Source organism: Pseudonaja textilis, chromosome 12 (assembly GCF_049901715.1).
Source record: "Pseudonaja textilis isolate UNSWEBS1 chromosome 12, rPseTex1.2, whole genome shotgun sequence".
In the NCBI taxonomy this organism is placed as follows: Eukaryota; Metazoa; Chordata; class Lepidosauria; order Squamata; family Elapidae; genus Pseudonaja; species Pseudonaja textilis.
In genome coordinates, this window is record NC_142001.1 from 17,520,332 (window position 1) to 17,649,181 (window position 128,850).

General features: G+C 43.8%; 4 protein-coding genes and 1 long non-coding RNA gene across 9 annotated transcripts in view; 3 read left to right on the plus strand and 2 right to left on the minus strand.

Annotated features, from left to right (window-relative positions):
* The first annotated feature begins 7,786 nt into the window (after positions 1-7,786).
* On the plus strand, positions 7,787-27,392 carry RADX (RPA1 related single stranded DNA binding protein, X-linked). The gene is made up of 15 exons (XM_026702876.2): positions 7,787-8,692; positions 9,901-10,043; positions 11,327-11,513; positions 13,358-13,466; positions 14,351-14,442; positions 14,518-14,640; positions 16,102-16,209; positions 17,405-17,572; positions 18,248-18,408; positions 18,852-18,994; positions 20,290-20,358; positions 21,162-21,241; positions 23,657-23,953; positions 24,733-24,885; positions 25,874-27,392. The coding sequence occupies exons 1-15, from the start codon at positions 7,978-7,980 to the stop codon at positions 26,011-26,013; spliced, it is 2,688 nt and encodes an 895-aa protein (XP_026558661.2). The 5' UTR covers positions 7,787-7,977; the 3' UTR covers positions 26,014-27,392.
* A 535-nt stretch (positions 27,393-27,927) lies between these two features.
* Positions 27,928-70,261, plus strand: RNF128 (ring finger protein 128). 2 transcript variants are annotated; one of them, XM_087941149.1, is made up of 7 exons: positions 27,928-28,900; positions 59,725-59,972; positions 61,875-61,946; positions 63,646-63,728; positions 64,874-64,970; positions 65,842-66,013; positions 68,796-70,261. In XM_087941149.1, the coding sequence occupies exons 1-7, from the start codon at positions 28,498-28,500 to the stop codon at positions 68,909-68,911; spliced, it is 1,191 nt and encodes a 396-aa protein (XP_087797275.1). In that variant the 5' UTR covers positions 27,928-28,497; the 3' UTR covers positions 68,912-70,261. The 2 variants fall into 2 exon arrangements, with proteins under 2 accessions (XP_087797275.1, XP_026558662.2); XM_026702877.2 differs by lacking the exon at positions 27,928-28,900 and adding an exon at positions 40,550-41,116.
* On the minus strand, positions 45,193-64,904 carry LOC148124790 (uncharacterized). The gene is made up of 3 exons (XR_015745076.1): positions 64,831-64,904; positions 48,662-48,804; positions 45,193-46,166 (listed from the first exon to the last, which is right to left on the minus strand). It is a non-coding gene; the product is annotated as an uncharacterized LOC148124790 (long non-coding RNA).
* Positions 70,262-71,917: 1,656 nt separating the features above from the next.
* Positions 71,918-105,100, plus strand: TBC1D8B (TBC1 domain family member 8B). 2 transcript variants are annotated; one of them, XM_087941150.1, is made up of 21 exons: positions 71,918-72,082; positions 80,623-80,733; positions 82,234-82,352; positions 84,129-84,354; positions 85,499-85,739; positions 86,251-86,458; positions 87,349-87,516; positions 88,481-88,630; positions 89,421-89,571; positions 90,156-90,370; positions 91,447-91,564; positions 92,126-92,411; positions 93,269-93,398; positions 95,179-95,277; positions 95,644-95,712; positions 96,729-96,969; positions 98,190-98,255; positions 99,429-99,512; positions 100,328-100,384; positions 101,391-101,491; positions 102,647-105,100. In XM_087941150.1, exons 1-21 carry the CDS (start codon positions 71,947-71,949, stop codon positions 103,037-103,039), a joined length of 3,369 nt encoding a protein of 1,122 aa, XP_087797276.1. In that variant the 5' UTR covers positions 71,918-71,946; the 3' UTR covers positions 103,040-105,100. The 2 variants fall into 2 exon arrangements, with proteins under 2 accessions (XP_087797276.1, XP_087797277.1); XM_087941151.1 differs by having other exon boundaries at positions 101,394-101,491.
* Positions 105,101-109,094: 3,994 nt separating this feature from the next.
* Positions 109,095-128,850, minus strand: part of PASD1 (PAS domain containing repressor 1) — a 54,576-nt gene continuing 34,820 nt past the window's right edge. For all 3 annotated transcript variants that reach the window (XM_026702870.2, XM_087941152.1, XM_026702871.2), the window contains 12 exons: positions 125,616-125,722; positions 125,103-125,250; positions 124,121-124,202; positions 120,752-120,878; positions 119,731-119,840; positions 117,631-117,708; positions 117,346-117,504; positions 114,689-114,904; positions 113,487-113,692; positions 112,160-112,252; positions 110,656-110,863; positions 109,095-109,389 (listed from right to left, as the gene is read on the minus strand). In XM_026702870.2, coding sequence (XP_026558655.2) covers positions 109,222-109,389; positions 110,656-110,863; positions 112,160-112,252; positions 113,487-113,692; positions 114,689-114,904; positions 117,346-117,504; positions 117,631-117,708; positions 119,731-119,840; positions 120,752-120,878; positions 124,121-124,202; positions 125,103-125,250; positions 125,616-125,722 — 1,702 coding nt within the window. In that variant the 3' untranslated portion in view covers positions 109,095-109,221. The remainder of the gene's footprint in view (positions 109,390-110,655; positions 110,864-112,159; positions 112,253-113,486; positions 113,693-114,688; positions 114,905-117,345; positions 117,505-117,630; positions 117,709-119,730; positions 119,841-120,751; positions 120,879-124,120; positions 124,203-125,102; positions 125,251-125,615; positions 125,723-128,850) is intronic.

Below are 128,850 nucleotides of genomic sequence, written 5' to 3' on the forward strand. Positions count from 1 at the left end.
GCTCTGGCTGGGGAATTCTGGGAGTTGAAGTCCAGGTGTCTTAAAAAGTTGCCTGCGGAATTCTGGGAGTTTGAAGTCCAGATATCTTAAAGGGCTGCCTGGGGAATTCTGGGAGTTGAAGTCCACCCATCTCAAACTGCTCAAGATCAACAAACCCTGTCATAGACCAATGACGAACATTTCAATGCTCAGCCCACCTAACCAGTTTATTTAAACAAAATAAATAAATAAGTAAATAAATAATAAATAACCAACCCTCAGGAATGCAATTTCTTATTTTCAAATTGGCTTATTTATTAAGCTGGCAGAATTCCTGCTCCATTTAGCACAACTTATGTATTTCCCATTGTGCTCATGCTCGGGTGCACACTTCTCCAATTCGATGCCCTGCTAGCTACCCAGGATGGACAGGCTCGGGGAGACTCAATCCGTTTGCCAAAAAAAAAAAAAAAAGGCAGAATAAATCCCAGGAAATGTCTATGCCCAGAAGCCCAGTGATGAGTCCTGCGTGCAAATCAACCATAAACCCATTTTGTATCTTTACAGTGACATGAGACTAAACTGCGAATTACAACTCTGAAACTGAACATGCCCCAAATGTGTTCGTTTTTTTTCCCCCTGACCTTTGGTACTTTGCTTATATCACTCCTTGAGGGTCGTTTTCAAGGAGCCATTTGCTCTAATGAAGTGAATTCGTATTTCTTACTCCTAGTAAATAATTAGAATGACAGTTCAGACGGGGCTTTTGATTTCCTCGACAAGTAGAAAAGAAGGGAAGGGACGTGTTGGTTTTTCTGGATCTATTGAAAACAGAGCAGAGAAGGAATTTGGGTGCACACCTGCCGAGAAGACAGATGGTTTTCCTCGACAGAGGCTGTCGGTGTTTCTGGATGCATACCTCAACCTCCTTAACTTGGAACAAGCAGAAGGACAGGTTTCTGAGCAAATACACCTAAGGGCTGCAATGTGCAACTTGTTATTTTCCCACCATTTGAAACGAAATCCAGCAGGTGGAATTTAAGCCAGTACGTTTTCCCCGAAAAGAGTGCCGCCAGATAATTTAATCTTTAAAACTCATTTTCTGATAGTACACGAATGAAGAGAGGTGAGGAATTTTTTTTTGAAATTGAATTTTATGTTTTGATGGGAAAAGAGGAAATAATTTTAAATGCAGGGTCATCCTCTCCCCCTCTCTCTCTCTCTTTCTCTTTTTTCTTTCTCTTTCTCTCTCTTTTTCTCTCTGTGTTTCTCTCTATTTTTCTCTTTCTTTTTCACTCTCTTTCTTCCCTCTCTCTTTCTCTCCTCTCTCTCTCTTTTCTCTCTCTGTTTCTCTCTTTTCTCTCCCTGCTTCTCTCTTTCCCTTTCTCTCCTCTCTCTCTCTCATTCTTTTCTCTCTGTGTTTCTTTCCTTTTCTTCTCTCTCTCTCTCTCTCTCTCTCTCATGAAAATGGTGTATTTTGCTTCTAAGCTTGTCAAATCCAAGTCTTACATTAGCAAGAAGTTCTGGTTTTGGTTCAGCCTAATTACAAAATGCAGCACTGTGAAAAACAATCAAGATCAATAGTAGATAGTGCCAAAAAAACCCACAACACCCAACAACAACAAGTGTTACAAGAAATAATCAAGCAAATGAAACTCCACTGAGAGTATATAAGAAGGTTAGTAGATAAAAGAAAGAGAACGTTAGCAGAAAGACAAATGAAGGAAAAGAGGAATATTGCAATTCCTAAGATAGGCATTTAAACGACATGGGATTGAGAAGGCTGGTATTTAAGGGCTCGTAGCAATGTTTTAGATTATATTCATTATCATGTGGGGATTGCCTGAACAGTGAAAAGATTTCAAAGCGATTGGTTACACTTAAGTAAACATTTAGCCTTTTGAGGCTTCAGTGTATTCACTCCTAGCATTTTGTTTATTCTTTTTTAAGGGTATTGCACTAAGCAGTGATGCTATTTCGTAGGAGGCTCTCAAGAGAGCAAAAAAAATCAGTAATATACTGTAACATTGATGGCCGAATTCCCAACGATTCCTGAAATTTCTTTAATGTGTCCAAAAGTACAGTCCATAACTTACAACAGTTCATTTAGTGACCATTCCAAATCATAACGGCACTGAAAAAGAAGCGGATTATGACCATTTTTCACACTTACGACAATTGCAGCGATTCACTTAACAATGGGGCGAGAAAGGTCGCAAAAAGGGGCAAAACTCACTTAATAACTGTCTCGCTTAGGACCTAAAAAAATTGGGGCTCCATTGGGGTCGTAAGTCCGAGGGCTACCTGTAATAAGGCATTAAAACTATGGTTGCTTTTAGTTCGCGAGGGGCGTTTAGCCCAAACTTGTGACTCTAAAGCATTGGAACGTTTTTATGCTCTATGCACTATATATAAAAAATGAGAATTGTTCTTTTTTTTTTTTTGTACTATAACTTCATAATGTCAAAATTGTATATTTGAAAATAGAAAAAAAATAATAAAACAATATTCAGGGGGGGAAATGGAAGCGTATTTTTTCAAACATGGTTATAATGGGATATATTGTGTGTGTGTGTGTGTGTGTGTGTGTGTGTATGAACACAACCAGAAGCCTGATGATGGCAGATGAGATTCTGCCGAAACGTTGCTACAACTTTAAAAGCACAACTATAATGACGTGGGAAAATACCCGAACAAAGCTGAATGCCATACATGTAAGTTACCACTCACGCATCATCACGAAATCTCCAAAACCGTAAAGCCTACAAACTTGAAATTTGGCACGTAGATTCCTCTTGGCTTCTAGGTGCTCACTAAGAAAGGATTTTTCGAAAGGACCATCAGAGCATTAGTATTTCCTATATTATTATTATTAACATGCTCTGATGCTAAGGAGTTCTACTCCCCCTCCCCACCTGAAAAGAAAACTGTTCCAAATGCAAAACACAAGCAGAGGAGTTTCAGTGTTAGTTTCACAGCACCAAGCAGCTTTAGTACAGAATAGTTGAGCTAAGCCACGCCCAGGCTCCCAGCAAATACTGTTTCAGTTTCTAAACAGCCCTCAACTCTCTCACACACTGATAGGATGCTAGCCAGATGAATACCCGATGGATGCTGGTAGGCAGAGGCAGAATTTCCCCCCCCCACTTATTTTTCCCCCCAAAAATAAGCCCGACCACATAGTTTAATAGCGAAGTACGGGTATCAAGCTAGTATATATATAAAACGGCAGGAAAACTGAGCTGCGCCTTTGTTTTGCTTCCTTTTTCTCTTTTGTATCAAGTCTCAGCATCCGTGTGTATTCACAAAAGACTTGCGGTGTTGTGAAAAAGTATGCCTTGATTCAGTTACCTGCCCTCCCATACACCCAAACACACATGCACACACAAAATACATATAAATACAGGCAAGTCCTCGACTTAACAACAGTTCATTTAGTGTCTGTTCAAACTTACATTGGCACTGAAAAAAGTGACTTACAACCAGTTTTCACACTTATGACTTTGACGTGGTTGTGTGATCAAATTTCAGAGGCTTGGCAACTGCTTCGTACTTGTGACCGTTGCTGTGTCCCAGGGCCACGCCATCCCCTTTTGTGACCGATGAGTGAAGTCAAGGGCCAAGCCGGATTCACTTAATAACCGGGTTGCCAACTTATCGACTGCAGTGTGTCAGGATTCCAGCAATCTCTCTAATTAAATCATGATTCTCTAGCCAAACTTCAACCAATTTCCAAGGATTCATTAGAGGCAACCTATTGGCATTGCCCTGTATGAAGCCAACTCTGGCATAGGTCATTTACAGTCCCATGTGACCCTGTTTCCCCCCCTCCCCCTGGGTGTGTCATCAATCAGATTCTCCAATTGAGCACCTTCACAGGCTGGGTGTCATCAATCACGTTCTCCAATTAAATATATTCACGGGCAAAAACTCTGGTAGTTTAGTTACAGTCTTTTAAAGATAAGAGTTGGAATGTACTTTCGCTTTGCTGCACTGCTCTTCCAGATCTCCTTCCTCCCCCCCTTTTTTTTATGGCAACTACTGAAACAGGCATGAGTTGACACAGTGATTTGCTTAACAACTGGGAGAAGACGTTGTAAATTGAGGCTAAAAAATTCCTTAGCAAAATGCCTCACTTAACGGCAGAAATGTTGGGCTCAATTGTGGTCGTAGCTCAAGGACTACCTGTGCTGACCCAGGGTGGGATACAAAATAAACACAGTCACAAAAGCAGGCGAAGCCCTTTTTTATTCCTTCACTTTGCTTCAAAGCTCCAAATATCCTTGATTGGAGACAAAAAAAAACTCCCCCAAAAGCAGTTACGAAAAGGAGGAAATGGTGTTTAAACTAAAAATGCCTATAAATTATAAAGAGTAAAAGCAACACAAACAACACTGGAGCAATTAAGGGAACCAGGCAAGATGAAGGCTTGAAGACGTCCATAGATACCGGAACATACACTGGGAAGGACGCCGAACTCAGAGAGGAACGACAGACTAGAGATATTTCCACACTTTGTTTCCAGCTCTGGCCCATACGCATGTCCATCCTCCTATCCAGTTGTCACAGCTGCAGCCCATGAAGAGGATCAAGGCCCTTTCCTCCCCCGCAGACCACACCATTCACGTCTCTCCCTGATCCTCTCCTCCCTGTGTGCCCTAGGATGGAGAGGGGATGGGCCTGGGTCTTCGTCTGACTGCCCAGCCGGCCTCTGCCCTTCCCCAGCCTCTTCCACAACCTCTGGAGCCACATTTCCACCCCCTGTCAGCTGTTCCTCCTCTCCTTCGGAGTCAGACTCCAACAGGGGCATGACACTACCTGTACACAGTTTGAAAGCGAGGAACATATTAAAACCAGGTACGATTACAGCTTACATCTCTTTTAAAAACATTAAATTATACTGTCGCCAGCCCCGCTGTCTGCCATGTTAAATAAGAACAGCTTATGTGGTTTTCTGTAACCTGCGTGGTTTTAACAAAGACACCTAGTACAGTTGTTAGAAGTATTCCTTTATCTTGTGTGGCTCTAAGATGAAACTTGGCATTTTAATTTGATATCCCTGTTTGTTGGGATGACACCAGATCCGCTTTTTCAATGAGAAAAATTGCTGGGCACTGAAATTGCTTCTCCAAGAAATATCGCACAATTCAGTTTACAAAAGCTCAGATGCTTTCTTGCAAAGCTGTATTTAAGTTAAATGAAACATGAGCAAGCCTACCATCTATATAAAAAAGGCTGTGGATTCTCTGAGCTCAGCCATAAATCAAAGCTCATCCTGACCCAGGTGATATATATATTCTTGGATGTCTTATCTTGTTAAAATGCTAACTGTATACAGTACTGCTTATCAAAACCACTAAGGTGTGCTTTCTAAGTGAATACCACAAAATGATATTTTAGCAGTTGTTTATAGAGTTTCTTGTTATTTTTGCAATCGTGTTTTTAAAAAGCCACAACAGGAAAAGACATTGGTATATGGCAAACTGTATTACGATTGAAAACAGAAGCCATTTTTCTTCGTTAGCTCAAAGTTATTCTGTCTTATATAGAATATAAAATGGCGTGCTTACATTGGATGCTCAAATATAAACAGAAAATTTATGAGGTGAGAATATCTTAGTTTATTCTACATTTGAATACTCAATATTGTGAAAATGAATAGGATTTTATTTGAGCATAGGAAGAGAACAGATATCTTGTTTCACTGGGCTTGGAATTGCAGTGAGGGCTTTATATTATTAAACAGGACAGAAAGAAAAACAATAGAAAAAGGAAAGAATAAAAAAATAGTGAGAGATTCTTTTTAGTGCATTTTTAATGAATATGAGCGTTTTTCATTAAAGAGGCATTTTCTAGTGGTTAAAGCAACAGTCTAGAAACTGGGAGATGGTGAATTCTAGTTCTGCTTTAGACATGAAAGCTGGGTAGGTGACTTTGAACCAATCACCAGGAGATGGTGAATTCTAGTCCCACTTTAGGCACGAAAGTCAGCTGGGTGACTTTGGGCCAATCACCAGGAGATGGTAAGTTCTAGTCATGCCTTAGACACAAAAGCCAACTGGATGTCTTTGAGCCAATCACCAAAAGATACGGGGAGTTCTAGTCCCACCTTAGGCATGAAAGCCAGCTGGGTGACTTTGGACCAATCACCAGGAGACTGTGAGTTCTAGTCTTACCTTAGGCAGAAAAGCCAGCTGGGTGTCTTTGGGCCAGACCCCTTCTCTTTGTCATCCCAACCCACCTCACAAGGTTGTTGTTGGGAAAATAAAGAGGAGGAAGGAATGTTATATGTGTCTGCTGCCTTGAGTTATTTATAAAGCAGGATAAAAATAAATATCAATCCATAACTGTAAGCAAGTAAATTGCAATTGAAAATCTTCTGAGTAATTGAGCTCATCAGTTATCTACCCAATGGAAATAATTTTTCAGTAATAAGGGCGCAGTGGTGCCATTTCCATTGTCCATCCATCCATTTTTATGTAATAGGGATATAAGTCAAAAGAATTTGACGTCTGAAAAGATTAAATCTCAGTCAATATCTGTAATGATGCCTTCTTCCTGGAACAATTTTGGAATGGAGGCTTTAATAAATGCCTGAAATTATCCCCTCAAATGAGAGACTTAAATTGTGAGATGAAACGGGGCTCAGAAATCTCTTCCACTGTTTAAAAGTTGGTCTGGGTTGTGAGACTGGACAGCCAATTTGTCTGCAATGGAATAGGGCCTCCTATTCAAGACCTCCAAGGTCCGGTCCCTTCAAGCTCTATTCTGAACTGAATTGAATATTTCAGAATAATTATGTTGTTAATTAATTAATCATTTGATTGGTAATAAGAAAAACACATTCTAGCCATGGGCAAGTGACTTTTTTCTTTAAACTTTTCCCATAGTTTCCCATCCAGGCGACTAAATAAGTTTGCATACTCAATGAAGGAAGTAAATCCATGAATTTGGAAGGGTTTGGCATTCCTGGATTAAAAAAAGAACAGTTGTTTAGGGTACTTGCAATTTATATACAGTATATATATATTTCATCTTATACTGGCTTTTAAAGGAACTATAGAAAATCAGAATCCGAAATCTTTTCCAATTCATTGCTTTTATGAACAGGGACTTGTGTGTGTGTGTGTGTGAAAGAGAGAGAGAGAGAGAGAGAGAGATGCAGAAAATGAGTGAGTTGGACAAGATCCCACTCGATTCCTGCCAACTTTTTTGGCCAATGCCAACCAACTCCTAAAACCCAGATAATGCATCGTAATAACAACGTCTTTTAAAGCCCGTTCCAAAAGCTGGATCTTGAACAAATGTTTCTCTCCCTTTTGAAGTAAAAATAGATAAGGGTTCAAATCTTGCCAATTCTTCAAAACACTTTTTTTTTCTCCTATACTTTTTTTGGGGGAGGGTGGGGGAATTTGGGTCCCCTTCAAAGTGATTTATCATTCAACCCAATCCAGAACTTAATGGCCCTTTTTAAGTCGATAATCTTAGAGGTTTTTTTTCCCTAAAAAAAAAACACTGGGAAGCTATGGGGCTTCCTCTAACACTAGGACAAACTTGCAAAGAATTAGAAAACTTTTTCCTTCTTTGGTCCCCGCCCTCCTTCGCGCTCATTGGTCCCTAGCTCAGAGCACCGCCCCCCCGCTCCTTTCTCTCCCCGCCCTCCCGGCAACATTCGACCTAACAATCCCGCCTCCCGCGCGTTGATTGGCCGCCCCTTCCCGCCCCCACCCCCTTTTTTGGAGCTGCTTTTCTGCCCACCTTCTCGCGCCCCTATTGGCCCGTTCAAACCGAGCGGTTGTTGCGCCCTGCCTTCGCCCCGCCCTTTTAGCCATGGCGGCGGCGCTCGGCGAAATCGAGCGCGGCCTTCTTTAAGGGGAAGCCGAGGCTTCTTTTCCGCCTCAGCGGGGCGGGCGGAGACTGAGGGGGAAAAGCCGGGGAGGCCGGCTTTAAAGGCTCGCCGCGGTGACGGGGAGGGGAAGGGACGCGTCTGGAAGGGAAATGGAGAAGGGCGCTGCAGGCCTGACGGGGAAAGACTCCCAGGGGAGCCCCTCTAGGGAAGTCCCCAGGAGCCAATTGACCGAAAAGGGCCCCGGGTCAGGGGCCATGGGCCCCATCTCCGGGGCAATGGGCACAGTGTCAGGGGCCCTGGGCCCTGAGGTGGCCCCAGACCCGCCAAGTGGTGCCCCAACCCCCAGTGCTGACCCTTGGCTCCAGAGGATGCTGGTCCTCGTCCTCAAAGCCTCTGGCATGAGGGTCTCCCTGCCAGAGGCGGCCCCTGTGACGGTGCTGCTCCTGCAGAGGTATATGGCCGAGGGGTCTCCAACCCTGCCCAGTGCCTCCTGCCCGGCCTACTACTATGACGTGACCATCACGGATGGCACCTACCAGGAGAAGTGCTTCCTGGCCCCCCAGCTGAACGCCCTGGTCCAGCGAAACGGGCTGGGCGCTGGCCGGCGGTTGAAGATCACCCAGTGTTCCTACATGTACAACGAAAGGAGCCTCAGCCCGGGCTTTGTGTGCATTGAAGAGCTGGAAATCCTAGAGGGGGCTTCGGCCTTCGCCGGCCCTACCTCCCAGCTTGGAATCTGCCACACGAAGACCATCCTGCCCCTGAAAGGGGGAAGGAAGCATTACCTCCCTCTCTGGAACAATGACGATCCCTTTGGGGAGATTTGGGTGGAGAGGAAGCCCTTGAGGGAGGACGGTCTGGAGGGTAAGTGGAGGAGGGGGCAGGGCCCAGAGAAAGGCTAGGAGGGAAAGGGCGGGGATGGCACCGGAAGCCTGGGGTGACCTTGACGTGGGAGCTGGCATTTGGAAGCGTGGAGTGGCCTTGAGATGACTTTGGAAGCACGGAGTGGCCTTGAGATTATTCGGAAGCGTGGGGTGACATTAGAAGAGCGGAGATGACATTGGAAGAGGGGTGTTCTTGGATGCTTCTTAACTGTTCTTAGACTCAGAAAATGATTGGGTTATCTAGTTTAGAGGTTTGGGCAGGATGCCAAGCCATGGTTTTCCCATCCAGGAAGAAGCCTTGGTTAAACTATGGTTTGAGATACGGAGTAGCACAACAGCTCCTGGCCAAAATCGGAGGAAGGAATCATGTATGGCCATATATGGCAACTTGCCTGGACTTCTCCCTAGGACGGGGGCCTTCAAACTTGGGCAGTTTTAAGACTTATGGACTCCAACTCACAGAATTCCTCCTCCAGTCATGTTAGCTCAGGAATTCTGGGAATTGAAGTCCACAAGTCTTAAAACTTGCCAAGTTTGAAGGTCCTTGTCCTAAGAGCTTCAAGGGAACCTTGAAGTCAAGATGAGCAAACATTCTTGGAAGGGTTTTTGTCCTTGCTGCCTTCTTTTTAGAGCTGAGAGAAGGGCCAATCCAAAGACACCCAGCTGGTTTTGTGCCTAGTCAGGATTAGAATTCAGGGCCTTCCAACCTGGTGCTTTTTAACCATTACATCAACCAAGCTCTCACTTGAATAATCATAGTCTATTTATTAGAATTACATCCTGTCTGCCTTTAGCTTTCCCTCCAGTTCCCTCCCACAACAGAGATTCTGTTCTTGCTCTCTTGTGGGCTAAGTACATAAATCTGAAGTAGCTTTCTGCTTTTTCATGCAACACTAAGCTATGGTTTGGTGTTGGATTTGAATTGCTGCATTTTCAATATTTGTCGACTAGCTTTGCCTTTAATAATGCTCTAATGCTTTTCGATGTGGGACTTTGAATCTGAATCGAACAGCTGACTTTGCATGCTTTTGAGTCAGTATTAGAGGAGTTATGCTGTAGCAATAGCTAACTTAACCCAGGTGGGGTTTTGAAGTTACTATTTCTAGTATTATCATATAAAAGCAATGAATTCATTGCAGCGTTACCAGTTCTGAGTTCATATTTACTCTGCTCTTCTTTCCTCCATAGAATTCAAACCAATATCCATCTCTATTCTGGCTATGACATGGCAAAGCAAATGCAGTTTTCCACCGTTGCGTGTCAGAATCATCCATAAGTCTCGATTACGTTATTTTGGAAAACCAAACACAAAGTTAGATGTTCCATATCAGGTAGGCATAGTTCCAATACAGAGGGTTGTGTTTTTTTTAAAAAAAAACCTAGTATTTAAAATGTATTCTTATGTTAATAATATTCGAATCCCAGATGGATAAACCTCAGTTGTCCATCAAATCATTTTTATGCTGACTTAATGTTTTAGTAAACATAGTTGAGAGCTTGTAAAATACAACCAAATGTGCTTGTGTATGTATTTAGAGGCACAAACCCAAACACTTCACCACGTCAGCAGTGGCTTTTGCAAAGTAGAGTGACGCCAAAATGATGATACATTTGTCATCGTCCAAATGCCCCCTTTATGTGCTACTTGTCTGACGCCAGTACTTAAATCGCGGCGCTTGTGCCGTGATGTCATCCCCACATGCCTCTGTAGTACAATAACATGCAATTAAATAATTACCCATTTCATTTGTTTAGAAGTGTTTATTTTGCTTAGCCAATGTTGAAGGCAAGTATGATTCTGCATCAGCTGTAACAGTTATATAGAAATAACATGCCTTCTGCAGGCATGAGTAGTTTAGGGTCCGGAAAATTTCCCTTAAGTACGTTGTTACTTTTGGTACTGTTTGTTTTCAGATGCTGTACTGTGTTCTATTTTGACACTTTGTCTGCTAAACGAGCTTCATCTTGTATAGGCTCATTCCCATGGTATCCACCGTGATGATTCTTATCTTAAGAAGAAAAAGCTCATCCCTTTTGTTCACTTTCCATTTATTAATCTGACCACAATGTGTACTAAAGCATAAAATGAAGCCTTTGAGGGGTCCTTGGTGCCCTCTGAGCTTGCTTGTTTTCTTGCAAAGATTTCATTACCCAAACTAGGTAACATCATCAGTGCTAGTCAAGCAAGTTCAGAGAGCACCAAGGATCCCTCATTTCAACCCTGAGCTACAAATACTCTCATTTGTTGGTACTAAGCCCTGTGTTCCTACGTTTTTCAGTCCCTCTTGTTCCTTCCCAGTTTCAGCTTCTGTGAAAATTTTTCCTTTTAAGATTGGAATTTCACAGATGAATATATTGTATACTCTTGATTAAAGTACATCCTGCTGAACTTTTATAGGGAAATGTAGAAAAGAATCTTGCCTTTAATGTAAAAGCTTTCTGAATAAGGGCAGTGACGCTTCTGTTTTTGTGAAGCATGTTGCATATATTTTCGGTGATAAATTTAGGAGCAAAGGGCATAGAATGAAAAGCATGCTTCAACCTCAGGCATTTAAAATAACATTTTAGTAATGTGGGCTTTAACTTTTAAGAGTAAATGTTCTTATATTTGCAGGCTTATTTTGATGTAGCTGATCAATCTGGCATGGTGTTAATGGTGTTATGGGGCTCTTTATGCCCTGAATGGTACAACAGCATGAAAATCGGCGCAGCCCTGCTGCTTGAAAAATATGCTGTTAAAAAAAGTTCTATAATACAGTCAAGTCCTGAAGTTTTGCATATGAAGAGATTCAATTCAATAGGTTAAGTATCCCACATATGATTTTTTGGGGGGTGGGGCGGGGTAGTAGCTTTTAGAGAAAATCCATTAGTTTGCAGTTGGTCAACAAAGGTCTAACTGACCATTCGTTTTGCCTGTATACAATGATTATCTGAGACAAAGAATATATGTTTGTTTGCTACTTCAGGCCGTGAAGGAACCGACTGTCATAACCAATCACTCTCCTGCAGTAATCATTCTCAAATAGCAGGAAGCCATTTCCCTACTTGGCTACACAACGTGGGATCTGTATCTAATCCATCTCTTCTCAGGAGGGCTCCGCCTGCCACAATTAGTTTCTAATTATTTTGATTTGCTTGCATCTTATATTTTTCTAAAGTTCTAATTTTCTTTTGGACACAGAAATTGGCTGGGTGACTTTGATCTGGTCAGTTATTCTCAGTCCTATCTAAACCTGGAAGTCAAAAAGCCTCATTCTACCAAAATGCACCGAAACAGCATGGTAGATTTCAGCCCATAACCTTCCCAGAAGAAGCCTGCATCCTGCAGTGGATTGGTTTAGGCAGATGATAATTACATATGCATATAAAACAAAATCTAGTCAAGAAAGTGAAACGTTTTGTTGGTCAGAAGGAGCAATAAAGGAAAAAACTGTTGATGAATGTAAACAGTTTGACAGTGATTCTAATTGTCTTAGAGAAGTATTAGATTCAAGTTCATCAGTCTGAGACTTTCCAAATCTATTTCTCAATAGGTCAGTGGAAGTAGACTTTTTTTGTTTTGTATCCGGGAAGTGCTGTTCGGTTAGTAATACAGAGTTAAAAATAATGTTGGAGGAAGGGAGGTCCAAGTGAAGGATAGGTGCACATTAAACAGAGTATTAAAATGAAAAGTAAGGCCTCCTGTGGCATAAATAGGATGCTCAAGTAGTCTCTAAATAGCTCATGATCTATCATATATTTAGCAGGCTCTTTTTTGGTTGCTGTTGTTAGAATATTGAATAAATAATTTGAAGTACACGGTAAAAGCATAGCATGGCCAATTCTAATAGATTGCTTAAATTGCACTAATTAGCTCATTACACTATGAACGATTTATTATTTTTAAATGTCTTGATGCATTAATTGAAGAATATGGAAGGGGGAGTTTGTACAAATATAAATGCTGGCTTTCCTAGACACCCATCATGGTTCCTTTGAGATTATTATAACCAAATTTTCCTGTTGCTTATGAATATTGATAACCATTGTTCAGTGTAGAACAGTTTGCTAAATCGTGCTTTCTTTCCCCAGCTGGTAGAAAAAAGAAAGAAAGAAAAAACTTGTGGAGAGCTGTGGTTTTCTTGAAAAGAATTCCCACCTAGCGGTTTTATGTGTTTCTTGTATATATCTAAGTGCTCAGGCTGATTTCTACTGCTCCAATATCAACATTCTTTCCTGTAGCACATCTCTTGTAATTTATCCGTGATTTAAGTGACCTTGGAGAGGCCAGTTTTGTAAAAGGCGAGATGAACAGCATACAAGTCTAATAAATAAAAAAAGGAAGTTACAGATGGAAGAAAAGAACAAGGGTAGGGAGGTAGTAGAGCTGTTTTTTAGATTTAATTCCCAAGAAGTACAAATGCGATTTATGTCTGCAACCGTTTAAAATAGCTGCTACTTTGGGGGGATTTCTTTTCCTTTGAAGCCCTGTTTCAAGTTTCTCTTAACATCATGTTTATGCAACTTGCCACACGCCCTCCCTAGAGTGTTTAAAATTGGATAAAACAAACTTTTATAAAAATATGTTTAAATGACTAGAACAAAACTAATGTAGCTGGTAATCCAGTCAAACATAATTGTCATCATCTGGTTAACTCTTTTTTAGAAATTGCTTTGAACGTTCGAGACCCTCCAGCTAAAATTAACATCATTCCAGAACATAAAATTAAACCAGAATGGAAGTTGCCCGAAGTTGAATATCATTTTGTAACAAGGTTATTACTATTGTTATTATTATTATTATGTCTCTTTTTCACAAATTATTTTTCCAGACTGGAATATTAGTGTTAAAAAATTGACAAGGAGATGTGAAAGTCTGACATTTACAAATGCTATATGGTAGTAGATATTAATTCTGTATGTACTATCAACAGTGTTAAGATGGTTCAACAAAAACAGATTATTATTACTTGCCTTTGTGAATGTTACTGCCACAAGCCTGCTGCCCATGTGTGACATGATGGCTTTCTCAGTTTAGAAAAAGCGAGGGTAAAATTCTGAAAAGAAGCAGTGGATTCTCTGCTCATTTATTTCCAATGAATAGAGCTACTGCACGATGAATAACTTTTTACTTTAATTTTATTTGTATGCCATCTATTTCCCACAAGCACTGAGCAGTTAAATATACGAAAAAATTCCAAAATGCCTCTCAAAAATAGTAAACCCGCCCATAAAATAAATCTAATGGAGTATCAAAATTAAACCCATCATTGCCTGGACCACTTCATTTTGCATCACCTGTAGCCTCTGAAAGCTTTCTAAGACAGAGTCATTACAGTAATCCAAATAGGGTTGGACTAAGGAAGAGTCCTCCCAATCCTAAAAAGGAGACACAAATTGGTGTGTGAGATGTAAGTGTACCAAAACTCACCTGTCTACAGTTGCCATTTTTTTACCATAAAGTTTTCAAATATCTCACAAGCATTAGTGGTTAGATAGTTTGGGAGAACCGAATTCTCAGGTGAAGTCATAGCTCAGCTTGTTGTATTGTTTGAACACTAACATTTTAGTGACTTTCTTGGATAAATAAATTTCTGGAATCAGGTGGATGGCTTTTATCTGTTTGATATCCTAAATTCTGTTGTGCTTTGAATCCCAGATCTGAACTGGATAACTTAGCACAAAATCAGTTTTGTGACATCATTGGACTCGTACAATATGTTGGACGGGTCGAGCGCAAGAAGAAAAAAGGTATTTTCAAAGATTATATGTTTGGCTGTAAAAATACACGTAGAATATCAATTAACATTTATTTTGTCTATATAGGTTGTGTGGATGACTTTTGGACCTATCGCTGGGTACATGTTGTTGATGGAACCTCAGAGCAGCCTTTTATAATAGAATTGTTTTCCACATCTCAGCCGGATATATTTGAGCAAATTTACCCAAGTATGTATTCTATAAATCTCTATTTAATGTAATTGCTTTCTGTCAAATTTGTTTGGAATTTGAGGAGTCGGGAGTATTGGGTAATTACTCATATTTTTTCTGTCACAGTAGAAAGGATGAACTGTGAAGAATTCTTGGATTTCCATTGGTTCTAAACTCCATATATCTAGCCAGGAGAAGAGAATATTTGTAGCCTGGGGTTGAACTGAGGGTCCTTGGTGCTCCCCAACCTTGGTGGTTTTCTTGCAGACGTTTCATTACCAAACTAAGTAACATCAGTGGAACACTGTAAGAACTGGTGTGGCAACAGTTGACAGCATATACCTCCTGTTTCCTTTTTCCTTCCATATTCCCTCTGATTGAAAATAAGGTAGTGGGAAGTGGCTATCAATGCTTATAAACTTTCATTGTAGTCCATAGCTTTATCTCACAAGAGAAGGTAAAGATTGCATTGCAGTTTAGTGACAACTGTCAGGACTTCAGAGCATTGTTATTGATCATAAATTAAAAGATGTGTAAATATGAACCTAAAAAGTAAGAACCATCATACTGGACACACCAAAGGTCTCATCAAATCCACCATCTAATAATCTGCTGCATGCTTTTGGGCAATTTTACAGTTTGGGCATGAATGTGTTCCCCCATCAACATGTGTTCCCCCATCTCTTCCACATTGCTTCTCCAGGAAGTGTTCTCCATTCGGTGACCAGCAGTTTCTCATAAGGAGCTGATGCAATATTATAAGTTTCAGATTTCAGGTGATAATAGAAGCGTTCTCCCAAAAATGCTTCCTCTAGTAATCTAGGCAATCAAGTTGTCTCTACATTTCATCTGGCAACGTTTTAGTTTCCTGTACACACAGGATGTTTTTCAGTGTCGCATGGCATCTCTGCAGATGAGATTGTGTCCTGTAGTTTACACTGATAGAGGCCAGATACTGCGCTTTTCTCTTAATCTGCACTGTATGAGCACTGGGCCAAAGGCAGAAAGAGTTCCGAAAAAAAAATAATTCAAATGCTGCAGAAAAACATTAGAAAGTGAGTTAGGTTGACAAATCATAATAATTGGTTCACTTTTGATCGCTTCTGTTTCAAAACTTACCATTTAAAAACTTACATGTATCATCATCAACCAATTTCAGTGATGGATAGGCGCCAGTCATCTTTGTAAAAATTGATTTGGTCAATTTGATATAGTTATTGTATGTAATATAATATTTAGTTTTGTTTTAATTGGGATTTACAAAAATGGTTTTAAGGTTTGATATTTAACTTCTTACGTTTTAACTTGGATGTAACTGTAAACTACCCAGAGTTACCCTATGGTAAGATGGCCAATACATTTTATAAACAAATAACTAAAAATGGGGAATTGTATGCTATTTTGAATCTGCTTTGATTGGAGTACCTTCTAAGCCAAATAAATAAATGAAGAGGTAATTTGATGCTTCTCCTTCTCTAGTGAAGTACTTGGTATGTACCCAGATGAGAGTGGAACAAAATATTTCTGAGAATGGCTGCAGTGCAGCCTATTTAACAACATCTATGAAAACTCAGATGTTTTTTACAGGTAAAAAACCCCACATATTTTATAAATACATCTAACTTTATCTCTAATCTTAATCTATCAAATCACGTCGGTTGTCTTCCTCTGTTTCTCTTTTATGAGTTTCTGTTGCCCATGCTACACTTTTGCATATTGTAATTGTAAGGACTGAAAGTGCCCTTTTATTCCTTGCATGAGAATCTTGCCAGTTGAGACAGCCCCAAGTTGCTTATTACTTCCCCTAATTTGGCATCCCACCGATGTTTTCTCAAGAGTGACAGCCTCATGCGTTCTTATTTCGTTTCATTTTAATATATGCCAATTAGTGTGTATTTAAAGTGACAAAGTTTAGATTGGATTCTATATTCTGTTGAATCCTATATTGTATGTTCTAGTCTATTCTCTATTCCTATTCTGTTCTGTTCCACTCTGTTCTATATTCTCTATTCCAGCGGTCGCCAACCCGGTGGGCCGCAGCCCACTGGTGGGCCATGAGAAAATTTTGGTGGGCCACAGAAAAATCTCACCCCCAGAGCACTCCCCCAAAGCAATTAATCCAGGCTGTGCAGAAACACAAGGCTGCGCCGCCCACATGGCCCGCAAGAACCCTCCCCACCCACTCACTCCTTACCCAGCAAACTTGCCTGCTAAGTTGCTATTTTTCCTTTTTCCGACCATCATCTGTTCTGCTGTGCTGGGAGATTTAGATTAGCTAGGAAGCAGGAAATGGTTGGATTTTTTGCTTCCTAGCTAAGCACAGCCGAACCTCCCTTAGGACTGAAGGTTTGCTTGCAAGCAAATTCAGTGCAGACTCATGGCAAGCAAATTTGAGAGACTGAGCTAGCCGATGGCAGATAGATAGATCACTGAATGATTCTGTGAGCAACTCAATCTGCCTGCCTGCTTTGCCTGATTTTGGATAAAAGTTGCTTTTTAATAAAAAATAAAAAATTCAATATTTATATATTTATAATATTTACATTCAAGCCATGCCCAGCCAGTCACATGACCACCAAGCCACACCCACAAATTAGGCCACACCCACAGAACCAGTTCGTGGTCCCTGGGATCTAAAATTATGAGTTTGGTGGTCCCTGAGGTCCAAAAGATTGGCCTATTCTATCTGAGTCAATTTGATTTTATTCTATATTCGAGTCTAGTCTATATTCTATTCTAACTGCCATGCCTTTTTTTTTTTTTGCTGTTTTCTCTAACATAGGATGGCATAAGGGCCAGCCATATATAAAAGATCCAAAAGTGCAAAGTTTTATCCAGTGGATGAGAACCCAAGAGGAAGCTTCTTACGTGGACAGAGTTGTCATTGGGGGATACTATCGTTTCCCGCCACTCCCACGTACATTTGTAGAATATTGTAAAAATATGAATGGTATGCCAATTTCCTTCTGCAGGCCAGTTTTGAGTCTCCATATTTATAGGTGCTGAGAGTTTGTCATTAGTTAAGGCTGTAGCAAAACGTAACAATTCTTCTTCATTCGTTATCCCCTTTTAAACTTTGTAAGACTAATAATTTAACTGGAGTCGTATTTTAGCTCCACGCAAAAAAAAACAAAAAACCAGCTGGACGGTGGTTGAATTTTAAAGTGACCTATATGGTGTCATCTAAAAGAAGCTCATCATTCAAATAGAGAATGTCTCTGGTTTGTCATGATAGAATGACAGTTGTCAAAAGGCTTGTTTCCTTCTCTCCTCACCCACACGGCAGGTCATTTGAGATGGTTGGGGGATTACTCCACGATACACAAAAGTGTCCTAAATGGGATGAGAATGAGGGGAACACTGGACCCATCCCATAATAGTGGGCACATCCCATAACAACCTCCTTTTATAAGGCTGTCTGTCGCTTTTGTGCCCTTAAAGGGAGGCTAACGGGTTGTACTCGAGACAGACCATCAGCGGGGTTTTCTCAGTTGTTTGCAAAATGGACTTACTCCAACGGGTGCTGTGCCAGTTTAAAAACAATAAACATGTTACATTATTTGCCATCTGAATTCTATCTCCCCGAACTTATTTGGTGCTATCTTCCTTAAAAATTGCATTTCAGAAAAATTAGTTTTGATATCCCTCAGTGAAATTGAGAAGGAGATTGACAGCTTGCACTACAGGGAACAGAAGCACATTGCTTTTCAAGGGATAATTAGTGCTGTGAGATGTGTCAGCTGTAGCAGTACCTCCCAGGATGCCCCAGGAGAATCCCCAATGCAGGTATGGTACTTCAGCATTAATAGCCTAGCACTTACGACTGTATGAGTATGATTGAAACAGATACTCTGTATTTGAATTTAAGGAGCCTGTAGCGATAATTTATTTTTTTTCCTCTTATTTTGAACATGTGTAAAATTAGAAATTATGGTTTAAGCTATCGTGCTAACCGTGTCCTTTTTAAAAACTATCTTGATATATGTCATAGTTTTCTACGTTGTTTGACTAAAGCAGTGGAAATAAATTGGAAGGTTTTTATGTGTTTGAGACAGAACATTATATCTTAGTTAAAATCCTGTGTGTGTATGTTGCTGTTGTTGTTTTTTTCCTGCTGAATTGATCCTGCTGTTTGCGGTAACGAAACTGAATCTAGCCTTAAAAAAAAAAAAGAGGAAAGCACTAAGTGGTGGACAGTGTGTAAATCTGATTTAACATTATTTTTGCAGATCGAGAAAAGCTCATCAGTAGGTACTTCTTTGTCGGAACACCCGCAAGTGAGAGAATCAACTTCTAAGCAGAAATCGCCGTCTCTGGAGCAACAAACCGTAGCAACTAGGAGTTGTGCAAAGAGACATATTTCAACTGTAGAGTAAGGAAGTGTTTGCTTTTGAAGTGGAACAGAACCTCTAGTTTCTCTGGCAGTTGTGTATTTTAGGTTACAGTCCAGTGATGGCAAACCTTTCGGCCTTGGGGTGTCAAAAATTTGGAAGACACCTTCCTTGACTCTGTTGAGATGTCACACACACATCTGACTCCCTGACAAAAGAGAATCTTCTACTCTCCCTTCCCCACCCCCCCCCATCTAGTAAGCCACCCTGAACAGCAGCACCAAGGCCAGGCCCGAAAAATATTCACCACGTTGAAAAGAATAGGATGGAACTTAACAGGGGTGTATGTGAAGATTTGCATCCATGTAGGAAAAAGGAGAGGGACAGATAAAAAATGGGGAAGTCTTGCCTTATCAGTAGTATAGATAAAAACCATCTGGATGTCCTTGCCCGCCGCAAATTAGACAAGGAGCTAGCAGTGTGATGCAGCTGCTAAAAAATGCGAATGCTTTTTCATTCTGCCTTGGTCAGATCCCACTTGAATTGTTGTGTGTGTGTTTCTCAGTATCGTTGTTTAAAAAAAAATGACAATGATGGAGCCAGTTCAGTTCTCAAGATGACAAGGGGCCCTGGGAACCAAGCAGTTATTAAAAAAGAAAAAGGAAAAAAGGGGTATGTTTAGCCCACAGAAGAGAATGCTATGGGGAGGGCAGGACCGGAACCATAGAGTCAAATTCCAGGAGGAACTGCTTGGCCCTCAGCACGGAGTGGAAAGTTCTCCTTTACTGCAGGTCTTGGATGAAAGCCAGATTGTCATCTTGTCAGAGATGCTCTAGTGCAGGGGTGTCGAACTCGTGGCATCACGTGAGGATCGGGTGGGCGTGGCCGGCCCTGTGAAGCATCCAGCCCGTGTGGGCCGTGAGTTTGGCACCCCTACTCTGGTGGTTCCTTCACCCAGCAGGCAGCTGGACTGGATCCCTTCTAATTCAGTGCTGTTTTAATGGTTCCTGTTGAGGGGTCCTAGGATGGAGGGTGGGCCAAATTCCAAGCAATATCAGGTGTCCTCTTATGGAAAGTTAGCACTTCATCTTAACACCCTGTCACTTACTCGCCTCATCGTGCAGTGCATTTAAACATTTGTGTTTTAATATCACCCAGCCTCACAGACTAGTAAAAAAAAAACACAAAACGGAACTAATTGGTAATAGATGAAAGCGTTTTGATTCTCTTTGGAAACATAATTACGTGATCTGAGCTCATGGTAAAAGAAGCTGTTTTATTGTAAAATAATTGACGCCTCCAAAGAAGCTTGACACTTGTTAACTATATTTTTAAGGACCACGGATCACCCTCCTGGTTCTTCTCAGCATTCATATGGGACAAGGTCAAAAACCAAAAGAAAAACGTAAGTGGCCAATTCTTCGTGATTTCATTGCGGTTTTTTTTTTTTAAATGGTGACATTTCATTCTGCTGTCTAGCAATTTTGATATATTTTTTTAGTTACAGTTTTTTTGCAAAACTGTGTAGTTTTATACCGCTCACAATTTGGGAAAGGAACTGAACCCGTGTCTCATTGTAACCTCATCTACACCGCCTAGATGGTTGGGAGAAAAGGAATATATTCTTTCCGTTGAGGCAAATAGCGCTGGAATGTGGAAGTCTTCTATCCATGCTGTTTTACTCTGTTGGCTTCCTTTGAAATGAGGATGTTTTTAAATTGTAAGGAGTAAGAGTGCTTTCAGTCTACCTATTTTGCTTAGTCACTGAGCTTCTGTCTTCAAGGGGAGCATAAATGCTGTAAATTAACACTAACTTGGGTCAGACGTCAGGTTGCACATATGTAAAGGTTGGAGTTCTGTGATGTTGTCATCATGTTTCTTACCATTTTTGCCCTGTTCTAATTGGCAGTAGATGCTGGTGCTTCCCTCTGCTTTCCTCAATAGCTATTAGTGACTCACCTGAGATCTGGTTTTCCCCAGCTGGACTTCTAACAATAGCTTTGGAGCATGGGGAAGAAGAGGAAAATTATATGGGAAGGGTGGGGAATCCCCTTCCCTCGGTGCTTATCACATACACACACATACCAGCTGTATCATACTTTCTTTTTGATCCATAACACGAGATTAGCCACCTCGAGGTTCTACAAATTAAAAATCGTAATTATGGATTTTGCTGCTCTCAGTGACCATCTGCTTGGATTTTTGAAGGTTGCCCGATTTTTCGCAAGATAATTCGGATGCCAATAAAGACAATGCAGAAGTGATGGAAACCGCGCCGACGCACCAAAGTATGTACTTTGCCTCTGAAGGTTATATGAGTAACAGCTTTTTATCTTCCAGTAAGCTAGGGTGGGAAGCAAATAGTAATAATAATATGCTGCCTCTGTCTCTGATGTTATTGTTCATAGTTAATATATGTGGTTTTTACGTGGTTGCCTAGGTAAAGTTTTATTTTTCCTGTGTTGCTTAGCTCCTTGGTGCTTATTGGAGTAGAAGCAGAAAAGACATTGCCTAGAATAGGTCGGCCTTGCTTTTTAAAAAAATTTCAGATTGATTCCTTCTTATGAGGTGCAACGGTTGCACCTCCTTATGAATGTAGCAATGCGATGTAGGACAGGGGTCCCCAATCCCTGGTCCATGGAACAGCGCCATGGACCGCAGCATGACAGTAACCGGTCCACGCAAACAAGCGAAGCCCCCTCTGCGGGAGGCGGGCAGCCCATGAAAACACGCCCCTTCCCTTTTCACGGAACTAATCCCTGGCGCTTGAAAGGTTAGGGGGCCCTCATTTAAGATGTATTCTGTAGATCAGGGGTGTCAAATTTGCGGCGTCATCACTAAACCAGGCAGTGGCCAGTGTGGGACACATCCGGCCGCGGGCCGGGAGTTTGACACCCCTGTTGTAGATCCTTACTGGTTATTTTGCCATATTTTATTCTGGTATGCAGATCTAGTATACAAAACAGCTAAATTAAGCTGTAAAGTTATTTTTTTTAAAAAAAGTCAATGGTTTCTGGGGATCAGAAGGAGAACTCCAATGCCCTGACAGCTGGTGTTACCCAACAATTGAAGTTTGCTGCAGTGAGGCTAATGTTCATCTTGAATGGATGTATTGCTTCCAAATTGCATTGAAAGAGATGCGTAATCCAGTTGTTTTAGACTTTTCATTGAAATCATTAATGCAACCTTTTGCATTATTCACTTTCATTCATTTCATGAATGCAGCATTTTGGATCACATAATCTTATGGCCTTTGCCGTTTGAAATTAATTCTATTATAACAAAGATGAATGAGAGGCTGAATAAAAATAACCTAAAGTAGAATAGAAAACATATTAATCATTCAATTAGCCATCAAATAATGTGTTTTCCTAGTCATAAAAAACATCTATTAATACAATTGTAATATGTATTTTAGTCTTTAATTATGACCTGTCCTATTAGCGGCTAGATTTCTGTCAGGAGCTATTAAGCAACTTGTTTATGGAAGGATTATATCATAAAATAAAAGTTAATTTGTCTTGCATTTATCTATTACATTAGTACTTCTTGTGGTTATAATTATCATTTGTGCTTATCTCTTTTTAGTCTTTGGACTAACACTATTCTATATGTCAGTGGCCATAGAGTATAAAAATATTGAATTTATTACAAAGCTAGAAAGGTTACTCACTCAAGCAGTATCGGAATTGGATTGGCAAATATTCTTAGATTGGGGTGAGCGACTTTTTCCAAGCGGAGGGCTCCACTTAAATTTTAGAACACCTGTGACTGCATTTTAAAAAAGGTGGTGTAAGAACAAAAACTAAATTTGAATTCATCTAGTGAAAAATTAAATATAGTTAATAACGGCTTCCAATGACTTCCCTGTGGTAAGAAGCAAAAAAACAAACAATAATTAGGTAACAGATCTTGGAGGTTGTATTGCTGTAATTTAAAATAGCTTATATATTATGCCCGCTATAGAAAAATGGTGGGTCATCAATCAGATCAAAGAATAAATAATCCTGCATGCCATGGAAGAATTTAAGGGCTTAAAAAAAAGTCTCAATTAGTTATAAAAAATGCTATTTCTAGTGGTGCAACTGAGGGATCAGCTCAAGATGATAACCCCAGGTAACAATGATTGGGTTTTTATTTTTGGTTTTTTGGCCTTCCACTGCTTTTGTGAAACTTGATCAAAGCTGACGATGCAAGATCCAGTCTGGGTCGGTCAACGGGACCAGAGGTGCCTGGGAAAAGGGCCCCTTGTCAGTCAACAGGAGTGCTGATTTACCGCCAGCTTAATAAGTATCGAAACAACGGCCAGTCGCCGGCCATCAACCAACAGGAAGGTGGCATATAAATACGAAACATAGAACAGCCCAAAGTGCATATTCTGGTGGAGAGAAGTTCGCCAAGCGTGGGCTCCAGGACGAGTTCAGAAGACTAAACCTCTGGTCCCGGCGACTGACCAAGATTGGATCACGCAACATTATCCCGAGACACATATAGTTGCCTTCATTCATGAAAGCTGACGATTTTTAGTTCACAGCTCTGGAGAGATGATGGATGGTTAGCTTTTCTATCGGCCAGGACCCTTGTCTCAGCTCTAGAATATACTGTTTTGAATGCCCTTCCTGGTCAAGCAGCCCTTTGGAGCTGAGGTGCTCAAAGATATTTGAAATCTTCCGCATTACAGATGACTTTCTTCATATTGGCAGGTAATGAAGAAATAGCCGACACGTCTGAAAAAGTTCACCCACAAAGGATGTGCCCCAATTCCTGGGAAAGTGTTCTCTGGACCTTCGTAAAAAGCAACCTAACACAGCACTTGAACTTCAGCAAGATTTTCCCAGAAAGCTTCCCTTGTAAATTTAATTACGCTCACAAAGAAGTCCTGTTGAAACAATACAATCTTCAAGCAGCCAAATTCCAGCCAGAAAAATGCCTGGCGAGTGAAGAAATGAGTCACTTTGAAAATGCCTGTCCTCTAGAATACTATCAAGTGGCTATTCTTGGTAAGTAACTACTAACTTCAACACGCTTAGAAAATTGAACATTTGTGGAGCTTTGTCTTTACAAAAAAAGAAAAAGAAAGTGCTACAAGGCGCGCGCGATTCGTGTTTGCTACTCTGCTTTTTTTTTTAGAGCAACTGGAAAGAAGGTTGGTAGATCCCAAAGAACCTTTTTCTATATGACCAAAGAAGCTGTAAAATACATTATTCTTGAAACTAGGGAATTTCAGGAGTAAGCCAAAACTTGCATGATGCTAAAAAGGAGATCAAAAACATGCCTGGATTTGTGGCACCATACAGGATCTGCCCTGTGCTGTAGGTAGAGAACAGGGAATATTACTGGTTTAGCACTGGTATTGTTCGCTTTAGAAGTACGACAATGGAAGCAGCTCAAAATGTAGTCTGAAAAGAAGGCAGATAATGGGGTGGGGGGAACCCCTTCGGTGAATTGTCTGTGTCTAATAGAGTGATGCTCATATTTCGAAACATAACTCAGGCTGGCTATCTGTTTAAAGTAGGTCAGGTTGTCACTGATTTCCTTTTGAATTAAACACTGGAAAAATGAACCCCCAAACAAACCCATTTAGGAATGCAGGTGTTTTCCTAAATTCTTTCAAGGAAAAATTGGACAGGCAGCTGTCTGCAGCTTTGAGAAGTGAAGCATGAGGCTTTGACCCTTGGACTTAAAGCTTTGTTTGATGACCAAGATTCTTGAGGATGGTTTTTACAGTTCATTAACCCAGCCTTTTGGCATTAATGAAAGTACCTTATGCCTTGAACAGGTGTAAATCACGATATAGCTATAGAGGTTGCCCTCCTGAACGACTCTTACTTATTTCAAGTCAAAGAGGCATCACAAAAGGCAGCACCTTCTCACCTAAAGGATACTACACCTTGCCAGGAGGCCCTTAAGCAAGGAGGACTTTCACTTCCAGGTAGGATCTTCCAGATCACAATGATTTGCCATATGGCTGTTGTCCCTAGTCTAAAAATAAGCAATTGCAAATGGTCTTAAGAATCCGATAGCTCAGTTTATAACAATCTCCATTGTAGAGCTGTCTTCCAACCAGTTTTATTTAGAGCCAGACTGAGGGTTTGGCTGACAAACCCTGGCCTTAAAATCATTTAAATCTAGATGGACCAATCTGTTTTCTTCTGAAGAGGGAGCAGCACTATTGAAACGCTCTCCTCCTCTTTTTTTTTTTAATCCTGTTTTTAAAAATACTTATCTTGGTAGCTGTAAAGAATTTAAAGGAGACAACCACATGTTTAAACAAATATATTTTCATTGCAGGTGGTTTGCCTTCCACGGCATTGAATATATAACTCAAAGAGTGTGGGTTGCTTGCAAATTATCCTGTTCAAATTGCCAATGCCAACTTTCTCTCTGCTAAATTAAGAATTTCTATCTTCCAGATAATGGAGGATCAAAAAAGAGATCTTTATGGGGACAGTCACTTTGTTTCTATAGATGTTTATATTGGGAAACGGGGCTATAAAAAAAATCTGCCGAGAGTAACTCATCCGAATTCTGGAAAAGGGAAGAACTTGCCACGCTCTTTTAAAATAAAAACAGTGGATTTTACTATTGAGGTGGGTCATTTCATGACTCACTATTTAACCTCAGGATTTGTAAATCATGGCGTTCCCCTCTTTTTAATTCTTGCCATCTGTGGGTTTTGCTTAAAACCAAAATGGCTGCCGCTCTCGCTGTCAAAGGGTTTGAAAAGTACCCTGGAGCTGCAATTGGTTTGGCCAGGTTTTTCCCTATGTTGTAATTGGCTTGCCACATTATTGGGGATGGAATTATTTTCCTTTCTTGTTCTTGTTCACAACCATTCTGGAAGTAATCTTAGGTAACTGATGAGCGGGTAGGTGCTTTTCCCGAATGTGTAACATGTCCGTTATCTGTTTGCATACTAGATGATATAAAGGCCGCTGCCCTGGAGAATCAACGGGTCATCTGTATTCTGGATGTTTGTCCTCTGGATAACAACAAAACTGAAGTCTTCCTTAGGAAAATATATAAGATAACAGAAGTTGATGTAGTCAACCAAACATAGTTCATGGTTTGACGTAAATGTATGGTAAACTGAGCATTAAACTTGCAAGAGGATGTTTTTCTCCTGCTATTCTATCCTTAATTTGGATATTTAGCAGTGGTTAAGGAAAGTTTCTGTTTCTTTCGTACTTGAATTTTATAGAAGTGTTTTGACAGGTACTTGCCTCTCAAATCAGGGTTTTTTGGCAACAAGTACTGCACAGCATATTGCTGTCTTAACCTTTGTTTAAGTTTAAACTAGCAAAAGATAAGCCACCAATGCAGGCGATAGTCAGATCTTGTCCTGTGATACTGAAAAGGAAGACTGGCTCTTTTGCTGCTTATCTCCGCGTTCTAGGTGACTGAATGTGATCTGATTATGAAAAGTTTGTCAGGGGCAGCAGACATCTTTCGTTAGGATAGGTCAGGAGCAGAACTGCCTCCCTCAGAAGTTGCCTCATTCAATCGCCTTTCATCGACAGTCTGCAGAAGGCTTGGAGGTAGGACGAAGGAGAGCAGCCAGGACAGGTTTCGTATGTTGAGCTGGTTTGTGGAGCCTGCACGAGTGCTGCAGTGGGCAGGGTGTCATTGCTGTAATCAGGGCCCTTAGATTTGCTGTGTCAACTCTGGATCATGATTACCTTGCCAGCTGATCATTATCTGGTTGCGGCCTCTTCCGTAGATGATGATCCTGGGGGAGGGAGGGAGGCAAACCACTCCAATCAGAAGTTGTAATTTGGGGTTTTGTTACAGAATGGAAATGAAGTAGAACCTGCCTTGGGTGCACGAGTGAGTACCCGTCTAGTGCAGAGGGGTAAAACCTGATCATGTGGTTTGAGAGCGGCCATAGTACAGCTGCAGCCCAGTCACCCAGAAAAGGGAAGTCGAATATGTGTGTGTTTGTATTCAGTCTTGGAAAAAGCGAGCGTGCCTTTTAATGTGACTTGGAAGAAACGAGTGGTCCCTTTTTTTTTGTATATTGTGTTGCACGATTGTTTTGATGTTATAGTTTATTGGCAGGGCTGCAGAGAAACTGCTGGGTTTGCCCTGAAAACCCGTCTCTCTTGCTGCTGCCTTTCCTTCCCCAGACCATGCCAGTAATTCCAGCCCCCCCCCCTCCCCTTTTCTATCAAGAAATGTGAGGTTTGACAAATGCCCTACTTGGTCCTTTTGGTGCCAAAATCCTTGCCTTTTTTTTTTTCAGGATTTGAATGTTTTTTATAACAATTACAATGTTCTGCAGTTTGCTTCTGTTTGAATATATTGATTTTAAGATGATGTCTGAGAAATTTTATACTGAAAAAAAAAAAGAATAAAAATGTATCAAGTGAGTGTAATTGTATATAGTGCCAGAAGTGTTCATGCAGCGCTTCTGGTTGGAATAAATCCATTTATAAAACCATCTTGGTTCAAATAGTTCTTCAGACTCCTACTACTATTTCACAATAACGATGAGTAGTGGGGGGAAGAGGATTTGGCAAAGATGTTGATGGTTATGACCAGTATTGGAAAATTAAGTTGCAAAAAAATGATAGAGCCAGCATGTTATTTCAGTGTTCAAACCCGGGTTCAAAAAAAAAAAATGTAGCAAACCTAGACCGCCTTAAATCAGTGATGTATGTTCAAACTGTATGTATTTTTATAACATTCATTTGAAGCGAGGTTTCACTTCAAAGGTGCTTTAAAATAAAAGTGATGTTATACATTAACAAAGTTTTGAATTATTATTATTTTTTTAAAAAAGGCTTATTTAACACAGATGAATCTGTTGGCTTCTTAAAATGTCTCCAAAGCATTTGCACAAGACTATAACATTGGAGGTGTAGTCACATCAGGCTAGGAACCAGAGACAGGGAATTGTACTCCTGCACAACTGCTGGGTGAGCTTGGGCCAAGTCACACCTTCTCGGCTCTAGGAAGGAGGCAAGGACAAGCCACTTCCAAAATCTTGCCAACAAGACTGCAAAGATCAGTCCAGGCAGTCACTAGAAGTCAACAATGACTCGAAGGTAAATAAACTTCGATGAATTCTACCGGAAGAATTATGATTGGCTATTTCCCCTCAAATTCCCTCGCGTTTATTTAGATGGGAACATGTCCCCTTGCAGAGAAAGCCCCTTACTAATCTTTTTCCTAAAGGCAGCCGGTCTCACCTGTACCTGCCCGTGTAGAGAAAGGCGCTCAAAACGTCGGCGGAGCCCTTTCAGCCGGCATGTCTGTTTAAAAGCAGTTGTGTGGAAACAACAGAAGTGGGGTTGAAAATTAGCTGCCTGAGTTCCTGCCTTGGGGCTCTGGCATCAGGTCGTTTTATTCCTCTGAGATAAGCAAAGTGAGAACTGAGCTGACGCAACAACGTGCGAGATCTAATGACCAGGGAGGAGCGGTGTTGCTTACCTGCCGAAGGATTGTAATTTCAGATTAAACACAGAAGGGAAGCAGGAGGCTCTTGGCAATTGAATGCTTTTCAACGCGTTTAGGGATCTTAATTTTTGAAGCCCCCCGAGCAATGAAGGGCAGGCGGAAACCCAGCCCTGCACGCTTTCTGATTCTTGCCGGCCTCTTCAGCGCCGTCCAGGCTCTTCCCAACAAAGCCAACGTGACTTTGGTCTACTTTAACACTTTCAACCAGTCCTCGACAAACGACAGGTGCGAATGCGGCGTGTTCGGCGTGCATTCTCCCGTGGCGGAGGCTCGAGGGCTGGTGGTGCTGTCCAATTCTTCCGAACTCCAAGCCTGCATGTGGGACACGCATTTCTCCCCCGCGGTGTCGCCCTGGATTGCCCTCGTCGCGAGAGGCAACTGCACCTTCACGGAGAAGATTAAGCGAGCAGCTAAACTGGGCGCATCGGCCGTGGTCATCTATAACTACGCAAAGTACGGCAACAGTTCAATCCACATGGCACACCCCGGTAAGCGTTAACCGTTGGGCCTGGGTGCTTTTTAACAGTCGTCAGATATGAAAACCATGTGAGGGTTTTTGTCTTTTGAGAGTGGATTTTGACCTTTGAATCTCCACTTTGAGGCAGAATTCTGCCAGAAGCTTCTGGGTGGTACAGTGTGTGTGTTTTTGTGTGTGTGTGTGTGTGTGTGTAGGGAGAGGGACAGGCTATATAACCTTATCCTCTTCTGCTTTGGAGATAATTTCTAGTTTTATCAGATTAGAGTAGAATTACAGGCATCCTGTGTTTATTCATCAGTTGGTTTTATTATGCCAGCCAGAACGCTAATTGGGGAAAGATTTTTTACACTCAGTGGGACTTGCACCCCCAAAATAAACAGACGATTAAAAAAAACCACAGGTGATGATACCTGTGGGAATCTTTTAGGTGAGACGGGCAGTTAGAAATGTAATTTTTTTTTAAAAAAAAAGGATAGCAAGGGCTTGGGTTGAAAAAATCAGTGATGAAACTCAATGGGCTTATTTATTAGTAGAGTCGCAGCATTCTGAAATATCGGCTTAGTGCGTGTGTGCCCGTTTTCCCTTGCTACCTTTCAAAAGTCTGGTTGAAGGTGATGCCCAAGGAGGAGCATGCAAAGATGAATTTAAAAAAAAACCTCAGATAAGGCACATAAATGTGCATTCACAGAAGGAACTAACGAGGACTGAATAAGCAGTTTGCCATCTGGTTTCTCCTGCAATTCCTGTGTCACAAAAGAGATAGCATGCTTTTGAATTCTCTTCATAAACACCGTTAGTGCAAAGTATGCGCTTTCTTTACCCAATGTGTAGAGAACTGCACCCAATGCTAACAGCAGCCATCTTTGTTTTCTGGTGACTTAACTCCTCGTAAGTACGTTGTAAGTTTCCCCTGCCCTCCCTCCCTCCCTCCCTCCCTCTCTTATTTCTTCATAAGCCAAACCAAAGGAAAATCTGCACCACTGATGTATCTCTGGCTGAGATGCGTTGCGTCGATAGAGGGTTTTGACTGGGGTGGCTGTTTAGCAGAAGCATAATTTTAATCATTTCCACTGCTGAAGCAGAGTAAAAGTTGGAAAGAGGAAGGGGCTTTGAGAGGAATAGACCAAAGACCCTTGTTCTAACGATGAGCAGCCTTCTATTTTGAACATACACTCGGAAGGATGCAGTGTTTTGTTGTTGTTGTTGTTGTTGTTTAAATGTCTGGTCCACAGATCTGAGGCACACAAAGAACTGGCTTAACTGAGGGCCCATTGCATGCACATTGACGTTCTGCAATAGGGAATCTACCCTGAAAAGTTATCCAAAAATTAAAATTGCCAGTTCTCTCCCAAGAGAAGCAAGTACCCCTGGAGTTTTGGTATCCCAGTGAATTTCCTTGGTTGTCTTTCTGGAGGGAGGTGAGGGTGTACAAATATTTCTGCTAAATTCTGCGATCAAATGCACAAGGCCAAAATGGCAGACAGGAATGCTTATGGGGCCGTTTTCTTTTTGGTGGTAGTGGCCGATAACTTGCCTGGCCGCCTATCTCAGTTTCTGCCTGATTTAGTGACCTGAAGTTAATTATTGACACGTGAACAGCTTTCAGTTCCCCTTGTGGTGTTGCTGAATGCAGAACTTTAAAGTAAGAATCCAGGGGTTCTCGTGTCAAGAGATGCTTTTATTTTGAATGAACCCAATAAGTCTTGAAGACATTTGGAAGAGAGAAGAGAGAATTCTTTCTTGGCCAAGTGTGATCGGACACACAGAGAATTTATCTTGGTGCAAACGCTCTCAGTGCACATAAAAGAAAAGACACATGAGTCAAGAATCATAAGGTGCAACACTTAATAATAGTCATAGGGCACAATAAGCAATCCAATCGTCTAGGAAATTTAATCCAGTGCCTGAACTTTGGTCTGTGTTTTTGGTTCCTATGTGATATTTCCCCACCTTATATTATAGGGAGTGGCACGTGGCAGTCTGTGAGAGTCTGAAATCTTGAGTCTGGCAGCCCTTTTTAGATAGCCGATTTGATTAAGCTTTTGCAAGTGGCGCCTCGTTTCATCTGAGGCAAGGAGTATCCGAAACCTGGTCTAAAGTGGGATGAGTAGGATAGAAGGGGAAGCGACAGGGTGGTTGTGTGGATTACACAGGAGATTACAAGTATTTAACAATCGTAATGTGTGGAAAACCCATTGGGTTTGTCGAATCCTTCTGGGATGGCTTGTAATCTTTTACCTTCAGCAACCTCTTGCTCAGTTGGGCTAGTCAAATTTCACTATCCCAAACAGCTCAAGCGGGTAGTCCTCGACCTACAACCACAGGGGGGCCCCGGTATTGATATTGCTATGTGAGACGTTTGTTAAGTGAGTTTTGCCCTGCATTACGACTTTTCTCGCCACATTTGTTAACTTAGTCACACAGTCGTTCAGTCAATCTGACTTTGCTCGTCAGAAGTTTGCAAAAGGACATCATGTGACACCCCCCCCCCCCCCCAGGACACTATAACCGTCATAAAGATGCGCCAGTTGCCAAGCATCCGAATGTAAATCACCCGACTCTGGGGATGCTGCAACAGTCATAGGTGTGGAAAACGGTCCTAAGTCATTTTTTTTCAGTCCTGATGTAACTTCAGACGGTCACTAAACGAAGTGCATTTTGTAATCTCTAGAAGGTCGAACACTGAAGTTTTTTTTTTGTCCTTGTTTCGAGTCCTGATGTCAAACCTCGATCCATTGATTGCTTTGCACACATTAGTTCCACGTGGAATTCAGAGAGCCGCCACGGCTGACAGATTGCGATATGAATCTCATTGGAGGCCGAAATATGAGGAAAAAAATAATAATCTAGTTTTCAGAGGTCTGTGATGATGCTGTTGGTAAAAGTGAGAGTTAAACAAGACCCCCTTGTTTAGGAAACCCAAGGTTGATTCCCACGTTAGCAGCATCGTTCTTCTGGGGTTGCTAATGAGAAGAACCTCATTTCAGATTGAGTTCCGTAGGCAAATTCAGTCCTGTCACCCAGGGCCTAGGAAAGTGCAACTTCCATACCTGGCATGGTTCGCAGCTTATTAAGAACACCTTTGAGTGGCTCGAGCTGTAAGATGTAGATAGCAGCCAAGAGCATCCCGTTGTTCTGTTGTTGTTTTTTTAATAGGTTCTCCCTAGGAATCAATTTGCTTCTATTGATCAGTCTATTGATCTTGTTGGGGGCGAGTGGTTCAGTCTTCTGACTGCCTGGATTAATTCCATCAGTTGAGCATCTCTTTGGCAAATAGGTCAGAGCAAATGCACAGAGTAAAACCTATGGAAAATCGATTTGATGGGATGCATTCTGGGTAAAATCTGGAAGCGCGTGCATATAGTATCCATGACGGTTCTGTAGGTTTTCTATAAAACACTGTTGTTTCTGTGTCCGTGATGGTTTTCACCGTGACGCCAAGGAGGTGGATTTTTATCTGCAAATAGGGGCACACACATGACTTCACGGGATGCCAGTATCTTCAGGGCTGGCCTAAACAATGCTTTCTCGATTCTTAAATCCTGAATATCCTCCCTTTAATCGAGATTCCTGGATGACACTCTCATCAATGAGATCCATGGGAAAAGAATCATCCGATCCCATCAAGACCTCCTCAATCGCTTCCATCCACCATCCGCCTTCGCTTTCCTATCCCTAGCACAAGTCAATTCCCTCAATGTCATGATAACACTGCACAATGGACACACAAACGCCACATTATGGAATAAATGGACCTTTATTTTTAAGCTCAGTCTCGAAACAATCAGGACAGAGAAATGTTGGCATGCTAATCTTCCCGAGGCACTCCTATCACGGATTTTAAAGAAGCTGTTTTGGAACGACAAAATCATCTGGTTTATAGATCACAATGTGAACCCTGTACCAATTCAGTCATTTCAAGCATCTGATGTTATGAAGCAAGCTGCAACTCATAACAACCAAAATGCCTTTTACTAAAACTGGTTGGTTAGAAAAGGGGGCTACTAAACCTTCTCCTGATTTTCCTCTGCTTATGTGTCCAGGTTTGTGCTGGTCTCTGGTTGCAATAAAGATGTGATTTGATATATATCCAGGTTAGCACAGGCAATCGTCACACAGTACATTTATGAATATTATATAAACTGCCTTACTGCTTGTGACCGGAATGCTGTGGAAAATCAGATATGCCAAGCATAAAGAAAGCTAGTTTTTGATCAGGAGGGATTCTGTAACCAATTCATTCTGAGAATCTGCCCCGTGTCTTCGGAAATGATAGAGACATGAAAAGAGCCTGTTCTAAATTCACTGGGTTTATAGTAGAAACCAACTTAATGGAACCGTAGAAATCCAAGGCACTCTTCTTGATCTATCCTGGAACAATAGTGCCCCCAGCTGGCCAGCTTTTAATTGTGCACACCAAGCCAAATGCCCACATTCCAAAATCCTCCTGCCTGTAATCACACAAATTAGCTCCCTACCAGAAACTGCATTGTTCTTTTTTCAGTCTCCTGTGTTATTCAGCAAATGACAAGAGAATCGAGGAAGCAGTTCGCTTCCCTAGTTTTTCTTCCCTTCTTTGCACTTTCAGTTCTCTCCGTGTTTTTTTTTTTTCTGGTTCTCTTTTTCAGTTCCTAGCTGTTCTATTAACGTTCTTACCCATCTGCTTGCAGTCTCTGGCTTGCTATTATACCTGAATAGGAATATTTCTTAGGGTGCAAGCCGTTGTAAAATGCAATGGTCATACAAATCGCACATCAGAGCAACGACGGAATAAAGAACCTTTTATTTTAGCTGATTCAAGGAACTGGATGCTGGAGTAATAAAATAGCTGAGTGGTACCAAAACACCCACAACTGGTACAGAAGGACATGAGAACCATCCCAAGTTGCCAGGTGCAAAAAGTTTGAAGTGTCATCCCTGGAATACAACAAGCAAATTGTGAGTCTGGTGTTTAGCTGTTGTTTTTATGTTCCCCATTAGAGTGAATTCACAATATGGGTAGTCCTCAACAACGATCATAATTGAGCCCCCAAACGGATGTTGCTAAGTGAGAAATTAGTGAAGCGAGTTTGGCCAAATTTTACAACTTTCCTCACCGCGTTCCGTTAAGCGAATCAGGGCAGCTGTTAAATTAGGAACATGGTTGTTAAGTGAATCTGGTTTCCTCGTTGACTTTGCTTATCAGAAGGTCACCCAAAAAAAGGGGAGGCTCACATAATCGTAGGACACTGCGACCGTCATAAATGTGAGTCAGTTGCCAAGCGTCCAAATGTAAATCATGTGTCCATCAGGATGCTAAAACTGTCCTAAGTCCCCTTTTTCCCCACCAGTGCCGTTGTAACTTTGAACGGTCACTAAATGAACCATTATAAGTCGAGGACTGCCTGTAGAAAAACTGTGTCAAGAAAGGTCGTAAAACGGAGCAAAACTTAACTTCACAACCATCTCGCTCGGCAGCAGAAATTTCCACCTCGATTGTGCTTGCGAGCCAAGGATTTGCCTGTATTCGTTCTATTAATTGTGTTCTAGGTTTTCAGATAGAAATTAATGTTTAATATTTCCTGAATAATGCACTCTGGCCTGGTGCTTTTGGACCATCGTCATGGGTCACCTGACATTGCACACTGCTAGCTCCCCATGTTCTGGGTTCCAAAGTGCAGCTTGATTCCAGGTAAACAAAACATTTTTAGCCGTGTCAGTCAGAATCACCCTGGCTTCCTATCAGTCATGCAACACCATCAAATATGTCTGAAAATACACCGTATAAAAACAGTTATCCAATACCTAACTGACCAAATCTTAAAACAGGTTGAGACCTGGTTAAGTATTTAGCTGAGAAACCATCAGAAACTTCCAGAACGGCACACACCAAACGGGAAGTTACAGATACATATCAGAAGGTGGCAATGATGCAGTTTTTGTATTGCCAAGAAAACTAGGTGGATAATCTTCGTGTGTGTGTGTGTGTGTGTGTGTGTGTGGTCAGTATCTCTGCACAGCTCTTTCTTCACCTTCCAGCCTTCCAGTACAGCCTTAGCTCTAAGCAAGGTGACTCATTAAGCCATTGGAATGAAGGCCGTCAATATTAAGAATTTCATACTTTGATCTAAAGAACAGCCTTGCTGTTCCCCATTTTCATTTAAAGAGCTCTTATTGGGTGGATCTCCTGTTGTGCCATGTCTATATTCGTTGTTTGTATAACCCAACGTTGACCTGTCTAGACACATTTTCCCTGTTGGCGGTTTTATCAGTAGCTTGATGCTTCTGAACTATGTTTTTGGATCACATTGTTGGAAGAAATATCCTCCCGGGTTCAGTTCCAAGCGGGGAAAAAGACACTGGAAACAGAGGAGGCTGTTTGGAAGGTTTAATGGTGGACAGGACCACGTGGCCTGGAGCTCCAAAGGAGGATGATCACGTGCTCCAAGGTGAAGGAAAAGAGAAGGAAGAAGAAGACCGAGGTGCTGAGAGTACCTGGGTTTTATAAGCTTTGTTGGGATTTGAACTGGAGCTTGTATTCTGATTGGTTGTCAGACTCCCATGGGGCAACTCTGTAGGCTGTCCTGAGTTCCAGGCTTGGTTGAGCCTTGCTGGATGAGGATGCACTGAAAAGGGCTTTTGGCAATTGCTATAGCTTTACCTGGAGATCTTTGGTATGTAAAGTATTCTGGCCCAGGCCTTAATGGCCCACCCATTAACAAAGGTGGGGGTGAGCTTCTGCTTCTGAGGTGAGTTTCTGCTCTTGAGTTTCTGCTCTTTTTAGGGGAAATATTCTGCCTTTTTAATATTTCCTAGAATATTTCGATTTTCTAGGAGAGGTGCGGGTGCCCACTTCCTACAACATGAAAAACCCCAGATCTCCAATCTTGTGTAATCAGCCCCCTTAAAGAAGGGAGGGAAATTCCTTTTTTCTGATTCATTCCCAGCAAAAAGAAAGTCAGACAAACTCTAGGAAAGGCCCTGCCGAATGATATAACAATATTTCTGCCTGAACATGCCTGGGCGCTTTCCTTTCCATTGTTTTCTTCTGGTCTACAAAGAATCTGATGATAACCGGTGCCTATTTGCGTGCAGCGCGACTGCGGTTTAACTTGCATCCTGGGTAGAATTGATTCTTTGTTCCTTCCCTAAGAGATTGACACTGCAAAGTTTGGGAAAGGAACAGAAGAAAGGGAGGGGGGAAAAAACAGGATAAAACAAAGGTTGCAGGAAGGTAAGGATGCCACGTGCATCTCATGAATAGCCTCCCATATTACACTAAAGCTGCGGTTTCGTTGAATCGGCTCTGGAGCATGTCAGAGACATACGGTTGACATAAGATCAAACCAAGCCATATGTCCTTTTGACATGAGGACTTGAACTCCCACGTGTGATTTCCCAAGTCCTCAGCTCAATCCTAAATAGATTGAGGTGGTATATTTTGAAATCATCCAGTCTATTTGGCGCTGGGGAGAAAGAGGTTTAAATCTGGGACTTTCACCATGAAATGTTTAATGTGTTGCTCCATACCGATTGCTCTCAGCTGACACAATTAGTGAGTAAATGACAAGGTTTAAAACCAGCTTGGAAACCCCCCCACGAACCCAAAAACCCTGCCCGAAACAGATGAAAAAATGTGTCCTCTTTTCTCCTGTCTTCTCGTTCACTTTCTCTGTAGCTCACGAAATGCTGTCTTGTCTGCAGAGGGGAAAAGACTGGAACCATTAATATGCACCTAATACTAATTTTTCCTCCCAGCTAATTCATTATTTGAAAAGCACATTTTTATTACCTGGCTAATAGGGTCTGACATTGTTCGACTCTACCCTGCTCAAGGAAAATTACACAGATCAAAATCTTTATTTAACTTCTTGAAAAGTCAAACAACTCCAGAGCAAACTCTCCCAGATGAGGGTTCTTGAGATGTTGAAATCTCTGGCAGTTGTTTTTAGGACACTGAGACCTTGTGTTTATGGTGGGCGGGGGTTGGGGTGGGGATTATGTTTTTAATGTATTTGATGTGGTTTTTCATTCCTTCTTGAGGGGAATTTACGCATTTTACAGAGGTGACATTTTGGTTTTCAGCATTTTAGGACCTGGAAAATTAAGTCTTCATTTTTTTCCCCCTCTCCCATTATTATTACTATTACATTGTTATGGTAGCTACGATTGCACCAAATTTACAGGTTACTGACTTGCATTGTAAAAGGCAAAGCCTTTGCTGTGTGATGCAGAATTTCTTGTATCTGATAAATTGATGAATGGAAACTAGAAATAAACTGCCAGGAGCTTCTTTGTTACCATTTCTTAGAAAAGGAATGGATTTGTTAAAAGGATGAATCATACTTTCCAAAGCCCGGCATCTACCAGATGTCTAAATCTACGACTCCATCAGTTATAATCTTCTGAGTAGATAATCTGACCACATCTGGAGCAGGCCAGCTTGAGAGATGTTGATCTAGACCAGTGTCAACTGTGGCAACTTTTAAGAGATGTGAACTTCAACTCCCAGAATGCATACTGGCCTGGATAGCTATGTACATATAGCACAATAGGTACTTTATTAGTAGCAACACAGTGTACGTTATTGAACGAGGCAATTGTTTCCGTCTAAAATGGCAGCCGATGAGTTCCAGCAAGCTGCCTTCCATCCGGTTCTTGTCCGGGTTTGCTCATTTCAGCAAGGGGGAGCTTGTTTTCCCAAGTTCTCATCTTCTCCAACCCTAATTGAGAACCTTTGGTGACAGAATGTCGACATCCTGGCCCAATTATTCGTAATTTGGAGTGCAGAGCAAAGCCCCAATATTCTCGCTTAATCAAACAGCGCCATCTCTCTGACCTAATTAACTGAGGCTCCCATGTTTTCTTTGAAGCACCAGGAGATAGGCCATGCCTCCATGACACATCTCAACGTAGCCCATGTCCTTATCTCCTTCTCAGAAGGAGGAGGAGAGGGAAAAGAAGAAGAAAGATGAAGAAGAAAGGAGGAGAAGGAGGAGGAAAACAAGAAGAAAGGAAGAGGAGAAAGGAGAGGAGGAGGAGGAGGAGAAAAAGGGAGGAGAAGGAGAAGAATAATTCTATGAATTATTCTTTAATGGAAGCTTTAATGACCCGTATGTTAAGGAGGAAAGCCCACTCCAGACTTCAGGCCGGGGGCGCTGCTAAATTAGCAAAGGCAGCTTTATGGACAGAGCTTAGAATGGCCTAGATTAGTTCTCTGCAAATACAATTCACAACTGAACTGAATGTTATCAAATGGAATTTCCCTGCCCCATTTTTTCCAACACCATGAATGATTTTTGTTTCCAGAGTGAAGGTCCCACCCTTGTCCTCTTACCTCCTTTGAAGATAGCTAAACTCTCTCTTTCAGATGTATTCGTAATGGCAGGGCATTACTCACAATTCCCATCTTCCACGTATTGGAGCCTTTTCTTTATTTCATTTTTTCCCCCAGTAAGTTTTCAGAACCTCTCGGTTTTGTACTCCGATAAAAACACTGCATGTGTAGTCCTGGATTTGTGACATTTGTTTAACAACCGTTTGAAGTTATGACCGCATTAGAAAAAGCAACTTATGACTGGCTCTCTCACACTTACATCTATCACAACAGTTCCATGGTTACACAATCAAAATTTGGGAGCTCTGGCAACCTGCACGCATTTATGATGGTTGCAGCACCCTGGAGGGAGGGGGTTTTCACGTGATTTACAACAAAAAAAGGGTCATACAATTAGGTGCCACTCAATAACTGCATCACTTCATGACTGAAGTTTCATTCCCAATGGCGGTTGTAAGTTGAGGGTGATCGTCCTTTTGAGATCGACAAGATGGATTTTGAATTTTTTTAATTGTAAATTTCAATCATTCCTTTCCAGAGGTCTTGGCCATTGTCCAAATTTTATAGAAAGGCATTTCGATAGAGAATATCCGTCACTCAGGTTTGGACTGTGGAGTCCTCAGGTTTTTCCGTGCTCGGTTGTTTGCTGGCAGATTTTTCATTCCTTGATTAGGTAACGCCATCGATGCAAGTGAGTGGTTTGCTCCCTGTTTATATTATACAGCAGCTTGCCCTGCTGGAGTTGGTGTGGTTTTTTCTTTAGTACTGCAGTTCCTTAATTAGAGCATAGTTTTTTTGCTTCTTTATTTGTCTGGTGTCAATCCCTGCTTATCCGGCTGTTGGTTGCCAGAGATTGTGCATTACCAATAAAGGAGAATATCTGTAGCTCAGAGTTGAAATGAGGGGTCATTTGAGCTTTCTGAGCTTGTTTTCTTCCATGACCCATCTAGGTAACACCATCCGTGTTGGAAGAAAGTGGGGTGCATGGAGAGGAGGAGGAGGAAGAGGACTGTGGGATCTTTGGTGTTCTCTGAGCTTGCTTGTTTCCTGGTAGACCAGGGGTGGTATTCTACCGGTTCGGCCCAATTCTGCTGAGATGCTAGTGGTGATGAACAACGGAGACCAGTTCTTCGTGCCGCTCTGCTGTTGGGCCTACCTGTCCACCCGGGCTTCCATACTCACTTTTATCCTCTGCTTTTGAAGCACAGCTGCTTTGCACGGCATAGGAGAGTGCCACGCCACAGCTGCTGAAGCGACTGGGAGACTGCGGGCTTGCAGGAGACGAGTTGGAACACCTCTACGCCTGTGCAAAGTGTGCCTTCGGCACATGCACACACGCAAAAGTGCGCCCACCAAGCCACACCCACCGAACCAGTGGTAAAACTTTTTGAATCCCACCACTGTGGTAGACGTTTCCTGACCCAAACTAGGCAACGTCATCAGTGAGAGAGAGAGAGTCCGCGTCCCAGGCCTTCAACAAGGAGCAAGCCCTGACAAGCTTTACCTAGGCAAGTAACGAAACCTCTTCCAGCAAACCCAGATGCTCGGAAAGCCACCAGCTAGAGGGAGTTCTCGACTTGCGGCCACAAGTCGAACCCCACATTTCTGTTGTCGAGTGAGACAATCTTATTGAGCTTCGCTCCATTTTACAAACCTTTCTTGCCTCAGTTGTTAAGTGAATCGCTGCAGCTGATAAGTTAGTACGTGAATGTGGCTTGTGCCACCGTCACAAAGACCAGTCGATTGCCAAGAGGCTGAATTTTGACGACGTCACCACGGGGGGATGCTACAATGGTCGTAACTGTAAAAAACAGTCCTAAGTCATCGAGCATCATACAGTAGAATAACAAGAGTTGGAAGGGACTTTGGAGGTCATCTAGTCCAACCCCCTGTTCGAGCAGGAGAGTCTACTCCAAATATTAGCCTCTTATCTAGGATCGAACTCACAGGCTCCTGATTGTGAGGCAAGAGCTCCACCTCTAGACTACCGCCGTTAAGACGTGGAAACAGTCACTAAACGAACCTGTTACCAAACCAGGGACTACTTGTTCTTCTGGCCAAAGAGACTACTACTCCCAAAATCTTAGCACAGGCGCCCAGGTGAAGCGCACCTCAGCCACGGGAGGGAGGCAGTGGGCGTGTCCTCCAAGCACCGCCCATTCCACGCAGGAACCGCCCCCCCCTTCTGCTCGGCTGCCTGAAGCGACGGTCGGGGAGAGAAAGGTGGGCGTGTCCTCCGAGCGCCGCCCCTTCCGCCCGCGAGCTCAGGGGTTGCCTGTGGCGACGGTCTCTTGCGGGAGAGGGGAGGGAGTGGGCGTGTCCTCCAAGCGCCGCCCCCTCCTTCCCGCCCGCGTGCGCGCCCGCTCCGCGGCGGCAGAGGCTGCCTGAGGCGACGGTCGCCGGGGTCGGTCGGTGGGAAGCGGGCGATGCGGCGATCCGGGTCGGCTCGGGCTTCTTCTTCGTCGTCGTCGTCGTCGTCGTTGGGGGCCCCGCTGCTGGCCGCCCTGCTGGGGCTTCTGACGCTGGGGCCCCTCGGCCTCGGCCCGCGTCCGGCGGGCGCCCAGTCGGTGTGGACGGCTTGGCTGAACGTGTCGTGGCGGCTGCCGGGCAGCAACGTGTCGGCGTGGAACGCGGACGAAGGCGGCCTCTTCGGGCAGGACTCGCCGGTGCGGCCGGCCGCCGGGCTGGTGGTGGCCCCGGACGCCCGCGAGGGGCTGAACGCCTGCAGCCCGCGGAGCAACTTCTCCGGGGCGCCCGCGCACCAGCCCTGGGTGGCCCTGGTGCAGCGCGGCGGGGGCTGCATGTTCAGCGTCAAGATCAACGCCGCCGCCCGGCTCCGAGCCCAGGCCGTGGCCGTCTTCAACTACGACGGCGCCGCCGGGCCCGAGGTGCAGACCATGACCCACCCGGGTGAGTGGCGCCCCGATGGGCCCCGCTGGGGAGGATGGGCCTGGGGACTCCGGGGGTATCTGGGGGGGAGAGTTGAAGAAGAGCCCAGATCCACCTTGTCTTTCCTGCTGGGGAGGATGGGGCTTTGGGGAGGGAGCCGGTGGGGGGCTCTCCCTGGGCCCGGCTGGGGAGGATGGGCCAGGGGACTCCGTGGGTATTGGGGGGGAGAGTTGAAGAAGAGCCCAGATCCACCTTGTCTTTCCTGCTGGGGAGGATGGGGCTTGGACTTTGGGGATGAGTCAGTGGGGGCTCTCCTCTGGGCCCCGCTGGGGAGGATGGGGCTTGGGACTCTAGGGATAATGGGGGGGAGAGTGAAGAAGAGCCCAGATCCACTTTGTCTCTCCTTTCCTGCTGGGGAGGATGGGGCTTTGGAAGGGGAGCCGGTCGGGGGGCTCTCCCCTGGGCCCCGCTGGGGAGGATGGGGCTTGGGACTCTAGGGATAATTGGAGGGGTTAGGTAGGTCTCAGATCCACCTTTTGCCTTCCTCGTCCTTATCTCTCCTTTCCTGCCGGGGAGGATGGGGCTTTGGGGAGGGGAGCCAGTGGGGGCTCTCCCCTTGGCCCCGCTGGGGAGGATGGGGCGGGGGACTCCAGGGATAATGGGAGGGGCGGGAAGGTCTAAGATCCATCTTTGCCTTGCTCATCCCAGACTGAGGCTTTCCCTGCTGGGGATGATGGGGCTTTGGGGTGGGGTGCTCTTTCTCTTTCTCCCCGAAGGCCCTTGGCATCGCCTTGGCCCCGCTGGGGAGGATGGGGCTTGGGACTCCACGGGTACTGAGAGGGTAATGGGAGGGGAGCCAGGAAAGTCATGGCTCCACCGTTTTTCCTTGCTCGTCCTTATCCGTTTTTTTCCTGTTGGGGATGATGGGGCTTGAGGTTTTGGGGGACAGTCGTTGGGGTCTCTCTGTCCCCAACCCCGAAGGGGCTTCTTCCCAAAGCTCCTCAGCTTCACCTTGGCCCCATTCATCCTTATCTGTCCTGCTGGGGATGATGGGGTTGCGGGAGCTGGGGGGGGAATGTCTCTCTCCGAAGCCCCTCGGCTTCACCTTGGCCTCGCTGGGGATGATGGGGCTTGGAGCACAGCGGATGGGTTGCCTTCTTCCCTGGCGCTGAGGGTTTTTCCTCTTTTTGAAGCCTCTCAGGTCCACCTTTGTCCTGCTCATCCCTGACTGGGAGGCTTTTTGCTGGGAATGATGGGGTTTGGGACTCCGGGATGACCATGGGGGGCTCTTGGAGGGCATCTAGGAGGCTTTAGAAGGCCAGAGCGGAAGACTTGGACACATCAGGAACGCAGGCATGGTGTGACTTGAGTTCCTTGCGGTCTTTTTGTTTAAATGTACATTTATTAAAAGTTCCTTCCTCCTCCCATAAGATAAAAGACACAAACTAAAGAAATGGCAAGAAAATAAAAAGAAACTAAAGATTATATAAGTGACGTCCAATTTTCTTCCCAAAGATCTCACTGTCTTTCCTTCCTCTTAGATTTTTATACAAATAATACAATCCCCCTCTCATCCATTTCTGTTTTAATCTTCAGATCCATAAATCATCATATTCTTTCTTTGTTCTTTCAGCAAAAAAGTCCACAATGTTTCCAGTCTTTCAAAAAAAAAGAATATTTTTTTTTTTTGGTGTTTGATCTTTGACTATACAGAACAGTTTTGTCATTTGCAAATTCTTTCAATTTTCACTATGGGTTCCCCCCACTGTGAGGACTTTCCATACCCTCCTTCCTTCCTTCCTTCCTCTTCTTTCTTCTTCCCTTCTTTCCCTTCTTCTCCTTCCCTAACTTCTACCTTCTTCCCCTCCTCCGATACCTTTATTTTTTTCCCCTAACCAAACAACCCAAAAAGGAAACTTTTTTTTTTTTAAAGGCTATAAACCCAGAAGGACAAGAATCCATAGCCCCGATTTAACCACGGATTCTCTACTATCCTCAGCAAGATTGTTAAAAATATCCCAGAATCTCGGCTCCTTGTGGCTTTTTTGTATATTTCCACCCAAGTACTTCAGGGTGAGGGGGGGTAGGGGGCTTAGGGGCCTGTCTGTTCTGGATCTCCCCATTGGATGACATCATAATTCACATTCTAGGCTTTCTCTTCCATAGTGGGGATGGGCAAAGGTGTGGTTAGATCACAGAGAGCCTTCTTTGCTGATCCACAGGTATTTGGACTTAAGAGGAATCCAGCACGTTTAAAAGACATCTTCAGTTCCTACCAAAGCAGACGTTAGTACAAATAGCTTGGAGGCCAAAATTTTGCCCGATGATTGATTCTGATGACAAGTTTTCAAAACAATCACTGTCTCTCTTCACAATACCAACCTGCACCTTCTGAGCAATACAGCCTCCTCTAATCTCTCTCGTCTATCCCGGTGACTCTAGTCCTGAGCATTTAGACCGGAGGCTCTTCCAACTTGGCAAGTTTAAGACTTGTGGACTTCCAACTCCCAGAATTCCTCCTCCTCCAGTCATGTTAGCTCAGGAATTCTGGGAGTTGGAAGTCCACAAGTCTTAAACTTGCCAAGTTGGAAGACTCTTGATTTAGACAAATGGCCCTGCCATAATGTTTAGGCTGAAAGACTGTGAAGTTACCTTCAACAGGTCACCTGGGATTGCCAAAATTGTCCTTCCAGGCAGTTTATGAGAGAAGCTAGTAGCATGGATTGTAAAAACTGGGATTGCTTTCTCTTCACTTCTTTGAACATTTGATTAGTTAACTTGACAGGTAGTCTAGTTTTTTGTGTTTTATTTTAAAGGGTGTTGCTTTATGTTCTGTGCAGATGAATGACCTTGGAAGCCAGTGAAGCAACGACTCGGGAAAGTTTTAATTTTTCTGCTTTCGTGAATCTTCGAGACTGTTAAGGTCTTCAGAATCTGGAGAATTTTAAAAGCCGCCTTGACTTGCAGTAACAAGACAAAAGGCTATTGTGCCTTTTAAGCAGGTCTAGGCTTAACGAGTTTGGGGACCAGTCAAAAATCTGCAAGACCCTTAATGCAGATAATTTTCTGGAATGCACTTCAATGGCAGGGGCTTTTTATGAGGCTGATGGCGTCCCCGAGAATTTTCTGGCTACCTAAAACATAGTTTGCGGGTCTCTTCGTTGAAGGACATGATAAAATAGGGGTATTTATGGGGTATTTATGATAAAACACCATTGCATGATGTTTTACTGCATTGCATGATCTCAAGGGTTTTTTTAATTGCCTGTTTTAAACTGCATTTGGGCACTGCTGCTTGCTTCGATGCTGTGGATGTGAATGAAAGCAATGCATGAATAATTTCCAAGCTGAGAATTTTAGGAACAGGAGGAGTAATTAAGTAATGCTTGTCTTTGGGTAATAGGAGTTTCCCTTTGGGAGAAAGAATGCTTGCTCTTCCTTCTCCTCTGTGCACATCTCTTGGCTATGAACAAAAGTACTCTTCCTTGCGTAGATGCTTTCTTCCTTCGGGAATTCACAAACGCAAAACATTTGGTTTGGTTTGCAAGTTAAGGATCGAGGACCTGAAGGTGAAGATTAAATGCACAGAGCTGATGGATGCAGCATGTTGATCATACAATGCAGGACCCAGCTTGCAATAAAATATTTCAAATAATATATCATTGCATGGACCATAGTACAATATATGATTTCAAATATTTCATGCCACTCTTCCGTACAAAGGATGTTTTGCAGTAAGGGCAGCCCATTAAAAAAACCCAAGTTTATGGGAGGCTAATAATTAACGTTTTCTCTCCATTGTACCACAGTAAGTCCTTCAATAAGAAAGATGTTGCCAATAAGGAAGCCAGGTTGCTCTGGGCAATGCAGCAAGCATACCCTGTATAGCACAAGGAAAGTTAATTTTATGCTTTAGTAACCCCTGCATGGCTTTCAGCCACGACTGTATTGCTATGACAGGGAAAGGTAGCTGACAGGAAGTAAATTAGGTCTAAAAAGTCACCTTAACCCTGCACAGCTTGTGTGCAGGTCTGAAGGACTGAACGCAGTTGAGGATGTTTGGGGGAAGCCTGTACAAAATGGACCAATAACTATTTACGTAATTATCAGATTTTAATTGGAAGCAGGCCAATAATGACAGCAGGGTGGATAAAAATCGATTCCGTAAAAAAATTAAATTTAAAAGATGGTTTTTTATTTAAATTGGGTTTTTAAAAATTTTTTTTATCAAATTTATTTTAATAAAATGCTTTTGGAGTAAAAGTCTATCTAAAGATAGTTCTGTGTTTAAGATACGTTAATGATTTAGTTTATTCAGCATGAAATGGAGCTTAGCTATACAGTAGCACGAGGCTGTATATTTTGCAATGTTTACAATTTTTGGTATTCAATGAATCCAAGCTCTGCAAGCTGAGATAACATGCCCTGCGTTGAGACATTCACACAATTTCAGAGCAGAGATGACAGGTGCTCTTTAAAGATTCAAGATTGAAACCGAGTTGATTTAAATCAAGCCTTTTTACTAGTGATTTAAATCATGATTGAAATAGATGTGATTTAAATCAAATCCAACCTGAATGACAGAGAAGCTTGGAGAGGGCTTGGCGTTCTCTGAGCTTGGCTGTTTTCTTGCAGACATTTCATGAACCAAACTAGGTAACATCATCAGTGTTAGTAAGGAATGGGGCCCTCACTAACACGGACAGGGCAAACCCCTAGAATATAAACTGAGAGCAAACTGCTTATTAGCACTGATGACATTACCTAGTTGGGTCATGAAACGTCTGCAAGATAACATGCCAAGCTCAGAGAGCCCCAAGCACCCCTCGTTTCAACCCTGAGCTACAAATATTCTCCTTTATTGCCGAGAGAAGCTTCTTTTTCCACAAACCAACTTGCCAGCTGCAACGCGCTGGGTGTTTTCTGTGTGCAACCCAGATTGACGCTGGGCAGCAATGACCACAAACAGGACTAGTTAGTCTGGCCTTGTCGGAGTCAGTGATGCAACCTTGCATTTCTGTTCTGTTCTCAGCCTGCTGAATTCCCTGGGATCCAGTTAGAGGCCAGTTCACTTGAAATGACAGGGGAAAAAAATTGCTGGTGTGAACACAGAGGACTTGACTCATATTACATGTTCGGTCCGTGTTCTATATACCCATCCCTGATTCTGACTAGTTGGCTCTTGTTTTGCAAGTTACGGTTCTAACAATTTTGTTTCGTTTCCTGCATTTCTTGCTCTTTGTCCCAAGATCCGTGGCAGGCACACACTTTGATTTCTTTCGTCAGTGTCTGTGCTGTGTGTTGTCAGTTTTTATGATGCTTACTTAGAACTTTCAGTGGTATGTAATAAAAAAAAGAGTCTTTAAATAGTTTAATAAGTCCTTGAGCGATATGTCAAGGAACAGCTGATAATGAGAACTGGGAGTTGCAGGAATCCATGCTGTAAAAATGAAGGAGTTATTAGAAAAGGAATGCGAAATAAAACTGCCCATATTATAACCCTTTTATGCATATCGCTGGTGTGCTTGCATTTATTATTTTGGGTGTGCTGCTGGCATCTGCAACACTGCCAAACTGTTTACTAAGACTGCATTACTATTCTTCTTCTCATCCTTCCTATTACCTATCTCCTCCCACTTATGACTATAACCTTGTTGCATGTATCTTTATGATTTATATTGTTTCATTTTCCTAGTATGATTTTGACTGCTTATTTAGTATCCTGTGACTATCATCAAGTGTTGTATGTTATGGTTCTTGATGAATGTATTTTTATGCGCACTGAGAGCTTATGCACCAAAGACAAATTCCGTTTGTGTCCAAAGAATTCTATTCTGTTCTATTCCATTCCATTCCTGTTTCTTATCCTATCCTATCCTATCCTATCCTATCCTATCCTATCCTATCCTATCCTATCCCTATTCCTATTCCTATTCCTTATTCAATTCTATTCCATTCCATTCCATTCCATTCCATTCCTATTTCTTATTCTATTCTATTCCTTATTCTATTCTACTCTATATTTGAAAAAGATGGTAATATAGCTGAAAAAAGTGAGAGTATTGATGAGTTCCCCATCTTTGGGCTAGAACTTTCGGGAACCTTCACCTTGCATCGATACAGGTAGTCCTCAACTTGGAACCGCAATTGGGATCAGTCACTAAGAGAGTTCTGTCCAATTCTATGATTTATTTATTGGGGGGGAGGCTGCAGTTTTGAGCAAATCTAGGCTTTCTCCATTGACTTTTCTTAAAAGCCCCAGGTCGTAAATCACAATACGTTGCATCTCTGGGACAGTGCCAAGTACCCAGATTTTGATCACGTGACCTCAGCGGTCATAAGTACGAGGACTGGCATAAGTTGGGTTTTTTTTTTCAACAATCATGACACTGTGCACAGTTTTTAAGTAAAGGGCTTCCTGTATGAGAAAGAAATCCCTGAAAACAGACCTGAATTCAAACTATTTTAAGATACGCCATTATAGCTCTGACTTCGAAACATGCTGAAACTCAGCCTTCACTAGCAAAGGAAGAGATAACCTTTTCACAGATCTTCTCTGTCGATAAACCCGGAGCTTTTGACATAGATTTATTACACTGAAAATAAGAAATGCTCCCCGTTTAAATTTTAGCAAGCTTGGGAATAATTTTTCAGTTCTTGGCATTTTTGTATTTTCAACGTTTTGCTTGCTTGCTAGGTCAAGCTTTAAAACAGAACTTCCAAAATGGAAGAACACATCTCGTCTGAAACTCAATTTAGAAGCTTCGGATGAAATTAATAGTGCCTAGTCCCTCCCTTCTCCGTGTGTTTGTAGGAATGGGGATAGAATGTGCCAAGGGATGCCAACAGAAAAGCCAAAATTCGAATAATTCGAACAACAGAGTTAGAAAGGACCTCAGAGTTCTTCTAGTCTATTCTGAAATTAGTGGACTTCAGACCAAAATTAGGTATATTTTATCAGGAAAGGTGACTAAAGATACTGGTCCAGGCAGCCAAATTGGTTTAATTCAGAACTTTGCAGGTAAATTTTGCTGTGTGTTTCCTATTGAACATGCTACATATTAAGAAAACTCGGCTTGGTTAAAATTAGTGGTACAATTTAGTCAAAACTTCCTCAACTTCGCTGATTTCAGTAGGAAGTAATGAACTTAAATTTCGATTGCTTACCCAGCCTAAAATCACTGAGATGTGTTTGCATTGATATTCCTTTCTTTGTGTCCAGCAGACAGAATAATTAAAGGGCATTCTATTGTGCATTTGGCAAAATTACTGCCAGAATAAATCAAATTGTGACGGTGTGTAACAGAGTGGGACATGTACGAAGAATCAGCTGTTTAAATGGCAGCTCTGAAAAAAACCAGCCGAATTTATCCATAAATGTAGATTCAGCTGGGTTATTTAATTGGGGAAAAAAAATAGAAGGTTTTACCTGGCAACCCTATCACTTTCTTCTGTATTGTTTTAATTGCTTTATTATTTTATGTTTTTATGATGTACACCGCCCAGTCACTGGTTGAAGATAGGCAGCAACAGAAATTAATTAAAGGAAGTAAATACAACCCCCACCTTTAGATATTGAGAGTGGTTGTTGCAGGATCTTATCATAGCTTGCCTTCGCCTTCAGAAGTTGTGGGTGTTTCATCACTGGACGCTTTCAAGAATAGGTAGTCTTTGACTTAAACGACGTATAGTTGAGTCCAGGATTTCTGCTGCAAAGTGAGAGCACTTTGTTGTTGAGCGCGTTTTGTCCCGTTTAGCGACTTTTCTTGCCCCATTTAAATGAATCCCTGCAGTTGTTAAATTAGTACTTTTAAGAAGAGACTGGACAGCCACCTGTCTGAAAAGCTATAAGGTCTTGATGGTGTACCTATGGCACGCATGCCACAGGTGGCACGCAGAGCCATTTGTGCCGGCATGCAAGCCCCAGCCAAACTTACCTGCAGTGCGTATGTGCGCACCTCACAGCTGATTTTCGGCCCGTTTGAGGCCGTTTTCACCCTCACGGAGGTTCGAGAGAAGCCTCTGCAGCCTCAGGAGGCTGAAAAACAGGCTTGTTTCATCACTTCCTGTATTTCCGGAAATACCGGAAGTGACAAAACGGCCCCATTTTTCGGCCTACAAAGGCTGCAGAGGCTTCCCTCGCTTCCAGGAGGGCAAAAGGGGCCTCAAACGGGCCAAAAATCAGCTTAGAGGTGCGCACATGCGCAGCGTAGATTAGCGGGGCATGGGGGGGACCTGCAAGCATTGCCTTTTGGGTGCTGGCACGCAAGCGTGCGCACACAAGCATGCGTGCAATTTTTGGCACAGGAGCCCAAAAAGGTTAGCCACCATTGCTATAGGACCTCCTTCTTGAGCAGGGGGTTGGACTAGATGATCTCCAAGGTCCCTTCCAGCTCTCATTATTCTGTAATTAATAAGTTAAAGTGTAGGTTAAGAGGCCTTGAATACTGGGTGGATTTGATTTAAATCAAGTCAATTGGCTTGATTGAGATCAACTTGATTTAACTCATAATTTTTAAAGAGCCACTGTCGTCTCTGCCCCGCAGCGGCTGCGCCTCTGACCGGCTGTTGACTCACCGACAGTCCCAGTATTGCAAAACATACAGCCTCAATGCTACATAACTAATGCTCCATTTCATGCTGAATAAATGTATCTTTAGATAGATTTTTTTTTTTAACTCCAAAAGCATTTTGTTAAAATAAATTTGATAAAAATTTAAAAAAAAATCCAATTTAAATATTTAAAAATCTGACTTTTTAAAAACTTTTTTAAATCATCCATTTTTATCCACCCTGGAATAAATGTAGCATAAAGCTTTCATATCAAAAATGTTAATCTGGGCCAGTTTTACTCCAGCCTGGGCCGATATAAATCAAATGCCTAATTAATTATGAGAAGTCCCAGTGCTCCCATAAGTAATCAGATTGGAGAGGATCCTTGCTGGATTTCGCCTACCAAAGCTTTCTTGCTGATTGAGCTCAACTTGTCGGTTGAGCTGGAGTTGCAAGCCCAAGTCATCATAAAAACTGGCCTCAGGATGTTCTCATGAAGGTTGAAACTTGTTTCTCTGCTAAATGAAGTTATTTTGCTGGGTCAACAGAAACCTGACAGGTCGTGTTCAAATAAAGTGACAACTTTAATTATACAGCTTCACAGCTTTGCTTCTCTTTCAATTGTATTGCAAAATCAGACTTGATCAACCACGCAATAGGATCCTGTGGCTAAATAGGAACAAAGCTAATATTCTCATACATTGTAAACAACTGGGTACTTCCTTTTTTTTTTTTAGAAACTTCAAACCCAGAATAACCCCACAGTGTTAGAAAATTGGTACTTAACTAAAGAGAAATACATTGAAGTATTTACAGCACCAAATTCTGCTATAACCTGAGGTTTCTACTGATTTTTTACTCTGAAATGTATTGGAATATACTGTTTCCCTGAAAATACAACCTACCCCGAAAGTAAGACCTAGCTTGATTATTTACATGTGTGCCCAATATAAGCCCTAATAACCCCCAAATAAGCCCTAATTAAATAATAATCAAATGAAATAAACCACCAAATAAGCCCTAATTAAGATCCCACTCACTCCAGAGTGGACGGGTAAAAATTAAGCTAGGATTTGGTGGCGGTGGAGCTGCCCTACTACTTATTTTTGGACAGCAGAACAAGAAGTTCCTGAAGGCCTCTGACCATGAAAAGGAGGCCAGGAGCAATGCAGCCAAGCGAGGTTAGTAAGTGGATGACATCCCCGAAAATAAGACCTGGTGCCTTTTTTTTTGTGGCAAATATGTGTGTGTATGTATGTATGTATGTATGTATGTATGTATATATCTATATATATATATATATATATATATATATATATATATATATATATAAGACAGGGTCTTATTTTGGGGGAAACACATTAAGTTTCTACTGTCTTTATTTCTACTCTCTTCGGTTAGGGAGGTGATTGTCCACAATTGAGCCCAGAATGTATGTTGCTAAGCGGGACAGTTGTTAAGTGGCTCATGCCCCATTTTATGACCTTTCTTGCCACATACGTTAAGTGAATCACTGCAGTTATTAAGTTAATAACCCAGCTGTTAAGTGAATCTGGCTTTCCCATTGATTTCACTTGTCAGAAGGTCTCAAAAATAAGTGTGTGTGTGTGTGCGTGTGTGACACAACCCCGGTTGCCAAGCGGGCGAATTGAAGTGTGAAAAACAGCCATGAGTCTGTTTTTTTTTTCCAGTGCCGTTATAACTGTTCAGTGACTAAACCTACAGGTTATAATTCAAGGACTTACCTGTATGGGGGACCCTTGTAATTCTCAACGGCCATTAAACTGATTGGGATTCTGTAGCAATAAAGAAATAATGCCTGCTTGAAGGCAGATAACTCTGTTCTTTTACATAATACAGTCCTCATTTTAGGACAACCTTATAGCATTTTTTTTTTCTGAACAATGACATTAAGGCGTCTGGAAGTCGCATAGCTAAAATATTCCATTCAGTTTGGGACTTAAAACATTTAGGAGTCAAGTGTATATAAGAGTAAAGGCACTATGATCATCACACCTTTAGTGGGTAGAATGCCCAGGATATAACAACAACAGGTGCAGAATAAATATTTTATCTTGTGGAACATGCAAGTTCAGGGATCTTATCAGCTTTGGTACTTTGAGTCTGCGGTCCTTTTCCTCGGGCTGGTTGCAAAGTGCAGAGCGGTGGCATTGCCCAACCTCTGTTGACCTTGAGAAACAGGTGTTTAAGTTTCTGAAGAAATGGAAGCAGCAGAGCAGAATGAAGTTCATACCCAGGCTTGGGGTTTGTTTGAATAATAGATAGATAGACAGACAGACAGACAGACAGACAGACAGGAGAGAGGGAAATGATAGATGATGGAGAAAGAGAGAGGGAGGGATGTGAGAGATGATGAGATGGAGGGAGGATGAGAGAGGATGAGAGAGAGAGAGGATGAGCGATAGATGAGGGAGGGAAATAGATAGATAGATAGATAGATAGATAGATAGATAGATAGATAGATAGATAGATAGATAGATGAGAAAGAAAAGAGGAAGGAAATGATAGATGATGGAGAAAGAGAGAGGGAGGGATGTGAGAGATGGTGAGATAGAGGGAGGGAGGATGAGAGAGGATGAACGATAGATGAGGGAGGGAAATAGATAGATAGATAGATAGATAGATAGATAGATAGATAGATAGATAGATAGATAGATAGATAGATAGATAGATAGATAAGAGGAAGGGAAATGATAGATGATGGAGAAAGGGAGGGATGAGAGAGAGGGATATGATAGACTGGATGGATGGATTGATAGACAGACAGAGGGGGGAGGGAGGAGAGAGAGGAGGGAAATGACAGATGATGGAGAAAGAGAGGGAGGGATGAGAGAGAGAAGGAGAGGGAGAGAGATGATAGAAATATGATTTAGATAGAGAGCTAGAGAGACATGTTACTGATCATGTTTGAGCTTATTGACCCATCTGTTGTATGAACTCACATGTTTCAACTTGTTGAACGGTGGAGAAATAGGCAGCAGTATCCATGTAAGATATATAAATGAAATGACTCTCTGAATGTGTTGTGTCCGACATATGATTTAAAGGCCATCCACTTGAGTAATCCGGGCAGCGTTCTGACAATGCAGTTTTCGCCATCATGAGTTGTACCACACTGTTATTTCCAGCTTCCTCTTAGTCAACGGCCCTAGCCTAGATCGCCTTTTTACATCTTTGACCTCGATTTTAAGTGTGTCAAGGAAGGGCTACGAAACTCCTGTTTTATATAAGACACGCTTCTGTATATCCAAGGTTTAAAATAAAACATTTCTTGGCAATTGGGGGAGTAGCTTCCCAAAGTTATTTCGTCTTAAAGTTTGCTCTAGCGGTTAAGGCCGCAAGACTAGAACTCAGGATCCTGGGAGTTCTAGTCCTGCCTTCGGCATGAAAGCCAGATGGGTGGCTTTGAGTCAGTCCCTCTCTTCCAGCCCATAGAATTGGTGTGGTGGGGAAAATAGGAAAAGGGAGGAGGACCAGTTATGTTCCCTGTGCCGTAAGTTATTTCTAAAAAGAATGAAAGTGGGATTTAATCCAAAGCTTCACATTTGTTGTGGTCCGCTAGCAGCTTGCGGAGACGGCAGCAGAGTCGGATAGTGGGCAGGAACATGGGCCAGTCCGGGGAGGACGCGGACGAGGGTCCAGGGTCCAACACAGAGATGGGGCCAGGAACATCTGGGAGTTATGTGTCAACTCCAGAGCCTTTTTTTTTTTTTTTTTTTCGAAAAATACCGGAAGTGACAAAACAGGGCTAGTTTTCGGCCTGCAAAGCCTGCAGAAGCCTTCCTCAAGCCTCTGGGAGGCCGAAAAAGGCCTCAAACCCACCGAAAATCAGCTGTGAGGCTCAGTGCAGGTAAGGGGGTGGGGTGGAACCCCAAAAGGTAAGCCACCCCTGTCCTATACTAAAGGTAGTAAAATATTAAACAAATACACATATAACACACACCATATGATCATACTGAAGGGAAACTGGCTTCAGCTTGGCTGTGGAGACTCTTACGAACCATGCAGGCCTCTTAATTTTTACGATCAAAGAAAGAAGTCTATAAATACTACTAATTTTTATTTTAAAATTATTCTTCTCACTTTTGCTTGAGCTCATAACAGAAACATGACCGGCTTCAACCCCCCTGTGAGCTTCAGCGTCACGGTCCAGTGCTTTTTGTGTGTTTGTGTGTACTTGCACACTTCCTAGGGTGTGGTACCAGGTACTTAACTGGACTTCAGATCTATTGCCCTGCAGTTGCACAAGCGAGAAGTCAGAAAGAGAGCAAAGGTGCAGAAAAGATGAGTCTGGAATCGCGTGACTGTCGTATCTCCTATCTGGGCCTTGAGGGATATAATCACGAGTCTCCAAACTTCTTAGCGAAGATGGTTCAATCAAGACTAAAGATTTGTTCAATAGGGAAGGTGCCCCCCTAGAGATGTGACTGGGCCCATTGTAGGTGAATTTGGCTGTTTCCTAAGCAGGCTTGAGGGGCCAAGCTTCTCCAAATTGGACGACTTTTAAGGCTTGTGGACTTCAACTCCCAGAATTCCTCAGCCAGCAGGGGAATTGAAGCTCAAAAGTCTTTTAAAGTTGGCAAAGTTGGAGAATCCTTTTTCTAGGCTACTTCTGACTGATCTCACTACTTTTGAAAGAAGTCTTCCTTTCAAATGTTGGCAAAATATAAACTCCACGGAGATGCATTGAAATGTAACACAGGAAAAGCCGTGTGTTAAATCCAGTACATTTTGGGGGTCAGCAGGTTGAAACTATCTTTTTTTTTTTTTTATGATGATGCTTCTACTTGAACTAGACTCTGTATTTATCTGTATTTATTTATTCTGTTATATTATGTAGTGTATATTGGACACTCACCTTTGAGAGCTGTAGGCAGCGAAATTTCACTTTAATGTATGCTGATTAGTGTGCATTCAAAGCGACAATAAATAATCTATTCTATTCTATTCTTCTATATTATATATTCTATTATATATTCTATTCTATTCTACACTAGCTCAATACCCGTGCTTCGCTACAAAACTATGTGGTCAGGCTTATTTTTGGGGGAGGTAGGAAATTGTGCCTCTGCCTAACAGCATCCATCTGTATTCATCTGGCTAGCATCCAGTCAGTGTGTGGGAGAGTTGAGGGCTGTTTGGAAAGTGAAACAGTATTTGCTGTGTGAGCCAGAAGGAGACAGCAAGGAGCCTGGGCTTGGCTTAGCTCAACTGTTCTGTACTAAAGCTGGTTGCTGCTGTGAAACTGAAACTCCTCTGCTTGTGTTTTGCATTTGGAACAGATTTCTTTTCAGGTGGGGAGGGGGAGTAGATCTCTTTAGCATCAGAGCATGTTAATAATAATAATAATATAGGAAATACAAATGCTCTGATGGTCATTTTGAAAAATCCTTTCTTAGTGAGCTCCTAGAAGCTAAGAGGAACCTTTGTACCAAATTTCAAGTTTGTAGGCTTTACGGTTCTGGAGATTTTGTGATGATGTGTGAGTGGTTTTTCGCTTTTATATAGATAGATTCTATACTCTGTTCTACTCTATTCTGCATTCTGTTCCATTCTATATTCTGTTCTATTTATTCTATATTAACAATATCCTGTCATTTTAATTAATCATGAAGAAACGTGGTGTGCATAATGGTAACAATGAATGCACAATCCTTCTTTTGAACCAGGCAGCCATCGAGTTACCCCAGCAATACAATGCTTCAGTTTCAGTGTGGAACAGCCGCATCCTTTGCCAGGGTCACATGCTGTGGTGAGGAGGCTTCTGCTCCCGTTGTATGATTTTGGAAAAACAATCCGCTTCCTTTTAATGAGACAGGGATAGCTGCTGTCTGTCCCGAAGACGGATAAGTTGGTATTAGTTGGGAACAGAGTTTTAGAATCCTGTCGAAAGAATCCGTTCCCCCTGAAATACATCAGAGCTGCTTATTTATAATTTGGATGAGTAGCTGAAGGGAGACAACTGATAGCCCTGATGATGTTACCTAGTTTGGTAATGAAACGTCTGCAAGAAAATAGCCAAGCTCAGATAGCGCCAAGGACCCCACAGTCGTCTCCTCCTCTTCATCCTCTTCTCCTCCCATTCAACAAACTCCACTCCCTTTCTAGCACTGATGATGTTACCTAGCTTGGTAATGAAACGTCTGCAAGAAAGTAGCCAAGCTCAGACAGCACCAAGGGTCCCATAGTCCTCCTCCTCCTCCTCCTCCTCCTCCTCCTCCTCCTCCTCTTCCCTTCTCTTCCATTCAACAAACCCTACTCCCTTCTAGCACTGATGATGTTACCTAGCTTGGTGATGAAACGTCTGCAAGAAACTAGCCAAGCTCAGACAGCACCAAGGGTCCCATAGTCCTCCTCCTCCTCCTCCTCCTCCTCCTCCTCCTCTTCCCCTTCTCTTCCATTCAACAAACCCTACTCCCTTCTAGCACTGATGATGCTACCTAGCTTGGTGATGAAACGTCTGCAAGAAACTAGCCAAGCTCAGACAGCACCAAGGGTCCCACAGTCCTCTTCCTCCTCCTCCTCCTCCTCCTCTCCATTCAACAAACTCCACTCCCTTTCTAGCATTGATGATGTTACCTAGCTTGGTGATGAAATGTCTGCAAGAAACCAGCTCAGACAGCACCAAGGTCCCACAGTCGTCGTCTCCTCCTCCTCCTCCCATTCCCCTCCTCTTCCATTCAACAAACCCTACTCCCTTCTAGCACTGATGATGTTACCTAGCTTGGTGATGAAACGTCTGCAAGAAAGCAGCCCAGTTCATATAAGAAATGTTCATATTATTCTGAAAAATGCTCATATTATTCTGAAAAAGCAAAAAAGTTGTGATTTGACGTGAATGCCTTATTTTACTGTAACAGAGAGAGCCGGAAGTCAATGCTTCTCTTTCTTTTTTTTTTTTCTTTCTTTTCTTACCTTTCCTCACCTCTCCTTCCCCTTTTCCTCCCCGCTGCTTTCCTATTTACTTTTGTATTTTGTATTCTACGTTACTTTATAACTCAATTTTTAAAAAAATGTCGTCGGAGGAAGGGGGAAAAGAAAGCAGCCAAGCTCAGAGAGCACCAAGGAGCCCCTCATATGTCTAAAAACGTCGTTCTAGGGAATCACTGGGGGGCTTTTTCCCCCCCATCTGATATGGAGTATAAAGGAGAAGCCAGAACCGGCCGGATAATCCCTGCCCATTCGTGGTGAAACTCTTTCCGATAGTGCCAAGTTAATTTGCCCGTCTCTTAGTTTGATAAGGCGAGTTGGAAACTTTATTTTAAGCCTGGCACCAGCGGCGTTTAATCTGTGCCACAGCACAACTGGCATGCTTTTTTGTGATTAAATGTTGCCAGGAAGATATTGCATGAATTTAAGCGTAAGCTGAGATTGCAACATCGGCAGCCGGTATACAAATTACATTCTCGGCAAAACCTCACCGATCAAATCGTTCATGCCTTCCCTGCTCCTATTATTTGGATCGTTCTGCCCCAGTTATAAAGTGAGGCCAAATTCCTTAGAGGCGTAAAATTAAAAAAAAACAGCACTTACAGGTTATCCTCGATTTAATGACCGCAATCGAGCCCAAAACTTCCGCCGCTAAGTGAGACATTCGTGGGTTTTGCCCCATTTTGCGATCTTTCTCGCCACGGTCCTTAAGTGAACCACTGCAGTTTGTGAGGTTAGTTAGCACGGTGGTTCGGTGAGTCTGGCTTTTCCCGTTGTCTTTGTCAGAAGGTCTCAAAAGGGGAAATCACGTAACCCAAGGACACGGCAACCGTCGTAAATATGAGTCGTTGCCGAGCGTCTGAAGTTTGACCGAGGGAATCGTAAGTCGTAAGCGTGAAAAAGGTGTAACAAGCGACTTTTTTCAGTGCATGGTTGCAAGTCAAAGACTAACGGTACTCTTGTTGTTATTGTCTTAACCGACAAAGGTTGGCTTGGAAAATCCAGGTCTACCTGGAATATGGAGGTTTACAGTCCTTCATTTAAACCGCTGAATGTTTTTTATACCGTGGGTCATTATCCAACCCACAAATCCTCCTGTTGTAATTAGAAATTCTAATTTCTGACACCCCCCCTATCAAAAGCGAAACAATAAGGAAAATATTAGGCTGTGCAGAGATGGACAGACTAACTAGAAATTAAGGATAAGGGTGAGATCAGACTACTATGGAGTCTGGAACAAAATGGTTCAATGGTTGGAGTCGAGGAAAAGAAGGAAGTGTTTATAGGAATGAAGGTCGAAGTTACGTAGGCTAAAGAAAATGAAATATAATGGACAATTATGATATGAATATAAAGACTATGGGGCAGGGAAAGAAGCTAGGTTGTAAATATGTATGTAAATGTAAATAGAAACAAATACGTAACCAGCACTAAATTAACTTAGGCAAGAAAAAAAATCAACTGTTATATCTTTTTTTATGTTATAAATGATTGCCAAGAAAGTCGCACTGTGTTCAATTGTTTTTAATGTTTACTTAATAAAAATTTATTTTTTTAAAAAAGAAAAGAAATTCTAATTCTGGCAAAGGTGTAAAACATTTTGTGGTCCTGTCCACAGACTGGGAACAAGAAAACAGAGAGTGCAAGTTGTGTCTTGTGCTGAAATGCAGCACCGGCAAGATGGACTGACAGGGAAGGGTTGCACCTCACATGCACACACACACACACACACACACACACACACACACACACACCCTGTTGTTTCTCTTTAAATGTCCTAGTTGGCCAGCCAGGTACAAAGGACACCTGGGCTGGACAGGAAGCCAGAAACGTTGACCTTAGTTGGTGGTGGTGTTTCTTTTACCTCCAATTAACTTACATTTTCCGCCTTTGAGTCTGTAGAGTTCTTAGCAATCAAATTACACACAAGAGTAACAAGCGCAACGAGAAAAAGAAACAAACCAGAATAACAAAAACAGAATAATTGCTAAACTTTTGAAGTGCCAATATAAGCAGCGTTCCCATGATGAAAGCACCGCCGTATTCGTCTCGACTCTCCCATCCTGGGAGAGTTTTAATTGGCCAGCATCAATCTTCAAATCGGAGTGTTGTTGTGCCAGGGAGGCCACACCTAGAAGATGGACTTCCTCATCTTAGTGGTGGCAGTGAAGCAAGAATCCAAAACGTCACTTTGGGGACCATTCCTTGGGTCCCTCCTGCAAGCAGACTTCATAAATGGCTGTTGATTGGGTCTGTTGAGTGGGTAAAGTCAATGTACGGGAGATAAAATAGTTATACATCAATCCAATAAATAAATAAATGAATAAACAGCACGTGGTCTATAGAAAAGAATATTTGTAGCTGAGGGTTGAGCTGTGGGGTCCTTGATGCTCGCTGAGCTAGGTGGTTCTCTTGCAGGCATTTTGTTACCCAACTAGGTAACATCATCAGTGCTAGAAGGGAGTGGGGGGTGTTGTGGAATGGAGAAGAGGAGGAGGAAGGAAGGGGCTGGTGATCTCTGAGCTTGGAGGGTTGTGGAGTAGAGGAGGAGGGAGGAAGAGGAGGAGGGCTTTGGGGTTCTTGGTGCTCTCTGAGTTTGGTGGTTTCCTTGCAGACATTTTGTTACCCAACTAGGTAACATCATCAGTGCTGGAAGAGAATGGGGGTTTGTGGAATAGAGGAGAAGGGAGGAACAGGAGGAGAGGAGTGCTCTCTGAGCTTAGTGGTTTTCTTACAGGCATTTCATTGCCCCACTAGGTAATATCATCGGTGCTAGAAGAGACTGGGGTTCTAGCACTGATGATGTTACCTAGTTGGGCTGTGAAATGCCTGCAAGAAAACCACCCAGCTCAGAGAGCACCGAGGGAGGGAGGGAGGAAGGAAGGAAGGAAGGAAGGAAGGACCACTGATCATGTTACCTAGTTGGGTTGTGAAACGTCTGCCAGAAAACCACCCAGCTCAGAGAGCACCAGGGGAAGGGAGGGAAGGAAGGATCACTAATGATGTTAGCTAGTTAGGTCATGAAACATCTGCCAGAAAAACCACCCAGCTTTGAGGAGCCCACAAAGACATGCCCATCGGCAAGGACAGCCTGCCGCAACGCCTCCAACCTTTCTCTCGTTCAGGTACGGGAAACATCGTGGCCATCATGATTAGCTACGCCAAAGGCAGAGAAATCCTCCAGAAGATTGAAAAGGGCTACCAGGTGACCATGGCTATCGAAGTGGGGAAAAAACACGGCTCGTGGATGAATAATTACTCCATTTTCTTCGTCTCGGTCTCCTTCTTCATTGTCACCGCCGCCACGGTGGGGTACTTCATATTTTATTCCACTAGAAGGCTCCGGGTTGCCAGGGCCCAGAACAGGAGACAGGTGAGTTTTTCTCTCTCTCTCTCTCTCTCTCTCTCTCTCCACCCTTTCAGCCCCGTCAGGATTGAACTTCAAGCTGGGGGCAAAATTTTGAACAGTGATGCTTTATAAAGACCTGTCCGCAATGATCAGTCCTTAAGCCGCCCCTCTGATAAATCCATCCATGCGAAGTAGAGACCACCAAAAGGTATTAGCATACACAACTGAGGACACAACTTAATAATATAATCATTTCTTGATTTGGGAGGAATTTGTAGAATTTTCTTGTTGCATTTGAATTTTTTTTTTTTAACGGGCCAGTCTGGATTCTAGTTGGAAAGACTCTTGCCTCAGACAGCAAATATCTAAAAAAAGATACACTTTTCTAGATAATTTCAGCTTTTAGTGAACAGCTGTTTTTCCAAGGTTGGTAAATAAATTCTTGGAATACTTGTCTGGATTCTTTAAATAGCTCAAGCTGTATCCTTTTCAGAGCCTGCCAAGACTTATCACCTCCAGCCTCCTGAAGCAAAATTGGTGTGCTCTCCTGATAGATTTTCCCTGCCTAGCTGGCTTAGGGTTTAGCACCTTTGAGGCTCCCTTTGTTATAGACACTTCAAGTTCTTCCAGTGTATAATTACAACCTTTCGCTTGCTTCTCCTATCCAAACTAAAATTAATTTGCCAGGGCTTAATGAGTTGCCTCGGCGTGAAATGAATGCGTGCTAGCTCATCTGTATTTACAGCCTCATAAAAGGATGTGAATCTTTCAAGATCATTAAATATCTATGACGGTTTAATCTCATGTATGCCACCGGATGACTATTCGGTGAAAAGCTTCTGATACCACTGCAGTTGGCTGTTAAAAGCAATCAAAGAAAGAGGATATTTTTCAAACCGTATCCACAATAGTTGGCATTCATCAGTAAGATTAAAAACAGAGAATATAGCTTTCCTACCATCTCAGTCGTGCCTGTGAGAAAAAAATGAACTATTTCACATCAGATTAGGTTAAATATATATATGCATTCTTGTCATTCTATTGGGGAAGTGGGGGAAATTGGCCGAGGCCAGTTCAAAGCGGTGTATGATTTGGCTGAAACGGAGCAGAAATTTGAAGAATAGCACCTGAATTGAGCTGCTTCCATTTTTCCATCCCTGTTCCGGGCAGCTCATATTCTCACCTAGTTTGTTGAAAAGAAGGACTAGGGGTGTCAGGATGGGAGTGTTCCAATATATCAGGGGCTGCCCCAAAGAAGAGGGAGTCAAGCTATTCTCCAAAGCACCTCAGGTAGGACCAGAAGCAATGGATGGAAACTAAACAAGGAGAGAAGCAACCTAGAACTAAGGAGGAATTTCCTGACAGTTAGAAGAATTAACCAGTGGAACAGCTTGCCTCCAGAAGTTGTTAATGCTCCAACACTGGAAGCTTTTAAGAAGAGATTGGACAACGATTTGTCTGAAGTGGTGTAGGGTCTCCTGCCTAAGCAGGGGGTTGGACTAGAAAACCTCCAAGGTCCCTTCCAACTCTGTTATTCTATATAAAGGAGCTTTAGAGAGCATGAAGCGAGTTCAGGTGAACCATTTTTTTTTCCCCACCGGAGAACCTTGTTTTAACCTTAATCAGTCACCTGAAAACAATTTGGTTGGCATTTGGGAATTTCCCCTGGAATGTTTCCCGTTCGGCTACAAAACCCCTTTGAATAAACTAAGTCATATTTCTGTACATGCCAAGTACAACTCTTCAAAAACCACATACCTGCAAGACTCTTGGCTTATAATTAGGTCCTGGGTAATACTCCTAGGCAGGTTTGCTCCATCTCTACTAAAGGAACACCCTCGCCCATTGTTAATTGTGTATCAGATCTAAACATTGGACGGGAGAACCAGTTCTGCACTGACACGCTCTCCTTGTCTTTTTTGACAGAGACGGCTGAAAGAGGACGCCAGGAAAGCAATTGGGCAGCTACAACTGCGTACATTAAAACAGGGAGACAAGGTACCAGTACGACACCCCCCTCCCCCTCCAAAAAAAGAACAAGGAGGCGGATTCATCCTCTTTATGTGCAGGTTGCACCATCCTTCAAAAAAGACACCTGCCCAGCCTGTTCTTGTTCCTGTTCCAGAAAATAACCATATCCCTAGTTTGCTTGTTTGTTTATTTTTTAAATGTCCTATAACCTTGTAAGGAAGCCTGTTATGCCGGGCCAGTTTGAATCTTCCACCTTAGTTCCTTGCAGCAAGCAGAGGTGTTTGAACACAAGTTGTGATGGCACAAAGGGGTGTGGCACAAAAGCAACGCAGTCAGATAAGCAATAAGAGTCCCTTTATTATCTCCAACTTTGCCCCCAATGTCCAGGTTACCTTCGGGCTGCAGAAAAACTCCCAGGAACAGCCTTTAACTGTAGAAAATTCAGTCCAAAACAAGGTACACACAAACTGTAATTTAAAGTCCAAACAAGCCAAACTGAGGTAATTACTTTGGCAGGGCAGGAGCGGGAATTTCAAACTTGAAAGCATGGCAAAACTCACACAGTTGGGAAGACACCAGGAACACAGAAAAGCCACGATGATACAAGATAAACTCATGTTTGCTCCCAACAACTTACTGTGCACAGCTTCCTTTTTTATACACTGTGTTCCCAGCCACAGCTAATGAAGGGAATCAGGGCCCTTTCTTCCCCCCGTAAGCCACGCAACCCACGTTGCTCCCTTCTCCGTTCCTCCCTGCATGCCCTAGAATGAAGAGGGGGTGGGCCTGCGTCTTCCTCTGAACTCCCTCTCCCTTGTTCTACCTCTCCCCTGCTCTGCCCAGCCGGACTTTGCCCTTCCCCAGTCTCCTCCACAGACAACGGAGCCACACTCCCGCTCCCTGCTGCTTGGCTTCCCCCTCTGAGGCAGATTCCAACAGGGAATTCCAACATTTGCCTCTGGATCAGGGGTCCCCAGCCCCCCAAGGCGTGGACCCGGCTGTGGCATGCCAGAAACCGGGCCACGCAAACACGTGAAATGTCAAACTCATAACATATTTATCTGATCTTTTAGAGTTGCCAAAAGAAAGCGAGGAGGGAGAGCAGTATAGCAGCTTGCAAAACCGAAACTGTATTCCACAAATGTTTTCATAGATAGTTTCCAGGCAACCAAAGTTCCTGCCGCGCAAAATTCTAACTAGAGAGCATGATTGATGACTTTTGGCTATGGACGTGTCCCATTGGAGAATATGAATTGCGATACACCCAGGGGGGGAGGAAAACCAGGGCCAAGTGTGACAATGAATGATGTGCCTCAGAGTCAGCTACACCCAGGCAGTGCCGGCATGTTTACTCCAAATAAATCATCTTCAAGTTCTGGAAGTTGACTAGAGACTCATGATTTAAATGGGGGGGTCACTACCAGAGCCCTGACACGAAGCCCCATCCATGCGCCAGGCAAAACCACGCCCGCTCTGGTCCACGGAAAAACCTTTCTCCGTGGAACCGGTTCCTGGTGCCCAAAAGATTGGAGGCCACGGCTCTAAGACGATTCTCCAGAACTCCCATTTTTATTGTGTTGAAAAACATCATTTTTGGAGTCTACATTTTGGAGTCCTTTCGAGGGGCACTTAGCCAAAATCCCAATGCCTCCGATCGTGGTTACGTCCGCCGGTTAGTGGAAGACGAGAAGAAAATGTTTTATCTCTCTTCTTCTTTTCTTCAAAGGAAACGGGCCCTGATGCAGACAGCTGCGCTGTGTGCATTGAAGCGTACAAACCAAATGATGTCGTCCGAATTTTAACCTGCAAGTAAGTTAATCCTTTTTTTTTTTCCCTCATCCCCCGTAGTTATTCTTCTCATGCTCGTTCTCCTTCTCTCTTTCTCTGTACTCCCGGGGAGCTGGTTTCACTGAGTCGGCTTTTGTTTCTCACGATAATTGGCTCAAATGACACTTAAATCAGTTGAGTTCAGGTGTAATTGAACAGTCTAGAACAGGGGTGTCCAACCTTGGCAGCTTTAAGACCAGTGGACTTTAACTCCCAGAATTCCCACTGGCAGCATGGGGAATTCTGGGATTTGAGGTTCACCAGTCTTAAAAGTTGGCAAGGTTGGAAATCTCTAGTCTAGAATGAAATAATTGTATTTAGCTTTGAATTACAATTTTCTTTTTTTAAAAAAATTATTGCATAAACATTACAAACAACTGAACACAGTGCGACTTTCATGGCCATCATTTTGGCCATACAAGCTATAGTATAGAAATACACATAACAGTTAATTCCCTTTTTCCCTTATGTTATTAGTATAGTGCTAGCTGCATATTATTTTATTTACATTTATCTACATTTATTTACAATTATATACATATTTACAACCGTCTTTTATACTCATGCATGGAGAATTCTGGGATTTGAAGTTCTCCAGTCTTAAAAGTTGCCAAAGTTGGAAATCTTTGGTCAAGAATGCAATAACTGTATTTAGCTTTGAATTACCATTTAAACATGACTTTTATTAAAAAAAAGAAAAGTCTATATAACTATATTTTAACTAAATGCAGGCTTAAATTTGAGGTCTTCACATTTTGTTAGGTTCCTAAAATAGCAAAAACAATTGCATAACGATACTCCTACAAGCAGACCTATGTGACTATATTATATATGCATGCCAAGACTCTCCATTTAACTGTTGAATGATGACAAAGTTCTGTGCCCTTTTAAACAGTCACTGGATTTAAAAGACAACAAGACAAAATCAGAGTACACCAGTATTCTGTTTGGTATATTCCTGTATGAAACATGAGCAAACCTAGTGGTGATTGATTAGCAGACCGTGACTAAGCAAAACATAACATAATGTGTGGACCAAATCAATTATACATTTTTAAAAATTAGCAGAAAATGTTGCCCTTACCTGTTGACTCATGGTATAAATTCTTGTTATTTTTATTATCCAGCCACCTGTTTCACAAGAGCTGTATTGATCCCTGGCTGCTGGAGCATAGGACCTGCCCCATGTGTAAATGTGACATACTGAAGGCTTTGGGAATTGAGGTGAATTTATGAGCTGTGGTTAAGTTACTCATTACCTGCTCTTTTGCTATTACCGGGCTTGCTCTAGAAAACAGTTGCAGGGCCCTTATCCTTTTGGAAAGACATTTTTGTCCATTTACAAGGAGGAAACTTAACAACAGTTTCCGTGTAAGTCCTCCATACGTGTTTCTAAGGTGGTTTTCCGTGCAAAACAAGCTTTGTGCTTAAGTTGTGGAGTTCATTAACCCACTTTGAAAGCTAATTAAAATCCCTTCAGGGAAGAGTGTACTAAACGTACCATGTTTCCCTGAAAATAAGACCCCGCCTTTTTCCCCCCATCCAAAAAAAAGGCACTAGGTCTTATTTTTGGGAGGGAGGGAGGGATGATGTCCACTGACTCGCCACACTTGCATGCGTTGCCCCTGGCCTCCTTTTCGCTGTCCGAGGCCTTCAGGAACTTCTGCGGCCGGCAAGATTTTCCCGAAGGCCTCTGTAGCCAATAACAGACCTCTGGATCGATCCTGAGCTTTGTTATCAGCTATAGAGGCCTTCAGGAAAACCTTGCCAGCTGCAGAAGAAGTGGGCCAGTAAGGCAGGTATCAAGGTGTGCGAGGCCTCGCTACAACTATCCGAAGGTAAGTAGTAGGGCAGCTCCACCCTCACCCATCCCCACCCTAGTTTAATTTTTACCCGTCTACTCTGGAGTGTGTGGGGTCTTAATGAGGGCTCATTTTGGGGATATGGATTATATCGGGCACACACGTAAAAATCAAGCTAGGGCTTACTTTCAGGGTAGGTCGTATTTTCGTGGAAACGCTAAAGGGTGAGAAGGGAGCTTTTAGCTGTGTGGAAATAACTTTAGTTTCTCCCTGTGAAATTCTGCTTGACGTAGGTGGACATAGAAGAGCGAGGAGAAGCGACTCAAGCCCCCACGGCGTCCAGTGAAGCTTCTAACGTCCCTTCGGTTAACGAAGAAGATAACCACAGCGAGACCGCCTCATCTGGGTACGCTTCCGTGCAGGGAGCGGAGGAACCGGCTCCGGAGGAGCGTGTTACTCCAGAGAGTAAGTTTCCTGCGGCTCTCGCAAATTAACCATGACCCAATTCCTTCTCCGGAGCTAGCATCCCTTCGGTTTTCCTTTGGCACAAAAAAATTGGACGGTATCGCCTGCCCCCTGCTGGGGATTCAGTGGCACACCACGAGGAGAGGGAATTTGCATTCCTTCAAGGGCTTGGTTCCTTTTTGCACAGGAGCAGGGATGACACCGATGTGCTGATCCTGGTGTGTGAGAGTGATTTCCTCATAGCTGAGCTACGACAAATAGATTCGAGGAGAAACACTGTAGTAATAGGAAATGCCCCAAAGAGACACAGTATATAAGGAGCTTGGCATTCGTTTAATATGCTTATTGACTTGCATCCCACTTTATTATTCTTGCAAATAACTCCACGTGCAGCACAATTTCCTCCTCCTGTTTTCCCCAAACAACAACCCTGTGAGGTAGGTTGGGCTAAGAGAGAGGGACTGGCCCACCTGGCTTTCACGCCAAAGGCGGGACTAGAACTCACCGTCTCCTGGTGATTGGCCCAAAATTATCCAGCTGACTTTCGGGCCTAAGGTGGGACTAGAACTTACCATCTCCTGGTGATTGGTCCAAAGTCACCCAACCAGCTTCCATGCTTAAGACAGGACTAGAACTCATCGTCTCCTGGTGATTGGACCAAAGTCGCCCAGTTGGCTTCCATGCCTACGGTGGGACTAGAACTCACTGTCTCCTGGTGATTGGCCCAAAGTTATCCAGCTGACTTTCATGCCTAAGGCGTGACTAGAACTCACCATCTCCTGGTGATTGGCCCAAAATTATCCAGCTGACTTTCGTGCCTAAGGCGGGACTAGAACTCACCATCTCCTGGTGATTGGACCAAAGTCACCCAGTTGGCTTCCATGCCTACAATGGGACTAGAACTCACCGTCTCCTGGTGATTGGACCAAAGCACCCAGTTGGCTTTCATGCCTACAATGGGACTAGAACTCACTGTCTCCTGGTGACTGGGCCAAAGTTATCCAGCTGACTTTCATGCCTAAGGCGGGACTAGAACTCACCATCTCCTGGTGATTGGCCCAAAGTCACCCAACCAGCTTTCATGCTTAAGACGGGACTAGAACTCAACATCTCCTGGTGATTGGCCCAAAGCCACCCATCTGTCATTCATGGCTAAGGCAGGACTAGAACTCACAATCTCCTTGTGATGGGCCCAAAGTTATCCAGCTGACTTTTGTACCTAAGGCGGGACTAGATTTCACCATCTCCCGCTTTTCTAGCCTGGTGCCCCTAACCACTAGACTAAACGTCTCTCTGCTCTTACGCTGTGCTTTGAGGAGTTGAGATGAAAGCAAGACAGAGAATTGTTGGGGTTCTTTTGTTTTGTTTTTTTTAAGTTCCTTTGCTGAATAATAGGATGGATTTCCTGAACTTTCAGCTTTGTAGTTCCAGAAAACCGTTTCTGCATCCAGGAACCCAGTGGAGTTTTCTGAAGCACCTGGATGCTGTTTTTAAGGGCAGCCTTAAAGTAGGACATATTAACATGCAAAGTTTATTAATCCAGCCATCCAATAAATGCAGGTGATTGGCTGATCCAAAAATCAGATTATTTCTGCTGTTGGAAATACAGCAACGATTTTTATGTGCCTGTAAACTTTTTAAGCTACCAGATGCATATAGCATTTTTTTTTTCAGACATATCAAGTCTCTAGGAATTCCATATTTCTGATTTATCCTTCCAAAGATGGAAAAGCCTTTGGTAGCTCCTGATTTAATTAATGAGCTCTTTAAAAAGACCAGCCTTTTTTAAGAAGAGCAACTCCTTATAATAGCAGTTGAACAAAATAATGAGAAGCTGAACGAAAACACCTTACTTTGCATGATCCATTCTAGGATTTGGCGGTTACGATCTGGCTCATAACCCCCAAATCCTAGAACGGGTCATTCAAAGGAGGCTTTTGAGTGGAAATCCTCCTTAATAAAATTAGGAACTGTAGAAGGCTAATCAGGATTATTGGCCTAGTGGGCAAAAACATCCCCAGCAGATAATCCTTTCCGACTTGAAAAATTCACTTTCTGTTTTTGAACCGGCGGAACTCTCCAAACCGATCTATGAACTTAATGGCATTTAAGCCTATTAACTTCTAATCCTTTATTTTAAAATTCCAATTAATGTCCCGGTAAGCCTTCAAACCGCTTGGTATTTAAGGTCAGTGGCTTGCCCGAAGCCCACCAGTTGTGACTGCAGCCACTGTATTTATGCCCTAAATTTAGAGAAGAGATTGGACTCCCATCTGTCAGAAAGGGTGTGGGGTCTCCATGGCATGCTCCATATCTCAAGGTCTCCCTGTAGCTCGGGGGTGACAAACTCGACTTCCTCGCGGCCGCATCAGGGCTGTGTTGGACCTTGGGGGTGAGGGGGCGTGGTCAGGGTGGGCGTGGCCAGCATGACATCACTTGTATCAGGGGCACCTGTGATAGCCCAAGTGCTCTGCCAGCCAAAACAGGCTCCCAAGCTCTGTTTATTGCCAGGACAGCCTCCTGCAACCCTCCACCAGCAAAAACAGAGCTCGGGAGGGCGCTGTCGAGCTGTTTCCGCTGGCAGAGGCATCGTGGGCCGGTCCACTGCTATTTCCAGGGTGACCCCGCTGGCCAGATCTAAGCAACCCATGGGCCAGATCCAGGCCCCCAGGCCTTGAGTTTGACCCCCCTGCTGTAGCTCGTACAAGAAATGTGACGGGCTGTGAGCAGATAGCCAACTATCTCCTCCTCCTCCTCTTTCTCCTCCCTCCTTTCTCCAAAGGTGACCACCTCCATCTTGTCAACGCTTCGCAGATGCCCGAAGTGGACACGCTTCCCCATCTTGACAATCCGGGCTTCGAAGGGGACGAAACCCAAGAGCAGCCGGTGAAATCCTAGGTGCTGTTTGGCGCAAGACTGCAGATCTCTCAAGACAAACCAGCATCCCAGACCGACGTAGCAGCAACGTCCCCCTTCGATCACCCTCCCGTGCCCCCCACCCCCCGAGATAAAATACACAATTTTAAGATTGCAAGTGTCTGGAGTGGCCTTGCTCATTCACTTTCTTTCCTGAATTAGTCTTCCTTTTAGTATTACTGATTCTTCTGCTTCTGGCTCCATCCAGGAAAAAGCATCAAACATCCTGCGAACAAGACATCCGAGCATTCTCACTTTTTCCTACAGTAGAACTTCAGCCATTCATCCTACAGAAGCATTAACCCATCAGGAAAAATACACACATACACACCAATCTTCAAATTAAGTTTAAATTAATCGAGTTAGCTTTGTTAAAAATTCTTTTAAAGCTTTCGGGTGTCGAAACCACCGGGGCCAAGCCTGCATGCTGCTTTTCAGCCCCGGTTTTGAATCCACTTGGCTTTTAATGTAATTTATTGAGAGGTTTCCCTTTTCTTGGTCTGTTGCAAATTCCCTCTTGCCGCGTCGTTAAAATTGCCAAGCAATTCAGCTTTCAATCTGGACCGGTAAAAAGACACTGGGGATATATTTCTTTCCCACCTTCTTCGCTGATTTATAGAGCAAATTTTAACACTCTGGGCATTGTAAAAATGTTCCAGGGAACAGAATGCAACTTATTTTGTATTGGGGTGGTGATGGCGGAAAGCTGCATAAAATTTGCCCTGTGATTTTTGTTTGTTGTTGTTGTTGCAATCTTAACAAGCTGTCACACAGGCCCAATGAATGGTCCAATTTTTAGTTAGTGCTGCTCTTAACTTTGTCAAGAGGCTTAACTAGGCCTTGCTCGAAGGGATTATTTTGTTGTTGTTGCTGCTACTCCAAAGAAAACAGCTAAGTAAAGATACCCAAAGAGTACTGTAAATATTCAGAATAGGCAGCGCGTGGACATGGCTAAACTGGAAATCGATGAATGGGTGAACTTTTAAAATTATTTTTTCTAACGTGTAAGAAGGGAATAAGGGGAACACAAGGGTGCCTTTGCCTAGGGCTCAAAAACCTCACCCACCAAAGTGAATTACTATATATTTAATAATGCACTTTATCTCACGTTCTGTGTTTCCGTTCTCTGATTGCAAGTCTAGACCAAGTGGACTTGAGGAGCAGCGATAATCGGTTTTGAAACTTTTTTTTTCCACCTTGATTCCAATAGGAAAAATCAGTACGCCTTTTTCTCCCCTTTTTTGCATAGTGTTCAATGAAGTTGTAAATACTTGATTTCTACTGAATTACTTTGAATACAAAATGTAAATAAAGCTCTACTACGCCTGTTTAGGATGTTCTCCTTTTTTTTTTAATGATGACGATGATAACAACAATAATTATTATTTCACAAACTGACTACCTAGAACGCCATAACCGAGTTGCTAAAATCACTCACTGGAAGCTGCCAAAAAGTTTGGATTTCGGTATAGTAACAGCTACTGGGAACATCAGAAGGTTCTGGAGAGTGAAAAAGTCAAGTTCTTGTGGGACTTCAGAATTCAGACTGACAGGCACTTGGCCCACAACACGCCTGACATAACAATAGTTGAAAAGAAAAAGGTTTGGTTCATTGACGTTGCAATGCACGAATTGAAGACGCACGAATTGATGCACGAATTGAAGACGCGCAGCAAGAAATTGAAAGCCCCCCCTCCAATCTCTTCTAAAGAGGCATGATGGTTGACTTTGGGGAGCTGGTTGGGGAATTGTGGGAATTGAAGACCCCCTCCCACCTTCAAAGATGCATGCATGCTGGGAAATTCTGGGAACTAAAGCCCCCCCTCCCCCTTTAAAACCCCATGCACGCTGGGGAATTCTGGGAATTGAAGACCCCCTCTCCCCCTTTATTTTTTTATATAAAAAATTATTGATTTTTAAAAACAAACATAAACAAAACATAAAACATCTTTTTTGAAAGCAGCTTAATCCCGGGTTACATCTCTTCGTACAGACACAAATTCAAATTCATATTGAAGACCCCCCTCCCACCTTTAAAGCCCCATGCATGCGGGTTGATTTTGGGGAACCGAAGGCCACCTGTTTTAAAAGTGGAGCATGCATGCTGGGGAATTCTGGGATTTGGAGTGGGGGGGCCCCTCCTCTAAAGAGTTATGCTGGCTAAATTTTGAGAGTTGAAGCCCCCCCTCCCACCTTTAAAGGGCATGCATGCTGGGGAATTTGGGGAGATGAAGTTCCCTCCCCCCCCCTTTAAAAACCCCATGCATGCTGGGGAATTCTGGGAATTGAAACCCCCTCCTCTTCTAAAGAGGCATGATGGCTGACTTTGGGGAGGTGAAACCCACCCTCTTTCAAAGGGCATGCTGGCTAGGGAATTCTGGGAATTGAAGACACCCCTCCCACCTTTAAAAGCCCATGCATGCTGGGGAATTCTGGGAATTGAAGAGCCCCCCTCCCACCTTTAAAGGAGCATGCATGTGGGGAATTCTGGGAGCTAAAGCCCCCCTCCCTTTAAAGAGCCATATGCTGGCTAAATTTTGGGAGCTGAAGCCCCCGTACCCCTTTCAAAGGGCATGAATGCTGGGGATTCTGGGAGATGAAGTCCCCCCACCTTTAAAGCTGTATGCATGCTAGCTGACTTTTGGGAATCGAAGCCCACCCCTCTCTCCTTTAAAACCCCATGCATGCTGGGGGATTCTGGGAGATGAAGCTTTCCCCCCCCCTCAACCCCCAACTCCCCTCCCCAAAGCCCCCTCCGAGCAGCTGAGACTCCCAGGCGCCTCCTCCTCCTCCTCCCGCCTGTCCATCTTCTCCCAGGCCCCGCCCCTCCCGACCACCCGCGCGGGGCACGCCGGGGCTCGTAGTGCGTCCCTCCGCTCGGGAGGCGCCGGAAGCAGCGGCGGCGGCGGCGGGACTCCCTTTCCCGGCGGGCGCCGCGGGAGGGGCGGTCCGAGGAGGCGCCGGGCCCGGGCCCCGCCCCGTCCAGCTGAGCCCGGGCCCGGGTGGCGGCGGCGGCGATGTGGCTGAAGCCCGAGGAGGTGCTGCTGAAGAGCGCGCTGCGGCTCTGGGTGCAGGAGCGATGCAACCGCTTCTTCGTGCTGCAGCGGCGGCGCGGATACGGCCAGGAGGGCGGCGGCGGGGGCGGGCTGGCCGGTAAGCGCGCGCCGCTGGCTCGGAGCGGGGGGTCCCTCCCCCACTGCCCTCCCCTCCTTCCCCCCCGTCCCCAGAATCCTCCTGCCGTCCCTGCCAGGTGGGGCAGGAGGACGAGGGTCCGGCTTTGCATTGTCCTTCCTCCCCCCTCTCCTCCCCTGTCATGCCAGGTGGGCCGGGAGGGTGAGGGGGTCCCAGCTCCAGGGGTCCAGCTTGGGAATCTTCCTGCCAGCCCTGCCAGGTGGGGCAGGAGGACGAGGTCCGGCTTTGCATTGTCCTTCCTCCCTCCTTTCTCTCCCCCTCCCCAGTGGTGTCCTTCTGCTGGCTCTGCCAGGTGGGCCAAAAGACGGGGGAGTTTCCTCAGCTCAGGGAGTCTAGCTTTGCATTATCCTTCCCTCTCCCCCCCCTCCCCAATGGTATCTTCCTGCCAAGAGGCCGAGGGTCCGGCTTTGCATTGTCCTTCTTCCCTCCTCTCCCCCCACCCATGTCATCCTTCTGCCTGCCCTGCCAGGTGGGCTGGAAGGGTGAGGGGGGTCCTCAGCTCGCATGGCGGCTGGAGGGCTGCCTCCCCTCCACCTCCTGACAGCCCTGCCAGGTAGGCCAAGAGGGAGCAGCTGAGCTTGAGAAGGAGTGGGATGGGGGGGGGGGGGCTGGCATCTGTTCTCAAGCCCCCAATCCACCCTCCCCTCCTTGCAAGAGGGTCCTTTTCCTGGACCCGCTAAAAGAAATCAGTCTAAAAAGTGTGACTGCCTAACAAGGACAGGTGGGTAGGTTGGATGGGTGGGTAGATGGGCAGGTGGCTCAGCCAGGTGGAGGCAGCTTAAGGCTTGGAGACCCCTCCCCACCCGACCCCAGGAGGGCAAAAAAGTTGGGAAAAGTCCCGTTCCCCCCACAGCCCTCCATTCAAGACGCTGGTCAGAGAGTCAAACTGATGGTGAATCTGCTGGGATTTTAGGTCAAAATTATCCAGAAAATTCTCTTCTCTCCTTGCCCCAAAAGAGTCCATAAAATAATTTGAATTTTTATTAAACTTTTTCACATTTAAAAAACAACACATATAAAAACAACACGTATACGATCTTCGCAGTGATGGGACATCCACTTTTCCATTTAAATCAATGTATACATATTGACATCGTTTTTTTATTCCCACAGTCTAACCCAGGGGCTGGCAACCTTAAACACTCAAAGAGCCACAAAGGTCCTAACCGGAAGGCCCCCCCCAATTAATTTCTGGAGCCGACCGGAAGTCCGGTTCCCCCACCATAGAGTTGTCTCCTAGCACAGCATCCTTTTTCCTCTACCTGCCCTCTCACTTGTGGAGCCGACCTGCAACAGGGAGCCATAGCAGAGGGATAATAAAAGAGCCACATGCGGCTCCAGAGCTGTAGGTTGCTGACCCTTGGTCTAACCGATTGTCCCATTTTCCCCACACCATATAGTATTCCATGTCTTCTCTATCTTGCAATTCTAGTGTGAGTTGGACCCTTTCTGCACAGTCCCATTATTTTCTTGATTACCATACTATCTGCGGGGATGCTAGCTACTTTCCAACTTTGTGTGTCGGTTATTCTTGCCGCTGTTTAGTACGTGTATTTTGATATATTTAATTTCTGGTTTTAAAAGCTTTTATTTCCAAGCTTGCAGCGCCGATCCTTCTCCTTCTCCCCATCGCCCCAACGAGCGTGCGCCTCTCTTGTTGACAGCAGCCACAATGGGGGAGGGAACCTCGGACAGCCGCCTCACCCCAACCTCCCGGCCTCTCTGGCTACTGATAGACTTGCCCTGAACAGGGAGGCTTGGATTAGACCCATGGGACAGCAAGGGGGAACTTGGGACAGGTGGTCCAAACTTTTGGAAGATAATAATTCACTTGGGGAAGGGGCAGTCTACCTGGAAAGCGGCCACAGGGTTTTAAGGGCAGGGCGGGAGGACTGAATTTTGGGAAGAAAACATCCCAGCTGGAGGCTCTGGAGATGCTTGCAAATTAGGGGTAAAAAGGGATGGATGAATAGATGGAAGGAAGGATGGAAGAAAATGGAGGGAAGAAGGAAGGAAGGAAGGAAGGAAGGAAGGAAGGAAGGAAGGAAGGAAGGAAGGAAGGAAATGGATGGAGGAATGGATGGAAGAAAGGAAGGAAATGGACAGAGGGAGGGAGGAGGAGGGGGAGGGAGGAAGGAAATGGACGGAGGAAGGAAGGAGGGAAGGAAATGGACAGGGAGAGGGAGGGAGGGAGGGAGGAAGGAAATGGAGGGAGGGAGGGAGGAGGAGGGGGATGGATGGATGGAAGGAAGGAAAGGGGGAGGAAGGAAGGTGTTGTGCCCTGCTTGGCAGGTGATGTAGAAGGATGAACCGGATTGCATACAAACATAGTAGAACGCATCAAGAAGAGGTACACAGTCTTCCAACCTTGCTGTTCCTTCTAAAAAAATAATAATAATAAAAAATTCCACAAATTCAGTTCAGCTCCTGGTAATTTCATGGTTTGTAGTTTTCAAGGTGGCCACACATAAATAGTTTGTTTCCTCTTAGCTCCTTCTGAGGGTTCTTCCATTTCCCAGTTGAACTTCTAGCCTACAGCCTGCAGGTGTATTTCCCATTCACGAAATCCAATCCAAGTTCAGCCAAGGTTGCCAGATGTTGCCCAGTGGTTACAGGACTCCAAAAATTGCTGCAGTTCTGAACAGGACAGAAACGGAAGTCTCTATCTACAGAGTCCTTCAGTGAAGAACGGGTTACGTTTGCTTAAAGGTCAATGACATCCACATTTCGCCTCCATTTCTCGTTCTGCGGTATTTTGGAAGCCACCATTCCCAGGTGTTCTGTGAAAGGATGCTTCCTTGCTTGATGCCCTAGGTAATATGTCAACATCAGAAGAGGGAAAACCAAGGAATCTCCCATCTCTTCCGACGGACAGGTCCTTCCCAACCACACGCCACCATCTCAAGAAGTTAAGCAGGCTTGGTTGAATGCAAGATCACCAGGGAAAAAAAATTCACAGGAGTCAGAGAAATAGACCAAGTCCTTGAGGAAGAAGAAAACCAATGGAGAAGCTCTCGAGTTGACTGGTGAGGAAAGCTACTTGGGTGGCTCACCACGAAGCAGGCGGAGATCCAACAATCTCCTTTCGTCTTTGAAGCCTTGACCATCTCTCTCTCCCTCTCTCAGCAGGCTACTAAAGCAAGGTATATTTTGCAAGCCTGAGCAAGATGCAGAATTGACCAATTGCTTCTCATAAGTCAGATAAAGTCCCAAAGGTGCTTTTTTTTTTTTCAGGAGGCAATTGGACTTTCTGGCTTTTTTCTTTTGAAGACGTTTCGCTTCTCCTCCAAGAAGCTTCTTTAGCTCTAGCCAGATGGTTGGGGAATGGAAGGATTTATATTCCTTGCAGACAGACCTGGTCATTTGCATCCTTTTAGAGGGTCGCTGAGGCCACTTGGAGGTTTGCCTGTGTCCTCAGAGTCACCTGAGTGGTGCGAATGGTTCATCTAGTCTCCGACTTGTTCTCAGAATCCATTCCTACTCCCACACCGTTCCAAGGCTGTCCATCCCAAACTGCAAAGCTGAAAGTCTGTAGAGATTCCCTGTCATCCAGGTTGTCCCGAAGGTGCTTTTTCTTTTTTCAGGACTTCCTTGTTTTTTTTTTGAAGAGGGCTTCTCCTCCAAGAAAGTTTCTTCAGCTCTGACAGGATGGTAGAGAGAACAGTCAGAGCTGAAGAAGCTTCTTGGAAGAGAAGTGAAACCTCTTCAAAAGAAAAAAAAAAAAAACAAGTTCAGTTACTTCCTGACAAAACAACAACAACCATGACCTAAATGACTGAGAATCTCTACATAAAGTCGGATAAAGCTGACAGAATTTGGCTTGATGGAATAGAAGCTTTCTAATGCCTCACATACGTTCTTGGTTTTTCCTTTCCTGCCACTGTTTTGGAGGTTTTGCAAAGTAAACACACCTTCCCCGACCTTTGAAATATGAATGGCCTTGGCTCTTCCAAAGCCAGGTTCCTAACCGTTTGCTGTTCGTTCCAGAGGACACTTCGCCAAAGGAGGAGGGAAAACCAATTTAGCTAAGGTTGCTGCTTTTGAGTCACAGGTTTTTTTCTTTATGACTAATACTGCAGATTTAACAAACCTCTCTCCAGCCAGTGATAAGTCAGCGGCGATCGTATTTCCCTGCAGGCTCTCTTCTTCCATAATTCATGTCCTGCAAGATGCAAAGGTATTCATGTTGGCTTTTTTTTTATGACATATATTTCATCTCGTCCTTCCTATGTTCCGTTTTCCTTTGAAAAGTATCTGGAAGAGGAGACAAGAAAACAATTCTGTTAATCTGGGGCAAAATAAGAATCTTTAGACTCAGTTTTTATCCGTTTTACTTTTCGGTAACTTGCGTTTCCCAAGCTGAAGTATCGTTTTTAATATTGCAGGAGGAGACAGCGATAAACCCCTGTGACTAAATTGATATTTACAGTCGAAACGTGACGTTAGATATTTATTCTCCGAGGACTTTCATATCCTTTCCTCCCCCGGATCATAATTTATTTACCATTAGACATATAGCCGGATTTTATTTGTATAAGCTCCAGGCTATGTATATATAATGCTTCCGTTTATTTCCCTACCCAACATCCACCCTGTAAATTTAACAGATGACCGAGTTGGAAGGGACCTTCGAGGTCATCTAGGCCAGCGGTCGCCAACCGGTGGGCCGTGAGAAAATTTTGGTGGGCCACAGAGAAATCTCACGCCCAGAGCAGCCCCCCAAAAGCAATTAATCCAGGCTGTGCCGCCCACATGGCCTGCGGAAACCCTCCCCATCCACTCACTCCTTACCCAGCAAACATGTCTGTTAAGTTGCTATTTTTCCTTTTTCTGACCATCATCTGTTCTGCTGTTGCCGGGAGATTTAGATTAGCTAGGAAGCAGGACATGGTTGGATTTCTTGCTTTCTGGCTAGTCTTTAGATCTTCGGCTCTGCTTTTAAGCACAGCCGAACCTCCCTTAGGACTGAAGGTTCTGTTATTCAGCGCAGACTCACGGCAATCCAATTTAAGAGACTCAGCTAGCCGATGGCAGATTGATAGATGACTGAATGATTCTGTGAGCAACTCAATCTGCCTGCCTGCTTTGCCTGATCTTGGATAAAAGTTGCTTTTTAATAAAAAAAAAAAAAAAAATTCAATATTTACATACATGGTGTGTTGTGAGTTAATTTTGTGAGTTTGCTTGCAAGCAAATTTTATGTGACAGACTGAGGTAGCCAATGGCAGATAGATAGATCTCTGAATGAATCTGTGATCCTGTGAGCAACTCAAACTGCCTGCCTGCTTTGCCTGATTTTGGGTAAAAGTTGATCTTTTTTAATCAAAAAAAAAAATCAATATTGATATAAATATTTATAATATTTACATACAAGCCATGCCCAGCCAGTCACATGGCCACCAAGCCACACCCACAAATTAGGCCACGCCCACAGAACCAGTTAGTGGTCCCCGGGATTTAAAATTATGAGTTTGGTGGTTCCTGGGGTCCAAAAGGTTGGCAACCCCTGATCTAGTCCAACCTCCCCACCCCCCACCCCCGTCCAAGCAGGAGACCCTAGACCAGTGATGGCTAATCTTTTTCATCTCCCGTGCTGAAAATTGTGTGCATGCTTGCATGCGCTCACTTGTGCGCCAACACCCAGAAGGCAATGTGTGCACCCTCCTCCACCTGTGCATGCATGCAAGACCCTCCCCCGTGCATGTGTGCCAGATACCTGACAATCAGCTGTTGGGCCGGTGGCTCTGCATGGCACTTTGGGGGTGCGTGCCGTAGGTTCGCCTCGTTTTACGACCTGGCTGGCCTCAGTTGTTAAGTGAATCGCTGCAGGAACCCAGATGTTAAGTGAATCTGGCTTTGCCCCTTGACTCTGCTTGTCAGAAGGTCACAAAAGGGGATCGGGTGTCGCTGCAACCGTCAGAAATGCGAGTCAGCTGCACAGCGTCTTGAGTTTCGATCACATGATCATGGGAATGGTGCAGTGGTCATAAGTGTGGAAAACAATTATAAGTCACTTTTTCCCCGTACTTGTTGTGGTCCGCCAACAGCCTGCAGAGATGGCAGCAGAGTCAGACAATAGGGAGGAACATGGGCCAGTCCGTGAGTCTGGGGAGGACTCAGACGAGGGCCCTGCGTCTGACGCAGAGATGGGGCCAGGGCCATCTAGGGCCATGTGCAGACTCTGGAGCCTCCAGAATCTGACAGCAGCGAGGCAGAGGAACAAGGGGAGCCTGTTCCCAGTGCGCACATGCACAGAGCTGCCCGAAGGCAAGAACAGTTAAGACAAAAGGGGCAACTCAGGAGTAAGGCTTGGAGGTGATTGGCCCTCCCATAAGACATAAAGAAGCAGCAAAGGGACAGGAGCCTTTGCAGGAAGCAACTTTGTTCACTCTGTTCGGATTAAACCTTGAAGCTCTATGTGGACTTTGTACCTTGGTCGTTTTTTTTCCAGTTAATTTGGCACTTTAGTTGTTGGCAGCCATTCAAAGGAGAGAAGGGTGGGTGCTTATCTCGAGGAACTGTTTGGGACTCATTACAGGCTGGGAATGCACATAATTCCCAGCATTGAAATAAAAAGAGTTGTTTGGACTAAGTGCGTGCTTAATTATGGTCTCAGAAAGTATTGTAATTTCAATACTACTGTATTATATGGTCACTAAGAGAGTTGTTAAATTGAGGACCACCTGTATAGTTTAATTTGGTTTTGCCACAGATCTATTCTCCCTGCGAATTTTAGGCATGTGCCAGAGAAAACGATATTCATTTCTTTATTAGGTTTTTAGCGTGATGTGCATCGGTTCTTTGAACTAAGCCAGTATCTGCCTGGCTCCAAAATTTCCAAAGACTTTTTAAAAAAATTGCTATTTGCTTTTCTTAACCACTGATTCACTCCCTCCTCCTGGGTGTGTATTTGCAAAGCCTTTTTACAAGACCGGTTCTGTCATCTTCCATTTGACTTTGCAAACGCCCAATGAACCGTTAAGCTTAAGTCAACAAATTGTTTTGTGATGCAGAAATAAATGACGGAAGGGATGGGACCTGGATATGAATAGTTAGAAACTCACCAAATCTTATCTGTTTCTTATATTTTTTAAAAAAAAAACTGATTTTTTTTTCTTAGCAATCCCTTTCTGACCAGCCAAATCCCATGGGGAAAGCCACATTCTCTTAACAAGCCTTGACAAACAAGGTGGCAAGAAAAGTCGTAAAACAAGGCGAAACACACTTAACAGATAACAGATAATCAGAGTTGGAAGGGACCTTGTAGGTCATCTAGTCCAACCCCCCGCCCAAGCGGGAGACCCTACACCATTTATGACAAATGGCAGTCCAATGTCTTCTTGAAATTCTCAAGTGATGAAGCTCCCACAACTTCCAAGGGCAAAGCTGTTCCACTGGTTGATTGTTCTCACTGTCAGAAAGTTTCTCCTTATTTCCAGGTTAAATCTCTCCTTGTTCAGTTTCCATCTGTTGTTCCTTGTCTGGCCTTCAAGTGCTTTGGAGAATAGCTTGACCACCACCACCCTCCTCTGTGGCAGCCCCTCAAATATTGGAAGGTGCTCTCCTGTCTCCCCTGGTCCTTCTCTTCCCTAGACTAGCCAGGCCCAGTTCCTGCAACTGTTCGTTGTATGTTTTAGCCTCCAGTCCTCTCATCATCCTGGTTGCTCTTCTCTGCACTCTTTCTAGAGTCTCAGCATCTTTTTTATAGTGTGGTGACCAAAACTGGATGCAGTACTCTAGGTGTTGTCTTACTAAGGCTTTATAGAGTGTATTACCACCTCCCTTGATCTTGATTGTATCCCTCTGTTGAAGCAATTTAGGATTGCATTGGCTTTTTTGGCGGCTGCTGCACACGGCTGGCTCCTATTTAGTTGGTTGTCCACTAAGACTCCAAGATCCCTCTCCCAGTTCCTGCTAGTAAGCAATAAACTTCACCAATGTCTCACTTAACCATGGACCTTTTGCGGCCTCCGTTGTCGTAAGTTTGAGGGACCAGCTGTAAGTTCCAAGGTGGGACAAGATTGCAAGGGGAACAAAAATCCAAATTTTTCCAGCTTTCCCCTCCTTTTCAGTGGTGGGGGTGGAGGGGGGTCCCCTGTGTTCGTCTCCGGTACTTCAGTCACCTAGTTACTATCTTCAAAAAACTATTTATGGAATGCACTTTTGGTTTCCAAGCTGCCGCACTGCTCTTTCAAAACCCCTTCCCTTTCTGTTCGCAACTCTGAAAAAGACCATGGAAATATTTTATGAGTTGACAGGCTATTTGTGAAGCCTGGCGGGCTGGGAATGAACGTAATTCACAGCCGTGGGAATAAAAAGAAGTTTTGCCGGAAGGAAGATTGCCTTTTATGCTTTCTAAGGAATTCTAGGTCAGAACCCCATCCCTGATTCCTTCGCCGCTTGTCCTTCCGGGTCATGGAGTCCCTCGTGTCTCTTCCCATGGGGTGGGGGGGACGCTGTCCTTGAGAAGGGGTCCCTGAACTTTGTCCTTAATCTGGCAGGTCTCCTGGTTGGGACGTTGGACGCCGTCCTGGATTCCACATCGAAAGTGGCCCCTTTCCGTATCTTGCACCAGACTCCGGATTCCCAGATTTACTGGTCTATTGCGTGCGGTAAGTACAAGAAATTATTTCTTTTTCTTTTCTTTTCTTTTTAACAAAAATACTTTCGTTAGGTGTAATGCCAGAAAGTTATGATGAAGGGGACTCTGTACTTAAATGTTACACGTATTGAGAGCAGCGGGAATTGCATTTGCGCACTATTGGAAAAAATGAGAACGTCCCATCGGATGAAAACATAATTTGGAGAATATTAGACTGGGCAGAGATGGATAGATTGACACTGAAAATAATAGATAAAGGAGATAGAGTACTATTCAACGTGGACTGGGTTTTTATTGACGGTTAGAGATAAGAGGTAGAAATTAGATGAAGAAAGACCATTGTTACGTAGTAAGTAAAATATGAATGCTGTTTACAATTATAAGTACGCTAGTATGATTAATATGATTATAAATAAACTAATATAAATATCGTCATAGTTGTTATGTGTATTATTAGCTCGATACCTGTGCTTCGTTACAAAACTATGTGGTCGGGCTTAGTTTTTGGAGAGGAAAATAAAGGCGGGGGAATCTGCCTCTGCCTACCAGCATCCATCGGCATTTGTCTGGCTAGCTTCCTGTCAGTGTGTGAAAGAGTTGAGGGCTGTTTGGAAACTGAAACAGTTATTTGCTGCGTGAGCAAGAAGGAGACAGCAAGGAGCCTGGGCGTGGCTTAGTTCAACTGTTCTGTACTAAAGCTGCTTTGCGCTCTGAAGGTAAAACTGAAACTCCTCTGCTGGTGTTTTGCCTTTGGAACAGATTTCTTTTTAGGTGAGGAGGAGGAGTAGAACTCCTTAGCATAAGAGCGTGTTAATAATAATAATATAGGAAATATTAATGCTCTGATGGCCATTTCAAAAATCCTTTCTTAGTGAGCACCTAGAAGCCAAGAGGAACATACGTGCCAAATGTCAAGTTTGTAGGCTTTGTGGTTCTGGAGATTTTGTGATGATGTGTAAGTGGTATTTCACACACACACACACACACACACACACACACACACACATTACTATCAGTATATCTGTCACTTTCTTCTTTGGTAAAATGAAATGCCTGGACAATACACTGACTTCAAAGTATTCATATATAAATAAATGAAAAACTTGATTTAAAAAAAAAGAAATTCTTTTTTTTTGTTTTCTGATTTATTTACATGCAGTCCTCAACGTACAACATTTCGTTTAGTGACAAACCTCCCCTCCCAAAAAAGGGACTTGTGACCATTTCTCACACTTGTGAATTAACACTTGCAGTGGTTCACTTAACAGGCATGGCAAGAAATGAGGCAAAACTGCCTTAGCAAAAGGTCTAACTTAGCAACATGAATTTGGGGCCCGATTGTGGTCGTATGTCAAGAGCTACCTGTGTTGACATCTCCATTTTATCGTTTTTTGCAAATAACTCAAAGGTGGCAAACTTATTCCGCCCTCCTTCCTGTTTCCCCACCACGACAACAGAAATGAGGGTCAAATATCTTTAATTGAAGTACAGCTTTTTTTTTGTCACTCAGGAACCAGCCGAGAAGAGATAACAGAACACTGGGAATGGTTGGAGCGTAATGTGATGGATACTCTTTCCGTCTTCGACTCCAATGAGGACATCGTAAGCTTTGTGCATGGGAAAATTCAAGTACGTAAAAGCACATCATGGGGCACTTCAGGATGAGATTTTAACAGATTAACAGAGCCAGAAGGGACCTTATAGGTCATCTAGTCCAACCCCCTGCCCAAGCAGGAGACCCTACACCTTTGATGGTGAACCAGGCACGCAGAGCCATTTGTGCCGGCACGTGAGCTGCAGGCAAATTTACCTCACTGCGCATGTGCGCGCCTCACAGCTGATTTTCAGCTGGTTTGAGGCTTTTTTCAGCCTCCCAGAGGCTTGAAAAAAGCCTTTGCAGGCTTTGCAGGCCGAATAATTAGGCCCGTTTCATTACTTTCTGTAATACCGGAAATGACGAAGCGGGCCTATTATTTGGCCTGCAAAGCCTGCAGGGGCTTTCCTCAAGCCTCCAGGGATGAAGCTCCCACAACTTCCAAAGGCAACTTCTATTCCATCGGTTGATTGTTGTCACTGTCAGAAAATTTCTCCTTATTTCCAGGTTGAATCTCTCCCTGATCAGTTTCCATCCATTATTCCTTGTCTTTTTGTATTTTATTCTATCAACTAATAAAATATTAAAATGAGAAAGAGGGAGTAAGTGGTAGATAAACAGTTTAAATCCCTGATGATGCAGTTTGCTGTGCCATTTTGGCACATCCGATCTAGCATCCATTTAAATCCCAAAGCTGCTTTTTTTTCCAGAAGGCAACTGGGCTTCGCGGGGGTGTTTTTCCTTTGAAAACATTTCACTTCTCATCCAAGAAGCTTCTTCCGTTTGTGTTCACTCCCTAAGAATCAAAGAAGCTTCTTGGATGAGAAACAAAACATTTTCCAGGGAGATAAAAAAATCAAGGAAGTCCAGTTGCCTTGTGGAAAAAACAGTCTTTGGGACGATCCTGAACTGAGTGATGGAGCATCTCCACAGGCGTCAGTCTAAATCTCCTAAAACAAGATTGTTTTATTCTCCTAAAACAGGATTGCTTTATTCAGTTTCATTTTTTTTAGCTCAACTGCTCTGATGGTCATTTCAAAAAATTCTTTCTTAGTGAGCACCTAGAAGCCAAGAGGAACATACGTGCCAAATTTCAAGTTTGTAGGCTTTACAGTTCTGGAAATTTTGTGATGATGCATGAGTGGCATTTCGCGTTTATATATATATATAGATAGATTTATTGGGGGGGCGGGGGGGTTCATACAATATGTGCTTAACGAACAGTGTACTAGCTGGGTCAATTCATTTACATCCCAATCTCCTAATTTCTACTTCTGTTGCCCAACCATTGATAAAACAAGTCCCAAGTTTGAAAATAATCTTATGTCTTTTTCTTTTATCTTCAGTGTTAATCTGTCTATTTCTGCACAGTCCAATATTTTCCTAATTATATCTTCTTCCACGGGTGTTTTCCCCCTTTTCCATTGTTGCACAAATACAATTCTTTCCGTCGTTAAAACTGGCCATATCAAATATATATTCTCTTCGTCATATTTTTTTTCTCTGGTATTATGCCTAACAAAAATAGTTCCGGCTTAAAATCTATATGATACCTTAATTTTTTTTTTAACCACGTATGTATTTTCACCCAAAACCTTCTTGCTTTGGGGCATGACCACCACAGGTAGTAGTATGTGCCTGGTTTTTTTTTAGCACATTTCCAACATTCCTACTTCCATGTAGCTTCATAATGGAGACCATGATGGCGATTGAATTTTGGCAAATGGACTTTAATTCCCACACTAGTTAGATTACTTTTGGAAACGATGGGCTCATGTTTATTAGCCTCTTGTCTCCTTTTTGTTTTTCAGGGCTTAATTGCTGAGGAGAGTAAAGGGTCTTTAGTAAGAGAAGAAGATCCAGAGAAGTTCCGTGAAGCCCATCTGAAGTTTGAGAAGTGTTTTGGGTTGGCCGAACAGGAGAAACTCGTGACTTACTACTCATGTAGCTATTGGAGGGGCCGGGTGCCCTGCCAAGGCTGGCTCTATCTGAGCACCAACTTCCTCAGCTTTTACTCGTTCCTGCTGGGAGCCGAGAGTAAGTAAGATCACTCACTGAGGCATGGTTTTATTTATTTTATTCAAGCAATATGGCCGCCCATCTCTTCACAGGACGGTGAGCAGCAGTTAAAAATACAGCCAAGCAAGAATAAAAATACATAATTGGAAGAAAATTAAACCATAGATCAGGGATATCCAACTTTACCCTTTTAAGTCTTGGCTTAAAGTCTGTTAAAGTCTTAATGGCTGGTTGGGGAATTCCGGGAGTTGAAATCCACAAGTCTTAGAGTTGCCAAGAATTTCTCACCCTTCGTATAACTCTACATCAATGGTGTTTGAAGCCACTAGTATACAAGAGTCAAAGCGAACCCTGATGATGTTACCTAGTTTGGTAATGAAACGTCTGCAAGAAAACCGCAAAGCCCAGAATGCACCCAGAACCCCACATCATCTCCTCCTGATTGCTTCAGGTAAAGTCTATATGGTCTCTGGGTAGTGAACCCTGAAAAGCGCAACCCAGATAAACAGTGGTGTGTAGGTCACAGTTAGAAATATTCATCAGTAAAATGAGTTGTTTGCAGAAGTTGTGTGTGCTCCGTCACTGGAGGTGTTCAAGAAGAGATTGGGCTAACTTTTGCTGGAAGGTCCAGGGTCTCCCCAAGGTCAGAGGTGGTATTCAGCAGGTTCTGACCAGTTCTGGAGAACCGGTAGCAGAAATTTTGAGTAGTTGGGAGAACTAGCAAATATCACCTCTGCCTGGAGATTTTACAGTATCCTTTCCCTGCCACGCCCACAGAACCAGTAGTAAAAAAAATTGAATCCCACCACTGCCCAAGGTACTTGTTTTTCCCCCAAGAGGCAAGTGGACTTTCTGGTTTTTCTTTGAAAACGTTTTGCTTCTCACCCAAGAAGCTTTCTTCAGCTCTGAGAGAAGCTGAAGCAGCTTCTGAGAGAACCTGAGGAAGCTTCTGGGATGAGAAGCGAAACCTCTTCAAAGAAAAACCAGAAAGTCCAGTGGCCTCTTGAAAAAAAACAAAGCACCTTTGGGACAACCACGACCTGGATGACTGAGGATCTCTACAGAGAGATACAAAGTCTCCTGCTTTGAGCAAGGGTTGGGTTGGAAGACCTCTAAGGTCCCTCCCAACAACTCCGTTGTTCTCTTATTCTCCCCTCTGCAGTCAAGCTCATAATAGCCTGGGATGAGATCTCCAAACTTGAAAAGACCTCCACTGTGATCCTGACCGAAAGCATCCATGTTTGTGCCCACGGAGAGGACCATTACTTCTCCATGTTTTTGCACCTGGGTGAGACCTTCCTCCTCATGGAACAGCTGGCTCTCTACGCCGTCCGGAGACTCTTCGACAAGGAGGGGTTCGAAGCTGACCCGGTCCTCTGCGATCCCTTGCAAATCACTAAGAGGTCAGTTGTCAGGATTCCGGCAGTTGGTAAAACACAAAAAAACAGAAGAGAGAGAGAGAGAGAGAGCGCAATTTCCCACAGAAAACACCAGGAACCACAAAACATGGGTAGGCATAGCCGGTGGCCATTGAGTTGGCCATGCCCACCCAGGTTTTGTGGCTCCCGGTGTTTCCTTTTCTGTGGGATACGGGTCCAAGTGGCACTTGGGGTATTTAAGGTTGCCAACTCCTGTCCTAACTTGTCAGCTGCAGTGATTCACTTAACAACAGTGGCAAGAAAGGTCGTAAAGTGAGGCAAAACTCACTGAACAACGGTCTCGCTTAGCAACAGAAACATTGGGCTCAAAACGTGTTAAGTCGAGGCCCACCCGTACCTAATTTTGCAAATCGGAACGCCAATTTTCCAAACTGGGGTGAAAGAACTACGAAGGCGTTTCGGTCATCGGAAATGACGGTCATGCCGTCAAGGAGAGACGTTGTTCAGAGGCCTTCTTCTCTCTTGGGGCCCGTAGAGGACTGGAGAACCGGGCCCATAGCGAGCAGTTCAACGCCTTCTTCAGGCTGCCCAGCGAGGAGACGTTGCGGGAGGTCCACGAGTGTTTCCTGTGGGTGCCCTTCAGCCACTACCACGCCCTGGGGAAGATGTGCCTCTCGGAGAACTACGTCTGTTTCGCCAGTCAAGATGGCTGCCTGTGCTGTGTCATCCTCCCCACGAGAGAGGTGAGCGGAGAAGAAGCTCCCTGCAAACATCCGAGCCAAACCTTGGAGCTGGCTTTTCCTGGCAAGAGATGGTGAAGGAGGAAGGAAAAAGGAAGGAAGGGAGGGAGGGAGGGAGGGAGGAAAAGGGGAAGAGGGGAAGAGGAAGGGAGGAAGGAAAAGGGAGGGAGGAAAGGGAGGGAGGAAAAGGGAGGGAGGAAAGAAGGAAGAGGGAAGCAGGGAGGGAGGAAAAGGGAGGGAGGGAGGGAGGCAGAGGAAGGGAGGGAGGAAAAGGGAGAGAAGGAAGGAAGGAAAGAGGGAGGGAGGAAAATGGAGAGAAGAAAGGAAGGAAGGAAAGAGGGAGGGAGGAAGAGGGAGGGAGGAAGAGGAAGGGAAGCAGGAAAAGGGAGAGAAAGGAAGGAAGGAAAGAAGGAGAGAAGGAAGAAAAGGGAGGGAGGGAGGAAAAGGGAGAGAAGAAAGGAAGGAAAGAGGGAGGGAAGGAGGAAAAGGGAGGGAGGAAGAGGAAGGGAGGGAGGAAGAGGGAGGGAGGGAGGAAAAGGGAAACAGAGGAAGGAAAAGGGGAGGGAAGATGAAAGGAAAAAAGGATGGAGGGGGAGGAACAGTGGGAGGAAAAGGGAGGAAGGAAGGAAGAGGGGGAGGCAGGGAGGTAGGAAAGGAAGGAAGTGGATGAAGGGAGGCAGGAAAAGGGGAGAGAGGAAAAGGAAGGAAGGAAGGAAGGAAGGAAAGAAAGAAAGGCCAGTTTTCAAAGTTTAGACATGGCTACCCAGCCAGCAGAGCCTGAAAGGATGGGGCCATTCGAGATGCATCCATTTGTCCATTAAGAGTTTGTAGGTTCTCGGTCTAGTGGCCACCTGAGAGGGTGACCGTAGTCTCTTCCTTCCCAACGCCCGCAGATCACTTCAGTTGAGGTCGCTGACCGCGCCTGCAAGGCCATCACTGTCGCTACTAAAGGATCGCGGACTTTCCGTTTCTCGGAAGTGAGGGATTTTGAAGCTCTGGTGGAAAAGCTCAGGACCAGGTGCAGTGCGGCACCAAGCCCCCAACATAGCGTGAGTGCGGAGGTAAGGGGGTTCGCAACCCTAAGTTCTATACCTGCAACAAATTTGGGTTTGTGTGTGTGTGTGTGTTGTATAGGTAACCTTTGGAAGGACGGAAGGCTGGGTCAACCTGGAACCGGTCAGGATCAAACTACTGGCAGTGGGCAGAGTTAGTGTGCAATACTGCATTCTAGGAACAGGAAGGGAAGGGAAGGAAGGGAAGGAAGGAAGGGAAGGGAAGGGAGGAAGGAAGGCAGGAAGGAAGGAAGGAAGGAAGGAAGGAAGGAAGGAAGGAAGGAAGGAAGGAAGGAAGGAGGGAAGGAAGGAATAGCATTTACATTTATATACTGCTTCACAATGCTTTTACAGCCCTCTCTAAGTGGTTTATAGAGTCAGCCTATTGACCCCAACAATCTGGGTCCTCATTTTACTCACTTTGGAAGAATGGAAGGCTGAGTCAACTTGAGCTGGTCAGGATCAATCTCCTTGCAGTGGGCAGAGTTAGTGTACAATAATGCATTCTAACTGGGAAGGAAGGAAGGAAGGAAGGAAGGAATAGTATTTACATTTATATACTACTTCACAGTGCTTTACAACCCTCTCTCTAAGCGGTTTATGGAGTCAGCCTCTTGCCCCCAACAATCTGGCTCCTCACCCACCTTGGAAGGACGGAAGGCTGAGTCAACCCTGAGCCTGGTGAGAATTGAACTGCCCAATTGCAGTCAGCCGGCAGACAGTGGAAGTACTGCCCTCTAACCACTGCGCCCCCATGGCTCATATAATGACTTCTCTTAGAGGCTGACCAGTTTTTTGAAGAAATGAGGGGAGGGGGAAGCACTGTAAAATGCAAAAAGGGAGCCCACCCTCCCTTGTGCGCCCAGGCCTGCCCTTCTGCAGGATTTTAATCCTTAGTTGTTTGGATTTACGCCCCGCTTTTCTTCTCTCTAACAAAGTTCTACACCTTCGCTTCCTCCAATGCCTCTCACAGGCCAGGGTTAGCTCAGAGACCACCACCGTCTGGGAGGACTTCGAGGGGCAGCCGATGGCCAGCCACAAAGGCAGCAGCACCACGGTTAGCACAGAAGCCCTGATGACCGTCTTTCACCCTCAGGATGCGGAGAACCTGGATTCAAAGATGGTAAGAAGGGATCCTGGTTACTCATCAACAGCAAGATCTCTTGTCCCGAATATGCTTTTTTCTTTTTTTCCCCAAGAGGCCACTGGACTTTCTAGTTTTTCTTTGAAGAGGTTTCGCTTCTCATCTGAGAAGCTTCTTCCGCTTCTCTCAGAAGCGTCGTCAGCTTCTCTCAGAGCAGAGGAAGCTTCTCGGATGAGAAGCGAAACCTCTTCAAAGAAAAACCAGAAAGTCCAGTGGCCTCTTGAAAAAAAAAAGCACTTTTGGGGCAACCATGACCTGATGATGATGGAGAATCTCTAAAGACATCAAGACCTGTTGTGACATCTCACTTTCCTTGTGCTTTGCTGAGTTTTTCCTTTTGATACGGAGCGGCAAAACTCAAGATTTGGCAAAACTCACAGTAGAGTACAGCAGAGTAGAACAACAGAACAGAACAGAATAGAATAATTTTTTTTGTCACTTGAACATACATTAATCTGCATACATTAAAATGAAATTTTTTCCCATGCACTTCTCACTTAACAAATGTCTTGCTTAGCATCGGGCTTAATTATGGTCGTAAGCCTGTGTTTAATCTTGCCAGTAACATTTTGTCTGCAGCCATCTTTTTTTTTTTTTAATTCCGGGATAGAGCCTCTTAATTTTGCATTCTTCTGTCTCTCTCTTTCTCTGTTTAAAATAAAAAAAAAAAATTCTCATTGAATTTTAACCTTAATATAACCCCGTTGATGGCATTCCCGGTGTTTTGTGATCGTTCTCAAGCGGCCTCTTGATCACCTTGTTCCATTAGTTAAAAGAAAAAATGAAAGAGCAATCCTGGAACATCCTTTTCATAGAGTGCGGACGGGGCGTGAGTATGTTTCAGACGAGGAAAACCCGGGACTTGGTTCTCCGAGGAATCCCTGAAGTCTTAAGAGGAGAACTTTGGCTTCTGTTCTCAGGTATGGTCCATATTTGGAATAATGAGGTAGATCACTCCCTTTATATACTGCCTTCCTCGGTGGAGTGGTGCAGTGGCTTAGAGGTAGAGCTCTCGCCTCACAGTCAGGAGGCTGTGAGTTCAATTCTAATTAGAGGAAGATATTTTCCTCTCTGAGCACAATATATCTGCTGAACAAAACTCTGTACTGGTGACAGGAAGGCATCCGGCCAGTAAACACACTGCTAGCTCCATTCAGTTACCCAAACTCCACCCCACAAGGGATTATGGAGGTCGTTAAAAGAAGATGATGATATACATAAATAGTCCCCAAGTAGACTTGAAGGAACATCTCCAGATGATCCTTCCCATCAGGTCGCATACAGTCAACATTGAGTGGGTGGGGGGAGTCCATTCTCCTTCGGGTCCAGCTCAATTCACAGCTGGCTGTGGAATTCTGGGAGTTGAAGTCCACAAGTCTTAAAGTTGCCAAGTTTGGAGACCTCCCTCTCCGTCCAATCGATGCAAAGCTGGGGCATTTGAGATGCATTGACCACAGCCTTGTTCTTGTTCCTGTGTGCAATTGACATCCCTCCCCCCGTCCAGGTGCCGTCAATGACATGGCAAGCCATCCCGGCTACTACTCGGAGCTGGTAGAAAAATCTTTTGGGACCTGCACCCTGGAGACGGACGAAATCGAGCGGGACCTGCGGCGCTCGCTGCCCGAGCACCCCGCCTTCCAGAGCGACACGGGCATTTCGGCCCTCCGGAGAGTCCTCACCGCCTACGCCTACCGGAACCCCAAGATCGGCTACTGCCAGGTAGGCTACACCTCCGGTTTCCAACTTGGCTCCCGTTGTCCAAGTCAGTGGTTGCCAATCAGTAGGCTGGGGACTACTGGTAGTCCACGAGAAAATTTTGGTGGTCCGCAGAGAAATGTCACCCCAAAGCAATTAATCCAGGCTGCGCGGGAACACAAGGCTGTTCTACCCACATGACCTGCGGGAACACAAGACTTGCGTCACTTGCATTGCGAACAACATGAGGTAGTGAGGGGAGGGGGGAAGGGCGGAGGGGGGGAACTTGGCCCACGCACCCCACACACCTGGCCTGGCCACCGGGCTCCTTCTTTCCACTTCTTTCTGCTTCTGTTTTTGGTTGCACACAAGGAAAGCAGCAAAAGTCTTTCTTTCTCTCCCCCAAACTCCGCTAGAAAGGAGACTTTGGAACCCTGCAAGGCCTCATGAGCCAAGAGGCTGCGCAGCAAAGACTCATTTCTGGTGGAGTTTGGGGGAGAGAAAGAAAGACTTCTGCGGCTTCTGCTGCTTTCCTTGCATGCAACCAAAAGTTTCTCTCTCTCTCTCCCCTCTCTCTTTCTCTTCTCTTCTCTCTTTTTCTCCTCTCTTTCTTCTCTCTCTTTTCTCTTTCTCCTCTCTCTCTTTCTCCTCTCTTTCTTCTCTCTCTCTGCTCTCTCCTTTCTCTCTTTCTCCTCTTTCTCTTTCTCCTCATTTTCTTCTCTCTCTTTCTCCTCTCTTCTCTTTCGCTTTTTCTCTGCTCTCTCTTTTCTTTTTCTTTTTCTCCTCTTTCTCTCTCTCTCTCTCTCTCTCCCCTCTCTCTCTCACAAACACCCACCATTGATTACATGATGGCATTTCAAGGGCTCAGCAACAAAGTCACATTTATGGCTGTTTGCATAACCAGATAAAAATATTGCTCAGCGTAACAAATGGGGATTTGTTAAATATGCTCTTGCCCAGGTGTCTTCATAAACACTGCAGCCGCCCTGCGGTGGCCGTAATCATTGATGCACGAATATCATGTCAGCGAGGGGACGCTGAAAGGACAGAAGGCCAAACGAAGAATAATAATAATAATTAACATCCATGTTGGTTTAAAGGCCATGAATATACTGACGTCGGTGCTGCTCCTTTACGCCAAAGAAGAGGAAGCCTTTTGGCTGCTGGTGGCTGTCTGCGAGCGGATGCTGCCCGACTATTTCAACCGCCGAATCATCGGTACCGTTTTCATTGGGTTTCACCGTGACGGTCGCTTTCATGAGGGGTGGTAGCAGAGACAGAATAGAACAGAGCAGGAAGGGATCTCAGTCGCCGAAAAAACGGTCGTTGAGGGAGGACCACCTGTGGAGTGTTATTTTGCCTACCACATACATTTCTGTTTACAACTGTTGTATATAAACCACTGTTAAATTGTCTCTGTGCCTTGTGTTTTGCTCCTGGGTTGTCTGAATAGTAGACACGCTGCAAACTCTCTGACAGATTTGTTCCTTCAGTGGCTAGATAAAAGCGGTAGAAAATAGAGGCAAAAAGATTACTAAGATGTAGAAGTAAATGATGAAAGATTATTATTATAAACAAAGGTTATTATTACAATGATTAATACTGTTAGAATTATGATTACTATGATACCATTTTACTATGTGGTGTAAGCAAATTGACTCAGACAATACACTGTATATTAAGCACTTAATGTATATTCAAGAAGAGATAAAACAAAATTTATATATATGTATAAGTTCGCCTTTGCTCCTACGAGATTAAACCATCCGTCTCTTTCAGGCGCCTTGGTCGACCAGGCCGTGTTTGAGGACCTGATCCGCGAATATTTACCTCAGCTGACGGAGCACACGACCGACATGACTTTCTTCTCCTCCGTCTCCCTCTCCTGGTTCCTCACCCTCTTTGTCAGCGTGCTGCCCATCGAGAGCGCCGTCAACACGGTCGATTGCTTTTTCTACGATGGGATCAAGGCCATCTTGCAGCTGGGCCTGGCCGTGCTGGACTACAACCTGGAGAAGTTGCTGGCGTGTAAGGATGACGCGGAAGCAGTCACCGTGCTCAGCAGGTGCTGGCGAGGGCTGGTTGTGGGTTGGTTGTGGTCATGTTTTGGGTTCGGGGCTAAGGGGTTGGGCTACCTGTTGTGCAATGGCATGGGTGTGTTTGTTTGTTTGTCTGTTTTCCACTTTTATTATTTTTAGAAGGCAGTGAGACTATCTAACACATCTTCCTGCTCCTCTTTTCCTCACAACAACAACCCTGTGAGGTAGGAAACAGAGGCCCAAAGCCACCTTGCCGGCTTTCATGCAGAAAGCGGGACTAGAAGTCCCAGTCGCCTGGTGATTGGCCCAAAGTCACCCAGCCAGGTTTATGCCTGAGGAGGGACTAGAACTCCCAGTCTCCTGGTGATTGGCTCAAACTCATCCAGCTGGCTTTCATTCATGAGGCAAGACTAGAATTCCCAGACTCCTGATGATTGGCTCAAAGTCATTCAGTGGGTTTTCATGCCTGAGGCAGGACTAGAACTCTTGTCTCCTGGTGATTGGTTTAAAATCACTCAGTGGGTTTTTATGCCTAAGGTGGGACTAGAACTCCCAGTCTCTTGGTGATTGGTTCAAAGTCATCCAACTGGCTTTCATGCATGAGGCAGGACTAGAACTCTCAGTCTCCTGGTGATTGGCTCAAAGTCACCCAGCTGACTTTCATGCTTAAGGTAGAACTAGAACTTCCAGTCTCCTGGTGATCGGCCCAAAGTCATCCAACTGGCTTTCACATCCAAGATAGAACTACAATTCACCCTCTCCCATTTTCTTAGCCTAGTGCCCTAGCCACTTGTCCAAACTGCCCCATAAATATGTATGTGCCCAGAGGAAGTTAATGTGTGCAAGGGAACGCATTCACACCACCCTTTTTCCTCGAATCAAGGTTTTTTGAGAGCGTGACCAACAAGGACAGTCCGTTGCCTCCAGCGGTTCAACAGGCCTCTGGGGTGAACGAAAACAGAAGCCCCCACCCCAAAGTGGACATCACAGACCTAATTCGAGAGTCCAACGAGGTTTGTTTAACCCTTTCACCTCCCGCCTTTGTCTTAGAAGAAGAGAATCGATGCTTGGCCTTGAGCATCCTCTTGAAGGCCTTCGTTCCAAAAAAGTGGGGGGAAAGGGAATACGAAGGAATATATTTCCCTGAGTTCATCAGGATGGTCGCTGTGACCATCTGCATTTTGCTTCAAAGGGTTGTGGAAGTCAGGAGCTGCAGCCTTGAAGCCACTGGATCAGTCTCAGAGGTTTCGTTTAGTTTATTGTCATTGCACCTCATACGAATCAAACACCGTCTTCAGTGCACATCATGACCATGAAAATAAACACAAACACACATCCTTCACATTCTATACAATTAAACTGAAAACCCCTGATATTGCATTCATATTACACTATGCAGTAGAATTCAATAGAGTTGCTGCCCTGGGATAGAAGCTGTTTTTCAGCCTATTTGTTCTTGTTTTTATTACTGTCCTGTACCATCTGCCAGATGGTAATAGTTCAAAAAAAAATGTCCAAGATGAGATGGATCTTTGAGAATGTTTTGAACTTTCTTAAGGCAGCGGGAGCTATAAAGCTCTTCCAAAGAGGGGAGAGGGCAACCCATGATCCTCTGGGCAATGACCTTAACCCTCTGGAGTGCTTTCCTATCTGCCCCTGTGCAATTGGCAAACCATACAGAGGTGGAGTAAGTAAAGATACTCTCTCTGGTGCACCAGTAGATGGTCACTAACAGTTTTTCATTCATTGTTGTTTCCTGAGAAGCCTCAGGTCATATAATCTCTGCTGGGCCCTTTTGACCAGGGCTGCAATGTGGGCACCCCAAGTCAGGTCCTCTTTTAGGGTAACCCCCAGAAACTTAAAACTGGCCACTTGCTCCCCTCGGTCTCCATTGATACTCAAGGGCTGGATGTCTGATCTGTTCCTTCTGTAATCCACTATAAACTCCTTGGTCTTATTGGTGTTGAGGACCAAGTTATTGTCTCCACACCACGAAAGCAACCAGTCCACCTCATCTCGGTAGGCAGACTCATTCCCCCCGGAGATGAGTCCCAACACTGTTGTATCATCTGCAAATATAGCAATAGTATTACTAGCGTGAATGGGAATGCAGTCATACACATAAAGAGTATAGAGTAAGGGACTCGACACGCAACCCTGTGGTGTACCAGTGTTAAGGGCTGTTGAATGGTTGTACATGTGTACATGGGTGTTTTTGAATTCTTCAAATGTGGACCTCGCATCTGTGTGTTGTGGTATGTCCCAAAGGTGCTTTCTCAACTGGACTTTCTTGGTTTCTCTTTGAAGACTTCTCATCCAAGAAGCCTCTTCAACTCTCTTGGGACGGTTGGCCTCAACGACTTAAGTTTTAAAAAAGGATGCAAATGACCAGCTGTCTGCAAGGACATTCCCCACAATCCAGTCAGAGCTGAAGAAGCTTCTTGGGTGGGAAGTGAAAAGCCTTCAAAGAAAAACCAAGAAAGTCCGGTTGCCTCTTGAAAAAAAAAGCACCTTTGGGACAACTGGGACCTGGATGGCTTGAGAATCTCTATAGTTGTGTTGTCGTATACAATCTTAGAAGGGATGGCCTTCTGTTGTGAATGTCTGGAACTTCAAATAAGAAGGTTCATAAGATTTGGAGTGGTGATGATGATGAAGATTATGGAGGAGAAGAGGAGGGGGATAGGAATAATAATAGTTTTGAAAAAGATTCAACACTGAAGAACTTGACTGCTTTGTGGTGTAGGCACAAAGTCCTGATAAGCAGTAAAATAGCACCTTCATCTTCACTAGAAATATGGTGATATCCGATTTGAAGAAGTAGAAAGCATGCGACGTCGCAACAGACTGTATGTCATCCAAACCTTGGAAATCACAACTAAGCAGAATGTGGTGAGTAGATGCTATGTTTTGGGTACATAGGGTTCTGGTCATTGGTTTTCTCCTGGTGTTGAGCATAATTTAGCATTAAGCATTGATTGCTTCCTGTTGTTAATTGTCTGTCTGTCTCTAGCTATCTCTCTCTCTCTCTCTCTCTCTCTCTCTCTCTCTCTCTCTCTCTCTCTCTCTCTCTCTCTCTCTGTGTGTGTCTGTCTGTCTGTCTGTCTAAATGCATGTATAGTTTCATACCTAGCTAAAAGGCTTTAGTTAACTAGAAGACTTATTAATTATTTTGACTCCTCATCTGAAATATACAGGTAAGTCAATCCCTCAAACACCCCATATTAACTTGACGGCTTTCATGTTATCCGTTCTCAGCTCCGGGTTGTCTCCCAAGATGTGAATATCAGCCATAAAAACCTGGAAGAACTGTATGAATTATTCAAGGTAACATCTTCGTTGGCCTCCGCAAAAGATTTTTTTTCATCTCTATTTGACAGTCGTGATCAAGCCAGTTAATCGTGGAAGAAAGTTCTTCCATTGAATTGTTGAGCGGTTAGGTCATGAAAGCCGAGGGCCATGGCCTTCACACTAAGATGAGGAGGCCGTCTTCGAAACCTGTTTCATCCCCAAATCTATCATAAGAGCTGCTATGATGAAAATGAAAAAGATCTTTAAATTAGTGTCCTTGAGCTCCTGGATAGATAACTTGAATAAGTACCGTTTCCCCCAAAATACAACCTACCCCAAAGTAAGTCCTAGCTTGATTTTTGTGCACGTATACCCAATATAAGGCCTACCCCAAAATAAGCCCTAATTAAGATCCCACCCACTCCAGAGTAGACAGGTAAAAATTAACTTAGGGTGGGGATTGGGGGTGTGTGGAGCTGCCCTACTACTTACCTTTGGACAGTTGTAGCCAGGCCTGGCACACCCCGACACCTGCCTTGCTAGCCCATTCCTTCTGCAGCCGGCAAGGCTGGCAAGGCTTTCCTGAAGGCCTCTCTAACTGATAAGAAAGCTCAGGATCGATCCAGAGCTCTATTATCAGCTGCAAGAAAGGCTTGCTGGCCGCAGAAGAAGAAGTTCCTGAAGGCCTCTGACCGCGAAAAGGAGGCCGGGGGCGACGCGCACAAGTGAGGTTAGTCGGTGGATGACATCCCCCGAAAATAAGAACTGGTGCCTTTTTTGGTGACAAAAAAATATAAGAAGGGACTTATTTTTGGGGAAACACGGCAAACTTCTGGTGATCTTTGCCAAAGGTGCCACCTCTAGACTTTCACAGATGGCCTAATGGTTCTAGATATAGAGGTTTAAAGCGATGAGCTTTAATAGCCAATGATGTTCAACGTTAGCACTGGATAATTCTACGGAAAAACTTAGTATTTCCCCAAATGATTTCCCTGTGATTTGATGACATTTGGGCTATCACTTATTTGGGCTATCACTTGTTTTTTGGGCAGAAAGAACATTTTCTCGCCTGTTACTGGAAACGGAACAGTCCAGCCCTCAAGCACCACGATGCCAGCCTGCCCTACCTGGACCAATATCGCATCGACTGCCAGCAATTCCGAACCTTGTACCATCTCTTGAGTCCCTGGGCACACTGTGCCAACCGAGATTCCTTGGCCCTGTGGACCTTCCGGCTGCTGGATGAGAATGTAGATGGCCTGATCAACTTCAAGGAATTTGCATCCGTTTGGGGTAGGGTCATCAATACATCCCAGGCTAAGCGATCCGAAGAGTTGGCACTGGATAAAGTTCTCTCCCTGGGTGAGATCTGGCTGGTTTAGAACAACCCAGTGATTGTGAAGCCAGTTTTCAATTATTCCTCGAGAATGGAATCGCCAGGATATAAGAAAGATGTTGAGATTCTGGAAAGAGGGCAGAGAAGAGCGAGGAAGATGATCAGGGGGCTGGAGGCTAAAACGTAGGAAGAACGGGTTTGCAGGAATTGGGTATGTCCAGTTTAATGAAAAGAAGGACTAGGGCAGGACTCTTCAAACTTGAGAGCTTTAAGACTTGTGGACTTCAACTCCCAGAATCCCTCCTCCTCCAGTCATGTTAGCTCAGGAATTCTGGGAGTTGAAGCCCACAAGTCTTAAACTTGCCAAGTTGGAAGACCCTTGGACTAGGGGATGAAATGATAGCAGTGTTCCAATATCTCAGGGGCTTCCACAAAGAAGAGGGAGTCAAGCTATTCTCCAAAGCGCCTGGAGGCAGGACAAGAAGCCATGAATGGAAGGTGCCTATGGAGATTCTCAGCCATCCAGATCATGGTTGTCCCAAAGGTGGTTTTTTTTTTGAAGAGGCAACTGGACTTCCCGTTTTTTTCTTTGAAGCCGTTTTGCTTCTCACCCAAGAAGCTTCTTCAGCTCTGACTGGAGGTTGGGGAATGATTTATACTCCTTGCAGACAGCTGGTCATTTGCATCCTTTTAGAAAGTCGTTGAGGCCGCTTGGAGGTTGGAGGACACAGATGAATCTCCAAGTGTCCTCAATGACTCCTTTTAGAGAATGACCAGCTGTCTCCAAGGAGTATAAACCCTTCCATTCTCCACCATCCAGTCAGAGCTGAAGAAGCTTCGAAACGTCTTCCAAGAAAAACCAGAAAGCTCAGTTGAAAAAGCACCTTTGGGACAGTGGATGGAAACTAACCAAGGTGAGAAGCAACCTAGAACGAAGAAGAAACTTCCTAACAGTGAGCACAATCAACCAGTAGAAGGACTTTCCTTAAGAAGTTGTTGTAAGAAGAGACTGGACAACTATTTAAAATGCTCCTGCTGGAGCAGGGCTAACTTCCAAGGTTCCTTCCCAACTCATTCTGTTCTGTTCTGGACGTTTGATCATCTCCATTGGGTATGATGAACTTTCTTGAATGACCTCTTGGTTTTTAACGGTCTTCCTTTTTTCCCTTTTTATTAGATGTCCTGTATCATGGAAGCTTCACCCATAAGCTGACACTGCTTTTCAAACTGCACATTCCTCCAGGTGGGTGATGTGGAGATGCCATGTTTAGGCCTTGCTTCCCTGTCTGTGGAGATCCTCAGTCCTCCAGGTCATGGTTGTCCCCAAAGTGCTTGATCAAGAGACAACTAGACTTTCTGGATTTTCTTTGAAGACGTTTCGCTTCTCATCCGAGAAGCTTCTTCATCTCTGACTGGATGGTGGAGAATGTAAGGATTGATACTCCGTGCAGACAGCTGGTCATTTGCATCCTTTTAGAGGGTCATTGAGGCCACTTGGAGGTTTGTCTGTGTCCTCAGGGTCACCTGAGTGGTACAAATAGCTGTGGAACCTTCTTGGAACTGTTGGCCTCAACAGCTTTCCAAAATTATGCAAATGACCAGCTGTCTGCAAGGAGTATAAATCCTCCCATTCCCCACTATCCAATCAGAGCTTCCAGTCTTCTTGGGTGAGAAGTGAAATGTCTTCAAAGAAAAACAAGAAAGTCCAGTTGTCTCCTGAAAAAAAAAAAAACATCCTTGGGAACCCTTTAGATTTTGGAATGTGAAGAAATGGACAAATCCACCTCAGAGTTAAAAGATAAAGAAGACTCAGAGTATTATGCAGTATGGGAGAATTGGTATAAATGGATAGACGATAGGAATAGGAATTGTAGAGATAAGAAGAAGGTTTAGAAATGTATATAAATAATGACAACTGTATGGAAATGTGTATTTGTAATAGAGATGCCTCAGTACTTTTAAAGATGATTGAGATGTGTAACGAGAAAGAAGTACAATTATATATTTGTTTTCATAGATTTTCACGGGTACAGGTATGTGGGTCTAGGTGTGTTTGGGTCTTTTCCCATGTAAGATTAAGAGTATCTGTTGACGTTTTGCCGAGATGTCACCAAGATACTCTTAATCTTACACGGGAAAAGACCCAAACACACCTAGACCTATATATATATATATATATAGAGAGAGAGAGAGAGAGAGAGAGAGAAAAGGAAGGAAGGAAGGGAAGGAAGGAAGGAAGGAAGAAAGAAAGAAAGAAAGAAAGAAAGAAAGAAAGAAAGAAAGAAAGAAAGAAAGAAAGAAAGAAAGAAAGAAAGAAAGAGTCATACAGTGATTATATCTTCCATGCTGTGTGATGTGTTGATGTATCATGTGTTGTGATTTTTAACTTGTTCCTGGTTCTTTTTTCTTTTGGCAGCTTTTACCGAAGTGGAATCTCTCATGCCTTTGAAAGGGGCCCAACTCTCTAAAGAAGAATTGATCCATTTCAGTCAACTAAGCGGTAAACGTCCAGGAATCTAAATTCTTCCAGTGAAAGCCAAGAAAATGTTCTGGGAGTTAAGAGAGAGCTGACCCCTTTGCAAGAAGCTCGGAATTAGTTCTCTCAAGTAAAAAAATGCTAACTGCAAGCACTTGATGAAGCCTTGGTGAACGTATTGGCAGTGTTGGCATCAACTTGTAGACCAGGTTGACCAACTCAAGACTGGAGAGTCTCGAGTTCAATTCCTGGGAGTTCAATGCTGAAATCCTCTAATGGAAGGATCCCAAATGAGGAAAGATCACTTCCTTGCCATAGAACAGGGTCTCTCAACCTTGTCAACTTTAAGAAAGATGTGGATTTCAGCTCCCAGAATTCTTGATCTTCACCCAACTTAAGGTTGGCAAGGCTGAGAAATGCTCCTATAGACCATCAAAGTACAGTTAGTCCTTGACTTACAACAATTCATTTAGCGCCCCCCCAAAAGGTGACTTATGACTGTTCCAGCATCCTGACAGTCACGTGATCAAAATTCAGATGCTTGGAAAGTGGTTCGTATTTATGACGGGTTGCAGGGGTCATGCCTTTTGTGACCTTCTGACAAGCAAAGTCAACGGGGAAGCCAGATTTAATGACGGTTGTGACTAAACTTAACAACTGCCGTGATTCACAGGGTCAAGAAAGGTCATAAAATGGTGCGAAACTCACCTAACAAATGTTTCTCCAAGCCACCGAATTTTGGGGCTCAGTTGTGGGTCGTGAGTCAAGGACCACTTGAAAACAGCCCTCATTTAATAAATGGATACTGTATTTAGTATCAATACTCTTCTTTATCTTAGTCTCTTCTCCTGAAGACAAAGACAGTGCAGATGTCTTGAAGGCAAGTCCTGAAAAAGGTAGGTGACCTGGATTTAGCCAGAGATTTAAGATGGTACCATTGAAGTCTGTCCATCATGAAAGTATGAGGTGGTGTGAATGTTGTGGCCTGCTGGACACAGGACCTTCCAGCAGCCAAATCAGAAGAGGAGGAGGGGGATTGGGAGTCAGGGTCAGCATCAGGGCAACCTGGGAGCTCTGAGGGGGAAGAGGGAATGGAACTGTCAGAGAGAGAGAGAGAGAGAGAGAAGGAGGAGGAGGAGGAGGAGCCTGGGCTGTCCATCAGTCCTCAGATGGAGAGTCAACAGCCCCCAGGTCTGGAGGTGGCTGATGAGGAAGAGGAGGAACAGCTGGGTCCAGTGCCTGACGCGCGGATGCACAGAAGGCAGAGGAGAGCAGTGGAAATCTATGGGCCGGCCCTTCGGATGGAAAATCTGACACTGAGAGCCAAGCCCCACCCTAGCTCTGGGGATAAAAGGGAGGGGATGCAGATGTGGCAGACAACTATTAATCTCCCTGCCGGACAGACTTGTTAGCCTGCAAGAGAAAGTTTTTCGCCAGGGCTGCTGGCGCTCTTAATAAAGGATGGGGATTTCCCAGGAGGCCAAGTTTTTAATAGACTTCGCTTTTGGGGGGGATCAGGGTTGAGGCTGATCGTGGCTTAGCTTGCATATGTCAAGTTTCCCCTTCTTACGTGCTACCGTCGGCCGTCTTTTGGAAAGTGTACTGGAGGAAGGGAAGAGGGAGGGTGAGGCCAAGCTTGTAGGGGTTAACAATTAATCCTGCCTTGAGGTCACAGCTTAGTACTAAGAGCGTAAAGTATGAGAGTTGCAAGGCTAGATGGCAGAAACATTAAAGCATTATGTAGTGATTTTTTGCAACCATCTAGAAGCTCGGCCTGGCTGAAAGTTTTTGATGGAGGGGCGATGAAGCTTCAGCTAGAAGCTGCACAGGCTCCAGAGTGACCTAGCAGAAGCTGTTGAGAAAACAGGACAATTCTTCTGAATTTGACCTCTTCCTCCAAAGCAGGGAAAGGAAAAGTGGACATCCAGGCTTACTTGAAGCAGTGGCAAGACGAGATCCTTAAAAAGGAAGAAAACATTAAGGATTTGCCCCGGATGAACCAGGTGGGAACTTTTCTGGAAGCAAGTATTTTGTTCTAGTGAAGTATCCCCCCACCCCCTTAATGCAAGTCGGGTAGAGGTATAGCAAATATTGATAGAAGAGAATATGTGTAGCTCAGGATTGAACCGTGGGGTCCTTGGTGCTCTCTGGGCTTCATGGTTTTCTTGCAGATGTTCCCATTACCCTACTAGGTAACATCATCAGTACTAAAGCGGGGGAGGAGGAGGTGGAAGAGAGCTGTGGGGTCCTTGGTGCTCTTTGGGCTCGGTGGTCTTCTTGCAGATGTCTCATTACCCTACTAGATAATATCATCAGTGCTAGAAGGGAGGAAGAGGAGAAGGATGATGGTGGGATCCTTAGTGTTCTCTGAGCTTGGTGGCTTTCTTGCAGATGTTTCATAATCCAACTAGGTGACATCATCAAGGTTATGATGATGATGATGATGATGGTGCAACCTAGTTTGGGTCATGGAACATCTTCAAGAAAGCAACCAAAGTCAGGAGAGCACCAAGAATCCCATTTAGCAAATGCTGCTAAAGTTCAGGACATCAAAATATAATGTCTTCTTTGACCTGGAGATCTTCAGGCCTGGTGGCCTACAACTCATAACCCCTGCCAGATGAGCCATGAAGTTGGGAGGTGATGGAGATCGTTATTCGATGCATCTTTAGGCCCCTTGATGGGGAAATTTAGCCAAGAAAACCATTTTAATAAAAAGCTGCGTGGTGTCAGGATTCCAGCAATCTCCCTAATTAAATCATGATTCTCGAGCCAAACTTCAACAAGCTTCAAAGGATTCATTAGAGGCGACATAGTGGCACTGCCCTGTATCCAGCCAATTCTGGCATATGTCATTTACAGTGCCCTGTGACCCTGTTCCCCCCCCCTCCACACCTGGGTGTCTCATAAATCAGATTCTCCAATTGAGCACATTCACAGGCTGGGTGTCATCAATCACATTCTCCACATATTCCCGAACAAAATCTCTGGTATTTTAAGTTACAATCTTTTAAAGATAAGAGTTGGAATGTACTTTCGCTTCCCCCCCTTTTTTTTATGGCAACTGCTAAAACAGGCCTAGGAGTGTTTGATGAGTTGACACCTGGCTTGTTCTGTTGATCCACGTACCCCTTCCCCACCCCTCTCTCCCTTCCCAGTCCCAGTTCATCCAGTTCTCCAAGACCTTGTATAACTTATTCCACGGTGATCCGGAAGAAGAGCTCCTGTTCCGTGCCATCGCTACCGTTACCGGCCTCTTGCTGAGGATGGAAGAAGTGGGACGAAAGCTCCAGAGTCCCACGTCCCCAACCCGTAGAGGAACATCTCCCACGGTTGGCCCTACGACCTCAGAAGCCTCCCAGACTGGGGACCCAGCAGCCCTCACCTCCAGTTCCTCCAGTGAAGAAGGCTGGTCGTTCGCTTTTGAGCAGATCCTGGCCTCTTTGCTCAACGAACCTGCCTTGGTGAGGTTTTTTGAGAAGTCCATCGATGTCAGAGCCAAATTGGAAAAAGCGAAAGCCACTCAGCTAAAAGCACGAGCCGGCGTATAATAACCCCCTCTTTCCTCTGTGTAAAACAATCCCAAAACAAGGAGGTAAACCATTCGAGTTTGACATGCACCCTGAAGATTTAGTCCAGTTCCCTTAATGGCAGGGCGCTGTACGTGGCTTTAATTGTAATTTTTGTGTGGGGCGGGGGTTCAAGTTGTATGAAGCACAACTGCACCCGATCTTTGCATTTTAATACACCAGATTTTTATAAGGCCAACACAGAGCAGCTTGTGGGAGGGGAAAATAAAACCCTAGATTGTCTCCTTAAGAGTGCAAGATTTCCAAGTACTCACTTTTCAGGCCCCCGTTTTGCTGGGTCGTCTTAACGTCGGCAATTTTTTTTTTTTTTTGCGAAGAGTTTCTTAAAACTTGGAATGTAGGTCTGTTTCATGCACCACAGGCAGGATCTCTGACCAGTTTAGGATACCGATTTAGGAAAGCCGTTCGTATCCATCGAAGGGAGAAGGCAAGAATTTTTTAAAAATATACATCTCTTTAAAGGCAGCGCTTGCCTCCCACTGAAGCGGACAGCGTTCAGTTTTTGCAACTCTGCAAAAAATCTGGACAACTCGCCAGGGCCAAGAGTTACACTAATACCCAAGAAAGGGTGGAACAGAATCATTGAAGGATGCAAAAAGGAGGGGACAGAACAGAACAAAAATTTAAATATATTTTTAAATTTTATTTTGAATAATTAAATTGATTTCTTAGATTGTCCTGCGGTGAGTTAGCCTCAGCGAGTTAGTTGGCTGTGGCAAATCATCCCATTCTTCTTCTGGACATTTCTTCTACTCAACATCCAGAAACCAGGGTAATTTATCCCAATTTTACAAGCAGGGAAGTTGCGTCATACTGCAATCTTCCTCAAAGTTAAGTAAAATTCTGAGGTTTCCCCTTTGAAAAACCATCTAGTCAAGTCAAACGAAAAGCTAGGAACAGAAATTCCAAATATTTCAGCTGCTTTAATTCTACATACACAACGCTGAAAATGACTTGAGAGGGGGGGAAAGCTATTTAACTCTGCGGTAATTCCTTTATGTATTTTTCCTCTTTTTTGGGTGGAAACCATTATTTTCACGGGGTCCAAGATCACCAAGGCGTTTAGTAAAAAAAAAAAAGGGTACTAGTAAGAAAGTTCGATGCTATTGCACACACACAAAAAACTCATCTTCGTGTTGCCCAGATGGGTTAAGCCTGACCCCCAAAGGGTGAGGCTTAATGTTGAGCCAGGATCTAGTACTTAAATCCTAGAGATCGAGTTATGTGTCAGGAGGAAGGGACTTGAAGTTGTAGGCACAAGAATCAAGGATGAAATCCTGTCAGCCTCAGGTTTAAAAAAAAAAACAACCCATGGATTATGAGCCTGAAGCTAACTCATCGCTATTGGAAAATAGAACAGTGAAGCTTTATTCGTTACGAGCAAAAAATAATTAGAATTCATTCTTCAAAGACTCTCCAAGAATCTTATTCCTCACAGACTTTTCAAGTCTTTCAAGGATGAGAATTTTTTTTTAAAAAAAAAACCCCAACCTCTATTGCCTTTAAAACTCTTTTCAATTTACCTTAATCCAAACAGTGCTTTAGTAAAACAAAAAACAAAAAAACCCACTCATCTTTGCAAACTTCAAATTTAAAAGTGCTGCTATTTTTTAATTCCACCACAGTTGAGGATGGTGGCAACGTTAGACAGGTATATATTTTTTCAAAATCCAGTTGTTTTCTGATATGCCAAAAAATAAAATAAAACCCACCCCAGTTTTCTCCAATTTAATGTGCTCCTAATTCTAATGTAATGGAGAAATAGGAGTACCAGGGATATAAAAACCCAGTTTTAAAGAAAGCTTCTAGATCTGGGCTGTGTAATGCAAGAATTCTTCAGTTTGAAAGTATTTTTTTATAAAATCTGGAATTAGCACCACCGACAGAAATTCAAAGATTGATTTAGGCCAACTTTCTTTTTCTTCTTTCTTTCTTTGCTACTCATGGCTGCTAAATGACCAATAAAACTAAAAGATAAAAAGCATTTATAAAGGGAAAAATATATATATATCTCGATAGAAATTGTGTCTTTTTCAACAAAAGTATATAAAATGCAATTGTGGATGGCTGTATGAATGGCATTTTTTATAGTATGTTTTCCAAGAGACCACTACAAATACTTGCGATAAACAAGTATAAGTATATGTATATGTATGTATGTGTGTGTGTGTGTGTGTGTATGTGTGTGTGTGTATACTATGTATATATATATATATATATATAGTATTCAGCTTTGTTTGGGTATTTTCCGACGTCATTATAGTTGTGCTTTTAAAGTTGTAGCAATGTTTTGGCAGAATCTCATCTGCCATCATCAAGCTTCTGTATTGTGTTCGTCTGTGAGTCAGACTTTCACAGCCATTTCAGTTTTAAATTTGGGGCTAGCCTACTGCTGTGCCACACAGCAAACTCCAAGACCAATAAACACAGACCAAGACTCCCAACCAATCAGGATGAAGAAAAAACCATTCTGGCACAGCAGTAGGCTAGCACCAAATTTAAAACAGAAACGGCTGTGAAAGCCTGACTCACAGATGAACGCAATACACAAACCTGATGATGGCAGATGAGATTCTGCCGAAACGTTGCTACAACTTTAAAAGCACAGCTATAATGATGTGGGAAAATACCCGAACAAAGCTGAATACCACACACACACACACACACACACACACACACACACACACACATATATTAAAGCTTAGGATTGAATTGTCTTATAAAATATATTACACATGTATATATTATTATCCTTGAGGGGAAAAAATCATAATATTATGGTACAGAACTAGTTTACTTTCTTGTCTCCTGTATGATGAATGTTTATGAAGGAGCAAAAAAATGTATTCGGTTGAGTCACTTTTAAGCTACTTTTAAGAATCAGAACTTTTAATTTCTGCTTCAGAGTAAAATAAGACCCACAAAATACCTCCTTCCTTTCCTATGCTGAACGTAATCCAGGAACCATCAGGCACCACACGACGTGTCTTAAAAGTAGAGTTTTATTTTTCTTCCAAAATAATATGTACAAATCTGCTGGAGGATCTAAGGACATGGTTTAACAAGGATTTGAGAGGGTTCCAGTCGATCCTGGTTTATTGCCCCCTGGCCCCTGCACCAAACCTCAATAAGACACTTTCCTCACGCTTTATTTATTTTTTTCCCCCATTTTACAAAATACTTTATGAATAGGAACATTTCTTTTTTTAAAAAAAGTTATCTATATTTGACACCGTACAAAATAAATTCAATATTCAATTTTAAACCTTCGCTTTTTTCTTTTTCCCTTTTTGTTCTTTCTTTCCTTCCTTCCTTCCTTCCTTCCTTCCTTCCTTCCTTCCTTCCTTCCTTCCTTCCTGCTAATATATAAAGTTTAGATTCTGCCTCTTGTCAACCACCAGCCTTTCCATTTGTAAATATGTACAGAAAGTGCTAGGCTGGGGGAGGGAAAAATAATTTTTGTGCTTCCACGACGAACTAAAGAGTCGTCTCACTTTGGATCCTGCTAGGACTTCTAACTTCTACAACACATCTAGAGGTAGTCCTTGACTTACGACAGTTCATTTAAGTGTCCGTTCAAAGTTACAACAGCAGAGTTATGACCGTTTCCCACACTTACGGCCATTGCCGCATCCCTAGGGTCATGTGATTTACCTTGGGACGCTTGGCCACTGGTTCATATTTACGATGATCCACTTAACAAACAGGGCGAGAAAAGTTGTAAAATGGGGCAAAACCCACTTAACAAATTTCTCACTTAGCAACATACATTCTGGGCACAATTGGGGTCGTACTTCGAGGACTAGTTGTATTAGGCATTAAGGTTAAAAAAAACAGACTCCTGGGCTCAGCAAACATTCTTGGCCTGCTCTCTACCCTTCCAAATTCTAAAGATGTGGGAGATGATTTATCATTTCAAGCGGTCTTCCTCAACCCACCGAGCAGAATTAAAACAAGACTATCTGTTTAATGACTTCATCGCTGTTGTATTAGACCAGAGTTTCCCAAACGTTTCCCCTTCCAAAAGTGCTTTTCAGAAACTCTTTTATCAACTCGGAGAGCTAGTTATGAGTTCCCTTCCTCCAGCCACCGTCGTAACTTCAAACAGTCGCTGATCAAACAGACGGAATTTGAGGTCTACCAGGATTTTAAAAGTGAGATTCCCAAACTGATCTTAAATATCATTTCAACACAATTACCCTTGGGGATTGGATCAAATTTTCATCTTAATAGAAATACTTAGATGTTCAAACATAGTTTAGAACACTTAGATGAACTTAGACGTTCAAACATAGTTTAGAACACAAGGCAGACTTTTAATTCCATTTAAATGTCCCTTTTGAGATGGGTAGTGGGTTCGTGGATTGTTCACCCAATCTTAAACCACGTTTAACCCAGGTTTGTAAATCATTGCATTAGATGTCAGACTTTTTGGTTGGGGAATTCTGGGAATTGAAGTTCACACATCTTCAAGTGGCCAAGGTTGAGGAATACTGCTCTATAAATACTGGATTTCGGAAAAAATCCATTGTTACCCCTTCGTTTAAATATCCAGGGAAACTGACCGGTACATGCCTGTTCATGCAAAGCATGTTTAGCTGTTAAGAAACTACAATCCTAGGAAAATGCAGATTTTGATAAAACAGTGATTCATCTGCCTGAGAGTTTTATATATATATACACACATACAACTATACCTGAATAAACGTAGTTTGCTTTTTTCTTTTTTCAAATGTATGACCCTGAACTATTATTAAACAAACTGCCTCCTAACACTGCACTTGTGAAAACAACTTTGCACTAACAGCAGCAGGTGAAATTTTCACATCCCAAAAAGAGGAACAAGCTGGAAAGACTAAAGAATAAAATGTGTAAGCCAAAGTAAGTTGCAAGTCTTTTTTTTTTTTTAAATGCCCCTTGCAAATTATAAGTCATTTCTTTTGCAAAAAAAGAGACAATAAAGGATGCTTTGGTGTTTTCTCACCACGGAGGAATTAAAAAAAACGTTCTTTTTTTAAAAAAAGTTCATAAATATATAAACACAGGGTGTTTTTTTTTTAAAAAAAAACCCGACCATTTACAAAAAATACATTTTATTGTTAACCCTACTGACTCTTAGATCAAGATTCCACTTTGCCAAACTCTTTTAACAGCAAAACCATAAAGTTTGCCTTTTTTTCTCTCTCTCTCTGGGTGACAAGATATTTCTCCAAAACAAAATGCAAGTCAACCAGAGGAGGAAAAAAATAAATAAAAGATTTTGCACCCTATTTGGTTCATCGGGGAGTTGAGCTAGATAAAAGATTTTTTTTTCTTTAAAAAAAAATATCTCCATTTTGTAATAAAATAAAAACCCAATGGACTCTTTTTTACAGGCAACTCAAAAGATTGAAAGGAGCTGGTGTACGAGGAAAGAATTCAGGCCAAAAGTGGTTGGTTTTCATAAAACGGTAGCAGCATCGCTCGATTATCCAAAAGATAAGTCCAGATGGGGGGGGGGGGCAGGGGGCGGAATTGAGCCGCAAGGAAATTGCAAATCTAAAATATATCAATTGCACACTTGAACAAGCAATCAGGCCAGGACTGGCTGTGATCTCTCTGGCAGCAAACGCTTTTCAAAAACCACCTCTTGGGGTCCAAATTTATCAGCATCAAAAATATCCTGGTAGCAACTCAAAGGACTTGCAAGCTAAAATCCACCCACCGTATGAATATATATATATTGTGGCTCGGCTACATGCAAACCTAGTTGCAATTATTAGGATGGTGATTTCTTGCAAGTCCTTGAGTTTCCGCCATTCTGGTCATGCCGGTTTCTTGTCCATGCCAGCTCCTAATTCTAGTCTGCTTGTCAAACTTAACATTGACGGACAGTTCCTGAAGCAAACTTTAACTCCCTTAATCTTTCCTCCCTGCGCTTATGGAGCTGGGAAGGTTGAACAGCCAAGGCTATCTGCCTTTTGGGCTGCGGAGTCGGTTTCCTAAGCAGAAAGGATGCCAGCTTGTAGCTCTCCGCTCCTTCTCCATCCTTCTCATGGTCGGCCTTGCAGCCTTCTGAGGAGGAACCAAGCTCTCTTACTCGGTGCTCAGGATTCGCGGCCCTCCATGAGGGAAACGTGGTGACCACCTCTCCTTGGAGAACCTCAAGGCAGCTGCATTTCAGGCAAGTCTTGTAGGCTGCATGGCTGCCCTTGTAGGTGATGGCTGGGGGGCTGCGGGTGGTGGAAGTAACCCAGGGTGGCAGTCTGTTGAGGTAAGGGAGGTTGCTGGAATAAGTGCTGGTTCTGCCCCGGTTCAGCTGCGCTTGGCATCTGTAAGGAAGAGAAGATTGTACATGAAGCAGCTTCAAAGGACACGTCTATGGAGGTTCTCAGTCCTTCAGGTCGTGGTTGTCCCAAAGGTGCTTTTGTTTTTTTCAAGGGACAACTGGACCTTCTGTTTTTTTCTCTGAAGAGGTTTCACTTCTCATCCCAAAAGCTTCCTCAGCTTCTCTCAAAAGCTTCTTCAGCTTCTCTCAGAGCTGAAGAAGCTTCTCGGGTGAGAAGCAAAACCTCTTCAAAGAAAAACCAGAACGTCCAGCTGCCTCTTGAAATTAAAAAAAAGCACCTTTGGGTTTCTCTGCCAGGTTAGTGTTCAACTCTTGAATGGAAGGTTTTGTTGTATGTTGGCAAGGGTTAGTTGTGGGTCTTGTGATCTTTGAGACGACCAAGCTGAAGACTGTTGACCTGTCCTTTCTCTATCAAAACGTCACATGGAGGGCATCTCCTTGAAATGGTATAGCCCTATGCCATGCCCCTGTTGGAGTCTGACTCCAAGGGAGAGGACGAACAGCCGACAGGGAGTGGAAGTGTGGCTCTGGAGGTTGTCTCTGGAGGAAACTGAGAAAGGGCACGGGCTAGCTGGGCAGTCAGAGGAAGACCCAGGCCCATCCCCTCTCCATCCTAGGGCACACAGGGAGGAGAGATAAGGGAGAAATGTGAATGGCATGGTCTACAGGGGAGGAAGGGGCCCTGATCCCCTTCATGGGCTGCAGCTGGGAGGACTGTTTAAAAGGACATGGCCCAGTGCTGGAAGCAAAGCATGCATTATTCTTGTCGGAACTTATCTGTGTTTTGGCTTCCTCCCAACCGTGTGGCTGCATAATCTGGAAGATGTCTGCAATTAATCATCCTTGTCTACTATAGTAATTCCTTCAGTGTGGTTTGTGTCAAGTTTTTTTTTTATTTTGAATTAACTTTACTTTGGGTGTGGACTGCATTTACTCCCTCTGTAAACTGTTTTCTTTAAGAGTTTGATTTCCAGCCCAGGATAATTGGACATTGGGGCCAAGTTGGAGGCATTAAAGAAACTTTATTCTATTTTGGGGATTTGGTTATTTTTGTGTCATGCCCCGGGTCATCGCACCCTATCACCACCTTCCAGAAAGCCGTTCCCAAAAATAAACAAAAATAGCACTCGATTAGAAAAACCAAGACGTGGAAAAAGTTATGGCAACTTGAAAACAGGCCCAGGAATGTTTTACGAGTTGACACGATGCTGATTTCTTTATCGACTGTCGCATCTTGCAAAACAATGACCTGGAGGTAAAGATGATGTTGTTGAACAGGCTGCGGCGTCCACTGGTGGAGGGTGCCAGCTGGATGGCTCTGTGGGACAGTCACGCTGGGTTGGGGCATCATCAGAGAAGGGGTGAAGCCAGGAGACGGGATAGAGGCTCGGATGGCCGTGCACGTGACGGGTTGCATCTGGATGGTGGAAGGCAGACTCTGTGGCTCTTGGGTAAACCTTCCGAGGGGAGAAAAAATGAAAAGCTTGATGAAGAAACAGAAACGGAAGGCTTCACATCCCACATCAAAACGAGATAGCTGGATTTCATGGAGAGGCTCAGAGACATGCCTTTAAATAGAGCACGTGTCCCCCAAGCTTGGTGGTTTTAAGACTTGTGGACTCCAACTCCCAGAATGCCCCAGCCAACTTCTGGGAGTTGGAAGGCCAGGTTTGGAGACGTCATAAATAGAAGAAGATCCAAGATTGGTGCAGTGGCCTAGAGGTGGAGCTCTCGCCTCAGAAGGCTGTGAATTTGATCCTAGGCAGAGGCAGATATTTCTCTGGGCACACTGAGAATATATCTGCTGAACAAAACCCTGCTCTGGTGACAAGAAGGGCATCCGGCCAGTCAACACTCAGCTCCATTCAGTTGCCCAAGACACCACTCCACAAGGGATTATGGCATCTTTAAAAGATAATGATAAATAAAAGAAGATCCAACAGGTAATAAAACAGGACAACTCCTTAGATCTATGACAGTCTTTCTTACATGGTACGCAAGAAAGCAAGTTGGGATGAACCCATATAGGGATTTTTCAATCAACACCAAAAGATTTTTGCTCATTTAAGGGATTTTTTAGAAGAGCTTTCAATTTATGGACCTTCAAAGTAACGAGGAAGGTGAAGGAAGAACAGTTTAAGAATGGTTGCATTGTTACATCAGACTTTTTTTTTTCCTGGATCTCCAAGGAGTTGGTGAATCCATAAATAATCACCTTCTTTGGTGCAGTTGTGGGTTCCTGAACTAAGCAGAAAGTTTGATGAAGTAAAGGTCTAAAGCAGTGGTGGGATTCAGCCAGTTTGCACCAGTTTGGGAGAACCGGTTGTTAACTTTCTGAGCAGTTTGGTGAACTGGTTGTTGGAAGAAATCATTAGGGCAGAGAACCGGTTGTTAAATTATTTGAATCCCGCCACTAAAGTGCCTTTTGACTCAGTTAGGCCTCATCAAAACATTAGCAGGGCAGAAGTATGTTCCCACAAAGCAGCCAGTCAAAATTTACGACCTTTGCATCTGGAGAACCGTACAATGTTCAAGTCTGGCTTCACAATACACCAGTCTTTTGTTACGTTCTAGAAAATTCTACAGAATGTACATTTATTCAGTAGAGCAAGATTTCTCAATCTTGGCCGTTTTCAGGTACGTGGACTTCGACTCCCAGAATTCTTAAGCCATTGCTTAGAAATTCTGGGAGTTGAAGTCCGCTCATCTTCACTTGGTCAAGGTAGAGTCATCGTGATACGACAGTGGCTTACTTGGTCTGCTGTCTACTAGTGTTGCTTTGGGAGGTCTGACTGTTCCCACTCGTGCTGGACATCAATGACTGCACAGGTTGATCTAACAACATCCTGGGGAAGGAAAACAAGCACACACAACACACAACTGTGAGGAAAAATAGAACGATTTTCATGCAAGTTGCACCCATTTTGGACCGTAGGACTCAACAGAAGTCCAACAGGTCAGACAGAGCATCCCTTGGGACATTAGTCTGTGGAGATTCTCCATCATCTAGGTCATGGTTGTTCCCAAAGGTGCTTTTTTCAAGAGGCGACTGGACTTTCTTGTTTTTTTTCTTTGAAGACATTTCGCTCCTCATCCAGGAAGCTTCTTCAGCTCTGACTGGATGGTGGGGAATGAAAGGATTTATATTCCTTGTAGACAGCTGGTCATTTGCATCCTTCTGGAGAGTTGTTGAGGACGCTTGGAGGTTTCTCTGTGCCCTTAAGATCATCTGAGTGGTGCAAATGGGTATGGAGCCTTTTTGGAACGGCTGGAAGGAGCTGTGTTGTTGACTGGAGATTGACGGTGTCCTATTTCCCTCCCCCCTGTTGAGTGAGGGCCGTTCAGTTTGGACTTAAATGTCCTATTCATCACCTCTTTCAAACCAGTCTGTCCAAAATGTGGACCTTGCTGTCTTCAAAAAGAGCGGCCTGTATCTTTTCAATGCAGAATCTAGTCCCGATGGGTTGGTCCTCCTATATCGTGCTATGCATTTATTCCATTCCCCACCATCCAGTCAGAGCTGAAGAAGCTTCTTGGATGAGAAGTGAAATGCCTTCAAAGAAAAACCCAGAAAGTCCAGAGATTGGACAAACTTTTGCTGGAATGGTATAGGGTCTCCCCAAGGTGGGAGACCCTATACCATTTTTTTTTTCAGGAGAGGACTTTCTGGTTTTGTTTTTGAAGGTGTTTTATTTCTCACCCAAGAAGCTTCTTCAGTTCTGAGAGAAGCTGAAGAACAAGGGTCTTCAAACTTGGCAAGTTTAAGACTTGTGGACTTCAAACTCCCAGAATTCCTGAGCTAACATGACTGGAGGAGGAATTCTGGGTGTTGAAGTCCACAAGTCTTAAAGCTCTCAAGTTTGAAGACTCCCTGCTGAAGAAGCTTCTGAGAGAAGCTGAGGAAGCTTCTTGGATGAGAAGCGAAACCTCTTCAAAGAAAAACCTGGAAAGTCCAGTTGCCTCTTGCAAAAATCACCTTTGGGACATGGAACACTAGGTTCTCCATTTCCAGACGGTTGAACCGAGGGATGTTTTGCCACCCAAAACTACTCCTTTCTCAAGGCCCCTCCTCATCCATACCTTAAGTTTCCTTCTTGGTTGTAATCAGGTGGTTGTGGCCTCTCACCCAGTTCGGGTGGCATTGGAGAAGGCACGGGGAGAGGGTGGGTTTGAGTAAAGACCATAGGGTTGTTGTAGACGGGTAGGGAAATGCTCATCTGAATGGGCATGCACACCGGTTTGATCTGGCTTCCTCTCACAACGTGTTTTCGTTGTTGTGGTTGCCCCTGAAATCGAAACACAAAGGCCTTGGACAAGATATCATGCAGGATGCAGGGGTGGGGGTGGAATTGATTCAGAAGCCACAGAGATTCCTCTGACTTATGGCCAGCATCTCTGTCGCTAGGAAGGGTAGTTGTTCAAGTGAACCGCAAACTAATTTTTCCTTTCCTTTTCTAATTCGCGTGCTAAGGGTTCCCCTCTGAGCAAGTTCTCTCTCATCGGTGGAAAGTGATTGGAAGGCTATCTTGTCTGGGTTTTGAGAAATTTCTGGCCTTTGACTGGAATCACGATTTGATCGGACTGTCCCCGTGGGTTTATCTAGGGGAAATCAAACCCCTGATTGGCTTGACTGGCGTTGGGTAGGGAAACCACAGAGGACTAAATGGATCGATCAAAGAGAACGTAGCTCAGGGTTAAACTGTGGGGTCCTTGGTGTTTTCTTGGAGACATTTCATTATCCAACTAGGTAAAATAATCAGTGCTAGAAGGGAGGAGGAGGAGGAGGAGGAGGAGGAGGAGGAGGAGGAGGAGGAGGAGGAGGAGAACTGTGGGGTCCTTGGGGCTCTCTGAGCTTGGTGCTTTTTTTTTTTAGACGTTTCATTACCCAACTGGGTGACCTCATCAGTGCTAGAAAGGGAGTACAATTTGCTCTCTGCTTATACTCCCACCAACACTCCCACCAACGCTGACAGGGCAAGCCAACTAGTATATAAAACCAGAGCAAACTCCACTCCCTTCTAGCCACTGATGATGTTATCTAGTTGGGTAATGTAATGTCTGCCAAGAAACCACTAAGCTCCACAATCATGGGTGGGGAGCGGGGCGGTTGGACTAGATGACCTACAAGGTCCCTCCTAACTCTGTAAATTTGTAAATCCTCTTCCTCCTCCTCCCCTCCACAAACCCCACTCCCTCCATGCACGGATGATGTTACCTAGTTGGGTCATGAAAGGACCCCACCGCACCAATCACGATAAAGTAAAACGAAAATGGGGAATTACCTGGGTTGATGTGACACAAGGTTCCATGAGGAAGGATGGCTGGGAGGCCAAGGGAGCACCGCCAAACTGCTTTGATCCCATGATGCTCTGCTGCTGTTGGGACTTCTTGGGTGCAGCTGGCCTGGTCCCTAAGGTTGCTCCCGTTGGTTGCCGCCTTGGGCTCGGTTGGGACTGCACGGTGCTGAAGACCACAGGCATGGACTGTTGCATGAACATCTGTTGGACAAGAGAGGGGAGATGTGGACACCAGGAAGCCTCAAATGTAGAGGGGGACATTTTTATGAGAACCTCACGTTGCCAACTGGAGCTCAGTTAACCTATCAACTGTCATTGTCATGCCCCCATTGGAGTCTGAATCTGAGGAGGAAGATGAACAGCCAACAGGGAGCAGGAGTGTGGCTCCATTGGCTGTGGAGGAAACTGGGGAAGGGCAAAGTCCGCTGGGCAGAGCAGGGAAGAGGTAGAACAAGGGAGAGGGAGTTCAGGGGAAGACCCAGGCCCACCCCCTCTTCATCCTAGGGAGGGATGGAACAGAGAAGAGAGCAACATGTGTGGTTTGTCTTATGGGTGAGGAAAGGGCCCTGATTCCCTTCATTAGGCACATCTGGGAAGAGAGTTTAATGGAGAGGCAAGTGAGAGCAGCATTCATTGGGAACAAACATTGAGTGTATCTCACGTTGGCTGTTGTTATCTGAGTTCCTGGCATCCTCCCAACTGGTTTGATGTACTACCTTGTTACTTCCTTTCTGGACCTCCGTATCTTGCCCTGCTGGATTTAATTACCTTATTTTGCCTCCTTGATTTTATAGTTTAAAGTTTTCAGTTTACAGCATTTGGACTGGAATATCTGCAGCCAAAAGGCTGTTGCAGGTTCATGGGAGAGTGTTTTTTTTTCCAGACCGGAAAGTAACCGGATCATTGGGGGCAAAGTTGGAGCTAATAAAGGGTCCTCTATTTATTCTCTGGCACACCCCGGATCATCACAGTCATACTTTCCAGCCTTCTACAAAAGGCGAACGGTGAGGAAAAGTAAAGGCAAACACACCTTGTGCTACACAAAACCAACTTGCAGAGAGTGTCCCTAGGAAGAAAGACACAGATTGGGAGAGACGGGCACAAGAAATATCGGTTTTGGTGTTAGTAGATTTTTGGGTAGATTTATGTGTGTGTGAGAGAGAGATCAAGTTTCAGTTGGAACATCAAGTCAAAGGACATTTTTGTTCATCAACTTTCTGGTCTTGGAGACGCCTTAAAACGTTGCCTTTAAGAGAAAGGAGGTTGCTTGAGAATTGAAAGGAAGACATAAACACAAAGGGTTTCGGTACGTTTGAGGCAAGGAAATAATTGAAAAGTCAGGCAATTCAGAATTTCCATCACAAGCAACTATGGCAAGAATATCCACTAGAGGTCAGCCAGCCCTTTGCCAATTATAAATTATAAACACTCCAAAATGAAAGCCGAATCTTTACAGAATAGGTGTTAGATTATTTGCTGGAAAACCTGTGCACTGCTTTTTTTTTTTTTAAATGGCCAGAAATTTTATGTAGAAAACAGCCTCGTCGTTTTATAAGAATTGTTTTTGCTAAGCGAGATACAGGAATAATCTGACGTTATGACGTTATGACATGGGGGAAGTTGGCCAAGATTTTTCTCAGAAACTGTCACAATGGGCGATGCATTTCTGGGGTTTCCTATGAAGAGTTTACTCAGGCCTCTCTGAAGATGCTGAACACAGAATCTTGAACTTTCTGGGTGGGAAGATAATTACCACTCTGTTGAAATAAAACTGCCCAAGAAATGCTCTCTCTTCAACAGTAAAATGATAAGTTAGGCACCTGGAGAAGCTGGTATCTTTCAGGGTACTGCTAACTGATTGGAGAAGGAGAAGGAGGAGTACTACTAGCTGCTTAGAGGGAGGAAGAGGAGGAGAAGGAGATAGTGATAGAGAAGGAGAAGTAGCTTGAGCTTCTGGGGTCAATCAAAATCTACCAGGGAGGAGAAGGAGAAAGGAGGAGGAGAAAAAAGAAGTGGACGTTGTGAAGAAGTAGGAATGGAGGAGAAAAAAGAGGAGGAAAAGGAGGAGAGGAGAAGGTGTGAAGGAGAAGGAAAGGAGGAAGAGGAGAAAGGAAGAGAACAAGAAGGAGGAGAGAAGTGTGGTGGTGAAGGAGAAGGAGAGGAGGAGGAGTGGTGGACAAGAAGAAAGAAGGAAAGGAAGGAGAAGAAGTTGACCTTCAGAGGTCCATCTAGAAGATCCATTGGGACGGACAGGCAGTCTCCTGCCTGAGCTTCTGGGGTCAATCAAAATCCACCAGGGCGAAGGAGGAGAAGGAGAAAGGAGGAGAAGAAAGAGAAGGAGGAGACAAGAAGGTGTGAAGGAGATGGAATGGAGAAGGAAAAAGAGTAGAAGGAGGAGAGGAGAAGGTGTGAAGGAGAAGGAAAGGAAGAGGAAGAGAAAGAAGGAGAAGGAAAGGAAGAGGAAGAGAAAGAAGGAAAGGAGGAAGAGGAGAAAGAGGAGGAGGAGGAATGGTGGAAAAGGAGGAGTGGTGGACAAGAAGAAAGAGGAGGAGAGGAAGGAGAAGAAGTTGATCTTCGGAGGTCCATCTAGAAGAACCACCAAGGACAATCAGTCTCCTGCTAAAGCAACCTGACCAAGTTACCTGCAAATTGGAGTCTTGCACAAGCTGCAGCTGCTCCTTGATTACGTGCAGTTCCTCTTGCTGCGTCTTAATGTCAGCTTGCAGGATGCGCGTCCGCTCCTCCAGCTGTTCCTTGAGCTGGTGCATCATTCCCATTTGCGTTGGGAAATGGTAGCCTGGCTGTAAAACGAGGAGACCAAGTTGAGCCCCGTTTTGAAAACAAAACCCAAAAACTACTGCCCTCATCTCTGCATTCCTTGGCTACAAAGCATATCTGACATTGGTTTTGCACCGTGGACAACATACCATCAATGTTTGTTGCGCAGGGACCGCCGGCTGCGTCATGTGGTGCGGCACAAGATGGTCCGAGGGAGTTATGATGCCCTGCGAAGATGAAAACAGGGAGCGGGGAAAAAAGACATCACAATCCATCCCCTTCCTGCCTTCCGCAGCCTCAGTTTAATTCATGTTTCATACATATCTTCATTGTTCAAGACCATCTCCAAGTAGGGACGATACTTGGGTCTTTGCTACTCAAGGCGATTAAAAAATAAATAAATAAAGTGGTGAAGTTGTTGTCAATTCAACAACTTACTCTGCTCTTTTAGAGTTGCCAGCGGAAAGGGAGAGGGGGAAGGAGTACATTCCTTAAATGCTTCATAGATAATTGCTTCCAGCGCGCAAGATTATTACTGGAGAGGCTGATTGCTGACTCTTGGCTATGGATGTGTCCCATTGGAGAATACACATCCAGGGGGCGAGGGAAAACAAGGGTCAAGGGGAAAATGAATGATGTGTCTTAGAATTGGCTGCTCCCAGGTAGCGCCGGCATGTTCACTCCTAATAAATCTTCTTTTTTTTTTTTTTAACATTCTGAGAGATACGGCTAGAGACTTGTGATTTGAATGGGGTGGACGCCAGAGCCCTGACAGTTGTGCTGTTTCAGAATGTAAGCAGACAATGCCTTTATATAGCTATAAATCCATCTCTTTATTAAATCTGAGACCTAGGAAGATGCGTGCTAGAAGAGAAAGCTTAACCCCAAGCAGCAATCTCTCCGGGATATTAAATTTTGCATAGGTCAACAATCTTCAGCGTGGTCATCTCAAAGATCGCAAGACCCACAACTATCCCTTGCCAACATAACAACAAAACCCTCCATTCAAGAGTTGAACACTAACCTGGCAGAGAAACCCAAAGGTGCTCTTTTTTCAAGAGGAAGCTGGACTGTCTGGGTTTTCTTTGAAGACGTTTCGCTTCTCATCCGAGAAGCTTCTTCAGCTCTGAGAGAAGCAGAAGAAGCTTCTGAGAGAAGCTGAGGAAGCTTCTTGGATGAGAAGTGAAACGTCTTCAAAGAAAAAAACCAGAAAGACCAGTTGCCTCTGGAAAAAGCACGGGACCACCATGAACTGGATGATTGACCATCTCCATAGATGTGTTCTTCGTGTAGAATCTTCTCTTCCTTACAGATGCCAAGCACAGAAAAACATTTTCCTGTCCTGCCAGTAGCTATTAAAAGTTAAACAGAGTTGGAAGGGACCTTGCAGGTCATCTAGTCCAACCCCCCACCCAAGCGGGAGACCCTACACCATTTCTGACAAATGGCAATGCAATCTCTTCTTGAAAGTTTCCAGTGAAGAAGCTCCCGCAGCATCTGAAGGTAACTTCTGTGCTACTGGTTGATGGTTCTCTTCGCCATGAAATTCCTTCTGATTTTCAGGTTCAATCTCTCCTTGTTCAGTTTCCATCCATTATTTCTTGTCTGGTCTTGGAAAATAGCTTGACTCCCCCCCCCCTCTTTGTGGCAGCCCCTCAAATATTGGAGGATGCTCTCCTGTCTCCCCTGGTCCTTCTGTTCCCTAGACTAGCCAGGCCCAGTTCCTGCAACCATTCATCGTATGTTTAAGCCTCCAGTCTCCTAATTATCCTGGTTGCTCTTCTCCGCACTCTTTCTAGAGTCTCCACATCTTTTTTATAGTGTGGAGACCAAAACTGGATGCAGGATTCTAGCTGTGGTCTTACTAAAGCTTTATAGAGTGGTATTAGTCCCTCCTTTGATCTTGATTAATGCAGTTTAGGATCACATTGGCTTTTTTGGCTGCCGCTGCATACTACTGACTCATATTTAATTGGTTGTCCACCAAGATACTAAGATCCCTCTCATAGTTCCTGCTATATACCACAGATATTTGCTCTTTCCAAAGAGAAGACAGGTCACTTTCACCAGTCATCCGACAGTGAGTTATCATTTGTTCTGCAGATAATGACCTTCTGGGAAGACAACCCCGTAATTGTTTCACTAAGAGTTCAAAGCATCTGACCTTCTGGCTCATCTGAAGAAGATGTTCTATCCCCTCTTGGGATGAATCACCAGAGCAATTTCTCAGGAAGGATGCTGAGCCTTACCTGGGTGTTGCCACCTGACGCAAGCCGTAAGGAGACCTTGTCTGATGGCCCCAATGATAAGGATTGCCATGTCGGAGTGCTGGCATCGGTGTGTCGCATGGATGATGTAGCTGTAGAAAACAAATTTGGGAAGAGGTGAAGGAAGAGAAAAGGAAAATTTTGCTGGGGATTGATCAAATAAATATTATTGATTGATACAGTAAGGTTACAGAATAACAGAGTTGGAAGGGACCTTGGAGGTCTTCTAGTCCAACCCCCTGCCTAGGCAGGAAACCCTACACCACTTCAGACAAATGGTTGTCCAATCTCTTCTTAGAAGCTCCCAGTGTTGGAGCACCCACAACATCTGGAGGCAAGGAGTTCCACTGACTAATTGTTCTTATTTTCAGGAAATTCCTCCTTAGTTCTAGGTTGCTTCTCTCCTTGATGAGTTTCCACCCATTGCTTCCTGTCCTGCCCTCGGGTGCTTTGGAGAAGAGCTTGACTGCCTCTTCTTTGGGGCAGCCCCTGAGATACTGGAAGACTGCTGTCATGTCTCCCCTAGTCCTTCTTTTCATAAGACTAGACAAACCCAATTCCTGCAAACATTCTTCATGGGTTTTTTTTAGCCTCCAGCCCCCTAATCATCCTTGTTGCTCTTCTTTGCACTTTTTCCAGAATCTCAACATCTTTTTTATATTGTGACAATCAAAACTAGACGCAGGATTCCATGTGTAGCCTTACCAAGGCATTATAAAATGGGATTAACCCAGTTCCAGCAACCGTTCTTCATATATTTTAGCCTCCAGTCCCCTAATCGTCTTGGTTGCTCTTCTCTGCACTCTTTCCAGAATCTCAACATCCTTTTTACATTGTGGCAACCAAAGTTTTGGTCACCACACTATAAAAAAGATGTTGAGACTCTAGAAAGAGTGCAGAGAAGAGCAACCAAGGTGATTAGGGGACTGGAAGCTAAATCATATGAAGAACGGAGCATTAAATTAAATTAAACGGGGTTGTGTGTCCGATGTGACCTCCTTACATGCAGAGTCGGAGAGCGCTGTGTGCGAAGATCGGCGGGAGCTGTGAGAAGACATGGATACCCCTTCATGACTGACTTCTTGGTTAGCGGGCACGCATTGTCGGGTGTTGATATAATCCCTTTGACTCTGGAAAGGAAGAAAGTGGACGGTCATATCCTTAGGAAAAGAAAACCAACTGGAAGATTAAAAAGAAAAAGAAAATTTGTTCTTTTACTATTTCTGGTAACCAATGCCTAATTTTAGTCCAGTAATTTGGGCTTTGGGGCAGGACCACCACATGTGGTAGAAAGTGTCTTGAGCCTTTTTACACTTCTTAATGAGTTATTTTCAGAAGAGAACATCCTGTTCAGTACATATGGAGAAGACTTTAGCTGGAGAAGGATGCAAAAGGTGACTGGACTTTCTTTGTTTTTATTTGAAGACGTTTCCTTTCTCATCCAAGATGCTTCTTCAGAATTTGAGAAGCTTCTTGGATGAGAAGCAAAACGTTTTCAAGGAAAAACCAAGAAACTCCAGTTGACTTTTGAAAAAGCACCTTTGGAACAACCATGACCTGGATGACTGAAACTCTCCATAGACAACTAGAAGAGGACCATTCATTCTTCTAGATCCCTTCCGTGTGATTCTTTTTGATGATGGCCAACTGGAGTGAAGCTTGCAGTAGCATTCAGACAGTGTCTCTTTATTGAACTGTTGACCAAGTCAACATGCCATGGCCATTACTGAAAACCTTCTCACAATTCCAGTCTACGTTTGTTCAGTTCTGGCACTGAAAAAACTTCACTCACCAAAGCACTGTTGGCAGCGATCTAAAACTGACACCAGTATCCAGAATCGTAACCAACTTGGGTTGAGTGCCCTTCAAGCCTCACAAATATTTAAATAACCTAAACAAACAAACATTCTGGAACTCAAAGGCCAGGAATAATTCAACTGGCAAATCGAATTGCCAATAGATAGATGATAGATAGATAGATAGATAGATAGATAGATAGATAGATAGATAGAGAGAGAGAGATAAATAGATAGATAGATAGATAGATAGATAGATAGATAGATAGATAGATAGATAGATAGATAGATAGATAGATAGATAGGCTTATCTGGGCATCCCCTTTCATTTTCTCCCCATAACAACAACTACTCCAGTGAGATAGTCCAACAAATTAACCACTTCAGCACATTGGCTCTTAGAAGGCAGGAAACAGCCCTTCGGGGGTCCTTGACTTTCCTCCATCACATGATTTTTTTAAAAAGAGCTTTGTGGATAGGTAGCTAACAGACAGACAGACAGACAGAAGATAGAAAATAGATACAGAAGACGGAAAATAGACAAGATAGAAGCTAGAAAATAGGCAAGAAAAAGATGGATAGAAGATAGAAAATAGACAAGATAGAAGATGGAAAAATGGAAAATTGAAGATAGACAAGATAGACAGAAGTTAGAAAATGGACAAGATAGAAGATAGAGATGAGGGAGGGAGATAGAGGGAGGGAGAGGGAGAGGGGGAGAGAGACGCCTGCGCTCCAGAAAGCTCTTCACTCATGTGATGGCTTCCTTTAAATTTTCTTCACCCGGGCAGGGAAAATAGGCCACTTGGATTTCATGCCCAAGGTTTAGAGATCAATTAAAGAAAGCTCCTTCGGAGTGACGTTGGCCTCTTGTTATTGAAACCCTGGCATTGACTAAGTTGACCCAATTAAATTCAGCCAGCACAATGAGGCCAAATTGATTATTTTAAAAGGCAATGAAAAATGCGATTAGGGAGATGATCTGCCAAAGCTCAGGAGCCTAACCCTGTTTTCAGAAAGGGGGGGGAACCCCAGCTAACAGATCCATCGTGTGGGCCTTTATTTTCCATCTTTGCATTGTGCGCAGTCGGTGAATCAGCACACAGGTTATGCACACAGGCTATGCTAGGCGTGACTCAGCGATAGGAAAATTGCTTAATAAGATATAGGAGTTCAACAGCTCAGCATATTTGGAAAGATGACAAGCTGTAGAAATCTGAAGTTCTTGGCTTGACTCCTAGAAGTCCAATAAAGGAGAATTGTTTGTAGCTCGGGGGGTCCTTGGTTGTTTTCTTGCTGGCATTTCACTACCCAACTAGGTTGCATGATCAGTGCTAGAAGAGAGCGGGATTTGTGGAGGGGAGGAGGAAGAAGAGGAGGAGGAGGAGGAGGAGAGAGGAGGAGGAGGAGGAGGGAGGAGGAGGAGGAGGAGGAGGAGGAGGAGGAGGACAATGACTATGGGGTCCTTGGTGCTCTCCGAGCTTGGTTGTTTTTTTTTTGCAGACGTTTCACTACCCAACTAGGTTACATGATCAGTGCTAGAAGAGAATGGGATTTGTGGAGAGGAGGAGGAGGAGGAGAACTATGGGATTAACCCTTGATGCTCTCTGAGCTTGGTTGTTTTCTTGCAGATGTTTCCTTAAACAAGGTAACTGATGCTGTACCATTGATGATGTTACCTAGTTTCAGTAATGAAGCGTCTTCAACACAACAACTGAGCTCAGGGAACACCAAGAATCCCTCCTAGAACTTCACATCCAAAGGATGCTAAAAATGATATTAAATAATGATGATGATGATGATGATGATGATAATAATAACAAAAATAACAATAACAGCAACAACAACAACAACAATAATAATAATAATAATAATAATAATAATAATAATAATAATAATAATAATCCTAAATGCTTGGGAAGTATTCGACTAGTGATTCGTGATACAAAACCCAGCATAGTTATCTTGTTTGCTGTGTGCACTGTCATTTTTGTGTGGAACAATAATAATAATAATAATACTTCATTTCCTGCATCCTTCCTAATGGTCATCACACATCTGGAACAGCATTTCTCAATGACACCACCTTTAAGATAGCTGGACTTCAACTCCCAGAATCCCTCGCTGTGTTGGCTGAAGAATTCTACCTATCTTAAAAATTGCCAAGGTTGCAAAACGCCAATCCAGAGGCCTATGTGGGGCAGACCTTTACTCATCCAATATAAAGCCAATTTTTTTCCAGCCGGTCACTTGCAATTCCCATTGGTCATGTTTTTGACTGGGGATGAGCGGTATTGTAATATCTGAAAGGTGAGGCAACTAGATCTGGCAGGATCAGTCCAGAACATCTACCCATTTGGCGTCCTCAGAAAAGAAGTTGGCAGAAGAAAGCTTTATGGGACCAAAGAAATGTGCATTTCCGCAACATTGATATATTTGAAGGTTGAAACCAATGCAAAGAAACCCGAAAGAAAATGTCACATTCCGTTCTTCTTCCAAAACATCCATTTCCTATTCTCGCAAATCCTTTGAACAGCCCAAAGCCTCTTACTGGATTTCCTTGGAATATACGATACCTTTAAGGATGAAGAGGCCAGTTCAATGGAAGATTCCTCCAGGCCAACGTCCCTCCTCCTTTCCGCTCGAACCTCAGCATAGCTTTAAAAAAGGGGGGTAAGGATGAAAGAGTTACCCAGGCAGAATAAATGCATCAAGCGACCAATAAATCAAATATTTATTATGGTCCTAGACCAGCATAAGGAGGGTTGGGGACAGTCATTAAAAACATAAAGGATACATCAGAGTAAAAATGAAAAATTATGAAAAACTATAGAAGATATAAGATATAGATCCTTTCTTTCTTTCTTTCTTTTTCTTTCTTTCTTTCGTTTTTTTCTTTCTTTCTTTCTTTCTTTCTCTTTCCTCTTTTTTAGTTCTTTCTCTTTTTCTCTCTCCTGTTCTTTCATTCTTTTTTCTTTCTTTCCCTTTTTCTCTCCCTTTCTTTTTCTTTATCTCTCTCCCTATCTTTCTCTCTCTCTTTCTCTCTCCCCTTCTTTCTTTCTTTTTCTCTTTCTTTCTCCCTCTTTTCTTTCTCTCTTTTTCTCTCTCCCTTTATCTTTCAATTTCTTATTTTCTTTATTTTTCTTTCTTTCTTTCTTCCCTTTCTTCTTCCTTTCTTTTCCTTCTCTTTCTTTCTCCCTCTCTCTCTTCTCCTCTGGTTAGTAGAAATAAACTTTATAACATCTGGTCTCTGTCTGACTTGACCGCATGCACCATATTTTAGATCAGTGTTTCTCAACTTTGGCCACTAAGACATGTGGCCTCCAGCTCCCGTTATTCCCCAGCCAGCATGTTTCACTCAACAACCAGATGCCTTAATGTGGATTTCTCCAGTCTCCGGTAAACCGAGGACTATCTGAATACTGCTTTCAGATGTCTGTTACCTCCAACAGAAAAAATATAAAGCTGTTTTCCCTCCTGCATAGCCCAATTTACACTCTATGACACGCGTTGGAAGCATGGGCTTGGTAGGGACAAACACACAGTTTGGGTGCTTACCTAACAACCGTGTGAGTGCACACAATGAACTCAGGTTTGGAGTTCCACTGGTGGTAGGTGATGTAATAATGGGTCTGTAACCATATCCACTGCTGGCCTTTGGTCAAGAATCTGTAGTAGCAGGACTTGCCTTTGCCAAACTGCATCACTGTGTATTAACAACAACGACAACAAAAAGCTTCTATTAAACCCTGCTTGGCACACACTGGTTTGCATTCTTTTTCCTGGCATTGTCGTGTTCTCTGGATGTCTATCCAAGGGTTATTAGAGACATGCCACTGGGAACTCCAAGAAGAGATAATTAAGGGAGCAGTCAAATCATTGTGTAATTGGAGAGGAAGGTGGGATAAAGAGAATTAAAAGAGATATTATATCAGCTATTGGCTAGGCAAATTATGATCTACTCACCTGTGAGAAGATTCTAGTTTGTGCCACAAAATCATGGTTAAGGTAAACCCTCCCTTGCTGTTATGGCCCAGGTGAGTCTTGGGAACAAGGAACGGAGAGACTTACGGTGTTCATGGCACCTAGCAAGAAGTTCCAAATCATCCGCGTGATAGTAGTCATAACCAGATGTCCCAAGAACCTCAAAGGGCAAGTAGCCAATTATTGGTGGAGCTCTAGGAGAAGAGAAAAGGGAGAGAAAAAGCTACGATTATTAAAGGTTAGGGCTTTGGGGTCTAGAGAATGCATTCTTTAACAGGTAAGCAAAACTATCCCCCAATGAATGCGTTATTATCCATTTTCACAAAGAACGTTGGAGGAAGTTGAGATGCTTGGTCTGAAGAAATCAATAATGGGAGGACCTATCAGTCTTCAGGTATATATAAAAAGGTGCCCTGGAGATCCCAAAGGTGTTTTTCTAGAAGTCAATTGGACTTCCTAGGTTTTTTTCCTTTCACTTCTCATCTAATAAGAAGTTCTTCTTCTTCTTCTTCTTCTTCTTCTTCTTCTTCTTCTTCTTCTTCTTCTTCTTCTTCTTCTTCTTCTTCTTCTTCTTCTTCTTCTTCTTCTTCTTCTTCTTCTTCTTCTTCTTCTTCTTCTTCTTCTCCTCCTCCTCCTCCTCCTTCTTCTTCTTCCTCTTCTCTTCTTCCTCCTCCTCCTCTTCTTCTTTTCTCCTCTTCTTCTTCTTCTTCTTCTTCTTCTTCTTCTTCTTCTTCTTCTTCTTCTTCTTCTTCTTCTTCTTCTTCTTCCTCTAATTCTTCTCCTCTTCCTCTTCTCCTTCCTCTCCTCCTCCTCCTTCTTTTCTCCTCTTCTTCCTCTTCTTCTTCTTTTCTCCATCTTCTGTTCTCCTTCTCCTCCTCCTCCTTCACCTCCACATCCTTCTGCTCTTGAATGAGAAGAGAAACACTTTCAAGGGGGAAAAAAACCCAAGAAACTCCAGTTGCCATTTGGAAAAGCATCTTTTGAGACAGCCATGACTTGACTGGTTGAGAATGGCCATCAAGAGAATGGCTTGGAGAAGATGGCTAGGGAACTGAAGAACTATTCCCCGATACAACTTCAAGGTTCTTCAAAGCTGCCCTCAGAAGGCCGATTCTTCAATGATTATTGCTGAAATGACACCATTTGCTTTTGGGGTGATCATGTACACAGCCTATGTAGAAAGCTAAGGAGGATGACTGCATAAGAGAACGATTATTGTTGTTATTATTATTAAATAATTCTGCCTGGAGGCACGAGATCCAATCAGAATATGCAACACAGCTGCAACGTAACACTGACTTCATCTAAGGAAGTGTGGATAAACAGTTTATTCGGACTTTGCATTGAGCTAATAATAGTGGGGGAAGTGAGTCATTTGGTACCCAAGCGGAGGGTTTTAGAGCTGGACAGGCATGTTGGATGCCCACCTCTGACACTAAGTGAAGAAGCGTGTGCAATTCTTGATAGTTTTTCAACTTATGGTCACGATTGAGCTCAGGGGTGGGATTCAAATTTCTTAACAACCAGTTCTGTGGGTGTGGCCTAATTTGTGGGTATGGCTTGGTCATGTGACTGGCTGGGCATGGCTGGTTGTGGCTTGCATGTAAATATTGTAAATATTGATGTAAATATTGATTTTTTTTTAATTAAAAAAGAGCAACTTTTACCCAAAATCAGGCAAAGCAATCAGGCAGATTGAGTTGCTCACAGAATCACAGATTCATTGAGAGATCTATCCTTCTGCAATCGGCTACCTGAGTCTGTCACATAAAATTTGCTAGCAAGCAAACTCACAAAAGTAACTCACAACACCCTATGTATGTAAATATTGAATTTTTTATTTAAAAAAGAGCAACTTTTACCCAAAATCAGGCAAAGCAGGCAGGCAGATTGAGTTGCTCCCAGAATCGCAGATCTCTGTTTTTCTGCCATCTGCTGCCTGAGTCTGCACTGAAAAATAGAAGTCCTAAGGAAGGTTCGGCTCTGCTTTTAGATTAGCTAGCAAGCAAGAAATCCAAGTTTCCCTGCTTTCTAGCTAATCTAAATCTCCCAGCACAGCTGGTAGTTGGAACAGCTGATGGTTGGGGCGGGAAAAAGGAAAAATAGCAACTTACCAAAAATTAGGCAAAGGCACAACGCAGGCAAGTTGGATGCCGCGCATGCCAGGGAAGGAGTGAGTGGGCGGGGCAGGGTGAGGCCAGCCGGTCGCGCTATTTGCCGGTTCTCCAAACTGTGCAGAATTGTAACAATCGGTTCTATAGAACCGGTCCAACCAGGCAGAATCCCACCCCTGATTGAGCTCCGCAGCTCGGTCATTAAGCAAGGCAGCTGTTAGCAAGCGAGCCATGTTGTATTTTACAAACTTTTGCCTCGGTAGTGAAGCCAACCATAAACATAGAATTAACAGGGTTGGAAGGGACCTTGGAGGCCATCTAGTCCAACCCCCTGCTTGAACAGGAGAGTCTACTCCAAAATATTAGCCTCTACCTAGGATGGAACTCACCGCCTCCTGATTTCTGAGGCGCAGAGTTCCACCTCTAGAAACAACCGCAGTTCTTAAGCGAATCGTACCATCATTAAGCGAATCCGGGCTCATCAGAAGCCATCTGGGAAACTAGCCAAGGGGGAAAGTCACATGACAAACCTCCCCTTCCCCTGGGGCTTTGCAACTCTTGTAAGTAGTGCCAGTTGCCAAGCGCCTGAATTTTGATTCATGTGACCTGTGGAGATGCCGCAGCCACCGTAAGTGTGAGAACTGGGCCCGAGTCACTTTTTTCCATCACCACTGTAACTTTGAAGGAGTCATTAAATGAATCATTGCAAGTTGAGGGCTAACTGTTAATGCAATACAGGGGCAAACACTGGGGACAAACAACCACAATAAACATTGCATAATTGCCCTCATTACACCTAAGAAAAGGCCAGAATATATACATACATACATACATACATACATACATACATACACACATTCAAGAAATTAACACAGGCCCCAGAGGCAGAACTAAATAAGAGAGAGAGAGAGAGAGAGGGAGGGAGGGAGATTGGCAACAGTTTGTTCTCCAAGCTTGTTTCAGTTTAGTTTCTGAACGTTTTGTTACCAGACGATAGATAGATAGATAGATAGACAGACAGACAGACAGACAGACAGACAGACAGATAGATACATCGAGGCAGATGATAGATATATAGATGATAGATAGATGGATGGATATAGACATATTGTAGAGATAGATAGATGATAGATAGATAGATAGATAGATAGATAGATAGATAGATAGATAGATAGATAGATAGATAGATAGATAGATAGATAGATAGA

What these genes read in the sequence shown, in the direction of transcription:
- RADX (XM_026702876.2), top strand. Translation starts at nt 7,978, where the DNA reads ATGGAGAAGGGCGCTGCAGGCCTGACGGGGAAAGACTCCCAGGGGAGC. An exon ending in AACTCAGATGTTTTTTACAG is followed by an intron (nt 16,210 to 17,404) that starts GTAAAAAACCCC and finishes TCTCTAACATAG; the next exon opens with GATGGCATAAGGGCCAGCCA. An exon ending in AACCGCGCCGACGCACCAAA is followed by an intron (nt 21,242 to 23,656) that starts GTATGTACTTTG and finishes TCATATTGGCAG; the next exon opens with GTAATGAAGAAATAGCCGAC.
- RNF128 (XM_026702877.2), top strand. Translation starts at nt 40,633, where the DNA reads ATGCGGCGATCCGGGTCGGCTCGGGCTTCTTCTTCGTCGTCGTCGTCG. An exon ending in TGAAGGCTTTGGGAATTGAG is followed by an intron (nt 64,971 to 65,841) that starts GTGAATTTATGA and finishes TGCTTGACGTAG; the next exon opens with GTGGACATAGAAGAGCGAGG. An exon ending in GGAGCGTGTTACTCCAGAGA is followed by an intron (nt 66,014 to 68,795) that starts GTAAGTTTCCTG and finishes CTTTCTCCAAAG; the next exon opens with GTGACCACCTCCATCTTGTC.
- TBC1D8B (XM_087941150.1), top strand. Translation starts at nt 71,947, where the DNA reads ATGTGGCTGAAGCCCGAGGAGGTGCTGCTGAAGAGCGCGCTGCGGCTC. An exon ending in GTTCCTGCTGGGAGCCGAGA is followed by an intron (nt 84,355 to 85,498) that starts GTAAGTAAGATC and finishes TCCCCTCTGCAG; the next exon opens with TCAAGCTCATAATAGCCTGG. An exon ending in TTTCAACCGCCGAATCATCG is followed by an intron (nt 91,565 to 92,125) that starts GTACCGTTTTCA and finishes CGTCTCTTTCAG; the next exon opens with GCGCCTTGGTCGACCAGGCC.